Raw genomic sequence first — 144,179 nt, 5'->3', positions numbered from 1 at the left:
AGACTATATTACAGCATGCGGCCCTGATAATACATTCTCTTTGAATAATCTTTCTAGATGAACTTACCTTTAATTGGCACGTGAAAAGTTGCCCAATAGTAAACAAACTCTTACAATTGTCAAAAACTTTAGAGCGGACACTCATTTGCCGGAAGAGTTCTATTCTCTGAATGTGTTGACACATTGAACTCTGGGTGCCCATTAATTATGTTATGGTATCTTATTGCAGATAGGCCCATTGTGCAATTAGTGATGCATTCCTGATGCCAAGCCACCATTACCATCAGCCATGGTTAATCCACTGCTGGATGAAGGCCTTACCAAATCCGTTGCTACTTTTCACGATCATGCATTATAATAATCGACCGTGCACCTGTGCACAAACCTAATTTCATCACTTCATCTCCTCAGTGGAACGAGCCATACCGAACATATTAGTTGGCCAAATTATTTTAAGGAAAAAAACTTACAGTCCACTAAATATCCCACCACGAATTACACTTTTTTTTGGATGACTCATTGCGGTCACATTTCTCGCACCTCCAATAAGCACGGTGTGTGAGAGAAGTTCAACATCCATACGCACGTTAATTTTTTTCTTTCACAGCTTGGCAAACCACCAAAATAACTATGCCCAGGATTTAATTTGCTGCTCCCTGGAAAGAGAAAAAAATGTGCAGCCGATCACGAAAACACGAGATGATGTTGAATATATTTTCTTATTCGATGCAGCACTGGGCTTGCTGTTGCAAAACAAGGGGGCTTGAATGCCTTATGAAGCCGAGTAGCTAGGGGGGCACTCGTGACTGTCATGTACTCGGCTAGTAGCGAGACAAAACTAGTTCTCTTCAGAAAACTCTCAGTGACCGGCATGCAGAAGTATGGTCAAGCCCCCCATCCCTAATAATCGTAATACAACGTGACTTGTTGGTCCAGAGACAAACTGACATTGGCTCCTCCCCCCTCAACCAGTATATATACGGGGTCGGATCTCTTGGAATTTATCTTACTTGATACAGCTATCGTGCTGTAACGGTTCCACCTGAAGACGGAGGCTTGTGTTGCCTCCGAAACGTCGTGATTTTTATTTTATTTTACTTTTATTAGTTTTTATTTTATTTTTTTACCTACGTGATTTTACCGAAAAAACCCAAGACTATGAATCCTTGCAGTCACGAAAGCTTCAAATCTAGAATTGACATTGGCAAATGAGAATAAGAAATGGCTCCGTGCTGCGTTTAAATCCGTAATGGCATCCTCCCATACTCTTCCATTGGCGGTCGGAAGGCACGCGCACGCATCAAGTACGTATGTGTCCACAGCTTGAGCGCTAATAGTCTGCAACTCCAATGTGTTGTTGTGCGCAGCATTGAGCACAGCACCATCATCAGGCGGGGCATTATGCATGCTGTCCCATCTGCTTGCTTGCGAACAAAGTGCGTCCCTCGACGCACTTTACAAAAGTGAGCCATTGCGACATCCCGTGACGATTGGCGTCACACGCCGAACTTAATCCGCGTTACCAAGAATTCCAAAACGAGTGGATTGTTTTTTTTTCTCCGGAATAACGCACTAATCCCAAGGAATAATAATAACAACCATTTCGATTTAAAGCTTTCGTGACCGCAGGGATTCATCTTCTTGGTTCTTTCGGTAAAGTCACATAGAAGGGAAGTAATAAAATAATAAAAATAAAACATAATAAAATACAATAATATAATAAAGTAATATAATATAATTATGTATTATTTTATTTTATTATGTTTCATTTTTATTATTTTATTACTTCCCTTCTACGTGACTTTACCGAAAGAACCAAGAAGATGAATAACAACCATGTATACATGTAAGGCCAATTTCGTCCGTAGAACCCAACGTGCCGTCCATGGAAAACAGGACATGTTAGAGAACCGGCGTGAACGTCAAGCGCTAGAGGGGGGGGGGGGGGGTGGTTAATGGGCAGTTGTGAAATGGGTGAAGTTTGAAGAAAGGAACACGTCTGCGTCTGACAAGAGATGGCGCAAGGACATCAGTTCGCGTGCAGGTTGCGGGGTGGATTACTGTGATATGGGGGAAGCTTTCATCCAGCAGAGGACTGACCAAGGCTGATGACCAGAGACACTGGGAATGTGTTGAATAGGTCTCGTGTCCTAGACAGTAGGGATTTAATAGTGGAGGTGGTGGGGTGGGGGGGGGGGCTCTCATGGCCCATTTAAGAACAGCTGTGTGCCTCCCTCACGTGTCCCCCATTCAAAGGCCACTTACGTTCAAGGTGAAGACGTAATTACGCCAACAAATTATGACACCTTGTCATAACATCAACTGAGACTAAAGTAAACCATTTTAGTTATACCAGATAAGGCTCCACTGAGCCAAATAGATATTGTTGCAGAAGTGAACCTGGCCACAGACGATTGCTCAATGAAGCGGCTAATCATGTGGAAACGTTCAGAAGCCAAATACTCTAAATGCATGTTTCTAAATGTGGAGGGGAAAACCCGGAAAACCCGGAGAAACATCCACACGATCATGGAGAGAACTGATAAACTCCAAACATGTAGGCGTCAGGGACGGGATCGAACTCATGACTTCCTGAAAACCGGACGAGGGAGTTAACATCTCGCCACTGCAGCGCCCGACCATTCCCTGCAATCACAGCCTTCATGTTGGTCAAGGGCAATTTTAGGGACATTTTCAAGATCAATTGCTGACAACTAATTTTTTATCATCATTATTTTGAAAAAATGCAGTTGACCTAATTTGGAGAAAATAAAATCTTATTCATATTCTTAGGTTTTTTCTAAATAAAATCTGTTTACATCTCTCCGACATGCTCTCCGGTTGCACGGTATGTTTTTTTGTTTTGTTCGGTACGATGTCCGACGTTTCAGTTCACGTCCCACGTGGTTTCTTTACCTGGAGCGCAACGTCAGCCAGTCTCACCGTTGCCGGACAGCACGCGGTGTGACCCGGGGGTGCAGCAGCAGCAGCATCAGCAGCAGCATCAGCAGCAGCATCAGCAGCAGCAGCAGCATCAGCAGCATCAGCATCAGCAGCATCAGCAGCATCAGCAGCAGCATCAGCAGCAGCGCAGCTGTGAAGACCTTGCACAGTGGAACCCTCCCTTGTGGGCAACTGGGATAGCCACTTCCACTCAGACCGTAAAAATCACACGACTACCCAGTGGTGTGCGTTCTGTAGATCTAGATCACCCCCTCCTCCCATCCCGCCCCCCCAAAAAACATATGAATGGGTATACCTTTGAACAAACTGTGCTTTTAGTTGTTTCACATAAGTCCGTTAGTTCACGCCGCTCCTATAACACGCTGCATGGTTGTGCATAGTAAAAATGCGTTGCTGGTGATGATTGCCCTTAAGTTACCCGAGCGTAGAGCCATCATTACAGCCTGCCACTTAATGAGTGATACCTATAGCCCCTATCCGTGCCATTCCATGATTAGGCTGTGTTCCTGCCTGTTTACTCTGCCCAAGAACCATCACTGGCTCAGAAAATTGTTTCCTAAACTTATACTATGTTGTTATTGTTGTTGTTGTTTTCGCATTGGTTTAATATCGAGTTTCCCCAACTGCTCAAACCGTGGGTTGCAACCTCCCACCCCCCTAGGAAGGACGGGGGGGGGGCATAGCCTGCGGCATGGTTACCGTGCAGGAATAATTTCGGAGGTGTGATGCGAATAGCCGGTGCCGTGTTGTCGCGACACAACGCACGAATACAGAATACGAAACACATTTCACAACATTCCCGCTGACACCGCGCTGCACAGAGCTGCGGACATGCGATATGCGTCTGTGTTGTGGCCTCAGTAACCACCGTTATGTTTCGGGTGGATATGGGTGGGAGGAACGGATCCCAGTGGTCTTGGCTGGGGAGCTGCCACGCCAAAAAGATTGAAGACCGCTGGGTTCTCCCTCTCCCAGAGGTCGCAACCGGGTACCCGATACCCGTACCCTACCCGATACCCGGCTACCGGCCAGGTACGGTACGGGTACCCGTTTGCGACCCTGGTGCGGCCGGGTACGGGTAGGCTGTGAGTCACTGGTGAGTCACCGTTTGTCACTCATTTCCCAACGTCTTGTCTCTTCTCACAATTCAAGTTCCTAGAATCAACCCACCCGCGCCTGCAACACGGCTTCATCCCAGAGGTCGCAATCAGGTACCCGATACCCGTACCCTACCCGTACCCGGCCGAGTACGGGTAGGGTACGGGTACGGGTACGGCCGGGTACGGGTACCCGCTTGCGACCCTGGATGCGGCCGGGTACGGGTACGGGTAAGGAATCAAAACCCGTTTGTGACCTCTGCCTTCTCCTAGCGTCCACGCAACGCTCCCCTACCCGCCTCCCTTGCCCCTCCCCCCTCTCTTACCTATATAACCTCTTACCACTGTATCTCTCTCCCACTTCAGCAAAAAATGTTCTTGCTGTGGTTTTCCCATCTGATGATGATTTGCTTGTGTTGCGATCGAAACATCGTGATTTCATTTATTTTATTTTTCATCTACGTGACTTTACCGAAAGAACCAAAGAGTATGGATCCCTGCAGTCACGAAAACTTTAAATCTAGGTTGACCGCTGGGTTATTTGTGTGTTCCCGCTCATTACAAATACTGTACCGCATTCTAAGTCGAGGCTGAAACAGCATTAGCCTGTAAATGGGAAAGCATTGGTATTGACAGCGCCCAGTCGAGGTTTATTGGCTACACCTTGATTCAAGAAATGTGGGGGAAAAAAACATTTCCGATTCCATTAACTGGAGCATAATGTCATAATACACAAGCCTGATTAACGAGGTTATTATACAGTCAGACGGTCCACAGTTTGACTCTAAAAGTAAACAAACAGAAATACATATAAACACACACACACGAGGTAATAAAAACAACCTTTAAATAATACATTGAGGATGTAAAGAGGAGGTGGTTGATGTCACGGTGCTTTGAGCCAGTACCACTCAGGTCCCTATTCGAATCGGGTTTCAACGACTTATTACACATTCCTGCGGAGGGAGCTGGTAGGAACGTTGGGTTGCTCGGTCAATGGCCAGGGTCAACGGCGGCGTGGTGTATTCCGCAAATATGCCCGACTGTGAGGGCGGGCACAAGCCGGCGTGAGTAGGTTAAACGTTGAGTTTTATAAGGGCACCACGGGGTGACCAGCCCCTCCCCACCCAGCCCCACTCCTCCCACCCCCTCCCCACCCTCCCCACCCAGCCCCTCCCCACCCAACCCCTCCCCACCCAGCCCCTCCGCACCCTCCCAGCCCCTCCCTGCACGACTGACGGACGGACACAATAATCCCCTGTGGACTGGTGTAACCAGGAGGTTCCTACATGTATTATTCATCTGGGTTCTCAACAAAGTTGGCGCCAGTTCTGCTTTTTCCATGCTCCTTTTGGGGGGGCAGCTGGCCTGGGAGATCGGTAAGGGGTCTTGGGCAGGTCATGTCGCTCGCTGGAAGAAGCCGATGGCCAAGGGATGGAATGCATCCAAGGAAGAGGTCACCCATGAGGATATGGAGCAACAGAAATTCGCGCGTGTAGAGGTGCTAAGCGGTTTGAGACATTGCAGGATCGTGAAAGGTGGCCAACGGCTCGGGGGTTGTCTTAATCCAGCAGCGGATCGAGCACGGTTGAGCATAATGATAAGCCACCGACGATGATCGGCAACGTATGATAAGTAACGTGCGGGCCTGATGATGAGATGACGCCACGCGGGCCGACGTGTTGCACCATGGTCACTGCAACATTCGCTGTCAGACGCGCTTCTGAGGCCGATAGTAGGAAGCCACTGGAGTTAGGCACTTTTAAAATGTAGATTGAAAACTAATTTCTTTAAAACTGCTTTTTGTATTTAGTTCCCCCCCCCCCCGGCTTTCTACGTACGGTGCGAAAAAAAGTTCAACATGAATACGGACATGACGTTCAGAGCGGATGTCCCATTTTGACCCACAAACACCGTCCCATTGCCCACAAGCCTGTGCAGTGTTGGTCTGGGCATTGGCACACACGACACACACAGCATATACCCATCGTAAACAGTCTGCGTGTTTATACTCTTTGGTTCTCTCGGTAAAGTCACGTAGGTATAAAATAAAATAAATCACGACGTTTCGGGCGCAACACAAGCGTCCGTCATCAGGTGGTAACGCGACGGACGCTTGTGTTGTGCCCGAAACGTCGTGATTCATTTATACCTAGGGGACTTTAACGAAATAACCAAAGAGTATGGATACCCCCAGTTCAAGTCTGTGTGTTATTTACATAACCCGAAGTAATCGATTAGTGGGCTCGCGATTCGGCTCTCGTTACGATGACTCACCCTGCAATGCATTCCATGTGTTTGTACCCCTACATACATTCTAGATTTGAAGCTTTCGTGACTGCAAGGATTCATACTTTAAGGTTTTTTCGGTAAAATCACGTAGGTAAAAAATAAAGTAAATAATAAATAATAAAAATAATAGAAAATAAAATAATAAATCACAATAATTATTAATATTTATATTACTTATTATTTATTTTATTTTTTACCTACGTGACTTTACAGAAAACACCAAAGAGTATGAACCCCTACATACAGTCATCATCATCGCCATCACGGGCGATCTTCATGTTGGTGTCCACTGCGCAGTGATCGTGTTCTATGTTTACTTGTTGGATACTGCCACCTAGGGGTAAAGAATGGAAGCTTTTTTTTTTAAAGGCCGACAATTACATCACGTGGCTTATGTCAATGCCATAACGAAAGTCTTGAGACTGGACTTTGAACAGTGCCAACTCGGCCATTGAGAGCACAACGTTCTGAGAGTAAGGGCATGTCCAGATCATTAGACCTCCATTGCCAGTACCAAAATATAATAATACGGTTTTTCCCCTTTTTTCTGGGAACAAAACTGAAACCTTTTTACGAGGATTAATGTCTGCATTAACCACAATACTTGCAGTCAAAATGCTTTGTGGGCAGCAGAAGAGAATGAGCGACCTTCCACCAATGTATCAGTCACCAATGCAGGAGTATTATCTCCGTCCAGCTACATGCTATTAAACCACAAACTCGTGTTTATGTATGTCGAACTTCTTTCGCACCGCACGTAGCCAACGGTGCTAATCGGAGGTGCGGGGGGGGGGATTTGAATAGTCATCTAAATGCGTTGATTGTCTGCGCGTGCCGTGCGTCCTATTCGCCACCGTGCCAGATGTTTCGCTCAACTTGTTGTGCAGGAGCCGAGTTCTCGTCAATTCCTCGAGCTGCGGGACAAATCTAGAGGCCCATCGGGGAGCCACGCAGCTCGACTGTTCACAAACCACTCAGCAACTGGTGCAGAGTGATTTTGTGTTGACCGACCCAATATTGTTTTGCAAGAGCATCGTTCATCTTCTTTCAACGAATCGCGCTTCTGGGCAAGGGAATATTGCTGAAACCGCTGTTTTTATTCCAAACGTGGTGAGTCAGAATATAAAGGTTAATAGTGAGCGTACGCCAGCCCTGATGGCAGTTACAAATGCCACGAGTGCGCGCACACAAACACACGCAGACTGAAGTCTTGAAGCCAATTACCATGTAAACCACTGCGATATGCACTTTCTAACAACAGAGGGAAGAGAGAGAAAAAAAATCCAACTTCCACATCACGGTCAAATTCTCTGCTGCGGCTGCAGTACGCCAACAGCAGAGGCATTTGTTTCCATCGAATAGCTTTTTTTTTCCCCTTTTCCAAAAGGTCTTCTCGACACGTCCGAAAACAATTGCCTCTTTTCAGAGATTGTGTCGGCTGCCTGGGAACCTCTGTTGCTGTTGTTGTTGTGCGGTGAGATGCGGTGGGGAGCGAGAAGGGCGGTGGGGCGCTCCGACTGCTTGGGAGTGCGCAGTTGCCGAGAGGATCCTGTGGTTTGGTTCTATTCATGAGCATACCTGGAGGGCAGCCCTGTGTGTGACAGTGATGGATGGAGTTTAGCTCCGGTTCAGAGCCTCTGAAAAGACCCACGCAGGTGCAAAGATGACCACCGAAAGGCAGGACGCCGGAGTGAATGTGACCTTGGTTTTATTGACCTTTGCTTTGTTGGCAATATTTTCAGCCCACAGACCATAGCTTCGTAATTGATGACTTTTGTGGGGGTTTGCTTTTGCTACTTTTGAAATGCGGTAATCGTTTATTTATATGTTGTGGGTGGTACACTGCGTCCTATAGCGTCTTTGAAATTCTTCTTTATGAATGTCAGCCTCTCAGTAAAATACTAAATCGTTTTCACACGGTGTAGCAATGTAACTATATAAGCGTACAGAGAAAGCCATGCAAAGGGTGCAATTTGTTGACATTCATAAACAAGTAGAATTTTTAAATCAGAGCAATTCACAGCGCACACACGCACAGCACGTTCACCTCATAACAGCGTAGCCAGCAGGTGGCAGACCAAACCTTGACTTGACACTCAATCCATTGCTTAGACGGTGTTAAAATATATAAACAACATTGTTTTAGCATAATGGAAATAGTACTACGAGCTGCAGTCTCCTAACAGCAACCCACTGCACCGTAGACGACTCAATTATTAATTGGGAAATGCATGTAATTATAGTGCACATATTCAGCAGATACGCTATGAATGGTTATTGCAATCTATATTATTATTAGTTTCGTCCCCAAACATTTTGTAATGTTTTTATACAAGGCTCACCAGTTCCAATGCATTGTTGTGCAAGGCACACACACACACACACATGCCGGACAAGATTAACAATGCGGTGTAATAGTACACCGTTGCCCAAATACCTTCGTGAAAGAAAGAGAATAGCGGAGAATACCTCTCAGAGCGTGTAGCATGTCCCCGCGTGCCCTACAGATCATCGCACGTGCGTTATTGCAGCAGCAAATCACATTATTTCCAGCATTTTGCTCTGTCGCCTGCCACGAGGCGTCCATTTATAATGCATGCAGCTGAAATGCTGTCGATTCAGCAAACGTCCGAGCTGTTGGTGCGGCGGATTTAGATTAGCGATCGTTGGAATTCTGGCACAGCGATTGAAATTTGAAATGTTACTTCCAATAATGAAGGCGCTGTACAGTGACAATAATTTAGAACACTCCAAGATGTCTTTATACACTTTGTGCACTGAGCCTCAAAAGCCTCGCTCCATTTTCTTATTTTGGCTTTTTTTTCATAATTGCCCCCAAATTATCTTCCAAATTATATTCCAGGCCCAAATGCCCAATCGTCAGATAAAACATGTCCATTCGGAACTCTACATCTAACCCAGTATGAGAACGGCCTTGGAAGAGGCCTTGACAGAGCAATTGTTGAATTAACTCGGGCCCTGTGGCATCTTTTACAAATCTTCCGATGGCACACCCAAACCATGGCCTGATACGGTTGGATGTTTTTTCCCACTTCTCTATTTGCAGAGCAAGAACCAAACTGTGAACCTGTGGCCTTACAAGACATCTGCATCTGGCTTCGGGCCAAGCTGGGCCAAGAGCAGCATGGCTCAGGTTCTGTAGTGGAAAATAAACAAAAACCCTGTCAACACCACCGTTGTACAGTGGGGGGAAAAAAAAGAGGGATTTGTCTGCACCAGGCTCACACTATTGTAATGCCCTGTGGAATTAAACCACATCTTAAGCCACAGAGTTGCTATAAACCAAAATTGAGTGACAAAAAAAAAACTAATTTAAAGTGGATTTGTTTGTGTGTGTGCAGACATTGGTGGCCATAAACTCATTCCACTTGAGAACCCGGGTTAACCGCCTGGATTTGAATCGAGGATCTCAGATGCGCCGGTTCAGGGCTCTCTCACCGCTGAGCCAACCGATCACCGCCAAAAGTTGGCTGTGAGTCGGAGATTTTTTTTTGACTCCCCACAATCCCAACAAATCCTGTAAATCCTATATTTGTACAACACCCCAGAAGCACGGACGGATGGGTTGGGAGCGGTGGTGTGGAGAGGGTGGAACAGCTTTAAATATTTTTTCTTCTTACAGGAATAAGAAATTGTGTTGATAGGCACATATTGAGAAACAAATCTAAAGTATTTTTCCATCACCCACTTGGCTCCCCCTCTTAAAATCTGAGAAAACCCAATTTGTGCGGCGCAGCATCGCACACACACCCAATGCAGCGTCGGCCATCGAGACCGTGAAATTTACATTTTCAGGTGCATTTGCATTCACAGCTTGTGTCAAAACTCACAGCTGTGCCTGCGAGTCGTTAACCTTCTTCGAGCACACCGTCGCCGCTGCCTTGTCTTGCGGCGTTGTGACATTGCGGTAGCTACGACATGGGTTGCGCCCCCCCCTCCCCGTCTCACATGCTCTCTCCGTGCCTGCTTTATCGATGCAACATAGCAACAACAACAACAAAAATGCCGCCCACGTAAGTCCAACGAAAGACAGGCATCGGTTTTGGCAGCAAAAAATACCGGACATCTCTTAATGATCGATTTCAAGCTTTCGTGACTGCAGGGATTCATCTTCTTGGTTCTTTCGGTAAAGTCACGTAGAATGGAAATAATAAAATAATAAAAATTAAACATAATAAAATAGTTCTCACGACGTTTACGGCCACAACGCTGTCTTTCTGACAGACCTGTTCTTCACCTGAGGACGTCTGCTTGTGTTGTGGCCGAAACGTCGTGAGAATTATTTTATTATGTTTTATTTTTATCATTTTATTATTTCCATTCTACGTGACTTTACCGAAAGAACCAAGAAGATCTCTTAATGTGTTGCGGCCTCCCTCGATGTCAAAGTCACGGCCGTAATGGAAACGGTATGTAAACCAAGTCCAACCCGGTGTGACAAGCCTCCTTTCACCCAGGCGGAGATATGCCCAAGGACACTGTACAATAGATTTCTATTAAAGGCCTAGTTAAAAATGTATTACGTTTCTGTCACCGAATGAGTAAATCTCTGTCACCTGCTGTGGGCTGAAACAAAAGCCTGCACTATTAAATATCCAAGAGCACCGTTTGTAATCAAAAAGTCAAAGTGTTATTTTTTTTGCTCAAACTGTCATTGGCTCTCTGAGCCAGTGGTGGAAATTCCACATTTCTGTGACAGGGCCAAGTTTATCCACGGGGCAACCACTGTTGACTTACGCACAAAGTGGTGCTCATGGTATTGACCCTGATAGGATGATGGGCTGAGACATCCCCCAACCAGGATTTGACCTAACAACCATCCAATTCCAAGCCCCACTCACTCAAGTTTATTAAAACCTACACCTGCCCAGCAATACAATTTGCATACACCACAGTTAAGCCTATTAGCAGGCAGTGTTGGGTTGTGGTAAAAAAAAACAATGTGCCTCCTCCCACCTCTTCAAAGATGTTTGGCCAGTTTTCAAGTTCATTTCTTAGGTATAGCCCTGTGAGCCATTCGGCTCTTGAATCGGGTGCAACCGCAACAAACAAAAAACTAAAACATGAACAAAAAAACATCTTAAAGTGAATATGTGACTGAATGCAAACAGAAAATCCAAGAAAAGACAGCAAAATATTGCAGAAAAAACACCGTACACCAACGCTGTGTGCAAAAATCCCAGTGGGATGCAAGTCAAACAACCAACAACAACCACAAGACAACTTATATTAACTCTGTACTACAACAAACAAATATGGCTAAACCAATACACTTTTCGAAATCACCAAAATAAAGCCATGAAACCAATGAAACAGTGATCATAGGAACTGTGACGGAATTTTCACAATAAATGGCATAAACAACATGTACTACCAAAATCCTGCAGCCATAGCTGGCTGCATGAGTCACTCCACAACAGCAGGAGCATCAATCGGAGCATTATAATTTTTCAATGCACCAGTGAGGAAGAGTCGGCACAAATACCGTGTTGAGGCGCTCTCTAGGCCTTCCTCTAGTCGAAGCCCTTCTGCCAGCAGCTGCGTGAATAAACAATTTCAGGGCTGCACATGTCCCTCTCTATATATACATACAAGCTAGAAAATTAAAATAAATAATTTGGTTCCATTCCACTTTGCATATTCGTCTCAGGTAAATGAGGTATGCATCGCATATCATTATTATTATTATTGTAATGCAGCTTTAATTTTTCGGCAATGACATTTCCTTTTTTTTGGTGACATTTGCAATTATTTTCCTCTTTATTGACCATATGCAATTAACGAAGGGATAGAAATAACCACAATGGAAGCTCATTACCAAGGCTAAATGCTGACGAGAATTGACGGAATCTACTAAAGAAATCAATCATTCCTAACGATTTTGCTTAAATTAACGAGAACATTTCTCTATCGGATGAGTCGCACACCCGTGACGTGGCAGCATACCGTTAACTGCGTGGTTCCACACATGCGTAGCTCACCAATCTGACGTCCAACTAAAACAAATAGATATTTCACGACCGCTGTGGATATTATACATGTAAAGCAATGCAACGCGAGGGTGGTGACTGAAATCACGAGCGAATTCTGCGCGTGCGAGGAACTGCTGTGGAAACGATCGTCCCTTGATGCCAGACCGTGAAACCGTCCCCAGCGTTGGCGCATTGAGGAGACCTTTAGAATGCGTGAAGCGGTCAACGGAGCTGACAATGAAACACCGTTAACACGAACACTTTCCATCCACGTTGTGTCTAGGCGCGTATCATTTCGATCTTTAGTTATTGTACTCGTATTCTTAGGTGTTTTCGGTAAAGTCACGTAGGTAAAACATCTCTCCCGATACTTTCCATTCATTGGCTACCACATTCTGATGAGCCCCCCCCCCTCTCCTCCCCCCTCAACTCGCTTTTAAGGGATTACATCTTGAATCATTGCCTCACTTGATGCAGCTGATCTGGCTGTGACTGTCCCACCTGATGACGGAGACTTGTGTTGCCTCCGAAACGTCGTGATCTTTATTTTATTTTATTATTTTTATAAATTTTGATGTTTTACCTACGTGACTTTACCGAAAACACCTAAGAATATGATTCCTTGCAGTCACGAAAGCTTCAAGTCTCTAATTATTGTACTCGTTGCATCATTTGAGACTAAAATTGACTGCGTCCGTAACAAGTACGGCGAGCGCATGAAATCAACGCGCAGGGCATTGCACGTACGTCTGATGAACTTATTTCGCACCGCACGTAGCCAAACGTGCTAATCGGAGGTGCAGGGGAATGACATTGCCAACTCATGCCGTTGTGAAAATTTCTGAAACTTCTTCTTGGTTCTTTCGGTAAAGTCACGTAGAAGGGAAATAATAAAATAATAAAATAAAACATAATAAAATAATTCTCACGACGTTTCGGCCACAACGCAAGCAGCCGTCCTCAGGTGAAGAATGAAACACCACCCAGCTTGGAGCGTATATTTAAGCTGGGTTGGAGGGGGGAAGAAGAGCGCCTTGACAAAAAAAATTCCTCTTGATATGCAAATTCTTTTGTCAAGGCGCTCTTCTTCCCCCCTCCAACCCAGCTTAAATATACGCTCCAAGCTTGGTGGTGTTTCATTCTTCACCTGAGGACGGCTGCTTGCGTTGTGGCCGAAACGTCGTGAGAATTATTTTATAATGTTTTATTTTAATTATTTTATTATTTCCCTTCTACGTGACTTTACCGAAAGAACCAAGAAGATGAATCCCTGCAGTCACGAAAGCTTTACATCGAAATTTCTGAAACTTGCTGAAATCACATGGCTTCGATGCCTGGGCAGTCTGGAGTTGGGTGGGCTGGAGTTGAAGCGTCAACTTGACCCACCGCTATTGTCAGCATCACAAACATGCTCACATCCTGATCGAAACCTTGTAAAAGTCGCCACGATTCGTCCAGCTGCCACCACAACGCAAACTTTCTTCTTCAATAAATGTCGCCTGTGTTATACTCTCCGAAGACAACAACAATAATAACTATAGTAAGATGTCACTGCTTTTCTAACGTACATTTGTTCAAGCGGTACCACCATTTATGATTACATGATACATCTGGCATTTACCAAAATTGCAGCAACCTGGGTTACAGAATTGTTAAAAATTCCATTTAGTCATTGAAGCAGCGTTACGTTGATACTTGTTACACTTTTCTACAAAGTAATGTCAAATCTTTTCTGCACATTACACAACCAAATAACACATTCTCATGCACACTGACCTTCTTTTTGCCTAAACAAAGATGCAGTTCAACCTGTGTGCTGCACTTAAATGCATTGCCCCCCCCCCCCCCCCGATCTCCCTCCACGTGATCGTCACTACGCTATATCAACGCTCCAGTGTTCATTCGATCATTCAAAAGCGAGCGCTGTTGGGCATTTGGAACCTTCCATGGTGCCGTTATAGGCTGCACCAAGGGACCCCCGAGATTGCGGCGTGCGATGCACTTAAAGTGTTACAACAAGTTTTAATCTTAACATAATAGATGGCGATCTGGTGCCTGGCTCACAAGCAAAGGCGCAATAATAAGGGAAAACATTATTTTGATGTTGCAACCTCCAACAGCATCTCATCTCGATTTGTTTAAAGGGCACCCGCCAGTGACAGCTGTCCCTGTGGGCACAATGTGGCTGAGCACGTGACCTGCAAACTAAACTAAACTATATTTTTTTCATTTTACCAGGTAAGGCTCACTGAACAATATATATCTCTTTTTTCAGAAGCGACCTGGCCACATATTATAGCCCAATTAAGTGGCTTATCACGTGGAAATGTATAGCAACCAAATACTCTAAAACACACGTTTATAAATGCGGAGGCAATAACCAGAGGAGCTGGAGAACAGTTCACGCAACCGTGGGGGGAAAGACACGCAAAACTCCAAATACACAGCCGACGTCAGGGTCGGAATCGAATCCACGGCGTCCAACATACCAGGCGAGGGAGCTCACATCTCGTCACCACTGCGCCCCGGGCATCAGTCTGGCAGTAGAGGGCGATGATTTCTGCGTATGATCTCAATTGAGTAATTTGTACAATGCCACACACTGTATGATGCCAGACACCTTAATTCAATGTAACATAATGCACAGGCTTATATCAATAATATAATAATTACTTTCCAAGAAAAGCCACACTGATTCTATTATATATTTTTATTCAGGAGGATCCTGCATTTGGATGTCTGACCGGCATCAATTACATTACAAGTCTTTGGTTAGAGGAGGAAACCAGAAAACACAGAAAAACCCATGCAGAACAAGAGAAAACATACACACGCTAACGAGAAAGCCTCCCGAGTTAGGATCTGAACCTAAGTGGTCCCACTCTACGCAACCCTGCCACCCTAAATCTACTGCTTGATGAATGCCTCCCCACACCTTTAGATCATGGGGGTTGTTTGACTGCACAATAAACCCTAGTTAATTCGGCATATATGGGGTTCTTGCCGAATTATCCAATATTCCGAATTATGTACGATCGTACTCCCCAGTGCTTCTTGCCCCAATACAAAAAAAAAAATCCAAATTTGTTTTACAAACTCTTCACACACCATACGCGTTGATGCGCCTACATCAATTTCATCAGAAACTTTGAATTTGTCTCGCAGACTAAGGACTGTATACTTCAGTCCTCTATTACGTCTTGATGTAGGTGATAGACGACATTTCTGCCTGCACGGAGTGCATGAATAAAAGCGACGGGTCTGCACGAATGCTGACCACGCGCCCCGCCACTAGACTGAGTCATTGTCTTGGTCGTGGCACGCGGCGTCGCCCCACGTGCTATGCTGAAATTGGACCATTCGGTTCGGCAATTCGGCTCATGCCGAATTATCCCCAATTACGAATGACCAAATACCGAACTAATGAGATTTAATGTACTTCAAAATGCTAGGCAATGCATGTTAGTGTGTGGGAGGCCCAGAACATATTCATATACATATATCACTCACTATATTCATATATACCACACAATACTTGTGTTATTCATGGCCTGGAACTGAACTCAGATCGTCAGTTTTATAGTGCAATAACCACTGCGCCACCACTCTAAATTACATCTTTGTAAAATTTTCCACCTAGACTCATGTCCATATTTATTCATTGCACCACAGCAAGAATGAGATAAAGCCCAGCGTTCTATGCTCACAATGAGGAAACGCCTATCAACGACATTGCATGCCACCTACTATTGCGAATGGAACACATTAACAGCGGATGTGACGCTATATCATTGTATACATTTACCATTGCTACAATATCGAGAACAAAAATTGAGGCCAATAGGTCGGAGCGTGAAGCAGGTATCACTGAATGCCTTGGGCTCGCATCTGGGCATCCGCCTGTTATTAAACCGAATTATCAAGTTCAGTGAGTCGATGATCTCAATCCAGTTAGCAATGAGTGCACACAAGAAATGGCATCGTTAAGTTTGTTGTTTTTCTTCACTAATTGAGCCAAATCCTAGCTCTTAAAATAGTTTTGACTATCATGTAACATTTCTCTGGAGGAAGGAGGTTGGGAGAGTGCTGTGGCCGTTGTTTAAGTGAGGGTTTCACTTGATGGGATCTTTCGTTTTAAAGCTTTCGTGACTGCAGAGATTCATCTTCTTGGTTCTTTCGGTAAAGTCACGTAGAAGGGAAGTAATAAAATAATAAAAATAAAACATAATAAAATAATTCTCACGACGTTTCGGCCACAACGCAAGCAGCCGTCCTCAGGTGAAGACCAGGTCTGTCGGGGAGACAGCGTCTGTTTTAATATTTTATTACTTCCCTTCTACGTGACTTTACCGAAAGAACCAAGAAGTTTATGGGATCTCAGAAGGAGTTTCATGATGTCTGCTTCTGCTCTCTAACACTGGGTGGGGGGGGGGGGGTTGCACTGCTTTGTGAAATTTCCTAACGGGATTGTCTCATTGCTTGAAGCCAATAGTTTAATTGGTAGAATTTGTATACAACTAGTAGAACATATATTTCATTTGAGTGTTCTTCAAGTCCAATATCGTAAGGTGCACAATCGGTAGATTCAGCACGTAATAGGTATACAGCATTCTAAACATACATTGGCCTTTCGTTAATGAGATTATACAGTAATATCCCTTTCATAAGCGTGCGTTTATTGATAATTCGGTCATTGTGAGTATGTGTTAAATCATGGGATTCTGTCATCATTAAGCCCATACGCTGCTCTATTAATAATGATTAATCCATTTGTCAATTAATTCACTAAAATGAATTCCAATGCTCTTCATATACGAATTGAAAAGTGGTACTAATCAATATATTTCATAGATCCATAACCTTTACCGCATATAATCGGCATGGTCCAGGGGTGATAAACAAAAAGAAATATATGAAATATTTATAAAAATCTATATATTTATGAATCAAAGCAAAGCGCATATCGTGATCGTCACACAGAATTACTGAGGTGGTGAATCTTTACATAAGCCGCCAGCTAACGCCCTCCGGCGCCGATTTGTCTTCATATATTTACCTTTACACAGCATTGCTAGAAACACAAATAATTCCGCTATGCGGTGGCATAGCCGTGACATGTAATAAATGTTATACGTTTCAATCGAGTCAAACAAAAGTTACGTGTAGCAACTAAGCCTCAAGAAGCGCCACGTTTGCTGTTGTTTAATCTCCTAAATAAATTTGGACTTTAAACTTTCGTGACTGCAGGAATTCATATTCTTTGCTTATTTCGGTAAAGTCACGTAGATATAAAAATAAAAATAAAGTGAATACAAATACAATCAGGTGCATTGTTGAAGTCTTCCAAATGACATTTGCATCGCCTTGCGCCGCATATTGAGTAACGAGGAATTCTGAGAATGGGAAGCTCGCATCTTGCATTTATATTATCAGTGTTTCATGTCCAGTGCGGGCGCTTGGACTAGTGATAAGTGTGGAGCCATTACTCATGTGTCAACATGGCCAGGGCTGATTTATGGGCTACCAAGCTTTTCCTTGTTCTGTACACTTGCGTTGTTATCTCTTTTTAAAGGAAGCACACACGCCGTACCGCTGTCTTGATTCATTTCATTGTCCTTTTTGGTCATCTGCAAATTATGTTAATCAGCTGTACGTACGAAGCTGCTGCATCTTTATATTCTACGTTCATGTAACTCTGAGCCCCTACGTAGGGAGAAGCTCATTGTTTTTTTTCTTCCAAACTCTGTAAAAAATATATAAAGGAGTCTCCGACGGCCAACTGCGCGCTACTGCAAAGGCAATAACCATTCGGCATATTTCACCAAACCCAATTAATTTTGGCAGAGTGACCAGCAATATTTCCGTCCCATTAATTGGGAAGGGGACGCTCTCCGTGCGCAGCTCTGGGTGGTGACGAGCGAAACCTAAACATCATTACAAGCCGAGAAGTTATCCCAAATAAGCCAGAGCCTCAGAACCCTGCTCTGATTGATGAATGGAGTTTATACAATGTCACCCATTGAGATTAATTTGCTCCCACATGTGTTCAATCCATCTTGGCTCTTGCGAGCGTATGAAGGTCATGACAGCTGACCGAACTACGTGGACCCCAAAAACTGGCTTCACATTCCCTTTGAAGTCACAAACTCTTATTCACAATGTGACCTCACCTCTCAATGACCTGCCTAAATCCGTCCATTTTTCTGGTGGGTGATATTTGTTTATGATGACGGGCCATGTTGTTGTTGTTTTTGCCTCCGAAAGACAGCAAATGATTTATATATATACTAAACATGTATGCCTACCCCACCACCACCACCCCAACCTTGTCTTTCCAAATGTCATCTGTTTGCATTAACGGTTGGCTGGAGTGTGCTTACAATGCCAAGGTTCATTTCATTTCCGACAGAGCCTTGCAAACATCCAAACAAACACACACACACACTTTGCATGAACAAACAAGGCGCTCCTCAAGGTGTTCAAATAGACATTGCGGGCTTTGTTGTAAATTAGTTCGGTTTGTTAAGTGCAGTTTAAGGATGATGAATGTTGCCCACTGTGCTATCTTGTGGGCACGTGCATCCCATGTTAATCGCAGACGGGGAATTAATAATTCGATAATTCTCGCAGCAGAAGCCACGGGAGAGGCCTGTGCCTTGCATTTAAACGCGCGAGATGGACAAGTAATTCAGTTTACAGCTGATCGCCTTCATGGCACACATCAGCGAAACAGGTAAAGGTGCAGCTCCGCAATTTCTCGCTCGCACCACTGCTGGTGGATAGGCCTCCACCAGAGGGAGCTCTGGAGAGCCCCACAAACTGTGGACGTACGTTTAACTTCTTTTGCACCGTACGTGGTGAACTTTGCTCATCGGCGTCATTGATTCTACGTGTGTTTAACAACAAAAAGACAAGAGCTGTGTTTAAATCGCAACGCACCCATTCCATAAGCGCCAATGTGATTTTACTTAATTTTAAGTAATAAATGTGGTTTTTTTTTTGGTCACAGCCTTTCGCTTCACAGATTAACCCGCATTGCGTGGTATTTAATTGATGTTATGGAAAACCACCTGGGATCCACCAAAACAATGGAATTAATTGTTGGTAATTAAAGTAAGGTCCCTTTGGAATAAAAAAAAATTGTGCTATGCATTATTCCATAGCATAATACTGATTACCCTAATTACACGAGAGTCCACATGAGATGCGTACACATAAACTCGTCCGTGCTATATTAAATAAACGTTCGATTTAATGCTCAAAAAAGCAACGTATATAACCGAAGGTGTGGTTTCATGTTTATAATACGTCGTGGTGATGATAATAATAATGAGGGCAATTATTTGCCCCGGAAAGCTTCTCCGAATTATAAGGAGATGCATTGGGAACGTGCGGACGATACCAATAACGAGTTTCACGCTTGGTGAGAGAGGAAACCAGTGGAACCCGGTGACAACGGCAGGTGCGAGAGGTGACGCACATCACTTTGCACACCTGGCCATCCCGACCGATTTCAGGGGTAGGCTTCCACTTGCTTTTTTTTTACACCATTGTACCACGTATCACTTTTATGAGCGAAACATTTGGGTGAAAAAATATATCTTTATTTTACTTTCATTGCATGTTGTGTGATTGTTGAACTTATTTCGCACCGTACGTAAACAACCGTGCAAATGATTAAAAGTTGGTACATTGTAAAATGGTTTCAGCATTAGCAGCCTAGTGCTTGCTTACTCATAGCTTCAAGCATATTACACTTGGCAAGCGTTGGTGGGTCACCCATCCAAGTACTAACCGGGCTTAACTCGGTTTAGCTTCTGAAATCTGATGGAATCGGGTGCATTGAATTGCGATTTGATAATAGTATGCCGAAATTATATGTACCATCTTCTATGTGAAAACACGGTTTGGAGCCAAAGACAATGTTCGGCTGGTGAACGGCTGTGCATTAAAGAAAGCATTTGTGAAGGTTCTTATTCCTATTTAAAGCTTTCGTGACTACACGGATTCATCTTCTTGGTTCTTTTGGTAAAGTCACGTAGAAGGAAAGTAATAAAATAATAAAAATAAAACATAATAAAATAATTCTCACGACGTTTCGGCCACAACGCAAGCAGCCGTCCCGACAGACCTGGTCTTCACCTGAGGACGGCTGCTTGCGTTGTTGTGGCCGAAACGTCGTGAGAATTATTTTATTATGTTTTATTTTTATTATTTTATTACTTCCCTTCTACGTGACTTTACCGAAAGAACCAAGAAGAAGTTCTTATTCCTGTCCAGATAGTAATTGGCTACAAGCAAAATGGGGGCGGGGAGGGGGAATCAATATGCTGGCAACCACAAGATGCTTTTGTGCCATTCTGCGATATTTCATTGTGGGCATCTGTTTATACTGGAGGCGATTTGCTGCTACATTTAGGGCAGACGAAAATGCTGTCTCTTTTTCAACAAGAGTGGTAGGTTTATATAATCCCAATGCGCGTTCAGCGTCTTATAAGTTACGCGAAGCGGTGAAGTCAGCGCTCACAAAAGAATGCATCGTGTAGAGCTAGACATTGCTTGACATTCAATGTGCGTTGTTTATCATGAAGCGTTACCGTGGACTGTAGAGACACTTTTTGGTATTTTTAGATTTTCTGAGTGGAGATATTTGTGTTAACATAATTTTTAATTAAACAGCATTATTCAAAACGTGGATTTTATTCAAATAACTGATTTTGTTCCGCATATATTTATAGAGCTGAAAATTGCTTTAAATAAACTATTAAAAAATGTCCATAGAAGCAAATAAAAAAAAATAAACCCGTAAAAACAAAGTTTTTCACTATAAATCCTTTATATGCGTGGCGGCTAGAGTCCTCTCGTCCTCTGGCTTGAGATGGCTGCCACCTATGGGTCAGATTATTGCCCGCCACCATTAAGCAATTGGTAATTAAATATAATTGTCACGCACAACGAGTCTGTGTGCAAAATGTCAGCTCGATTGGATCACGGGAAGTGGGTTAAAAAACGACCGAAAGATTTGCACGGTCGTACGCGCGCAAGCAAGCAAGCAAGTGAACTTAATATAAAGGATTTAATAAGCATGAACATGTAAAGAGATGGCCATAACTTTCCATCTGTGAATGGCCGATTTATTACAGCTGCCACGGTGCGATGAAAATGGATTTTGCCCGTTGCATTGCAAGGCATCCCACCAAAGCATGTCAAGCAATTGCTAGCCCGGTAATTGATTCGGTTAAAACAAATCCTCCTCCGATGTTCCACACTTTAATTGCCACGTTCTCACTGGGAGAGATGACGCCCGTCTGCCATTTCAAGACGATGGCAGGGGTTAGCTGTCACCCCCGTGACAAAAAAAGCACTTTGACCCGTGACAGAAGGGCCTGTGTTCTTGTTATCTGAGGGTTTGTATATCCAAGAAGCTGGCTTCTGCTTTGAGCCAGCCTGCCAATTAGCGGCTGTAATGTCACATTACATGTGCATCAGATCGTGTGTGCTGCCTGCTGCATCATTAGAATTTCCAGCACAAAAAGTGTGCAGTGCTTCATCGGTGGCAATTTTTAATATCTATAATTACCTGCAACACTATGAAGCATACAGAAACAAAAGTAGCCCGAATTTGGATTGTGTTTTACACTGCATAACAAGAATGCAAGCTTGGAATGACTTTGAGAGATGGTGAGGCGAAACACGTGGATTAGATCAAATGTGTAGGTTACTGACATTTATGACATTCGAAAAGACGTTTGCTCAGAGATGGAGCGATGGAATTGGCTCGTGTAGGTGCTGGGTGGATCGCTGCATCATTGTAAGAGGTGGTTGTGGCTTGGGTAAGCCTAAATCTGGCAGTGTACTGACCATGACTGATGATTTATTTATTTTTTATCTTTTTATTCACTTTATTTTTTATATCTACATGACTTTACCGAAAGAACCAAAGAATGACTGATGATGATTATGAGAACTATAGTAGTAAAACTAAATAGATATTTGTTTCTTTCGTGCACAAACTGGCAAATGCTACGGTACATTTCCTTTGGCTGCATTGCCATTTTAATTTCTAACACGCTAACATATTGTACTGGACTCATTTAACTAGAAAACATATATTTTAATCTCCTATTGTATCGAACACTAAATTCGTCATTTATTTTGCGTGGCATTTTTACTTTTACCACCATTCATCCCTCCCTCCCCCCACTGGTCAATTCATTTTGACGAAATCCTCAACGCCTGCAAGTCGACACGCTACAGCGAGTTTAGCCTGCCCCCGCCGTTGTTTTTGCGAGATGAAGCTCACCGTGACGCAAGAGTCGTCGGAATTTTTACTTAGGCTGCAGGAGGTAGGAATCCGATGAGCCACTAAGCTCTTTTTGATAATTGACTCCTTGTAAAAAAGGTGTCAGTTTTGTTGCCAGATATAAGGGTAAAAAAATCAATTATCATATTTTTTACTGGCAAATGAGGTTCCAATGGTGTATAAGCTCTTTTTGTTTCACAGACCTCCAGTACGGGCTGCTTCGGCAGCTTGTGCCGGGGCAGCAGCCGTGCGAGAACTCCGGATGAGAGCCCGCGTCTGCTCGGCAAATCCTTTGGCTGGCAATGTTTCCCAAACGGTTTCACGAGGACACTTTTGAAACTTTGACTTAAAACGTTCGTGACTGCACGAATTCTTATTCTTGGTTCTTTCGGTAAAGTCACGTAGATAGAAAATAAAATAGTGAAATACAAAATTTTAAATGTCAAATAAAATTAATCTTTTTTTATTCAAACATTTTTTTATCTCGTGGCCTTACCGAAAGAAACAAGAATAATTTTGAAACTGTAACGTTGTTCGTGTCGTAAATGCCACAGGCACTGGGTATCCTCTGCGTGGCCGGGTGACACAGTCGTAACACTTGTGGCCTCACAGCAAAAAGCAACAGGGATCGTACTCTTAGCTTTCTCGGTAAAGTAACGTAGGTAAAAAATGAAATTAAAATTAATAAATAATAAAAGATAAAGTTCACGACGTTTCGGAGGCAACACAAGTCTCCGTCATCAGGTGGGGCCGTCACAGCCAGATCTGCTGTAGTGGGCAAAATAAAATAAAAAAATAAAATAAAATAAATAAAAATAAAAATTCGCTGGGGTTGTCCCACCTGATGACGGAGACTTGTGTTGCCTCCGAAACGTCGTGAATTTTATTATTATTTTTTTTTATTAATTTTAATTTCATTTTTTACCTACGTGACTTTATCGAAAAAACTAAGAGTATGAATCCTTGCAGTCACGAAAGCTTCAAATCTAGAATCAACGGGGATCGATTTCCAACTCGAGCGCCTTCTCTGAGCAGAGGTTTATGTTCTGCTCTGTTCTGTGCAGGTTTCCTCTGGGTTTTTGTAGTTACCTTCCATAGATTTCTTTTACGTGCCATGTATTTGCCAAACATCATAATGCTGAAAGAAAAATGCATCTGAAAATTACTCAACTAAGATTACAGGTAGCAATATCGCCCCCTACTGGGTAAACTTGGCAGGACCCTCCTGAAAAATATGTTTGAGACTCAATGAGGATTTCCCAGGTAAAACAGCATGAGGTAAATTTAACACGTAAGGCTTTTCGCAACCAATATTATTCATGATATTGTTTTTGTTTGTGTTCGATCGTGTTAATGTAGATGTGCCGTAAACCCACCTCCATCCGGCGCAGACAATCAATGTGGTTTGTCACGTGACCAAAACGTGTCGATTTGTCTGCACTTCACGTGACAAACCTTACTAAGGTGGGTTCATGACACATTTACGCGATCCAACACACACACACACACAAACCAGTGGCGGCTCCTGCAAAATGTCTCAGGGGGGGCAAATGTCTGGATGATTGATAAGGATAAGGTCCACCCATGCAATGGATAAATTAACAGCTTAAGCATGTAAAGGCAACTTCACTTCTTTAATATTAATGAAAAATAAAGTGACTCTTAACAATACATCTTGTTTGTTTCTATACTCACTATTATTACAATCCACTCAGTTTCTTTTATTGAAGATTCCACTAGGTGGCGACAAATAATATTGTTGACTGAAACGTGCTTACGTATGATGACGTAAGCACGTTAGTGCGAGCCCTCCCGGAAGCCATAGAGAATGCATTGCAGCGCCCCCCGTTCGAAAAAAACATCTTTGAATGTAAGTCTATGGGAACACTCTGGGCGATTCTCAGCCGGAGTGAAATCGCCCAAAAAGAGGCGGTACTCCACAGAACGTGACATGACGCTGATTGGACTATATCCAGAGGCACAGTGACGGCTAGCGTAACTGTGGTTGAATGAGATTGGTGGTGCGTCGCCCAATCGCCCTAATGAAGAAACCGCCCCTGACACAAACGTGATCATGAAACAGAAGGAAAGTAATGGCTGCAGATTATAAATGGTGCAACACGTCTCTCCTCCCCTTGACTAACATTTGAAGGGTATGGAGTGGGGTCTCATGTTAATTGACACTTCGCTGTGGGTTATTATAATTATTGGATTACAGGTGTACATCGTCAAACAAAGCTGCCCATGTTTTGATGTTTTGGCTCAATACGTGCCTATATTAGGCTGTAGGAAATGCTTGTTACAAACAAGGGTATACACTTCACTGTCATAAATACGTATACATTATTTCAATATAAAAGTGTGTGTTTGATGTATGAATCTGCTTGATTTAATATCAGATAAGTTTTGCTCCAAATATTCTAATATTCCAAAAAGCTCATGGGGCAAAAAAAAATATTCAAATGAATGTTTATAATCTCAATATTTTTTTGTTATCTAAGATATTGCCATCGCAGGTGTGTGCAAACTGTTAAGCGTATGCTTAAAATGCACATTTTGAACAGAAACTTGCCATACGCGACGCATGAAATGCATTCAAACGGTTTCAAACATTTGTGTAGCAAATGCATCAGAACTTCTGACACCCATTTATTTCTCCATGAAAATAACTCAACTTTTAAAATAATATTCTTAGCTGGCTGTCACATATATATAGTTGTGAATATGACAACAAAAATCCCTACTGTGACCAAAGAAAATTTAGAAATGTCCCATTGTTCTCAGGAATGGGCTTCCCTTATTACGTTAAGAACATGCTAGAATCACCACAAAGAAAGTTAAGGACTTGGCTTCTAGATGTCCACGTGACTCCCTAGGGAGTTAAATAATGAGGTGTGAGAGGCGTCGTGGAACACATCTCAATAAACAGACACAGTCTGTCTGCGGCAGCCCGAGCCTGTGACAAGCGCGACGCTTGATGGATTCCGGCAGGGATATCATGCAGCCTGGATGGTAATGGTAGTTTCCAGGTCACCATTTCATCTCTCCTTCAAATAGCCGAGTAGAATCAATGCTGCAGGCATAAACTCTATGTTTTTTTCATCTCTCTCCTGCATTATCCAGACGAAGGAAATCTGCGTGACCTATCAATGCCCCAATGGCTCAATCACCAACGCAATGCCTTTAATCTGTCACGAGTGTTCATTATTTGAAGAGAGGCACACATACAGACAAACGAGCATAGATAGGTGCTGTCATATATATGTCCTTAAAAGCACTGCATATATATAATGCTCGCGTGGGCTATCTGTACTTTATGCTGGTTTAAGGAACGTATACGCATAACCTAAGCACTCTTACATATTGATTTCATACAGCATCTAGAGATGCAATGGCATTGAGATGGTGTCTTCATTCAAATCGGTGTTGTATATTCCTGGAGTTTCATTTTCGACGCCAGTTTTGCACGAACAAAAAAAGCAGGCACTCAGAAAGAGGCTGATATATTTTAAATGAGGATTTCTTTTCACCATATGTATCCCCATATTTTTGTATTTTAAGACGAGTATGATCCAAGTGAAGATTAAAATATCACTCAAATTGGCAACCAAAATATACAATCTAGATTTGAGCATAATATACCTCGATGCGTATGCATACTCACTAGTAACGAATCTCGTAGTGCAATTCTGGATAACATGGATGTGAAACTAGAATGACATTTATTTATTGTTTCCTTCTAACGGGGTCAGAACTTTAATGATTAACATTAGGGCTCTCACCTGCTTTCTAAATAGAGACCATTCCCTGACTGACAGGATAACTGACCACTTCACGCATCGGACATGTTTTCCGCAAGGCGTTCTACCGCCATTCTTACTATCACCCAATTACCCAACAGTTTTTTTTGTTTGTTTTCGAGAATGAACACCCCTTCATATGAGCAGCCGATACATGTATCTCTCTCTCGCTCTTCAAATCTGATACCGGCAACATACTCTGACACGTGTGATACACCGCGGTAAGCTGCTAAGGGGGAAGAAATGCAATCATTAGCAATGTGCAACGCTTCTAAATCGCTCGCCTGTGGAAATGATTCCAGCGCCGTAGTGGTTAATGCAGAGAGGTCAATGCAAATCCACCCCCAGAATCCAGTCACACTAACGGCGTGGCACCTAATCTCGGTGACTTTAAATGATATGTGCGTTGGAAATGACAAAGGACTCACAGATGTACGTTTATTTTCCTAGGACTTAAGGAGATCAACCGGGTTGCATGAGACGTTGTTAAGAGTGGGGGTTGCTGGGGAGAAGGGATGGACTCTGGATACTACACCACCTCTGATAACATACGATCACTAACCATTTTTTGTTACCGGTTTTTTTTTATACCAGAAGCGACCTGACCACAAGTGATAGCTCAACGAAGTGGCTTATCACGTGGAAATGCATAGAAATTAAATGCTAAATGTGTAGAGAAAAACCGAAGGACCCGGAGAAAAATCCACATGACCACGGTGAGAACATGCGAACTACAAATATATAGACGTCAGCGTTGGGATCGACCCCACAACCTCCTCTATACCACGCGAGGTAGGTAACATTTCGTTACGGCAGCGATAATTGTTGCTTCTGGGAGAAAACATGAATGACAAATTTTGACTAAAAGCTTTCGTCACTGCATGAATTATTATTCTTTGTTTTTTTTCGGTAAAGTCACGTAGATTGAAAAAAAAATGAGGTTTTTTTTAATTCTACGCGACTTTACCGAAAGAACCAAATAATAAGAATGACAAACTTGGATTTTGCATTCATCTTATTTGTTGTTGCGTATGTTGTTATTTAATTTATTGTTGTTTTATTTCATTGCATTATTCTTCCCCCCCCCCCACCATTCTCCCAATCTTCTTCTTCTCCCCTTAAACACCCCGCTCCCGATCGCTACCCCTGTCGCTTCAGGGCACCAAGCCCACACGTGCCCTCCCTGCCCAGTCGGTCCCTAATTTAGAGTGTGCATCGCTCCGGGTTCGATGCACTCTTCTGTATGTGTCTAAATATGCTGAATGTCTTTCACACCGTACGTACCCAACCACACTAGTCGGAGGTGCGGCAGGGGGGGGGTGCTTGAACAACCATACAAAACAGAGGCAACATCGCGGAGGTAAGTCAGCATCACATTGAGTACTGTGTAGATTTCCGTGGTTGAGCTGCTGCATATTTATCCAATGCCCTGAGGTTTAGGTGCCATGGACATGGGGAGGGGGGGGGGTAGAGTTGACCATACTTCACCATCCTACACAAATGCCTCCGAAATGATGCCCGCCAATGAGATGGAGCAATGGTACCAGTTCGCGTGCAAGTCGGCTGGGTGGATTATTTACTCCGCAGGATCGTGGGCAGTGACAGCCGCTTGGGGAGGACTTCGCCCAGCAGTGGATTGACCACGGCTCGTGATATGAGGTTTTAGTTTATTCCCTTGTGCGTGCGTGACGCACACGAGATGTTGGAGCGCTGAATACGGATAGGACAAAGAGCTCAGAGCCTAAATATAGAAGCCAATATCAGAGAACATTGATATTGCTGCTGCTTATTAATCCACGTTGGGTCTCGCCAAACGTCAAGGGTACAATATTTCAGATTGCTTGCTTCCTTATTTATGCTTTGTCCTTTGCGAGACAGACCATGATGGATGCTGAACTCCAGGTAATCAAGCAACGTGCTCTTGTAGAGTGTCTGACGCGGGAGAAACGCCAAAACCGAATTGCATTTTGTGAACGCGTGAAAGAGAAGTAACAAACAACAAACGTATGCAAATATCTCAGCCTCTCTTCTCGGACAATATTACGAAGCCTCGGCTACTGATTGTCAACATAGATCCGATCCCTACTTCTCCACTCAGCCGGTGTAATCGCGTGTTAATAATGGGACTGGCAGTAATGATAATTAATGTCATGCAGCCAACCCATTTGGCCTCGCGTATGCTGTTTGCGATGCCACGTCACTCACCCATCCATTGAAACAAGATTTTTTAATGAGCTTCATCAGCCAATGGCTTTTCAGACCACTGCCGCTCTGTTCCAGTTGAAGTGCTGCGTACGTGCCGAGCCGAGACAATTAGTCAAATCGTTCTACGATGAATTCATTGACACAGCATTTGCAATCTACTACGTTGTTCTCTTGTCATTAACGCGGGGCCCTTTTAAACGTTGCAATTGCCCCCCACAACCTTGCCTTACCGAAGGCAGAAAACCTCTCCACAAGCCACTAACCAGTGTGGTGTGGCTTATGATGCCGACGGTGCCACGAGGTCCGCCCATCACCTCCCGTTCAGCGGCACACATCTATAGAGAGGTGACTATCGGCCAACTAATAGAGTACTCAAATGATCAGAGATGCCAGCTTTATATCTGTGAGTACAAGTATGCAACAATAAGTTGCTCATAGTGTAGGGGTGTTACGGAGGGGCTGTATACAATGGGATCATATGGGAAAGAAACACAGTGGGTGTGGCTATGTCGGTGCACGGGCAGGTGCTCCCAGCGACGTCCGCATCGGGCAGCCTGGGGGGTTGACTCGGAGCTGGGATCCCCCGGGGCCCCACCCCTCAGCGGGGGTTTTGGTATAAAAGGGGATGAGCCGGAGGGCTCAGGGAGAGATGTTGAAGCTAACCAGTGAAGACGAAGATCGTCATAGATAGAGCCCTGGACTCCCCTGGATCGCCGCCCTTGTCAGGGCCGCACAGTATCGAGCCAGCGGCGTGGTCCCGAGAGCCAGAGCCGGGGCTCTTGTAAGAGCTGGTCTGGGACTCCGTGTACCGTGAGCCCGACTTACCAGTGTCGGGCTAGCTAGCCTCCTCTAGCCCGTTAGTGGGGAACCCAGGGGTAGGCTAGGCGTAGCTAGAGAGTGTATCCCCAGTTAGACGGGTGAGGGGGCCGATACCCCCTCCAGTGTTGTATGTCAGTGCTGTACTGTACCGACACGGAATAAATACGTGTGCCTCCAACCCCGGTGTCCAGGTCTCCAGGAACACTATTACAATAGTGTAATTCAATACTGATGTGCATACCAATCGACAGCACTCTTTCAATTCACGTTGTCCATTCATCCAGCAGTGAATTTGTCAATTCACTGCTGAATTTGACAATTCACTGCTGGATGAAGGCTTAACCTGCCCACGAAGGTTATGGATGTTTGTTTGACCATACTTCACACCTCCCATTAGCATGGTTGGCTATGTGCAGTGTGACAGAAGTTCAACATACATTCATACGTAAGTCGTGTCAGTGATTCGGAGACAAAGTTTGAAGGACGCACTTTCTTTATTTTTAAAAATCCATAGTTTCATACTTAATTTGGAGCTTTCGTGACTGCAGGAATGACTCTTTGGTTCTTTCGGTAAAGTCACGTATAAAGATAAAATAATAAATTAAATACTAGCATATGACGTTTCGATTGCAAACACAAGCAATCATCATCAGGTGTAAATGAAATAGAAACACAAATCTAGTATACTTAGAAATGTAATGTAATACAACAGAGAGTCGGATAACATAAAAGTCAACACCCTACCTGGTTGATTACGCTCTTCCATAGTCTCGCCCACACACTCTCCACATAATCTTAGCCTAGCCTGTACACAACACTAGCCATCTAACACTGACGGCGCTGAGTGAGATCGCCAACTACTATCTTATAGCGCAATATCTAGCGGACACGTTTAGCGACGACAGCGACGAGATGACAGCGACGACGAGACGAGTCCACTCCCAGAACCGGCAGCCCTGAGTTCCCCGCTCTCAGCTCCTTTTATGCTCCCGGCGCGGCCTGGCTCCGCCCTGACCGCACCTCCCTTCTCGAACCCACGAGCAGGTTCCAGGGACCTCCAGACGGGGTCTTCTGTGACCCTTGCCCTAGTTCCTCTGCCCTGCCAACACACCCGTGCCCACCCTCAACAGCGTGTGTGCTGTCTGTCCACCCACAGTTGTCATTGCTGTCCACCAGCCGGCGCTATTGCACTACACATACATACTTCACTGCGCTGGTCAATGTAGGTTGATGAAGTGATAGCATCAGATAACACTCACCACTCATGTTAGGAATCAAACTAAGGTCACCGGGTTCGTAGTGCAGTGCACCAACCACTGCACCACCACTCTACACTCAATATGTGTGGATAAAAACAAAGATCCCCCGTGTAGCCTTTTTGGTGCAAGTGACTGTTAGCGAGGGTCAGTGAAGGCCGATACGGCACATGGGTGGCCATACCATGCGCGGCTACAATTTGCTCTCTAGTAGCGACATTAACACATCACATCAGGTGACCATTTGAGGCTGAGTCCACCTAGGGAAGGCCCAGGACCGGTTCAGATAATCATCACTGGTGTTGGCTGTGAGCGGATTCGAATTCAGTTCACAGGACCCATCGCGCAGCACGCTAACCACTGCTCCACCACTGCCCATCCTCATATGCACAAACACAAACATCTCCCCTATATCCTTAACAGCCTGTAGGGGCAAGTGCTGTTAGCGAGCGCTTATGAAGGCCAGAACGGCACACGAGGGGGTGGATGGCCAGCACCATGCCCGACCGCCTTTGTCTCCCCAGTGGCGATGTTTACACACCGTACTCATTTGAGGCTGAGTCGACCTAGGGGAGGCCCAGGACCAGTTCAGATAATCGTCACTGGTGTTGGTCGTGAGCGGGAATCGAACTCGGGTCGTTAGGTTGGTAGCTCAGCATGCTAACCGCTATGCTACTGCTCCCCACCTTAACAACAACAACCGCCATTCGCCACTAAGTGGCGGTGACGTCACCACGACGCTTGTGCCAGGCCATGTGCACCTTGAGGCCACGTGAAGTGTCGAACGCCCGCTGGAAGGAGGTCACGGGGCAGACCCAGGTACCACGGGTCGACTGACCGAGATAACCGAGATGACTGGCTGATGCACCACCTGTGCCCCCTACTGTACCAACTTCCTGTGTTTTAGCCACCCGGTGCTCCGCTCGTTGTTGTGAGCGTCGCTCCTCCGCCCTCCCTTATTGTTGGAGGGCGACTGCCTCCAACTGCCCAGTAGCGTCCCCACCTAACACACACTCACACACACACTTGCATACACACGCTCAATAATAAAGGGGGGGGGGGTGTAAAAGAACGAGGAGCCTGGCAACCCGTGATAAACCGCCCCTTTCCTAATTAATTACCGGCTTGTCAATCGAGACCCATCATCGGCATATCTGTGCTCTCCCTCTGTCATTTTTTGCCCCGGCTCAATATTGACTCAGCCATGTCACGGGGCACACTGCCTGAGATTCCAGTGTTCGGTTTCACGGCTCCTTGTCAACGGGCGCTTGTCTGACAGATCCCCACGCCGAAAATCAATTTCTTTGCTGCACCCTTTCCCATGCGACGGAGCAAAAAAAAACTCCACATCGCCTGCATTTGGCTGACAAAGCACCTTCAGACACCTGCTCAATAATAACGTATTTACACCCCCCCCCTCAACACACACACACGTATAAAGTTGATCTCGCGTTTAAATGAGGACAACAAAGTTCCCGAATGAGACAGAACAACTCTCAGATGTTATGATCATAATTTGCATTGTTTGTTTTTTTATCAGGTGTGAGGCCCAGTGAGCTATACAGCTCTTTTTCAGAAGCGACCTGGCAGTTACAAATTCTCGCAAAATCGAAGTGGATTATCATCGTGTGTAAATTTTATAGCAAGCAAATACTCTTAAACGAGTGTTGATTCGAAATGTCGAGCAAAACCCCGGAGGTCCCGGAGAAAAATCCACACGAACTCGGGGAGAGAGAGAGACGCAGATTCCAAATATACAGGCGTCCGAGTTGGGATCGAACCCACGGCCTCCTGTATACCAGGCGAGGTAGTTAACATTTCGTTACGGGAGCAGCGATAATTGTTGTTTCTGGGAGAAAACAAGAATGACAAATTTTGACTTAAACCTTTCGTGACTGCAGGAATTCTTATTCTTTGGTTCTTTCGGAAAAGTCACGTAGATTGAAAAAAAAATGAGTTTTTATATGTTTTATTAACATCTCGCCACCGTTCACTCTGGCTTCCTGTCATTGTCAAAATATACCACATTCAAGAAATCGAACAAAAATCCCAGGAAAACCTTGTTAAAGGATGACAATGCGCTTTGTTTAACCAGGAAAGCCTCGGGACTTTCTTCTTTTTAAATCCTTTATATTAAGTTCGCTTGCTTGCTTGCTTGCTTGCGCGCTTACGACCGTGCAAATCTTTCGGTCGATTTTTATTTAAATCCTTTATATTAAGTTCGCTTGCTTGCGCGCTTACGACCGTGGAAATATTTCGGTCGTTTTTTTACCCACTTCCCGTGATGCAAACGAGCTGACATTTTCCACACAGACTCGTTGTGCGTGACAATAAATTTTCGTGAAAATTTTTTCCAAAATTTTACACTTTTTAGGAACAAAAAATTATATGTAATTACCAATTACTTAATGGTGCCAAGCAATCATCTGACCCATAGGTGGCAGCCATCTCAAGCCAGAGGACGAGAGGACTCTAGCCGCCACGCATATAAAGGATTTATTGTGAAAAACTTTGTTTTTACGGGTTAATTTTTTTTGAGTATCCTGCACTTCCATTCATGAGATTTCACAATCATTAAGATCATCAACCATGCTCAATCCACTGCTGGACGAGGCCTTCCTAAGCAGCCGACATCGCCTCTCATGATCATGCGATGCAACAATCCGCCGAGCAGCTCTACACGAGCGGAATTCATCGTTTCATCTCCCTGCTGAACGTCATTTACAAGAATGTTGATCTCCCCAAGCATTATCACCATCAAAGTGCACACCAGGCTCAAGCTGATGAGCTTCCAAGATTTTGACGAGATAACAAAAATTATCCAGGGCCATTGAATTGTATGACATGCGTCCCGTTGGATACTTTCCTGGGTAAACGTAGCGTTGTTATAGTATATACCCCGAAACCGTAGCACGCATTTATACATGCAGATATGCCACGCGGCAATTGCCACAAATTCTAGATTTGAAGCTTTCGTGACTGCAAGGATTCATAGGTTTTTTCGGTAAAGTCACGTAGGTAAAAACATTAAAATTTATAAAAGTAAAATAAAATAAAAATCACGACGTTTCGGAGGCAACACAAGCTTCCGTCTTCAGGTGGAACCGTCACAGCCACGATAGCTGTATCAAGTAACAGCTGTCGTGGCTGTAACGGTTCCACCTGAAGACGGAAGCTTGTGTTGCCACCGAAACGTCGTGATTTTTATTTTATTTTTGGCTGTGACTGTTCCACCTGAAGACGGAAGCTTGTGTTGCCTCCGAAACGTCGTGATTTTTATTTTATTTTACTTTTATTAATTTTAATGTTTTACCTACGTGACTTTACCGAAAAAACCTAAGAATATAATTGCCACAAAGCCTATTGTCGTCAACCGTTCGATCGCAAAAAAGTGAGCAATCGGGTCGTGAAGATGCACTTAACACACTGCTGGATGAAGAAAGGTCTCTCCACTTCTGTGCGAGTCCTGGAGGCTTGTTTGAACCGTACCTCGCCACGCCCGTCATTATGTTGGTGTCGTTTGAAACTTAACGGTGGTGAAGACGCCGACGAACAAGGAGGCACCCCACGTCGGCGACAGGAAACCAGAGCCGGGGGGAATCGGCAAAAAAGGGCACCGAATCTTCCCGTCAAAAACCGTCGGCCACGTGATGGGTTCTTTAACCGAGATGGTGCTCCTACGAGCTCCGGTAGAGCTTTCGGGTTCTCGCGCTGCGATAGCTGCGAACGGCACTCCGCAAACACAGGGGGGTTTAGACGCGACAATCCGGCAAAGGCGGCGAGCAGCATGTTTACTCTAACTTGTAAGCTGTGCATTAATCTTTGACCCTTTTTTTTCTTACTCCGCCAAAAAAGAAGAGGAGTGGTTAATGTCACCGTCATTGCCCGGCGTGAATGATGTGACACGCGCTGGAATTGGACAGGCTCCAAAGCACTCAGTCCTGCTGTGACACTGTGTAACGGAGCGGTGCTGCCTTTAAAGAGACCCATTTTGTCATGCTCCACTCTCCCCTATCTCCTCTCTCTCTCTCGCGTATTCTGTCTCTGGGCATCGCTGTATCAGTCTGAGAAAGCTGGTGATGCGAGTGTAAGATGTATGAGTATTATTTTATTACGATATATTGTTTTTCATGAAAGACTTAGCGTGTCTCGAGACTTTTTCAGGAGGGTCCTGCAAAGTTTTCTTTGCAGTCGGAGCAACAAATGGTCTGTGTTTCCAAATTAATTTTTTTTACGTGTTGACATTTAGAGCGTGATGCCAGAATGCATTGGCCTACTTTTCCCGGAATTATGTCACGGGATCGGTAACGTCCACTCTGAAGCAGGTGGCGCTAATGTTCTGGCCAATTCCACCTGCGGTGTTAACCAGGGCGGCCTTCCAGAGTTCAACCGCGAGGCCTCTGCCGCAAGCAGTGAATGCACCACCCCTGGGCCGTGGTAAATCGACTCCAGCAGAGATGTCAACGCTTTGCCCAACGTCAACCGTCACCAGGTGTGCCGATGTATCACGCTTCCCGTTAATATTGCAGGAACATGCTTAATTTATTTACTTGTATGATTGCAGACACTTTAACCCACACAGTGCCTTGAGATTGGCACGACCCGCTTTGCAAGGGCGGCAAGTGAGGCGTGCGTAGCAAACTCGCAATGCCACGTGTGCAGGCATTTTAAAATCTACAACTTATCGAGGCTGCGTTGATACAACGTCACGCACATTGATATAGAGGCCACGACAGAAACGAGACAGCCAGGGCAGCGTGCATGATTTCGCACCTCCGATTGGCACGGTTGGCTACGTACGGTGCGAAAGAGGTTCAACATGCATACGAGAGCATCACACCGCGGTCACACACAGAGAAAAGCGGTGCACACCACCGGCTCGTGTAGAATGTTCTCTCAGCCATAGCGGTTGCGAATGTCGTGCAATTGATTTCTAATTAAAGACTGAAATGCATTGCGACTGCGGGTAGATTGCAGTGCGTGTGTGCGAGCAGCTGCTACTTTGTGACCACGTTATCAGTCGCTTAAAGCTCGGGCTGGAGACCCATCAAGTGTCGCAATGCAATGTATTGCCCACATCGCCCCACGCACAAAAAAACATCCCCATTTAAATGAAGGATTATCCAATAGCACATATAAAAAAAAATATCCCTAGCATTAAGTAAATAATGTCATGTATTTAATGCGCGTATCGCTTGAGAATGTACAGCTTATGAATAATCAGCAGCCAGTCTCTAGATTACGGAGTCACGCATTCTGCAATGCGATCATTCACTGCGGTGAACTTTTCATACTGCTGTGTGGACAGAGGTTGGTGATTAGTCAGTCTAACACGTAGGATTCCGTGACCAATATTATCCATAATCGAACGTGCAAATTCGTCACTAGTTCAGGACGCCAGCGTGTGTTGGAGAGTAAACTCACAATAGTAAATTGTAAATGTCGTGGGTTTGCTCACCAACACGAAACCGGTGTGTTGTACTCGTAACATATTGGCATGTTTTGTTTGCGTGACAAACCTTTCTGTTTGGCTGTGTCGGGTGGTGGCGGGTTTCACGATGCATTTATGTTGACACGCTCTCACCCAATAGCCTCTGTTGTGGCGAGGTTGGGAAATCTAAGCAACTCAGCCAAACGTCGAGATTTGTGTTATTTTATGCTGGGCTAACGATTCGGAGCTTCGCGTTTTCCGTTTAAAAATTCGAGACTCCACCAAAGCAGTGCAATCATTGGACATTTCCGTTGCTGTGAGTTGGCCGCCTTTGTTGTCGAATAGTTTTTCTTTGCATCGCATTGCACTCCATTCAATAGAACAACAACAACAACATGCATTCTTTAAAACAGAGCAGATCAAAACAATTATTGTCCCGACATCCAGTTGTATGCGATATTTTCCCAATCACATGCAGTGCGCTGCATTTGTCGTGCTGTATTTTTTACATTGCATTCCTTTGTAGTCTGTATGTTACCATGTCATGTTTATGTAATGCATGTTTAATATGTATGCCAGTATACCCACATGTAATGGTGTTTGACGATGTGATGTCCTAAACAACCCACCGTATACTCATGGGTTTGGAATTTCAGCTGCATGTTATTAAGTAAATATATAAACTGAAATCTATAATGAATAAATTTCAAAGGCGCATATGCCATTCAACACAGAGCATCGGTAAACACACATTCACATGAAGACAGACAGATTTGCTGTATTCATTATACATCATATGCAAAGCAATAGCGGCGTTTCCTTCGTATAAGCCAAGAAATGTTTTAAACTTTACAAACGAATCTTATTACATCCCCATGGTGCAACGTCAACAACAAGGTGCAGCCCCGGCAATAGCCCGCTCACAACACCGCTGGCGGAAGGCCTCCAAGAAAGTGCATTAGGCCCTTCTCCGCCTTTCGGTAAAGTCACGTAGAAGGGAAATAATAATAAAATAATTAAAATAAAACATAATAAAATAATTCTCACGACGTTTCGGCCACAACGCAAGCAGCCGTCCTCAGGTGAAACCAGGTCTGTCGAGGCGACAGCGTCTCATTCAAACGCCGTCGTTAAGTTTGTTGTTTTTCTTCACGTAATTGAGCCAAATCCTAGCTCTTAAAATAGTTTTGACTGTCATGTAACGTTTCTCTGGAGGAAGGAGGTTGGGAGAGTGCTGTGGCCGTTGTTTAGGTGAGGGTTTCACTTGATGGGATCTTTCGATTTAAACCTTTCGTGACTGCAGGGATTCATCTTCTTGGTTCTTTCGGTAAAGTCACGTAGAAGGGAAGTAATAAAATAATAAAACAGACGCTGTCTCCCCGACAGACCTGGTCTTCACCTGAGGACGGCTGCTTGCGTTGTGGCCGAAACGTCGTGAGAATTATTTTATTATGTTTTATTTTTATTATTTTATTACTTCCCTTCTACGTGACTTTACCGAAAGAACCAAGAAGATGAATCCCTGCAGTCACGAAAGCTTTAAATCGAAACTTCTCCGCCTTGCCGATCAGACGTCTCGGAAGACGTGGTAGAAGACAGCGCGCTCGTGACAAGCTGGGTTTAAAAAAAAAAACAGAGTGTCGCGTTCATGAATGTGCTCGCTCACCTACCCACACTTTCGGCCAAGCCACACGCGGCCGTCCAATCGACTCACTGTGGTGTGCCCATTGAGACTGCCGGGTGGACAGATGCGGTGGGGGTTTGAGAAACCCGGCACCGCTGTCATCAACTGGTGTGCCTGAAGACGCGAACCGGCGAAACTCGGTAATTGGAAGTCCAGTGTGCTAATCAAATTGTTTCGTAATAAGTTGATTAAAATAAACACTGCTCCATGTTCGTACAATTTGTTCTGCCACCTCATTTAAAATCTACTGCAAATCCTTCCACGGAAGGCTCGGCAAGCTAAACGGTTCAAATTGCACGTTTCAAGATCACCCGGGAGAGGCATGGGTATGATAAATGTTGTGCTGCAAAACATTAATGGCAATTGCATGACGCAATTAACGTCTCGGTGGGATCATGCACACCACCTCTTACTACGAGCGTGGTATTCTCGGTAGTAACCTGCAAAATGACCACACAGGCGCATTCGGTCAAGCAGTGCCGTCTATTGCACACGGAAGAGAGTCCACAATGCTGCTCCGGGAATTCGTTCGCCTTTAAGTTTTAGTTTCAATGCAACAATGTTTTTTTTTTATTGCGATCATTAAATTTCGTTGAAGAGTACGATTTTGTTTTTCCTTCGTCTCTTCAACCCAATCCAGTTTTAACTTTCGCTCACGAAAAAACAACACACGGACCATAACTGTGGGTCCGTGCAAATAAAAAAATTTTCATGAAGACGTTCATAAGATTATACGAACAGAGGGCTAAATTATATCGGAGTTATATAGACTGGTGTATCTTGTACTAAAGTGTTAGTGCCGTTTGCCAACGATAATCCCTAATCCAAGGCAGCCTCGCAGAGTTCTGGAAAATACCGAGTGACCAAATCAAACCCCTAGTGTAGGTAGTACACACTGTTACACCAGGGAAGTGAGCAAAAGGGTTTAACCACTTAATCTTCAGATACATAATTGTCTAATTTGTTGTTCACGGAATGCCGGCGCAGATGAATAATCAACAACAGCAACACGAGAGCATCGTAACATCTTTAAGTGTGAGCACAAGGTGAGAGAAATTGAAAGATCGGTATTTGGGTCAACCCTAAATGAACGTCTAAATCACGTGCACACATTGTGCTTTGATAATAATTTGCGCGGCATAATGCTTCAGAACATTATTTCAAAATTAGCATCATCTCATTTCCCCAGGGACAATGTTACCATGGGCCTCCTTGCGGCCGAGTAGTGCTGCAGAGGAATATATCCACATTGTATCCGTCTCTCTCCTTTGATACATGCTTTTCTCACGAGGGAATACTTTTAATTAAATGAATGGGATGGGTAAAACTAAAGAAAAGATCGAATTGAATGTTTTTTTGTTTGATGCGGTTCGTTCGGAATGTCAAAAGGCAGCTAACCTCCCTTCAGGCAAATTCCATTTTTACTTGCCACAAAAAAGATATTGGATTTTTCATATATTTTGATTCCCTTCTCTGGAACACAACGACAGACACTCACGAATACCAGGATGAAGAACGTGATGTCGCCGCGCGTGACACTATCGTTTCTGCGACAAAACTAAGCCTCGTGTCGTTGACTCGCTGCCGCGAAATAGCGAAAAGGCAGAGAGAGAGAGAGACAGAGAAACAAGCTCGCAGCCAGATGGAATAAAATACCGAAGCCGGGGGACTAAGTCTCGCTGTGAAATTTCGACACACGGGCCAAGGGAGCCTGAACTTATCGCACGACAGCCAACAAGACAAACGAGATCGTTCATTCTGCTGAGCGCTGAACGTTTGTTTAAAGTTTGCCCAACGTCGCCTGTGTCGTGCCAGCTCTCCCCTCTCTACCCTGACTTGTTGACCCCCTTTCAAACAAGGTCATGGTACAGAGTTGTGTGTGTGTGTGTTTTTAAATGTTTTTTAATTGAAGAAGCGATCCAACACAAAAATGGGATACTCTTGCTGTTAACTTGTAGATGCCTACCTGGCAGGGGGTGCGTGTCTCGTTCCGTCCGGTGAGATTTGGAAGCTTCGGGAAAGATAAAACAAAAAAGCTTGAGAACCACAACGATGCTCTCTGACTGTGTGTCTGTGTGGTTTGCTGTTGCAACGTTCTGACCCGCCCCCATCTGGACATCTACGAAAAAGAGCTTTGTAGCTCATCAGATTCCTCCAACATAAATACATATTCGGATTCACTCCTACTGCAATGCCAGCGACAGCCGTGCCCTATCCACTGCTGGATGAAGGCTTCCTCAAGTCATTGCCACCCCTACGTATGTATGTTGAGCTTCTTTCACACCGCGCTTAGCCAACCGTGACAGCCGATCCATCATGTAGCTGCTGCCTATCAGCTGAGCTCATCACCGAGCTGGGTATCCACGAAGGCAAGTTCCATCCTTTGACTGCCACTCCGTCCTCAGTCTCAGACATCTGTGAAAAAAGAAGAGCTTCATAGCTCATCGGATTCCTCCGGTGTAAATAAAGAGTCCGATTCTGAACCATCGCCGTTCTCTTCAACTGAATGGGGGTGAAGTCATTGAGATGGCACTTTAGCGTGGACCACAATGCAATGCTCGCTGTGTAAACTTCACACAGCTACTTTATGATAAACAAACGTGCTTAAATTGTTCCTTCACTGTGCGATAGTCCAAAAATGTATTGAACTTGTCGGAGGTGAAGGAAGTCGAATTCGTTTGTTTGTTCGCGGTTATAAAAGCTCAATCTGTTCTTTGTACTCTGACAATGTATTAGCAAGTGGCGAGCCGGTATCTCTTGCTGGAAAGAATGGGTCTGTGAACCGGGAGCAATAATGAATTCAAGATTTCTAAGTGAGCCATCCTTCACCCAGTCCACGTGCAAAGGACACATTTTGAGCTCTATATTGACTATTTGTCACGTGCTTGTTTGTTGAATGCACGGTCTTCATCAAAGCGGTTACTCTCTGTGAATATTAAAATATTTACAAAACATTGTCCGAGCGGGCTTGTGATGCTACTTTCGCATCGCAATCCAGCATTGTGCCTTTCGCAGCGGTGCGATTGATGCACGCGGATGTCTAAATGCTTGCTTTTGTCCGTCGCCGGGGTTAAGGAGATGAGGTAAGGAATCTATACATTTTCTCAGAAAATAATGGAGGCCCTTACACTGTTCGGCGCCAGTAATTCACCCCTGCGTGCAGAGCGTGCAACGCCGCCACTAGTCGACCACGCCGGAGGACGCACATCGCAACAAGATCCGGCAGTCCAACAGAACGTTTGAATTGTAAGATTGTAGAATTTTGAATTGTCAGATTGTGGAATTTTGAATTGTTAGATTGTGGAATTTTGAATTGTCAGATTGTGGAATTTTGAATTGTCAGATTGTGGAATTTTGAATTGTCAGATTGTGAAATTTTGAATTGTCAGATTGTGGAATTTTTAATTGTAAGATTGTGGAATTTTGAATCGTCGCACGTGGAATTCGGTGACATTAAGTAACGAAAACCTAAATTGGTGCTGCGCATCGGGGGCTGGGCTGAGACAATCGACTCATTACTCAAGAACGTGGTTTGATGAACATATGGTGGCCTCGGAGTCGAACCCAGGTTTTCAGCAGTGCAGGCCCAACGCTCCGACCACTGAGCCACCCGGCCACCTGGAAATGTAATCCGCAAACTGATCACGAGTTTGACTTAACAAGCGGACCACCTCGAACCCAATTCACTGCCCTGCATTCAAATGGCCACCATCGGAGGCAGGTATTGCTCTATGCACAGCTGGATTAAGGCCTCCCCAAGTTGTTTCCATCCCTCACGCTCTTGGGCACCCACTCGGGCAAGTTCCCCCCTTCCCCTCTGGTTGCCACTCCATCATCAGCGATGACCCCTTCTCGTGAAGCCTTCTTCCCCTCCCAAAGCCGGCCGTTGCGATTATATTCTCATTAGCGTCGCATGCAATGCACGGTCAGATCGATTGCAAGTTCAATCCAGTCGCGTGCGACTAGACTGGCTAGGGTTATATCTTCGGATACGCGAGAAAGAGAAGGCCAAAGTGGCGTGGGGCAATGTCGAGACAAGACGAAAGAAAAATCCACTCGCTTGGCAACGGTGCGCGTCGTAGCACGATATGGCATCTAGACTGGAAGGAGGATGAGAACGTGGAAGAACCAGGAGTGGGGTGGGGCACCGCGAGGAAGACCCAGAGAGAGGTGGCTCCCGGTGTTGACCCAGCATTGTGAAGGACTCTGGGGCAGTGGACGTGAAAACGGCCCAGTCAGTGAGCTCCTTAACGTACGGTGGCTTCTTCTTGGTTCTTTCGGCAAAGTCACGTAGAAGGGAAATAATAAAATAATAAAAATTAAACATAATAAAAAAATTCTCACGACGTTTCGGCCACAACGCAAGCAGCAGTCCTCAGGTGAAGAACAGGTATGTCGGGAAGACAGCGTCTGAATGAAACACCACCAAGCTTGGAGCGTATATTTAAGCTGGGTTGGAGGGTGTGGCTTCTCTGCTATCATACCGAGACGATTCAAAAACTACACAGACAAACAAAGGCCACAGTTGTACATTCCTGCACTTCACTACATCGGAGGAATCTGTGTTTCTTGTTGTGGTCTGCGTGCGTGTGTGTGTGCTGCTTGAATTCCTGTAACCGAGTGAACAGGACATCCGTTGGAAATGCCCCAACGGTTTGGCTAAGTGAGCGAAACCGCGCGCAGACGTAGGCCTAGTTGTGTTGCGAGCTTCAATGGGCTGTCGCACACTTGCCGAACGTTAAAGAAGGGGCGGCTTCCAATCACCCTTTCGTCCATTCTTCATTGGTGAGGATGCAGGGCAGTGCATTCGTCTTGCTAACTTATTTCGCACCGTACGTAGCCAAGCGTGCTAATCGGAGCTGCGGTGGAAGTACAACAAACTAAACACACCAAGCAGTTCTAAGGAGACGAGTTTTCAATCTAGACGTGAAAGTGCACAGCTTCAGTGGCATCCTAATAGCGGAAGGAAGAGCGTTCCAGACGGCCGCAGAAGCGCATCTGAAAGCGCGCGATGCAGTGACCGTCTTTGTTCGATGGTGAGCCTAAAGCCGCTGGGATGTCTCTGATCCTCGACGAGAAACACCTTGGCAACCAGTGTGCCGTGGTAGTTTATGCATTTAATCAATAGCCACACTGACGATGAAACGCAATTATTAGCAAGCAGATAGAGGAATCAACATAAAGCAATTAACTGGACGGACACGTAGACAATGAAATAACAGACAGACGCACAGTTAAATTAAACAATTAACAGAGAGACACACACGCACACTGACACACACACACACAGAACGTAAACTCCCCCCCTTAGTTAATTGGCTGAGCCAGTTGCCCCAGGTGAGTAATTAAAACCGAGACTCGCGCTTCTGCAGTTCTAATTGAGTCACGACCTGACGCCTGATGAACACGTGGTGATCGCGGGGAAAACGGACACACACGCTTGTGGAAATTCCACATTTCCATGACTGTACCAAGTCCATCCGTTGCTACTTATCGCTTCACATAGACGTGCACACACACACACATCATCGTCCTCATTGGCAGTGATTGATCCTCTGCTGGATGAATGGCCCACGTGGATTTGTCTGTTCAGTGTGCTACGAAGATTGATCAAGCTCAATAATGAGTGCCGTGAAACTCAAGAGGTTGGGAAGATAAGCGAAATTGGTTTGATTTTGGTTCAATACTTAAAGGATGCAATGGCATATTATTTTAAATTGTAGCCAATTGTAAAGAGCATTATTTAATAAAATAATCGCCAGCTGTTGTCTATCGACTGCTGGGTAAAGGCCTCCTCATAAAGTCACCATCCCACACAATATAGAGCAGGCGTCAGGGTCGGAAATTGAACTCACAACCTCCTGTAGACCAGGCGAGGTGGTTAACATCTCGCCCCTGGGGCGCCCAAAAATATAATTCTCTAATTTAAAAAATATATAACTACAAGACTAATTAAATGCCATACCAAAGTAATATCGGTAGGAAATAATACACACACAGAAATGTACATTTCCACATAACCATCTGGTAACTCAGGCTTAGTTCTGTTGACGAGACAATGAAAGTTAAATCCGGTGCAGGCGTTGCGTGCTCAAACAAATTCTGCTGGAAAAATCTGATGATGGCATTAAATTAAATGATATCTTCTTTTTACTTTGAAAAATGAAACATGTGTCTGTACATTTGCTTTGGACGCGCAAATTGACTTTACTTTCACCAAATTGTACGATGAAATCAAGGTGGTATCAAAGCGCGCGTCGTTATTCAATGACTTTCACTGACCGAGCCGAAATACATTTCAACACACGCAAAATATATCTGCATGTAGCAATAATATGTATGTAAATGTTGGCCAAGTGCGGTTTTTCGTTTGCAATATGGGAAATTCCTTCACATTCGCAGAGTGTTAGGGGGAGGCGCACACGATGTGCAGGGCAGTGCATTACAGCTCATTCCTCATGCCAGAGATTTAACAAATGAGACCTGTCAGCAGAGACAGCCCATTACGTTGTCGCAGCACAAGAGTCTGATTAAAGGAATCTTCTGTTGGCACCAGACGGTGGTGGTGGTGGTGTATAATGTGGTGGTGGTGCTGGTGGTGGTGTACAATGTGGTGGTGTACAATGTGGTGGTGTACAATGTGGTGGTGTACAATGTGGTGGTGGTGTATAATGTGGTGGTGTAGAATGTGGTGGTGTACAATGTGGTGGTGGTGTAGAATGTGATGGTGGTGTAGAATGTGGTGGTGTACAATGTGGTGGTGTACAACGTGGTGGTGTATAATGTGGTGGTGGTTTAGAATGTGGTGGTGGCGGTGGTGTACAATGTGGTGGTGGTGGTGTACAATGTGGTGGTGTAGAATGTGGTGGTGGTGGTGGTGTAGAATGTGGTGGTGGCGGTGGTGTACAATGTGGTGGTGTACAATGTGGTGGTGGTGTACAATGTGGTGGTGGTGGTGTACAACGTGGTGGTGTAGAATGTGGTGGTGGTGGTGTAGAATGTGGTGGTGGCGGTGGTGTATAATGTGGTGGTGGTGTACAATGTGGTGGTGGTGGTGTACAATGTGGTGGTGTAGAATGTGGTGGTGGTGCACAATGTGGTGGTGTACAATGTGGTGGTGGTGTATAATGTGGTGGTGGTGGCGGTGGTGTACAATGTGGTGGTGGTGTACAATGTGGTGGTGTACAATGTGCTGGTGGTGGTGGTGTATAATGTGGTGGTGGTGGTGTACAACACGGTGGTGGTGTATAATGTGGTGGTGGTGGTGTACAACATGGTGGTGGTGTACAACGTGGTGGTGGTGGTGGTGTACAACATGGTGGTGGTGTACAACATGGTGGTGGTGGTGTACAACATGGTGGTGGTGTACAACGTGGTGGTGGTATAAATATGGTGGTGGTGTACAACATGGTGGTGGTGGTGTACAATGTGGTGGTGGTATAAATGTGGTGGTGGTGTACAACGTGGTGGTGGTGTACAATGTGGCAGCGATTTTGGTCGCAAATTCGAGCAACGAATTTGTTCGCAAAATCCGCGATGTTCATCGCAATGACGACGACAAAGACGATCCACTCGTGCCGCTGTTCATTTCCCAGCCAGCTGCTTTTAGTTCCCCTCTTCCGTTCGCGTCCCTCACTCGCTCCTCCCATCGTTTCCTCTCTCCTTCCCTGTACTCCTTGTTTTCGATCCTACATCACACCTTGGGGCTGGGGGGGGGGACACGTATAGTCGTGTGTCTTGTGCGTGTTATCCTGGTCGCCTCGACACATCGTACTCCGCGCCCCGATTTTGCCTTTGAAAATGAAAATACGGCACAAATGTCACAACAAGCCGGCGTAAAATGGCATTGATTGTGGCGTCGGAAAGCGGCGAAGAAATGCTGCACATATAGTGGAAGATTTAAATGATTCGCCGTGGCTCTGCGACTGTGCGCTTGACAAAGCTCGCCATCGCTCACGGCAGATTTATGCGGAATATTTCTTTATATATATATAGCTCCTAATTATCTCCAAATGTGTGCGTTGCACCAATTGCTGCATTAATATGAAATACTTTGAACGTAATGTACGAAACGTTTACTGTATTAATGCGGGAGCATATTTGTACACATTCCAGAGTGTTTCATGGGGGTTCAATTGCCCCAGTTTCAAATGAATTGGAAGCAAACCGTTTGAACATTCTGACCCTCACGCATCCTCGACTTCCCGTGAAATAGGGAAGACAAACTCAACTAAATTTTGCATCAGGTGGGACAACCCCAGCAAAAAACAAATATTTTACTGTAGTGGGCAAAATAAAATAAAATTTAAAAATAAAATAAATAAAAATAAAAATTTGCTGGGGTTGTCCCACCTGATGACGGAAGCTTGTGTTGCCTCCGAAACGTCGTGATTGAGTTATTTTATTTTTATTTATTTATTTTTCACCAACGTGACTTTACCGAAAGAACCAAAGAGTATGGATCCTTGCAGTCACGAAAACTTCAAATCTAGAATCAACTAGATTCTTAATAGGGCAGCACATGTATCTGCGAGAATGAGAGCTAAGAGCAATGCATCGCATCGATGCACAGGCCCAATGCGATAAGGAAGCTAATTGTTCTTGTAGTTGGTATGACTTTGCAATGGGAACTCACGTGTTGTTAACCCGCTTAAAGGCAATCTAGCATAGCGCATCTGAAGATATGACATTGCTCATGATAAAGGTACTTTGGGTTAGATCGCGTAACTATAAATGTTTAATACGTAAGCTTTCGCGACCAATATTATTCATAATTAACGTTTTTGGGTTTAGATCGCGTTATTTTTAAATGTGTCGTAACCCTCCACCATCCGACACGGCCAATCAGCAAAAAAAGTGTCACGTTGACAAAAGACAAATAGTTCACTGCTTTAGCCCAATGGATGCAATTACCAGCGAAACGTCGTACTCAAAAATTGTAAATGTTGTGGTTTCACGCTTCAACACACCGGTGGGCTAAAGCAGTGAACTATTTGTCTTTTGTCAACGTGACACTTTTTTACTGATTGGCCGTGTCGGGTGGTGGAGGGTAACGACACATTTATAAATAACGCGATCTAAACCCAAAAACGTTGATTATGAAGTATAAATGTGTCGTAACCCTCCACCACCCGACACAGCGAGTGAGGTTTGTAACGTAAACAACGCGCGCCAATTAGTGACCACTTGAGTAGTACGACGTTTCGCTGGTAATTACATCCCAGCATCATCTGGCGATTTGCCAGAACAATACTGCTGGATGTAATTAACAGCTACACGTCGTACTGCTCAAATTGTAAATGTTGTGGATTTACTCTCCAACACACCGGTGGGCTGAAGTAGTAACTAAATGGCGCGTTGTTTACGTGACATCCCTGATTTGCTGTGTCGGGTGGTGGAGGGTTACGACACATTTATACTTACGCGATATAACCCATGAACCCTAATTGTGAAAAATATTGGACGCGAAAGCCTACGTGTTAAATATGGCCTTGCATTACAGATGTTTGAAAAAAAATACTCATGAAGATGATTAAAGAATTGCGTGAGAAATCTCACCCAGCGTAATAATAACAATATATACAAGTGATTAAACGTAACTTTTTTTTACGGAAAAAAGAAAAAAATTCCACGTGTATTCGCATGTTCGATGTTATCAAGGCTAAACATGTTTGCTGTACCACCTCGCCCAGATGCATCAGTAACTCATTTGCGACGCTGCCTCTCGCCGACATCTCAATTGCTAGATATGCGCGGCTTCTCGTGCACACGCTGGCTTAATCTCTGCGTAATCCACCAACTCCATCTCCCAAGTGGCTGATTGCAAGTTGGGATTCGTGGGTAGCCTCAGGGTGAGAAGGACGTACAGAGTGGGCGACCTTAACACGACGTTGAAAGCTATTTTTTAATCCTTTATATTAAGTTCACTTGCTTGCGTGCTTGCGTGCTTGCTTGCTTGCTTACGACCGTGCAAATCTTTCGGTCGTTTTTTAACCCACTTCCCGTGATCCAATCGAGCTGACATTTTCCATACAGACTCGTTGTGCGTGACAATTAGTTTTCGTGAAAATGTTTTTCCAAAATGTTACACTTTTCAGAAACAAAAAAATATATGTAATTACCAATTGCTTAATGGTGCAAAGCAATCATCTGACCCATAGGTGGCAGCCATCTCAAGCCAGAGGACGAGAGGACTCTATCCGCCACGCATATAAAGGATTTATTGTGAAAAACTTTGTTTTTACGGGTTAATTTTGTATATACTGTAGGTAGTCTAACCGTTATTAGTTAAGCGGTTACTTAACCGTTATTTCCACCTCTTTAAAGACGCTCAACCAACATGGAATAGAAAGCCAAGTGGCCTTGGAGACGGGGGTGTCTCGATAGCTCTCGCGAGTGGAGGCCCTTTCCGTCAGCAGGCGTTGGAGTGAGCAATTGCGGGGCTGCACCTTTGCGTTCACTCTATTTTTGAACACCAGAATGTGGACGGCCTTGTGCAAGCTCCATGCGGAGCACTTCTCGGTGCTTGGCGTTCGCCCGTCGCCCTCACTGATGTATTCTTTCCCCCCCTCCTCCTTCAATGTGTGCAGATCCTACTGACTCTATTGTGAGTCGGGTGTGTAGCTATATAGGAGCCGTCCATAAATGACGTCACGCAATTTTAGACGATTTTTGACCCCCCCCCCCTTCGTCACACGGCGTCACAAAAAGTCAGACCCCCCCTCAAATATGACGTCACAAAGCTCTGCCCCCCCCCAAAAAAAATAAAAAACATGCTTCAAATCGCTTTAAACTATTGTCATTGTAGTGCGTATTTAATGTGGCGCTGCACTCTGATGTTGTAGGAGAAACATTTATTAAAAAGTCTATTCAATTAAGTAGAACGTGTTGTCTATATTTATTTAAAGTTGCGCATTTTGATGTAACGTCACATTTCTCAAACCGACCCCCCGCCCCATCGTCACACATCGTCACAAATGTCTGACCCCCCCCAGGTGCGTGACGTCATTTATGAACGGCCCCAAATCCCTACAAAAGAAAAGTCTTTCTTTCGGGGGGGGGGGGGGGGTGCATTATTTTTTGGGGTGGGGAATTGACAATTGTTGGAAACCTGTTGGATCAACCTTTTTACCCCACTTCTGGGGGTGAGTGGGTGGGGGGGAGTCCACTTTTTATAACTTTTAGATTCAGTCCTTCTGAAAGGCTGCTATCATTTAGTTGACGGACAGACGGAACGCCGGGTTTTTATAACAGAAGATGCGCTGACCGTGTCCACAATTACACCGGTCAACACACGTTTTCTGGCATAAGGTATTCCAACGGTTTTAATGTAATTTTGAGGAACTTATTCCAAATCTGGCATCAGTTTTTGTCTATTACATCAGGTTTTTGAGATATCAAATATTGCATTTTCAATAAAAACTGCAGAAGAAAATTATTAAATTTATGTGGATATCTACATAAAATTATATTATAAACCCACTATCCTAAAAATACAGCACCATATTTTAACACTAAAGCAGTCACTGACTCGCAACAACTTGCAATCATAAGTGACAGAGTTAATTTCGGGAAAAATCAATGAAAATGGGGTATGCCGATAGCATAAAATGAGATGTGATAGAGCAAATCTGAGATCAGATTTGGAATCAGCACCCTGAAATTAGTCTAAAACAGCTGCAAAAGTCCAGGCCAGAAATAAATGTTTTTTTTTGTTGACCAGTGTAATTATCCGTTCCATGACAAGGGATGACAGCAACTTTTATCTCTCATGTATTTGTTTTTTGCCATTTGCTTATCTTTCCCAAACTTTGCACTCCTATCGTGTTCTTTTCTTTTGTACTGTTTGTTGTTGTGAGATTATGATTCTAGATAACTTATTAAATTGCTTGCAATGTCTACTCTCTATCGTAACCTTATCCCAACATGAACCGTCACGCGCTCTCTGCGACGGGATCAATTTCCACCTTTTAACGACTCGCAGTTGACAGGCGGGATGGTTGGTTCCGTTAAACCATTTCGTCCACTCTCCAAATCGTAGCATGCTATCGTGCGTGTAAGTATGATCAAGTTACCACCTGGTCGACTGACAAACAACATATTTCAATAAGTCGCCAGTATTAAGATGTAAGGTTGGCGTGTGTGGTTTTGGAAACGAGCCAATAATGATCAGGTTTGGCGTGCGGCCAAACGATGTAATTGATGTTAAGAGGTACAATTATTGCTAACTTCGCACACTTTGCACATGCGCAGGGAATGTATCAAAATGCAAATATCTGTTGAAGGATAAAGTCATCCTTTGGTCGCATATTTCCATTTTCTGGGTAATGTTTGCGGAACAGGAAAGGTTTGTGTTTTGCCCTGACGTAATTACCCAGTATGTAGTTTATACTTTAGTTTTTCTACGTGGTTGTTTAGTAACTGCAGCTACATACTATTAACATTCCTGTCCTTTGTTAATGCTACTCCCTGCACCCTCCCTTGGTGCTGCTGATCCTGCATAATGCATGGGCATAATATCACTTTGAAACCCCCCCGCCCACCTCCTACGCATTTTCCCCATGAATATGCTAAATTCCTCTTGATATGCACATTCTTTTTGTTAAGGCGCTCTTCCACCTCCAACCCAGCTTATATATAAGCTCCTAGCTTGGCAGTGTCTCATTCTTCACTTGAAGACGGCTGCTTGCGTTGTAGCCGAAACGTCGTGAGAATTAATTTATTTTATTATGTTTTATTTTTATTATTTTATTACTTCCCTTCTACGTGACTTTACCGAAAGAACCAAGAAGATGAATCCCTGCAGTCACGAAAGCTTTAAATCGAAGACACGTATGTCATATGTCTTCACGTAAACCTTTCGTGACTGCAGGAATTCACATTCTTTGGGTCTTTCGGTAAAGCGACGTAGATAGAAAAAATAATTAAAAATATATCACGACGTTTTGATCGCAACACAAGCAATCGTCATCAGGTGAAAAAATAGCGAGAGAGCTGCTGAGGCAGGATGTTCTAAAGGTTTGAGATGGGTGTAGCCCAAGGGTCATAAGCGAAGTGGGCGGGGCTAGCGAAGAGATTTGCATGTCAATGTAAGATCGTAGAGCCACCGACACAGCAAGGAAAACGAGCAACGGTGGCTGTGTTAGTGAGATATTTAACCTGTTAATGTAAAGACATTTAACCTGTTCATGTAGCACCAGAGTGTCGAAAATAAACTACTAAACATCACAGCCAGTTATGACTTAAACTGGTTAATAACGTCCTTCCAATAATTGCTCAGTTTGTACCCATCTTCTCGGTAGAAATTGTGTCTGTATCTGGCTGTCGTCTTTAGTAGTTATTTCGACTCTCTGGTGTTACATTAACAGGTTACATGTCTTTACATTAACCGGCTAAATGTCTTGACAACATCCTGCCTCAGCAGCTCTATCGCTATTTTTTGTCTCCCGATGACGACTGCTTGCGTTGCGATCGAAACGTCGCGATATTTTTATTATTTTTTCTATCCACGTGGCTTTACCGAAAGACCAACATAATATGTGGTAAATATATTTGTTAATTAGATTTTTTTTCTTTTTTCCAATGCATCGTGTCTGCAGCAGCGCGTGCCACGAGTACGTGACATTTGTAGTCGAATACACTGGTCAACACACTTTTTCTGGCATAAGGTATTCCAACGTTTTTAAGGTCATTTTGGGGTGCTGATTCCAAATCTGGCATCAGTTTTTGTCTATCACATCAGGTTTTAAGATATCGAATATTGCATTTTCAATAAAAACTGTAGAAGAAAAATATTAAATAAATGTGGATATCTACATAACATTATATTATAAACACACTATACTAAAAATACAGCACCATATTTTATCACTAAAGCAGTCACTGACTCGCAACAACTTGCAATCATAAGTGACAGAGTTAATTTCGGATAAAATCAATGAAAATGGGGTATGCCGATAGCATAAAAATGAGATGTGATAGAGCAAATCTGAGATCAGATTTGGAATCAGCACCCAGAAATTAGTCTAAAACAGCTGCAAAAGTCCAAGCCAGAAAAAAATGTATTTTTTTGTTAACCAGTGATATCAAAGCAGCAACAACAACTTGAGACGTTTTATTTATTCAAAACTCTGTGCGTCTGGGCTGCACGCTCTGCGGAATGAACTGTGGACAAGCCGCCAACGCGAGCGGCGATTTTTCACGGCCGTGCTTCTTCTTGCTTCCAGCAACAAGGCGAAGCTTCCACGCCGTGCTTCTTGCTGCTTCCAGCAACAAGGCGAAGCTTCCACGCCGTGCTTCTTGCTGCTTCCAGCACCAAGGCGAAGCTTCCACTCCGTGCTTCTTGCTGCTTCCAGCAACAAGGAGAAGCTTCCACGCCGTGCTTCTTGCTTCCAGCAACAAGGCGAAGCTTCCACTCCGTGCTTCTTGCTTCCATCAACAAGGCGAAGCTTCCACTCCGTGCTTCTTGCTTCCATCAACAAGGGGATTCTCTTCCACTCAGTGCTTCTTGCTTCCAGCAACAAGGCGAAGCTTCCACGACGTGCTTCTTGCTTCCAGGGGGGGGGGGCATCTCCTCTCGACGCCGGCTCCTTGCGCCCCGCAACGCAGCCTCGCTGTAATTAGTGCATATTCATCTATCACAGCTGCCAATTTACAGAATCCCCATGGCAGGAATCATGAATAGTCAATGAGGGCCCCTCATCGCTATGCTTGAGGCGGAGTCTATATTTATATGGTTTTTTTTTAAAGCGAGCGTCGGCATGAAAAACCCGCATCGGCGTCTTGACGGCGTGAAATCTGGGGGCGGGTGCGTGCCGCGTGCCCTCCCCACGCGCGCGTGCGTGCTTACGTGCGCGCGTGAGTGTGTGCCGTGTGTGCGTGTGCCGTGTGTGTGTGCCGTGTGCGTGTGTGTGTGCCGTGTGTGTGTGCCGCGTGTGTGTGCCGTGTGTGTGTGCCGCGTGCCCTTCCCACGTGCGCGTGCGTGCTTACCTGCGCGCGTGAGTGTGTGCCGTGTGTGCGTGTGTGCCGTGTGTGTTTGCCGTGTGTGTGTGTGTACCGCGTGCCCTCCCCACGTGCGCGTGCGTGCTTACGTGCGCGCGTGAGTGTGTGCCGTGTGTGCCGTGAGTGTGTGTGTGCCGTGTGTGTCTGCCGTGCGTGCGTGTGCCGTGTGTGTCTGCCGTGTGTGTGTGTGCCGCGTGCCCTCCCCACGTGCGCGCGTGAGTGTGTGCCGTGTGTGTGTCTGCTGTGTGTGTGTGTGTGCCGTGTGTGCGCATGCCGTGTGTGTGTCGCGTGCCCTCCCCACGCGCGCGTGCGTGCCGCGTGCCCTTCCCACGCGCGCGCGTGCGTGCGCGCGCCACGCAGCCGCATCCTCAGGCGGCAGGGCGGACGAGAGAAGAGGGCGGGTGGTGGTGGGGGGGGGGGTGCTGCGAGGTAATGGTGAAGGACAGCGATTGGAAGAAGGCAACCTGCTGCTGAGCCCAGGCTCTGCCCTTCTGACGATCAAGTGCGCGGGAATTCGTCCGAAAGCGCCGCTGTGACTGCGGCAAGGAACATTGTTGTCGGCGGGCGACGAGGCAACCCTATTTATTTATTTATTTACCTCCCCCCCCCCCTCCCGCCACCAAAGAAAAGACAAAAAAAAAATCTCGCTAACCCGTTGAAAAAAAATATTGATATATTTCATTCGAATTTTCTTAGATGTGGAAATATACCTTTTCGTTGCTGCTGTTAATGTCGTGCCTATAGCCCTGCGCGAAGGGTCTCTATCTAACTGTGCCACTTCAACTGAGACCAAACATGGGATGCAATCTCTGCGGTTCACAGAAGCAGGATGAAAACTATAATTTGCTGTATGAAGTTTGCAAGGTAAGGCAATGCACTCCGTACATATTTTGCATTCCTCTCGTTGGCATGCGGCTGTTACATTTGCCAGCCGTATTTATCACGTGTCTTGCATGCGTGTTTGCTTGCATTCGTATATTTCCTTTCGTCTCAAAGCGATCGCTGGTTTCCAAATGCATTCTCTGTCACCGTGGAATTATCTGATATTTCCATGACACAGGAGCATCGCGTTGCTAAGGGATTCGTATTCAAAAATATATTTAAAAAAATTCAGCGTCGTTGCTTAGCAATGTGTGCATCTCACTCGGCACTTGAAAACGAAGAGAATTGAAACGGCTGTATGCAATAGGTTTTGTTGTCAGCAGATTGGGTTTGGTTTCCTACGATGACCTTGATATGCTTTTCAGATCGGGTTGCACTCTGCATTACAAGACAAACAATTGCACGAAGGAAGTTTAATTGCAGGATAACACCGACGCTTTAATCTTTTACAAGGTGATCTGTAAAATGAACACTTTTTTCACGCAGCGGAAATTTTCCTTTATTTAACAACCACTCAGTAAATGTTACGTAGAATAATTGTATGTAAATTTAAGCATACACTTCAGTATCGACACACACACATTGTAGTGGGATCTAAGAAAATACAGAATAAGCCCAAGGGTAATGCATGAATCATATAATAGTCATGTGAAAAATAGAATTACTGAATGAAAAAAAGGAATCTTGAAATTGAACACAATGGTTGTCTTTCTTTGTGGATAATTGCACAAAAATAACAATTTACCAACAATGCCTAATTAAAACACCGATTAGGACATTGGGTCATTGTCGCGGGTAAAATACACAGTTAATCACTCGAGGTAATGTTTTCCTCTTCGAAAAATCAGTTAAGACGAGACAGAGGCAATTTAGGGGCCTACAATTGGATCTATAAATTCGAAATTCCCTGCAGAAGCCAAAAATTAATTTTATTTTCTACATTGATTTTCTAGCTGTGAAGAAAGAATGGTGCGGAGCAATTGCAGTCCCTTGTAGAACATGTCCTTGTAGAAGCTGTACAAGCACTTACACACTCAGTACGTGCATCCCACGAACCAAATCATTCATTAATCGCATATTATATATCCTGCCCAGCAATATACTGTTCAATGACTCGCACAGGGATGGTAAAAATGATGCTCTGATCGTTCAGTGGACAGGAGCGCTCACGATTTACTGCTTTAATGCCACGGTGTAAATTGCTGATTCGCAGTTTTCTACGTGCCTTGGCCGCACACTTATTTTTGTTCGTCGGGTATCAGAAGGTGCAACGCTTAATGTGCCATCTTAATCAAACACTGCATACTTACACGAGCATCAACAACTATTTGTGACCATGAGACACAAAGCAGCATTGCAATCTCTACAAATAGAAGACGTATAATCCCAGCACTCAACCGAAAATAAAATCTAGCCAAGGCGGCATGCTGCCTCCCGAAATTTCAGCAAAGTGTGTCTATGTTGTGTGTGTCTCTCTCTGTGTTGTCTCTCTCTGCTTGTGTGTCTGTCTGTGTGTTTCCGTGTCTGTGTTTTGTCGCTATCAAATTTAGTTCTACCTGATGACGATTGCTTGTGTTGCAATCGAAACGTCGTATTCTATTATTTTATTTATTTTCTTTCTACCTGACTTTACCGAAAGAACCAAAGAATAATTCCTGCAGTCACGAAAGCTTCAAATCAAATGTGAAGTCTATTTTTAAAAGTAAATACGCCAATAAATGGGGGGAGGGGTATAAATAAATAACATGTTGGTGAACAAGCAGCAAATTGCATTTTTGTATTATTAAAGTGCAGTGCTACTATACTTTCCTTGTTTATTAAAACAATATATTTAACACTTGAGGTCACATAATTGCCACAGACACTGATACAGGTCCTTTCATAAAAGGGCAACAGTTCAGTTTCTCAGCTGCCAGCTTTAATAATCCCAAAAAATATATCTCATACATAATATATAAACAGCTCGCAAAAAAATGTGAGTGATTTTAATCTCAAAATTGAGCCAAATGTTCAATCAACTGGCGTGCTTTAATTAATCAGGTGTGAGTCCGCTGAGACTCATTATATCTTTTTCCAGGGAGATCCAGGTCTCCAGTTGGCCGTTGTTGAGTGTTTAAAATTCAACTGGGCTTCATTTGCAACATTGCACTTTAGGCGATAGCAGACACACGCACACGTTGACCCACTGTTTGCAAATGCCGTTGATGGAAGTCACCAATTCCTCACGGTTTTTTCTTCTTGTTGCCAGAACGGCAGATGTCGTCGGTGGTAAACATAGAGGGAATTGGAAACAAGGCAGCCGACAGGGTTGAAATGGGTTCATCGCTCGCAGACAACCTCTTGCAGCAGCACAGCGTAGGGTGGGAGGGGAGGTTGGAAACGTGGAGGAGGACCACTGAGAGGCTTCGTTTGAAGCAGCCCTCCACGGGAGTAGGCGGGGGCGAGCTAAAATTAGCGTCGCGCACCTCTGCACGCCGCAAAAATCATCCCTTCGTTGCAAGGCATTGCTTCGATGTGCATTGTCGCATTACGGAGAAAGCCATTTATGTTAATCTGTCTGTACATATCTTCCTATGGGAAACACCATCTGTTTGACCCCCCCCCCCCCCCCTAGAATCGTACCGTAGTTGCGTGACCAATTTGGAGAGGCACACCTGGGAGAGGTGGGTTGTGCCTGCTCTCCGAAATCGAGGCGCATGTCTCCCCAGTGGTCTTATTGGAGATGGCAGTCTATTGTCCTCGCGAGCTTTGCCAAGACTACCCCGGCCAGCCAGCTGCTACGTGTACAGGACAGGTTGCTGCTCTGGGATTGATTCTGGAGAGCATACGGAGGAATGTGAAGGATTACACGAACGGGCACTGAAACGGTATTGGCCACTGGCACAATTTTCACTGCTTGTCCGTGACCGAGCCACTTGGAATTGTCGGGTCGAGACGAAATGAAGCTGCACATTTAGCCTGCGTGACAAAAACAAAACTGCAGGCTATGCACGATTGTCCTTTGTCATGTATACACCAGCAAGCGTTGGCTAACATATCCTATGAGAAACACCCAGGGTGCCAAACGCTAATGTGGATTTTCTTGAGTCATTTTTTTTTTATCCCTGAATTGCATCAATGCGTGATAGCAAGGTCACAGTGTGGTAGCTTTCATGAGAAAATAAATTAACTGCAGTATGTTTGAAAGACACAGTTGATTTTGGAGGGGAAGGGAGGGGAAAACCCAACGTGATACATTGGAATCATGTCTACAACACAAACAGTGCACTGCCCATGGTGGACATGAGTAGCATTTGCCAATCCAGGTGGTACTGACAAACCCCCGAGACTCGTGGGCTATTGCGAGCAGAAACGAAACTATACACACCTCGGTGTAGATTGATTTGTGGGCACAGTGCACATTATAATGTTGTTCTTGCCACAGAGGTTAAAGCAGAATATTAATAAACGGTCCGCTGGAATAATGGATCAATCGGTGTGATGCACAGCCTTCGACACCGTTAACTAAATTGGTAATGGAGCATGGCACTCTTCATTCCACTGTCATTTTGACATTCAATCGAGCCACAACAAAAATCAGCCCTGTGGTGGGAATTCGTGCCCAGAAGACGCGCGGGTTTCTTAAAATTCCAAACATTTCTTACGTGAAAAATGAAAGGGAGACTTTGCTATTTTTCAATTAGACTTTGATTGTTTTTTTTGTGTGTACAAATAATTAGTGTCTTGTGTGTGAAGCAGCTTGGTTATTCCTCCAGAGAGGACTTCTTCAGTTAAATGATAAACAGGCGTGGTTTATACTTGCCCAGGATATGAAGTGTATTGTGCATCGAAATTATAAACACAAGCAAAACATCACATGTATACACAGAAGACGTGGCCATCTGTGTATTTTTGGGGTAGTAATTATTCTTTGTGTAGTTTGTGAGAAAATAATGTAATAATTGGACTTACCCATTTCATTTTGAGTTATTTTAAAATCGCAATCCATTGAAGCGTGAAAGCCAGGTTTGCACACGTCACACATGTCAGTTTTAGTATAAATAACATGTCCATGATTGGCTCCAGAAACTACAAATATCACGTACATTTGCAAGCTCCAAATTCAGATATGTAATTTTTCTATATACAAACTAATCATCTTACAATTTCTAATACAATATCGTTTTGTAAATAATAATAATTACATATGCATTCTATTATTTTAAACATTATTCCTTGCTGTCCTTGAGTGGATTTGTTTTATTACCATAATCTCGTCTCTCAATAAACACATATTTTTTAAACCTGGAATAAAATATCGTCCAGTAATATTAGTTATGGGTACTTCAATTACAATGTTATTTGCATGCGACTCAAAGTGTATGTACACAGGTGAATTAATATATTCAACAATTCAAGATGCACACACTCAGCCTGGCCGAGCAGACTTCTGCTTGGGATTTGAGATTACACAAACGAAGCCCTGTCCAATGCACATAACTCATGTAGAATAAATAAATTAAATAAGCAAATTATATGCCTCCGAACAATATTTGTCTGTTTCCGTAAAAACATTTTTTTTTACACATTCCATCAGCCACGAACATTCCGGGAGTGTGTTTATTCAGCATCATTGGCTTAAGCAAGCTTGCCGTTGAGACGATGAATTGTCAAAGCCAGCCCAGTGTGTTCTTGCATTCAACAACAAAAAAACTGCCAGATGGGTGAACTGCCAGATGTTTACATGCAATGACTTTCTCCGTTAGATAACGGTCCGAGTTCGACGTGAAACTGGATTCTACGTATCACAAAATGATCATGAACATGTACAATAGGGGAACTCTCACTAAAAAAAGAGACTTTGAGCACGAGGTCAAAAGTTCGAAGCGATAAAACTGGGCGGATTGAGAGATCGTGCAGTGGCGAGCGCATGGTGTCCCCAGTTCAACTCTCAATCATGGTTAATGTGTTCATGCATACGTTGTGTATACATGTTGTGGGAGCCGTGGCACAGAGATAACTCGAGTTTGATTCCCGCTCACGGCCAACATCAGCGACGGTTATCTGAACCGTTCCTGGGCCACCCCTGGGTGTGAGTCAGCACCAATAGAGAGAGAATAAGGCAACTGAGCATGGTGCTGACCACCCACCCCCTCGTGTGCTGTGCCGGCCTTCGTAGGTGCTCGCTAACAGCACTTGCCCCAACAGTCTGTACAGGCTACACGGGGGACCTATGTCTTCATTGTATTTATTGTATTTACGTTAAACGCATTTTGCACCGTATCGGAGGTGCTGGAAATCTGAACGATCTCCGAGCCCTCTGAGCTTCACTCAGCCTGCCCTAGCAGGGCAGTGCAGCATGACCAAACAACCCCCAAGACCACAGCGTTCAGAAAGACCATAATACAGAAATCGGTTGATAAATGGATATAAATTAATATTATTATAAAAGAGCGTGACTGTAATTGACCTATGCAATATATCGATTTATTATTATTCTTTACTTTTAAGTAACAATCAAGAGCAGGACAATCAAAATGATCATTGTTCGAAATGAGTGTAGTCAGTTTGCTCATGTGGACTCACCCGCCCCTCCTGGACATCTCTGAAAAAGAGCTTCATAGCTCGTCGGATTCCTCCAGCATGAAGATTCCTCCAGTGTGAAGATTCCTCCAGATTGAAGATTCCTCCAGATTGAAGATTCCTCCAGTTTGAAGATTCCTCCAGATTGAAGATTCCTCCAGATTGAAGATTCCTCCAGTTTGAAGATTCCTCCAGATTGAAGATTCCTCCAGTTTGAAGATTCCTCCAGTGTGAAGATTCCTCCAGATTGAAGATTCCTCCAGATTGAAGATTCCTCCAGTTTGAAGATTCCTCCAGTGTGAAGATTCCTCCAGTTTGAAGATTTCTCCAGTGTGAAGATTCCTCCAGTGTGAAGATTCCTCCAGTTTGAAGATTCCTCCAGCATGAAGATTCCTCCAGTGTGAAGATTCCTCCAGTGTGAAAATTCCTCCAGCATGAAGATTCCTCCAGTTTGAAGATTCCTCCAGTTTGAAGATTCCTCCAGTGTGAAGATTCCTCCAGTTTGAAGATTCCTCCAGCATGAAGATTCCTCCAGTGTGAAGATTCATCCAGTGTGAAAATTCCTCCAGCATGAAGATTCCTCCAGTTTGAAGATTCCTCCAGTTTGAAGATTCCTCCAGTTTGAAGATTCCTCCAGTGTGAAGATTCCTCCAGTTTGAAGATTCCTCCAGTTTGAAGATTTCTCTAGGATGAAGATTCCTCCAGTTTGAAGATTCCTCCAGTGTGAAGATTCCTCCAGTTTGAAGATTCCTCCAGTGTGAAGATTCCTCCAGTTTGAAGATTCCTCCAGTGTGAAGATTCCTCCAGCATGAAGATTCCTCCAGTTTGAAGATTCCTCCAGTTTGAAGATTCCTCCAGTTTGAAGATTTCTCTAGGATGAAGATTCCTCCAGTTTGAAGATTTCTCTAGGATGAAGATTCCTCCATACTGGAGGACTATTCAAACACATTTTTGATTTCCATTCTGAAATGCGTCGACTAGAATAGGCTAAGCGTGGAGAGAGAAATGTTTGGTTTGTATCGAGTGTTTGCCCAGGGAGCACAGACAGCCTAGTCTATTGACGGCATTACGATGGCGAGACTCACAGGGGCTCAAACCCGATGTCAAAAAAAACCGATGGGAATGACAGTGACCTGAGTGTGACCCTCTCTTAGCACGGGTCACCCACCTGTTACTAAGGAGAGAGATTTTGCGCGGATTTCTCTCGTGCGAGCTTCCCATGAAAGTGTAACGGTTGGGTGCTTTTAGACTCACTACTAACTGCCCCGGGGCTTAATATATTCGTACGCACACATGCGGTTAGCACACTGGACTTGCATTCCAGAGGTGCGCTTGTTTGATTTGATCTTCTGCCATGGCAGTTCAAAATATTGAGAATGTTTTTTTTTTTAAATCCCCATACCTCTGTCCATCCAACAGTTTATAAAAACGATGACACCACAGCTGGTGGCTTGTTGTGGGGTAAAATGTGGGCACTCCCAACCCATTTCGGATGCCACGGTGACGAAATGTTAACTACCTGACCTTGCATACAGGAGGTTGTGGGTTCGAACCCGACGCATGTATAATTGGAGTTTACAAGTCCTCCCCGTGTCCGCGTGGATTTTCTCCGGATCCTTCGGTTTTTCCCTCCACGTTTAAAAACATGCGTTCAGAGTATTTGGCTGTGAAACATTTGCACGTGACAAGCCACTTGGTTGAGCTATCATTTGTGGCCAGGTCACTTCTGAAAGAAGAGATACGTTGCTCAGTGGGCCTTACCCTGGTAAAATAAACATCGTTTAGTTAGTTTATTGCAAGATGTCTGGCCATAATGAAGGAGTAGGCCAAATACAGGACCACCTAGAGGGGGGACTCTCTCGATCTCGCTGTCGTGGAGGCTCTTCCACCAGCAGGGGTTCTGAGTAAGAAATTGCAGGCCTGCACCTATACCTTTGTATCGAGGAAAGCCGGGGCTGGGTCAAGATTTGTTCATGGAGATCCCTGGCTGTGGATGTTTGTCCGCTAGATTTGTCGGGGAATATTTTGGTCGTATTTTGATTGCACAGGGGTGCCGTGGTGGCGAGATGTTAATTGCCTCGCCTGGTACACAGGAGGTCGTGGGTTCGATCCCGACCCTGACGCCTGCTGTATATTTGGAGTGTGCATGTTTTCCCTGTGGTTGCGTGGATTTTTCTCCCGGGTCCTCCGTTTTTTTCTCTACACACATTTAGAATCAACGTGCATTCAGAGCATTTGGCTGCTGTACATTTCCACATGATAATAAGCCACTTCGTTGAGCCTTCAATCGTGGCCAGGTTGCTTCTGAACAAGAGCTACATAGCTCATTGGGCTTTTAACTGGTGAAATAAAAATAGTAAAAAAAGATGTAAAAACGTTTCAATTTGTTTAAATAAGCGTATTTATATATTGCAGTGGAGACACGTTGCAGTGGTTTGTTGTACAGTACTCTAGCCGTGGCCACAGCTAACATGAGCGGTCAGTCTGTGAGAGCACGGTGAGAGGAACCCTCATGGCCAATATGGGTACTGGGATTGGCACAGGTCTGCACAGTATTGTGTTCATTTAGCAATGATTCCATGCAATGTTCTATCCAATCTTCAGTTACGTACATGATGTTTTTTACACGTGCGCAGCATTCAAACATGTCCTGGTTTTGTCGACGTAAAAACAAGTCACATTTTTTGCAACGTGCTACATTCTCCGCAGGACTTACAACATCGTTTTTGATTCTGAGTGTTGAAGCGTCAAAACATTTTGCGTGTCTATTTGTGAATTATTATTTATTAATGGAACCCGATTAAAAAGTAATGCTTCAGCGCAGACACACTTACATTAAGGGTTACTTACAGTCAGTCTGATCTCTGTCAGATGTAAATCAACGATGAATGTGAATAGAACCCTAAGGAAGTGGATATCCATAATAGGGTTTCCCCTTTTTTCTGGCAACAAAACAGGTGTTAAGATGTTAAAACACCAAACTGAAACCTTTTACAAGGAATCACGTCTGCATTAATGCTTGTGGTCAGAATGCAAACAAAAACACACTCTGATAATATATGCATTGTCTTTGAAACTGATTGGTCCACACCAGAGACAGCTTTCTTTTGAGCCTCGTCTCAAACGGTGTTAGACCAAAGGACGCCAAAAGGCTTTTTGGCCAGCCTAGACCAATCAGTTTCAAGGACAATGCATATATTATCAGAGCGTGTTTTTTATTTGCATTCTGACCACAAGTATTGTGGTTAATGCAGACATGATTCCTTGTAAAAGATTTCAGTTTGGTGTTTTAACATCTTAACACCTGTTTTGTTGCCAGACAAAAATGGGAAAACCTATTCTCATAGTTTGATATTGGCAAAGGAGATCCTATGATGGATACCCAGAATAAATGTTGTTCTGGGTTAGATCGCGTAAATAGAAATGTGTCGTTAACCCACCACCACCTGACACAGCCAATTGGTCAGGTTCGTCACGTAAACTAAACGGGACGATTAGTCACTAGCTCAGTACACCAGTGTGTTGGAGACAAAAACCCACAACTTTCACAATTTGAGTACATCGTTTCGCCGGTGACTACAACCAGCTTCATCAGGCAATTTGCCAGATTTGCGAGAAAAAGTCTTCCTGCTTCTGGTGTTAGAGTAGCGGTGTTGTGATCACTGTGAGCCTATCAGCTGCGAAGGTCAGAGGGGGGTGAATGTAATCCTATACCTTTTTGGTTTTTTCGATAAAGTCACGTAGTAGGGAAGTAATAAAATAATAAAAATAAAACATAATAAAACAATTCTCACGACGTTTCGGCCACAACGCAAGCAGCCGTCCTCAGGTGAAGAACATGTCTGTCGATAAGACAGTATCCTATACATTACGTATATATATGCATGAAGAGGATATCATTATTGTATGGAAGCTTACATTGTCCATGAAGCTGGTTGAGACTACGGTGTAGCACTGTGCATGTATCCTGTTTACATTGGCTATTCATCACACGTAACATAGTCAAGCTTTCACTGCCTAGCAAAGCCTCAAATGATCCCCGTATCCTATGATCGATGACCCCAAATACCCCCAAATCACGTCACATCCCGCAAGCCAAGCAAGGTTTTGAGCCTGGACAATAGTCAGCTGTGACTTGTAAATAAACAAGCAGGTACCAGCCATCGCGATACCAAGCAAATGGTGTAATCATTCACACGCACTAACGTTGTGAAACGAAGCCCAATGCACAATCGGTTCAGCAATGAGCTTGTATAGAGCGCAGTCAAAGGCGGATTTCTCCCCCCCCCCCTCCCCCCCCCCCCAAATATATGGACAAAAGAATCAAACTAAAACATCAGACCAATTCACGCGCGTCCCGTCAGCGAAACGAGACCGTGGCTGTGTGTTTGTTCAAACGGGAGTGCTGGGCATGAGGGTGAAGAAGCATTGTTGCTGAACATCTTCCACCAGTGCAGATACGCGCTGCCGCTGTACCTGTCACCGCAGCTCTACAAGAGTTGCTGCTGCTGCCGCTGCTGCTGAAGCCACTTCTTCCCCACCGCCCCCCCATTAGAATGCGTAAGCCACCGCTCTACGCCGAATGGGGAGCAAGGGGGTGGGGAGCTGTTGATGCGACTCCTTCCCAGTGGGCCGTGCCGCAAGGCTCGTGTGCATTAGCGCTAAGACGCATCGCTTCGTCCCAGTTCGCGGCGGAATTTGCTGGGGGTATGGGGAGAAAATCAGGCCGCGGCTCTGAGCGGCTGGATAATATACTCTTAGTTCTTTCGGTAAAGTCACGTAGGTAAAAAATGAAAAAAAAATTAAAAAAAATAGAACAATAAAAATCACGACGCTTCGGAGGCAACACAAGCTTCCGTCTTCAGGTGAAACCGTCACAGCAAAATATCTGTACCTCTGTACCTTTGCTGTGACGGTTTCACCTGAAGACGGAAGCTTGTGTTGCCTCCGAAACGTCGTGATTTTTAAATCCTTTATATTAAGTTCGCTTGCTTGCTTAGGACCGTGCAAATCTTTTGGTCGTTTTTTAACCCACTTCCCGTGATCCAATCGAGCTGACATTTGCCACACAGACTCGTTGTGCGTGACAATTAATTAAAATTCCAAGATTTTACACTGTTTAGGACGAAAATATTATATTTAATTACCAATTGCTTAATGGTGCAATGCAATCATCTGACCCATAGGTGGCAGCCATCTCAAGCCAGAGGACGAGAGGACTCTAGCCGCCACGCATATAAAGGATTTATAGTGAAAAACTTTGTTTTTATTGGTTATACATATTATTGTTTTATTTTTATTAATTTTTATTTCATTTTTTACCTACGTCACTTTACCGAAAGAACTAAGAGTATGAATCCTTGCAGTCACGAAAGCTTCAAATCTAGAATCGGCTGGATAATGACGAACGAGGTCTCGCGTGACGCCGTTGCCGCGTTCGTTTTGACGATCGCCCCTAATTCGAGCGCCGCATTCAAAACGAGCGGCGGTCGTCGAATGGAAATATTTTAACGAATGCCCGCGGTAAAATGTTATTTATTTGTCCGTGGTGCTCGAGTTAACAATTAACAATGTAACGACGTTGAAATGCGCGCACCGGAAATGGTACCGAAGAGATCTTTTGATTATTTTTTTATTGTTTAATTTTTTATTATTTTATTACTTCCCTTCTACGTGAGTTTACCGAAAGAACCAAGAAGATGAATCCCTGCAGTCACGAAAGCTTTAAATCGAAATAAAATATCTTTTGATTGTTCTTTTTTTACATTTGAATGCTCTGCCTAATGAATTGTGAGCTTGCAATAAATATTGCACTTTAGAGCAGTGCGTGTAAGCATTAATCATTCTCTGAAACTTAATACCAATAGTGCAGCAGTCAGCACAAACCCAGAAGTGCAATCTTGCAGCTTTCAAAGCAGCATGAACGGAGTAACAATGAACCCAAATTTGTAATCATTCATCAAAGGAAAGAACAGGCTTTGTCAATAAATATTCAGATTTTCAAGACTGTCCCAATTTAAGAAGCATAATTTCTAAATCATTTAATTCCTGTTCATTTCCCCCATCAGTACCATATAAAGCATGAGATTTGGCAATATTACATATTGATAATAATTTCACGAATTGAACATTTATGCTCATTTGAGAATTTTTTTTCTGCTCGTAATTTTAAAAAATTCAAACATTCCCACTGTTACAGTGCTGCAGAAACTTACGATAACACAACCACGTTGCAGCGCAATATTTCCTGCATTTATAATTCCAATGTTTCTCATAATGCAGTAATCTGCAACATTTACAATATTGATACGTGTAGGTCTCCGATGCATTCTATTTAATAGCTTAAGTTGTTGTGTTCGTTTAAATAAACAATGCACAAAGACACATCCAAATATCCACAATTTGACCAAACAGTCTGATGGGACAATTTCCATCAGCCGGCACCTTTTGTTCACTCACTGTGCCGGGTGTTCTATTCAGGCCGAGTAAACCTAAAGGCCGCACAGGACAGCTTCTGATGACACCTGCCACTGGCGTGTGACGCGGCTCGAAATGCAACTCGTGTTCAGTTTCATTTCATTTTCATTTATTAGGTATAACTCTGTGAGCCATGCGGCTCTTGACTCGGGTGAAACCACAACAACAACAAAAACATCAACAAGAAACATCTTAAAGTGACGACACGCAACAGAAAAATCCTGGAAAAAACAGCAAAGTCTTCCAGAAAAATCCACCGTATTTCAACGCTGTGTGCAAAAATCGCAGTAGGATGCAAGTCAAACAATAACAACCATAAGACAATGTAGATTAAAGTTATCAGGCCGACTCTGTACTACAACAAACTAACATGGCTAAACCAAAACGTTTTCAAAATCACCAAAATAAAGCTATAAAAACAATGTAACAGTGATAATTGGTTTTTTACCCTTCTATCTGGCAACAAAACTGACACCTTTTAACAAGGAGTCATGTTTGCATAGATCGAAATACCTGCAGTCATAATACAAACATAATGTGCACTGTCCTTGAAGTTGATTGGTCCACACCCGAGACAGCTTTCCTTAGAGCCTAGTCTCACATAGGTTGGACCAGATGACGCCAAAAGGCCTTTTGGCGTCATCTGTTTGTATTATGACTGCAGGTATTGCGGTCTATGCAAACATGACTCCTTGTCAAAAGATGTTAGTTTTGTTGCCAGATAGAAGGGTAAAAAAACAATTATCATATTTTTACTGGCAAATGAGGTTCCCATGGTGAATGTAACAGTGATCATAGGAACTGTGATTCAAATGTAACAATACACGTTGTACATAACATGGACGGGTTTTCAGCCTTTCCACACTGCGCATCAATCCGCATGGACAAGGGAGCAAGGCACTTGATAATTCGGGCGGCAGTGAGAGTGGCGTCAACATAAGAAGCACGTGCCGAATGCCTCCACTGCGAGACGGCGAGGACAACACGGATTACAGAACGCATCCAGCAGGTTGAAGGCGTCACACTTGGCAGGCAGGGACGAAGGGCAATGGTCAAACATTATTTACCGAGTGGCAGCCAAGCAATGTGACGTGTCCGAGAGGAAGACCAGGATCGTGAGAGGCGTAGGTATGTACGTTGAACTTCTTTCGCGCCGTACGTAGCCTACCGTGCTAATCGGAGGTGCGGGGGTAAGGACAGCAAACCAAACACAAAAATCAGTTCTTAAGAATTTTTTTTCGATCGAGATTTAAAAGTGGCACAGCTTCAGTTGCGTCCTAATATCGGGAGGAAGAGCGTTCCAGACGGCCGCAGAAGGCGCATCTAAAAGCGATGCGCGATGCGGTGACCACCGCCTTTGTTTGATGTCTCAGCCAATAGCCGCTGCTGCTGCTGCTGCGAGGACGAACGGAGTTCGTGTGATGATGGTTTATGCTCCTTGACGAAGCGACGGCTTGGGTGTAGGAGCCCCCCCCCCCTTTAGCCAGCAGTGGATTGACCATGGCCTCAATGACAGCTCCGCTACCTATCAATAATCGACGCCTCGTGGCCCGTGAGGAGGTTTGCCCAGGGATGTCAGCAGTGTTTCTGGGTGTCACCTTCTCGCACCATGAATCACGCTGCTCCCCCCCAGCAACCCCCACCAACCCCTCTGAATCGCCACACAATTACAGCGGGGCTTTATTTATTGGCTCGGCAGTGAAGCCCTGCTGCTGCAGCTTCCACATCACAGCCACTACCCCCCCCCCACCCCCGTAGCTTCCTGGACGGCACCAGTCAACTGTACCGTCGTCGCAAGGGGCCGAATGGGTGCAAGGACGCCTCTCCGCGTTTTTTTTTATTTTTACGACCGTGTAATTAAGCCGTGATGGAATAAGGAGCACGTATCCCCCTGCTAGAAGACCCCAGCGGCGAACAACGCCTTACGGATACGAATTACGCAGCGGCAGAATTAAATTCTTACAAGGATTCCGCAGAAGCTCCTTCACGATTCCTGCAGAATTGCACGGTGGTTTATTCCAAGGACCAAAATAGAATTTTCGAAGGTCGCTTCGTTTTTTTTTATTTTGGTTTGTCCTGCGATGTACGGTTCCATGCAGTGTATTGCCCCAGGATCATTTTTGTTTTTCCCTCCGCCACACTAATTACGGCATTTACACTCGCTGGATATGTTTTTTTTTTATCTACAACAGAGATCGTGTGACATCACCACGTGTATATGCAGCAGCAACTGGATTTTGTTTTGGCAGCCATCGCTCATCTAAAGCATCGCTATGGAATTGTTTACACTCGTGATTACAGTTCTATTGATTGGTGTGTATATTAACAATCTGCTATAAGCATCATTCTAGGGTTGTGTTAGATATCGGCCATACTTGATCTTTCATTTGTTCTCAAGAAAAATGCAAATGAGTGCCCAATTACCATGTGGAGAGCTTCCGTTGTTATTCCCTTGTACGCGTGGAATTTTCTTCAGACACTCGGCTTTCCCGTCGCACTAATGCGGTGCCAATAACGTGGCCAAACGTCTCAAACGACGACCTTATGTGAAAAAAAAACTGGCTTGAGACTCAGGCTTTTCTCGGTAAATTAATACTGTAATGTCTCTTTATATATCCTCTATATAAATAAATGTCTCCCTGACACTGGGGTCTGCCAAGGGCATTTAACACGACTCGAACCACAACCTTTTGCCACCCAATACGCGGCTTCAAATCCCATTTGCTTCCACATTGATTGGTGGCGATGTGGAATTGGCATCAGCCGAGTGATTTATATATTTATATAAAACACACACGCACACAAACCCACATAGATTGCGCCTGAGTCAGCCCAAAGTGAGCTCTCCAAAAGCCTGGACAATTGTCCATCACTGCTGGTGTCAATCAGCATTCATTTAACACAGTGCCTCTTCAGATTCAAGGTGTTCGTGGAATACAGAGATCATTGGGAATCCCGTTCCAGAGGATCGGAGCAGCGTAGGAAAACCGGTGCCTTTCCTTGCAGGCATTGATTCAGGTGCCACGGTGGTGAGATGTTAACTACCTTGCCTGTTGTGCAGGAGGTCGAGCGTCCGATCCAAACCCTCGGGCCTGTATATTTGGCGTTTGCATGTTCTCCCCGTGGTTGTGTGGATTTTTTTCTATGGGTTCTTCGGTTTTGCTCTCCACATTTAGAATTTTTGTGCGTTTATAGTATTTGGCTGCTATCAATTTCCACGTGACAAGCCACTTCGTTGAGCTATCAATTGTGGCCAGGTCGCTTCTAAACAAAGAGCTATATTCGCTCAGTGGGCTATACCTGGTAAAATTAAACAATTTAGTTCATACTCTTTACGTCTTTCGGTAAAGTTGAGTTTAGTTTTAGTTAAATTTGGTGGCTGGAGGGGGCGACACGGCTTTGATCAAACCCGGACAGGGGGCATTGCTATGGACAGGTGGCTTTGCTATGGAGAGGGGGCATTGCTATGCAGAGGAGGCATTGCTATGAACAGGTGGCATTGCTATGGACAGGGGGCATTGCTATGGACAAGGGGCATTGGTATGAACAAGGGGCATTGCTATAGAGAGGGGGCATTGCTATGAACAGGGGGAATTGCTTTGGACAGGAGGCATTGCTATGGACAAGGGGCATTGCTATGGAGAGGGAGCATTGCTATGAACATGGGGCATTGCTATGGAGAGGGGGCATTGCTTTGGAGAGGGGGCATTGCTATGAACAGGGGGCATTGCTATGGACAGGGGGCATTGCTATGGAGAGGGGGCATTGCTATGAACAGGGGGCATTGCTATGAACAGGGGGCATTGCTATGAACAGGGGGCATTGCTATGAACAGGGGGAATTGCTATGGAGAGGTGGCATTGCTATGGAAAGGGGCATTGCTATGGAGAGGGGGCATTGCTATGAACAGGGGGAATTGCTATGGAGAGGAGGCATTGCTATGGAAAGGGGCATTGCTATGGAGAGGGGGCATTCCTGTGCACAGTTGAATGGGGAGCCCAGGAGAATCGGCTTCAGAACTAGGGAGACGCGTTCCATGTAACGAGTGAGAGAGGAGTGAGGGGACAAACCGAACCAATCGGTAACGTGCAGAGTTGAGAGACTGACGATTTAGGCAATCGAGAGTGCAGATTCCAAGAACACAGGATGAGATGTTACTATCCTTTGTGCAAGCACTTCCAAGAGTTCACGAACAGTGAGCCTGGTGAAATTTGTGGAGCGCATCGTCAGTAGTATACCTTTGGTTCCTAGGGTGTTTCGGCCTTTCACACTATACACCCTCCCCAAAGGCGGCCAGCGACAGGGTGATCAATCCTACGCTTGCGTCCCATTCCCAATTAGTCATAGGAGTTGCCTTGTTGTTGATAGCCAACATCCCATGGGACTATGCAAGTTGTAGGGATGAAGGTGACAAGCAAAGCAACCACGCATACCTTCTCCAGCAGAAGCCCAAAGCAAGGCTGAGCCTGGATAGTTCTTGAATGGTGACCACCATGCATAGAACAGGTGCAGTAGGCGTTGTGGGCAGTAGAGGACAGTGCGGCAACATCTATTGCAGTTCTCTGCTTCCTCCACCTTCACCAACCCGCACTGACCAGCATGCTGAAGTGTGGTCAAATAACCACCGCGACCCACATGATGTGGGTAAGCCCCCATCCAGCATTCGGCTGAAGAACGGGCTGTACGTGTAGGTCATACAACCTCCTTCTAGGGATGTAAGGAACGCCTTCCTTCACTTAACTGGCCACACCACTGACGCTTCCAGCCACTCATTAAACACATTCTTGCGGAGGGAGCTGGTAGGAACGTTGGGTTGCTCGGTCAATGGCCAGGGTCAACGGCGGCGTGGTGTATTCCGCAAATATGCCATACTGTGAGGGCGGGCACAAGCCGGCGTGAGTAGGTTAAACGTTGAGTTTTATAAGGGCACCACGGGGTGACCAGCCCCTCCCCACCCAGCCTCTCCCCATCCTCCCCACCCAGTCCCTCCCGACCCTCCCCTCCCCACCCACCCTCCCGCCCCAACCCCTCCCCACCCTCCCCTCCCCACCCAGCCCCTCCCTGCACGACGGACACAATAATCCCCTGTGGGCTGGTGTAACCAGGAGGTTCCTACCAGTAAAAGAGCAGCTGCGAGAGTGAATGTGAGAAAGTTGATTGAACCTATTTTTGGTTTAATTAAGTTCAGGTCAAGATTGGCCAGAGTACATGAGATTATTCTCGCTTTGAATCGTTGGAGCTTTTGAGAACAAAGGCTTTGGTAGATTGCCGAGTTCAAACAATGGTAATCTTTAAAAAGTCCATTACACTTTAATTGAATTAGAATTGGCCTCTCCTTTTGTCCGAGAAGTGAATAATGTATTTATTTTTTCACCTGAAAAAATATAAAGTGTTCACACTGTCATTATTGTACTCTGGATATGCAGTGGACCTCACCACGTGACAATATTGTATAAATGTTGCAAAAGTCCCTTCTGGTATTTTAAACTATAACACATTAATTGCATGGAGCATTTATAACGCTGCCTCAGCCTTGCAAGAACATCAATTGGTTCACGCTCATGCTAACTCGCATGTTTAGTGTACAACTTTAATCGTACTGTTTTGTTGTTGGCCACTTAATATTTAAGGCCTTTAAGCAACAACAGCCGCCATTCACCATTAAGTGGCGGTGATGGCACCTTAGAATTTGTGCCAGGCTAGGTGCACATTGACGCCACGTGAAGTGTCCAATGCTCTTTTCGATTTAAAGCTTTCGTGACTGCAGGGATTCATCTTCTTGGTTCTTTCGGTAACGTCACGTAGAAGGGAAGTAATAAAATAATAAAAATAAAACATAATAAAATCACACCTCATAAAAGGGCTTATTTGATTTTATTATGTTTTATTTTTATTATTTCATTATTACTTCCCTTCTACGTGACTTTACCGAAAGAACCAAGAAGATGTCCAATGCTCGCTAAGCGAAGGTCAAGGGACAAACCCAGGTGCGCTATGGGTTAACTTCCGAACATGACAGACACCACCTACCCTCCTCACTGTGCCAACCTGCTGCTCGTTGTTGTGAGCGTCACTCCTCTGCCCTCTGTTGGTGAAGCGTGACTGCCTCCAACTGCCCAGTATCATCCTTAATAAGCCTCCTCCGGAGGTCAAGCTTTCCACCACTGATATCAGTCCTTGGCAAATCCACTCAGCTCCACATCATCTTGTACCGCAACAACCCATCTCCTCTCTAGCCAATGCCAACCTGCTGCTCGTTGTTATGAGCGTCACTCCTCTGCCCTCTGTTGGTGAAGCGTGACTGCCTCCAACTGCCCAGTATCATCCTTAATAAGCCTTCTCCGGAGGTCAAGCTTTCCACCACTGATATCAGTCCTTGGCAAATCCACTCAGCTCCACATCATCCTGTACCGCAACAACCCATCTCCTCTCTAGCCAATGCCAACCTGCTGCTCGTTGTTATGAGCGTCACTCCTCTGCCCTCTGTTGGTGAAGCGTGACTGCCTCCAACTGCCCAGTATCATCCTTAATAAGCCTCCTCCGGAGGTCGAGCTTGCCACCACTGATATCAGTCCTTGGCAAATCCACTCAGCTCCACATCATCTTGTACCGCAACAACCCAACTCCTCTCTAGCCAATGCCAACCAAATGAAAGCTGCTTGGGCATGTGGGGGCTGGGCGGGCACATGGGCGACATGACCCAGCCAACACAGCCTCGCCCGCAGGAGGAGCTCATCGAATGGACTGTGTCCACAACTTTCAAGGATATGCACTCCTCATAAAAGGGCTGCATTATTTCACAAGCATAATTGTGGCCAAGAAGACCCAAAGCTTTATATGGAGTAATGGGCCAGGCACCTTCCACATGGCGTTATAGAGATGATGGAAAAGAGAATGCTGCTCGACTGATTCAGAGTGAGACCTCTGCTGCCAAACTGGAACTGGTCATAGGCGCACTGCCCAGGTATGGGAACTCCTCCATCTGCTCCACAGCTGCCCCATCACTCATGGGGCGTTTAGGGGATGCATAATGAGATTACATAATATACTCAGGCAGGTGCTTTGTTTTTATGGAGCTGATGGTAAGGCCCCATATCTTAGTGGCATGCTCCAGCTTCGACAGCAGAGTCTCCAACTACTTATTTAGAATGAACAGCAATTACCAGATAATCAGCATGCATAACATGGTTGATCAATAGCGTGCCATCCCTTGACTGCACCTGGGCATCGATCAGCATCCCATTGTATCTGTACAATCTGGAAATTCATTCGGTACAGCCATGGAAAGCTTCTCGAACTACGTGGTCAAACATATGTTCAGTAATGTAGGAAGCCAGAGGACATCCCGTGAAAAAACATGAAAACCACATGCACTCAGCAGAAGGTATGGAATCTTATATTTCCAAATGCAGTCAATGAAGGTAAAATGTATTATAATGTTGCTTTCAAATCAAATCTCAATTCAGAGTTTGGTTGCCATCATTGCTGCAGTGACATAAAATTCGCATAGCGTTTGGCAGTGTCCACTGATTAACGTTGGCTTTTATGTTGCTTTATAGATGTTCATGGCAAAATTAGATTCATAATTACATACGAGGGGGGTTAATGTCCCGGCAATAAGAATTAAAATGCATTTCGCACGAATGAAATATACAGCAGGCAGCGGTCACTTATTAATGTGATCCGGATTAAAGAGTGTGGTGTTTTATCTTTGCACTGTAGAGTCGACAGCTTTATGTTGCTGTATATTTTCATTGTTTAAAAGGAAGTGTGGTGGAGCAGTTATATTTTCATTGTTTATAAGGAAGTGTGGTGCAGCAGTTATTCCACAGCTCGTGTGCTCTGCTCACCATGTGGAGTTGCTGACCAACTCAGTTAATACACACACGACTGGCCCTTGCGTGCACAAATTCAGAAAACGTGTTAATCGCTAATGCACCATCTCCAATTTGCATTAAAATGATGCTGATGCTTGCAAATAGAACTACAAAGAAAACAAGATGACGAAGCTGATGAAGCTGATGCGCACACAATCGTGCCCGTAATGCAGAGAGTTATTTTCAACAAAATACTTTCGTAAAAGCAAAAAATAGAGAGAGGATAGTTATTCGTAAATGGTGACCACGGAGTACGAATAAATATAAATACATATGTTTGTGCCATTCATAAATGCATCCACGTGGGAAAGCCTCACTGAGGCTCAATATTGTCCCAGGAGGGCCCTGCATTGTGGAATTTTTGACCAATTTCAAGAATATCCAGCTACCTTTGGAAACAAAAACAACGCATTTGTGGTAAAAAGGCATTGTTGCTGTGTTGTAATTGTTGACACATTCCAGAGGTTACCGGTTTGATCTCCCAGGCACAGCAGTTGCAACGATGGTGCAACGTTCTTAAACCCCCTCATCTCTAAATTTGTATTTAAAGCTTTCGTGACTGCAGGGATTCATTTTCTTGGTTCTTTCGGTAAAGTCACGTAGAAGGGAAATAATAAAATAATAAAAATATAAACAATACAATTCTCACGACGTTTCGACTGCAACACAAGCAATCATCATTGGGTGTGAAATCCACAGCAAGAAAATTTGAAAAAAGTGGCGTTTTTTTCTTAACGTCAGCACCACGGACAGCGATTTGGCAGGTGGTCAGATGCACGAGTCCATCTATGTTTGGAAAAGAGGAGGGATGGGAAGAAGATAATGGAATGCGGTCTGAAAGTCACCGTAAGCGTGAACACAATCAATTAAGACCCGAAATGGTTTATCAAATTCTTCCAATGATTGCTAAGCCAGAATCCATCTTCTCGGTTGAAATTGTCTCTGTGTTTGTATATGTGGATCGCCTCATGAACGAATCTCTCATGGTAGCCAGATGGCTTGCAGATAACCTCTGTCTTGGACAAGTCAATGGCATGTGAGTCCCCTCATCTCTGTCAACCCAACAACGTACACGGCCACATTACGAAGCCATGTGTGTCTAACAGTAATTGTTTTACAAGACTTCTGGAAAGCATGGAAGAGTAGGCCAAAAGCAGTCTCTCGAGTGGGTTTTCTAGTGTCACCTCGAGTGGAGGTCCTTCCGCCAAAAGCAATCTCAGAGGCTTGCACGTTTGAAAACGAGACCCCGAGTCTCAATGGACTCTTACCTGTTTATAAATTAAAGGTCACCTATCATACACTCGGCCAGAGCACATTGATTTACATTTGCCGCATTGTTTAATTCCGCGAGTCGCCGCGCGCTCTCGGCGTGGCCCCTGCTGCCGGTTGATGTATGGGTCGGCACAGCGAGCAAGTGCAGTACAGCAAGTCCCGTATGTAGAGGACACCTCTGGGGGGGTGGGGGAGGTGTACGAAATAATGACCCGAAGGGCGCAATAATTGGGTGCCTTGTAAGCCGCGTGTGCACGTGTGTGTATGTAGCGGGAGGGGGCCCGTTTCAAGGGCACATTCCAGGGCTCCGTGGCACATGTCAGGCCAAAGGGGGAATTGCCAGGAGCGCAGGAAGGGCTCCCGGTCCTAGGCCATTGCATGAACTTCATATTCCAATGGAATCATTAATGCTTAATGAGGTACGGTTATATATTCATCGCGCGGTCTGTAACCCCGAGGAAACGAGTGCACGTGCGTCTCGCCCCGAGAGCCGAAGGGCTCCCTCGAGAAGAAGCCACAATACAATGATGCACTGGTGGGAAAAACCACGGACGTTAGGTCGGCGAATGGAACACGTGCAACCTGGGTGGTGTTTATTGATTTTATAAAAGTCTGTCATTGCAACGGGGAATGCAAATAGGGGTTTTTTTGGGGGGAGGGTGGTGTTTCCACGGAGGGGAAGACCTTGGGAGCCAGGGCATGTTTATTAACCTTGCACCCACTTGTGTTGTAGCGGTCAATTGTGCACGAGTGCTGTTACCAAAAAAAAAATCTAGCCTTATTTACGACTGTATTCATTTTGGCCTATCCAGGGAGTATGTGTTTCACGTGATCATTTTTTTGCAGATGGTTATTGGGGCGAGATGTGCCACGGGATGAAACCCCTGCCGACCTATCCAAGGGGGGCACTGGGAAGCTAAGCATACACGAAACTTACTCTTTGGTTCTTTCAGTAAAGTCACGTATATAGAGAAAATAATCAATTAAATACTAGCATACGACGTTTCGATTGCAACACAAGCAATCATCATCAGGTATAAATGAAATAGAAACACAAATATAGTATACTTAGAAATGTAATGTAATACAATAGAGAGTCGGATAACATAACAGTCAACACCCTACCTGGTTGATTACGTTCTTCCTGAGAATGCTAAATTTGAGAGAGAGAGATAAAACACAGAGCCAGAGACATATAGACAGACATATAAGTAGAGACAGATATCACAGAGATACATAGACACAGAGAGAAACCACGCCTCTGTGTCGAGGCCTTAAATAGAGAGAGGGGGCGGGGGCAGAGAGAGAGGGAGGGGTTAGAGAAATTAGCATGTCAATGAGTGGCACGCTGCAGAAGCTTGGAAAAATGAGGAGACAGGGAGAGAGACACACTGAATTAAATAACCTAGCAAAATTTTGAAATGTAATGTAATGCAACACAGAGAGTCGGTCAAATCACGTAGGTAAATAAAATAAAATAAATTAAATCACGACGTTTCCGACACAACACAAGCTTCCGTCATCAGGTGGGACAACCACAGCAAAAAGCAGTTGCTGTGTTTATCCCACCTGATGACAGACGCTTGTGTTGTGTCCGAAACGTCGTGATTACATTTATTTTATTTTCTTTACCTACGTGACTTTACCGAAAGAACCAAAGAGTATGGATCATTGCAGTCACGAAAACTTCAGATCTAGATTGAATGCACGAGACTTCCAAAGTGTTTTTCCCCCAACGCTGGCAAGAGAACTGGGGTGGCCGTGTCAACGCCGAACGTACGGACAACAAACACACGCGAGATGACGAGAGAGGGGTGACAGCCCTGTCGTTTGCTTGCTCACTCCACTGCTGTCGGAAGGAACTCGATTGGGGTGTGTTGTCCAAGAGAGTATCTCGAGTGGCTGTTTTGGGCTATTCTTCCACGTTGGCCAGACGACTTTCGTGCCCACACTTTACTCCAACGCATAAAACCTGCCATTTGGCTAAGTGTGATGTACCAATTTATTACTGCTGGGTGGACAGAGGCGAGGGGGGGACGGAATCGTTAAAGAAATCTTCCCCTTAGTTTCAGCTGCCGCATCAGCAGATCGAACCGGTGACCTCCGGAGGGCAAGTCTGGTGTGCGAACTGTTACATCGCGAACTAATTATGTTAATATCAATAGCTGAGAGAGTGATCCACATCCTCAACGAACAGAAGCAAAATAACAAATGGTCATAGCATGCAAATGTCCTCTTGTGTGGGCAATTGGCCGCGTTGGCGAGATGTTATCTAGCTCGCCCGGTATGCATAGAGGACGTGGGTTCGATCCCGACCCTGACGCCTGTTGTATTTCTCTCTCCCCGGGGTCGAGTGGATTTTTCTCCAGGTCCTCCTGTTTTTTTTTCCTCCACATTTAGAATCAACATGCTTTTAGAGTTTCTAGATTTAAAGGTTTCGTAACTGCAAGGAATCATATTCTTAGTTTTTTTTCGGTAAAGTCACGTAGGTAAAAAATAAAAATTAATAAAAGTAAAATAAAATTAAAATTAAAATCACGACGTTTCGGAGGCAACACAAGTCTCCGTCATCAGGTGGGACAGTCACAGCCAGATTTGCTGTGACTTTACTGAAAAAACCTAAGAATATGCTTTTAGAGTATTTGGCTGCTTTAAATCTCCACGTGACAAGCCACTTAATTGGGCTATCATTTGTGGCCGAGGTCGCGTCTGAAAAAGAGCTATATAGCCTTACCTTGTAAAATAAAACATAGTTTTTATATATTTTTTTATTAGACATTCAAATTAAACTCCACTGTGCATATTCTCCATCAGCTCTCGATCCTCACACCGACGCACGCTTGCGTGCAGGGATGACGCTCTAAATAATTTACGCCTCATCAGTATTCCAGTGATGATACGCAGTTGGTACATATTCCCAGCTGAGATCTGCATTCACTACCGCCGAGCAAGGAAGCGGGCAGCTACAAGGCCGCCGCTTGTAAAGCCATTAGGAGTGTGTCGCCAAGGAAAAGGTCAACAGATTCGTGACATCACGTCTACATCGTTAGGAGCACAACCTATGGAGCCCTGTGCTACCTCTGCCCTGATGAATATGCGCCGAGTTTTCGCGCACCACCGCGTGAGTGTCGGCGGCGAGGAAACACGCACGGGATTTGTTTTTTTTTTTGCTTTCGCCGCAAGTGATAATTTGCATTTACGAAAAATCTTTGCACCTGGCGTGAGCTGTGAGAAAATATCACGAGACAGTACCGCCGACGAGACAAACGTTGTGCCGCAGAGGGTTTAAGCAAGAGATTTGGCGTCCTTAGTCTTCTCATCGTTCCCCCGTTCCTTCTCTCCGCCGCTTCTCATTCTGGCCTCAGTTCACGACGAGGTTCTTCACGAGAGCTATTCGGCTGTATCGGACGCGGTGACCTCCATTGAACCCTGGTTCCATTTGTCTACGTTTGCTCGGTTGATGATATCAATAAAATTGAATGAAAACAAGATGGATCATTAAAACCTCAGTGCAGAGATATGGCCTAGCGAGTGCAAACGATTAATTTAAAATCATCGTCGTGATTTTGCTGCCCAATGGAGCGTTGAGGCGGTGCTCTCCCTCCCGAGTTGATGGTGGCAATTCCACGTTAACATTGGCGGGGTCGAGTTTATTCACCGGGCAACCACTGATGATTTTCCCACAATGGGGTATTCACTTTTTAGACCCCCAGGGGGGATGATGGGCTGACTCAAACCCCAACCGAGGTTTTGAACTCCAGATTGCGAGACACTCGCTCCACGTACAAAAACGGCACGCAGCGCTTCTAACGTTCACACACCACAGGGACAAACAATTATCCCAACATTTTTAGCAAAAAGATTCTACAGCCGAAAGTGAAACGTTTCGTGGGCGAGCATTACAATAGAATCCTCTAAGCTTCGAGTTTCATGCAATCCTAGAAGATATGTTTAAATCCAATAAGGTAAAAAAATTGCAAAGATATACCATTTTTTTTGTTATTTATGATGTGATAAATCTTTTGGGATGGGGGTTTTTAACACTGTAAGGGAGCTGCAATGTAACATTTCCTGGCTCAATTCCCCACGTGTTTGGAGTGTCATTCGAAATGTATTTTCAGCGCCTTTATAATACAAAGTGAACGGCTTACAACCTTAAGCATACCTCTCTCTTCCCACAGGCTTTGCCTTGCGATGATTCCATGAGGAATGCATTTTAAACGCGTACTCAAGTTTTTTTTCTGCACGCATTCGCAAATTCAATTCAAAAAGATCTCTCCGACGAGAAAATTCGCTGGCCCCTGCTCTGCCACTATCTCGGTAAAATCCTCCTGCCCGATACAGAAGCCAACGCTGAAAGGGAAATGTCGCTTCGTGTTACCATCACGATGCGAATGCTCTACGAATTTTCATGAGAATGCCTCTTTGTACCTTGCATCGATGGTACAAAACATTATCATTGAAGGGTTTATTTCTTTTTCAACTTCAACACATTATCAGTGAGGGGTTTATATATTTTTCAGAGCGACGGAAAATAATGCTGCCATTAACCGCACGTGAAATGAGGGGCATATTGTTAAGGGCACATGCTTAAAATGCACATTAATAATGCTAGCAAAAAAAACCTGACGTGTAAGTAAGAACATTAACCATATCAAATGTGAAAGTGCGCCCATGCCCAGCAGTATCCATAGGCTCTCAAGGCGGCATAAATGCCGCTGTTAACATTCTCCACAATGACGATAATTGTACAAAAAGGGTCCTTACGTCTGACTGCTGATGAGACACTGAAAGCCAATGATGCTGATATGACGCACACTCCCACGTGACGGTGTGACCATTTGGGTGGGACGAAAAAAAAGAAAGAAAATTATATTCACAGTTCGTGTGTAGAGACAAAGCTGCAACGTTACGTTTAATTGTAATTTTTTAAGGATTACGCATCACAATGGGAAGCGCGTTCTCCGCAAAATGTATTCTCTACACTCCAACAACCGATGGAGGCTTCTCACCGAGCGGTGCTGGCAACGGAGATGACGAGAGCCCCACTTCCAGCTGTGTTCAGTGGTCGATGGGCAGAAGGATGAGGAACTCTTCGTGAAAGTGATGGCTTAACGGGGCTCTGGAGTCGGGCTGTGGAACCCCTGGTATTCTACTCACTATACATTAAGGCAGACACACCTCTCAAGAGTCCAATGGCACCAGGCACGTGGTTTAAAGTGCACACCACTGCTCCCCCCACGTTGGCATTCATTTGCAAGGCGGCAATATCTTTTACCGACTCCACAAGAGATGAACGGGCTGAGCTGATCTTGTTGGCTAGGATTTTAACTCCCAATATTTATGGGCCCTAAGCTCCGAGCGATGCCCCGGCCCGATAGAATCTGCTACGGACAAACAGCCGGTGTCCCCAAATCTTCAAACGAGCGCCGGGGAGCGCCCGTGTGTCCCCCCCCCCCCCCCCCCCCCCGGGGAGGCTCCGAGCCAGCGCTCAAGATTCCCCGGCTAATAATTAACCGCCGCCCGGAGAGATTTTTCTCGCTCCTAATTGCCACCTCGACCACCTCTCGCCGGCAGGTGAACGGGAAGGACCTGTCACGCATTAGCCATGAGGAAGCGGTGGAGGCCTTGCGCTCGGCCCGAGAGCCGATCACCATGCAGGTGCGGCGGAAGGCCCCCCTGCGACCCCGAGCCCACGGGGGGTCACAGGCCACGGTCGGCGGAACTCCAACTGCGACGACGGCGGCGGCGGTCGGAACGACGGCTCCCTCGCCGCGAGCGGACGCCGCCACGCAGACCGAGTGCCCACCGGTCCCAGAGGGCGGCAAGCCGAGGGAGCAAGCCACGGTCGCCGTGGCAACGGAGACCGCGCCGACCGTCCCCGTGGTGACGCCGGGACCGCGGGCCGTGCAGCCGCCCGACAGGTGAGTGGCTACGCGGCTGCCGCTGCTTTGGCCCCTCCACTGGTTGAGTTGTTTTGGTCGGGTTGAAAAATGACGAGGTTGAGAGGGTGGGGGGGCGGTGAGGGTGGGTGGGGTGGGGCGGGGGGTGGGGGGGTGGGGGGGGTGGGGGGGACGGGGGGTCATCTCTCGCTTGTAAGAGTGACCAGGGTGGCCCAAAAGGATTATTAAAGTACGGCGAGCGATGAAGTACATCTAAATCAATGACGAAGGAACGCTATTCCCGCAAGTCGGCTCGGACACATTTTCTCAAACTCTTCAGAGTATGATTATGTTCGTGAAACAATAAGCAGATTTAGGAAGATTACGGCACCAGTATATGAACCCTGGGTGGCAGGGTGGCGCAGTGGTACCACTTGTGCCTCACAGTAACAAGAACCTGGGTTTCATTTCCAACTCGGGTGCCTTTCTGTGTGGAGTTTGAATGGTCTCCTCCTGTACTGCATGGGTCTCCAGTTTTCTCCCATAGCTATGATAAAAATACATATATATAGGTAACTGATATTAGCCAAAACATCTCAAAGCTGCAAATATCACTTGCAAAGTATTCAATGGGGATTACACACAGCAGCAGCAACGTCACGCTTTTACTGCGGAAACTTGGCAGGACCCTCCTGAAAAAAAAGAGTCTTGAGACTCGATGAGGCTTTCTTGGGTAAACAAGCATCAGAAAAAAAATATGCTACAGCCATTTTATAATCTATCAGGAATGATTGTATGCCACTTGGGCTATCGGAGGTGTGAGGGGAAAAAATGTATCGTCACAATGCTCACACTCAGGGAATTGCCTCGGATAGAAATGTCACGGACGTTTTTTTTCAAAGGTCCCTTCTGTAAGCCTGTCCTTACCCAATTATCTTTCTTCTTGCGGGTGGCTGTGTTGAAATAGCAACGATCATACATCTCAATCGAGGTTTGAGGCACGTCATAGATTTATTTTTGGTGAAGCAAAGTGAGGACGTTCCATTCCTCCATCGAAAGATCTGAGGGGGCATTTGTCGATGATGTGTTCTGACTCAATAATAGATTAAATTTCCATCAATCGTGTGATTTTTCGTGAAACAAGGAGATGGCATATTACAAATTATAGGTACGTGGGAATCCATCAATTAAACGACTTGAAGTGATTGTGGCTAGAAAGTGATCAATTGCAATGTATCCAAATGATATGCTAATGATATAATAATTAGAACAAAAATGTGCAGCACAAACAAGGCAGTCGAAACAAGGAATAATTACTTGATCAAATCGTTACCCAAAATTGTGACAATTCATTCAATTACTCAGAGAAGCTAATCGTTGAATGCCTCCTACATTGACCAATAAGTTTCAAGGACAATGCATAAATTATCAGAGTTTTGTTTTTTGTTTGCATTTTGACTGCAAGTATTATGGTTAATGTAAACATGATTCCTTGAAAAAGGAGTCAGTTTTGTTGCCAGAAAAAAGGGGAAAAATCCTATTAGTATATTTTGGTACTGGCAAAGAAGGCCTCATGATGATTTCATTGAGAAGTGACGATTTTCATTGAGAACGGTGGGTCATTAAAGCCATCTGCTGAGACATGTTTAGAAGGTCCGTTTGCTCAAGAGACGATGTTATACGTTAGAGACGACGCACCCAGTGAGAATGTTTTACGAATTGAAATAAATAAAAAATAAGGATCCATTCTGCAATATTTTAAGTTATGTTTACAATAATTCACGGATTTACGTAAGAATGTTTCATCTCAATAAGCGTGAGGGGTCCTTCATCCAGCAGTGGATATACAATGGCTGATGATTGGTAAATGACGATGACAATGATGGTATAGAAACACCTTACCTGCCTAGCCTCAGCAGCTGGTGACAATTCAACGCTGCTTAACACTCTTAAGCTGTGCATTAAGGGGTTAAACATCTTGAATTAATCATTAAACAATGTTTTGAATACTGATGCGCTTAACGACATGTAAATGCCTCGTGTGTGTCATCTGCTCATCTTTGCAGCCAAATCCTAGTGGAGGAGTGTAACGATGGACAGGAATACTTAACGAGCTTGCAGCAAGAGGCGGAGAGGGCGGCTGAAGTGGAATTTGAGGCAAGTGTTTCGTGTCGCACGGTTGATCGGATGCCGAGTGGTGTACGTGCATTGGTGGTTGGGATTTGTGTTTTTATCAATCTCCACCGGGCAATCCGTATTCTCATGTTATTCTCGTGCTCGGTTGAATTTTCTCTCTGTTTCTATGGCAAGTTTGCCGAGAAAATTACTGAAACATTCTAAAATGACACGTTGCTTATATTAACCTGTTTGGGTGGCACAGCTGTGGAGCGAGCAGCTTGCAATCCAAAGGCTGCAATTTCAGTTTCCTGTCGGGGAAAATAATCACCGATTGATCCCTCTTGGGTAATTAAAGTCGGTACCAACATTTGTTTTAGGGAAGTTAACAGTGGTTGTCCCGTGGATAAACTTGGCCCTGCCATAGTAATGCCTAATTCCCACAACTAGCTCAGGGCTTAACAGGAAATTATTGCCATTCTATGCTCAAGCTGAGCCGGAAAATCACTTTGACTTTGACCTTGATATTTGTTGAATAACATTACAAGGTACGGTATATCTAAAGGCCAAAAACTCTATGTTACTCTTAGCACATCCATATTAAATGTTCACAATAATTTGCGTGATTCAAATGTCAAATATGTTCACGTTAAAGTTTGGCCCAGGGATTTTGATGGAAGCTGAATGCAGAGGCAAGAGATATATGAAGGTCAGCACACAGAGCAGATTGATGCCAATGCAAGATCATGGATCTCTGCTTTTGAAGCAAATGCATCTTAACGATTTTTCTGCATAGAAGAACACATATTTGGGGGAGTGGTGACACAGCTGTGAGTGTGCTGTGCATTGAGCTTTGTGATGTTAGGCCTGCCATTCTTAGGCAGGCCTACCATCAGTTGATAGTAATCCTGAGCGATTGTCACGATTGCTAGCCACTGACCGTTATTCGATTCCTAGAATTGATTACATTTCCTAATAGGATAATGGGATTGGCAAATTTAGTCTGGGTATTGCATGGGGCCTGGCATTCAGGCAAGAGAAGGCCTATGGGAAATGCCAGGGCTAGTAGACTCTCCATTTAAATCTCTGGCTGACATTTTTATACTTGCTCAAATACAATATTTTCAATTCAGGATTATTCTTGAAAATGCATCACATATTTACATTCTATTAATTAAAACCTGGGTAAAATGATCTCATTTGTAAATGTATTTGTTTCTAAATTCTGGTCAATACCTGTAATCAAGCCCAAAAGCAATTAGCCAGTATCTAACAGCATCAACATTAATTATGCTTCTGATAGAGACCCTAACCCGAAAGTTAAACCTTAATAAGCTGGGGCTATATTGGTCAGGCCCACAACACAAACTGCACTCGCGGTGAAGAACAGGGGAAACGTCACTCATCTGCCCCAGTGTCATCTTCTAGAGAAGCTTGTGCACAGCTGACGATCTAAGTACTGCCATCGGCCGTGCCAGGGCCTGTGCCCACACATGGTCGTCATTGGTGCGACACAGTTGGTATGTTGGACACTGAATGAGGATGACCATTCAATGCATTCATGGCCAATTCCCAGTGCATACATTTGTCCAAATTTGACCCAGATTCTGGAATGACGTTCAGGCGATATTGTAAAGCTGGTGGAGGGGACTGGAGAGCCGAGTTGAGGCTAGCCCAGGTACATCCCTTACCTATGTCCGAGCATGCCTGGGATGCATTAATTAATGACTGGCAGGATCCCAGTTATAATCCATTCAAATGATAAGAAACGGGCATGTGGGAATCGTCACACACTGAGCTATGAACCCAAATCTGAACCCAGCAAGCCTACACCTTAATCGTTTTACGGGCAGTGCATTTTTAACAGGGACTTCTAATGCCATTGATGCGTAATCCAACTGCTAAATTTGCAGTGCATTCAAAGCTAAAATGCTTTGTGTAGTGTTGAGTTAAACTAAATATTGACCGAATAATCAATTGAAGTTTAAATGACATAGCGTCCCACGAAGCATAACAAATGCATTCACAAATTTAGTGTCCGTGCAATTGAGTTTTGCGAGAGAGTGAAAAAACTGACCCAAAGTAAACCTCAAACAAACTATTTGGAGCAATTTATATTCATTGCATTATCATTACAAAAAAATAAATCTGTATATTCCTTGTGCTTTTTTTGGTCAAATAGTATATGTGAAGTACTCTTGAAGACGCGTGGACACCGTAGTAAGGCACACGTATTTATTTACACAATGTCGTACAGCACAGGAGGGATGTATCGGCCCCCTCACCCTGTATAACTAGGAATTCACCTCTAGCTAGCCTTCCTAGCCGAGTCCTCCACTAACGGGCTAGGGGAGGCTGTCTGGCCCGACACTGGTCAGTCGGGCTACGGTACCCGGAATCCCAGAGGACTAACTCTGGTTCCGGGACCACGCCACTGGCTCCAGCCTGCGCTGCCCTTACAAGGGCGGCGTCCCAGGGGGAGTCCAGGGCCTATCTGGCCGGTCTTCCTTCTTCCTTTAACTACACTAAGACTCAACCCCGAGCTCTCTGGCTCATCCCTTTTTATACCCCCCTAGAGGATCGAAACCCCCCTCACGCCGTCCAGTGCGGACGTCGTTGCGGGCACCACCCCGTGTGCTCACGGAGTCCCCGCCCACTGTGTTTGTTATCCGTTAGCTCCTATGCAAACAGCCCTACACAAACAGCCCCTCTGTAACAGCCCTACATCACCCCCCCCTGTACAGCTCGCAGCCGTCCCGGCTGCAACAACTTCAATAAAGGTTATTTAACCCCTGGATCCCCGCGTGTGCCTTAAAAAAAAACGTTTTTAACGATAACATGAAGGGAACAACAGCAACAACAACAACGACAACAACAACAAAACCCACAACCCCGAAGGGAACAATCCGACGCACCCCCCCTGAATAAATACGAATACCGTAAGAGCGACGTATATACAGGTTTAGCAGGGAACTCCTAGCACGCATGCAACACAACAAAAATGTGGTAGGAGCTCCCCACCGACGCAGCACCCCGCAACCGTACATAAGAGAATAAAGTGTTCTTCCAATGCATTATAAGAGTCTGCGCATTTTTGCGCGTGTCCTTGCTGCAGGCCCGTCACACGGGGCAATCCCGGGTGGCGAACCCGCCGGTGGCAGTTGTTCATTTTGTATTGAGTCCGCGTCTGACGTCGCGAGACCCTCGGCATCCCTCGCAGCGGTAGGTGGGTGCGAGCTCGTCAGTCCCGGTGCACCTGTGGGTGGGACAGCCGGCGACACGTCAGGCGAGGGCAGTAAGGACGGACCCTTTGAGTCGGCCGACCCCCCACATGTTTGGCCACGCGTGTGTGGAGTGGGGCCTCGCACCGCAACGAATGGTTTTAGCCTCGAGGGGTGCACAAACCACCGGCGCTTCCCCCATTTGATGCGAACACACTGAGGCCGCAGAACCTCGACCACCTCTACAGGACCCCTCCACGGCCGCGCCAGTTTAGGGGATGTTGCGAGCGGTACCTGGGGGCAGTGCAGCCATGCTCTGTCCCCCGGCTTCCACTGCAGCACGTGCGCGCGACCCAGTCTGAGGCGCTCGTTTGCTTTTTGACGCTGTTCCGAATTTAACATGGCAGCATCCCGTGCCTCAGTCAATTTTTCAAGGTTGAATTTGACATGGTCAATTAATTTAGTTTTACCCAGTGGTGTGGGGATCTGCAGCTGTGCCCGAATGGGTGGGTCAGGGTCGCGCCCATACATGAGGAAGAATGGCGAAAATCCCGTTGCAGCATGGGGGGCCAATCTGTATGCTGCCAAGACCCCTTGGATTTTCAAGTCCCAATCAGTCTGTGAGTCCGAAACCTGCTGTGATAACATAGACGAGATGGTGCGATGCAGACGCTCGACCATCCCGTCAGTTTGCGGGTGATAGGGGGAAGTACGAATCTTTTTCGTTCCTAGGAGCTCACAAACCTGTTGGAGGAGTTTTCCGGAAAAATTTCTACCCTGGTCGGTCAGCAGCCGCTCCGGGGCACCTTTGTCCATGACATAGCCTTGGACAAAGGCGTCGACGATGGCTGCTGCCGACTGATTGGCCAGGGGCCAGGCCATAGGCCAGCGCGTAAAATACTCGACCCCGGTTAACAAGTATCTGTTTCCCCTAGGGGTGGCGGGGAATGGGCCCAGAATATCCAGCGCGACAAGTTCGTTTACTCTGGAGACCCTGATAGACTGCAAGGGCGGGTTTGATTCTCGCGCTGGTGGTTTTCGCTGTGCACACCGCGGGCATGAAGCCAACAGATCAGAGACATCCCTTGTCATGCCTTGCCAAAAGAAATCACGCTGGAGCAAGGCGAGGGTCTTTTGGGTACCCAGGTGGAGGAGGCGCTCATGAGCAGCCCACACCACCCTACCCCGTAAGCCCAAAGGGACCACCAGCCGGTGTCGGTGGGATTTTCCGTCCCAGTGCAACAGCAACCCCGCGTGCATTTCCCATGCATCGGCATCACCCGATCCCCGCCCTGCCTCCCCGGCGCGACGACGCAACGCGAGGAGGGAGGTATCCTCCATCTGGAGGCGCCCCCATTCCTGAATGTGCAAACCCAGCAGGGAATCTTTCCCTTGTTGTTCAATGGAATTCTGAACAACTGTCCCGCCGTCGGCGGCGGCCGCAAGGCCCGGAACCGACCCGTCCCCTGCTGGTTTGCAACGTCCCGACCCCAGGAGGCACGCGCATTCCGAGGTGGTTGGCATGCGCGACAGAGCTTCCGCGTTGGTGTGGCGGACGCCCTTACGGTATGTGGTGTCAAAATCAAAATCCTGGAGGATCTCCAACCATCGGGACAATTGTCCCGATGGCTGTTGAACTCGCAGGGCGTACTGCAGTGCCGCATGATCTGTGCGGACGGTGAAACGCCGACCGTACAGATATGGGCGATACTGTTGGATGAAATAGACAATTGCCAACAGTTCTCTGCGGGTAACACAATATCTTTGCTCTGCTTGAGACAACACCCGACTGCCGTACGCAACCACCCGTTCGACGCCGTCAACCACCTGGGAAAGCACGCCCCCAATACCCGTGTTGCTCGCATCGGTGTCGAGCAGGAACGGCTTTGAAAAATCGGGGTAGATCAAGGGAGGAGCTTTTACCAAGGCGTCCCGAAGGGAGCAAAAAGCAGCCTCCTCCTCTTGACCCCAGTGGAACCGAACCCCCTTTGATGTTAATGCGTGTAGGGGTTTGGCAATTGTTGCAAAGTCGGCGACGAACCGTCTGTAATATGACGCGAAGCCGACGAAACTCCTGACCTCTCCCACCGTGGTGGGAGTTGGCCAGGAGCTGACACACTGCGTTTTGGCGGGATCGGTAGCAATACCCGAGCGCCCTACGATGTGCCCCAAATAACGCACGGAATCGCGTAACAAATGACACTTTTGGGGCTTGAACTTCAAATTAGCAGCCCGCATCTTTAGGAAAACCGCCCGCAACCTCTGGAGATGTTCGTCAAAAGTTTTAGCGAAGACAATAACATCATCCAAATAAATCAGGCACGACTCCCATTGCAATCCAGCCAAAACCAATTCCATCAAACGTTGGAAGGTTGCCGGCGCTGAGTGTAAGCCCATCGGCAACCGGTTGAATTGGAACAGGCCGTGCGGTGTACGGAAAGCAGTTTTAGGTTTCGATTCATCATCCAGAGGAAGCTGCCAGAATCCCGAAAGTAAATCCAGCGTGGAGAAAAATCGCGCTCCCGCCAAGGCGTCCAGCGATTCGTCCATCCGTGGGAGCGGGTATGCGTCGGCAACCGAGATTTTGTTAAGGCACCGAAAATCAACGCAAAACCGCAACGAGCCGTCCTGCTTCTTAACCAGGACGATCGGCGCTCCCCAAGGGCTGGTAGAGGGAGAAATGATGTCGGCGGCTAACATGTCATCCACAGCCAATTTGACATGGTCCTTTTCGGCGGGACTCAACCGAAACGGATTTTGGCGAATTGGCACGCTGTCACCCGTGTCAATATGGTGACGCAGCAGATGAGTGCAACCCAAATCATATTTATTTCGACTAAAAACGTCGGAAAATTCCTGCAGTAGTGATCTAAGCTGTTGGCGCTCTGAATTTGACAGGTCCGTCGATCCCGCACAAAGCGCGTCGAGCCACCCGTCATCGCTGTCCGAATGTGGGTGCAGTCGGGTGGCGGTGCCGACATGATTCGCAACCGGTTCCTCGCAGGGCATCGGCGTCGCGTGCGCAAGCACCGTCCCTCGAGGAACCACAACAGGTTGCGATCCCACATTGAGGACCGCGATGAAAGGGTCCCCATCTCCCCTCACAACGGTCAGGGCCGGAATCAAATGCGGTCCACTAACCCCGGCCCTAGACGGTCCTAACAGGATCCCCTGGGCCCCGATACCCTCTGCGAAGGGCCGACGAAGTTTTAGAGGTACCAACATCTGAGCCCCCGGCGGCACACGAACGGTTTCGACGACGGACGCTGGTATAGTTGCGAACGCCGTCCGAATCACAGAAGGGGAGGGTAAAAACGCCATGCGCCGTCCCGACGGGAGCTCAATGCATCCCTGGTCTATTAAAATACGGATCGGCATTTTACCCAAGAAGTCCGTCCCCAGCAGGCACGGAACCGCCAGCGAGGAGGAAACAAAAATCGGGCCTGATAATTTGATATCCCCGATACAAATTTGCGCTCGAATTTGTCCAATAATACCGAGGGAGCCCCCATTCGCCGCATAGATTGGGACATTAACTGGTAGTAAGGGACGGCTTTGGACAGGCAAAATGTTGTAAATCAATTCGGAAATAATGGTCGCCGATGCCCCCGTGTCAACCAGGATGCGTACCTCAACCCCGTCAATAAGTCCCACGACGGCCGACGACCCTGACGATGCGGCCACAACGCGATGGGCCAACGCGGACCACTGCCCGGGCTCAATTCGAGTCCCCACAGTGGTACGCGCCGGCCCGTCGCGATGCGACGTCGTCCCCCCATTCGTTGCGATGCGAGAGTGTGCGACAGGTGTGTGTGTTGGCCAAACATGTGTGGTGTCGCGACTCGCCGGATCATGCTGATGGAGCTTGGGAGGAGGAGGAGGCCCGACGTCCTGGCGAGGCGTCGTCCCACGCTGTCGGGGAGAGCGGCACCCCGAGGCGACATGGCCCCGGACGCCGCAGTTGAAGCAGCGCGGAAGCGGCGGCGGCGATGACGGACGGTCGAAGCGGCTCGACCCATCCCGGCCCGGCCGTGCTCCCGTCCCCTGCTGCCGACGGTGGTTGACGGCGAAGACCTCCTCCGCCGGGAGGGTGGCTGCCGCCACCGCACGCCCAGCCGCTGCCCTGCTGGCCTTCCGCCGCTGCGACAGCAGGTTGGCGTGGAGGAGTCGCGCCGCTTGTAGAGAAGTCATCTCTGTATCCTCCTGTGCCACGACGGCGATGTCCAGGTCGTCTGCTAGCAGGAGGATTTTCTCAGTCACCATGGCGTTGACCCCGTCCTCGTCCATGCGAGGAAAGGCTGTCTTGGCCAACGCCAGGAGACTTGTTCTGTAAGCCAGCGGCGACTCCTTCGCGCCCCGCTGGCGGTCGTAGAACTGCTGCCTACACTCCGCGGAAGGCCCGTAGACTCCGGCCAGCAGCTGCAGCGCCATCGGCAGCGTAGAGCGCTTCTCCTTCGGCGCCGATGTGAGGGCGGCGAGCGCGTCGCCGTCGAGGAGCGCCGGCAGCGCGCTGAGAGCTTCAGCGTCTGTCCATTTGGCCATTTCTTGGTGGGCGAGGAAGCGTCTTTGGAAGCCGCCCCAGTCGCCCTCTGCGCCCACGAATTCTTTAAGCGGAGGCAGCCTTTGGTGCAGCGCAGCGGTTGCCGTGGAGTCCCGTGGGCTGCTGTCTCCCCGACTCGGCTGTGTCTCGGCGCGAACGGCAGATGGTATCGCCTGTCGCGGCCTTGATGACGCGCCCTCCTCCGTCGTTGACGCGGCAGCCCCAGCGCGGCCGATGTCGGACCCAAGGTTGAGGTTGGCCACGCCCCTAGCGGTCGCCGCGTCGATGGCGGGAAATTCAAAGTTTGAATCTTCGGAAATGGCGGGAAGGCGCTCCGGACGCCGGCTCCCCTCGCCCCGCGGTGGACCACCAGCCCCCAGCCGTGTGATGTTTTCTAGCGTGGCGGCAGCGGCGTAGAGCAGTTCAGCCAGCCTCTCGTGAGCCAGCCTCAGCTCGTCTGTCCGCGGCTCCTCTTCATGCCGACGCTCCGGTAAGAACGCGTCCGGCCCCGGCTGCACGTCGTCTTGTTGAGCCATCTCGGGCTCGACAATTTCGGCGGCGTCTTCCATTTGCTGTACTTTGGCTCGAGCTGATTGGCGCGTGTCCATGTTCGTGGTTCTTCTGACGCCAGATGAAGTACTCTTGAAGACGCGTGGACACCGTAGTAAGGCACACGTATTTATTTACACAATGTCGTACAGCACTGGAGGGATGTATCGGCCCCCTCACCCGTATAACTAGGAATTCACCTCTAGCTAGCCTTCCTAGCCGAGTCCTCCACTAACGGGCTAGGGGAGGCTGTCTGGCCCGACACTGGTCAGTCGGGCTACGGTACCCGGAATCCCAGAGGACTAACTCTGGTTCCGGGACCACGCCACTGGCTCCAGCCTGCGCTGCCCTTACAAGGGCGGCGTCCCAGGGGGAGTCCAGGGCCTATCTGGCCGGTCTTCCTTCTTCCTTTAACTACACTAAGACTCAACCCCGAGCTCTCTGGCTCATCCCTTTTTATACCCCCCTAGAGGATCGAAACCCCCCTCACGCCGTCCAGTGCGGACGTCGTTGCGGGCACCACCCCGTGTGCTCACGGAGTCCCCGCCCACTGTGTTTGCTATCCGTTAGCTCCTATGCAAACAGCCCTACACAAACAGCCCCTCTGTAACAGCCCTACATATGTATAAAATTGGTATGTTTAATTATTTATTTGTCATAAAACATGCTTTGAAAACGTGTTACATGAGAAAAATCCATTTCCCGTGCAGAGGAAAGAGAAACATTAGCGTGTTATTCTTTTTTCAAAACAATCTTTGGACCAGCTGCATCACTTTAGCGCAACACTATTGCATTTTGTAACAATTTATATGACATGAAAGGACAGAGTAAAAGAAAAAAAACACATTTATTAATACAATTAATCGTACCAAACTGTATTTAAATTGACGATCCACCCGAAAACCCCCACATTTCCTTGTGCTTTAAACATACACAACTTTCACGTCCATCCTGCGTCTGGTCGCAGAAGATTGTCCATTTTTTTTCTTTCTTCCTCTTCTTCTCAAAGATGCTTTGCAGCAAATTTATTCTAAGAAGCCTTTGGGGAACTTAAACTCGGGCACTTGGTATCATGATGCCGTCTGCCCAAAACAGGTGAAATTCTCGGTGGATTCTAAATAATTTCCTGCACATTGTCGTAACCGTCATGCCACAAGCATCTGGAGCTTAACCTCAGTGGGTCCCCTCCCCCACCGAGCCCCCAAGCGATAAGCATGGCTAATGAGTCATCTCCAGCACCTGAGGGCTGTGCTTTGGTGTTTACCTCCGATGCCATATCCTGCCACCAAGCGTGTATCCATTATGAATATTATAATTTGAATGGAGAAATGTTAAGAAAAATATCGTAGCGAATGTTGTAGTTTCCTCCACATTGTGAACACACACTTTCTCTCCCCTCCCTACTGTATTTTGAAGCAAAGCAAAAGTTTGGGATGAGACGTAGCATCCATTAGGTGTGCAATTATGTGAAACCGTGGGGATCGGTGGCGCAGTGGTTAACACACTTCGCTACGAACCTGGCGACCAAAGTTCGATTCCCGCTCACAACCAACACCAGTGACGATTATCTGAACTGGTCTCGAGCCTTCCTTAGGTCGACTTAGCCTCACATTAGTACCTGGTGCTATATATAAACATCCCCACGATTGAGGCAAAGGTGGCCAGGCATGGTGCTGGTCACCCACCCCCTCGTGTGCCTTGAGAAGAGAGGACTATAAACATCGAAATGGAAGAAAAAATATAGCTAATATTATTTACACATTCCGTGTTATTGTCAACTCATGGCAGACGACAGCATGACTCTATTTAAATATATATATATTTTATGAAACATAGATGTACATAGTGTTCATCTACGAATCTTCTCCATTTCAATAAAAAATATCGTTAGCCATGACGTGCTGCATGCACCTGATGATTGCGAAACATGCCCCACGTGACACGGATAATCCTGTGTGTGTAGAGACAGCCCTAGATTTGAAGCTTTCGTGACTGCAAGGATTCATACTCTTAGTTTTTTCGGTAAAGTCACGTAGGTAAAAAAATGAAATTAAAATAATTATTTTATTTTTTATTAATTTTAATTTCAATTTTTTACCTACGTGACTTTGCCGAGACAGCCCCGTTCATTTGAACATGCGTCGTCTACATCTTACAAGACGAGTGTAACAATCATCCGGCATGTGTAGCATGTAACGATACAACATTGTTTTAAGCCATCGAAGACTATATGAACCATGGAAAAGCATGAAGTATAGGACTGCGGTTGAGAAGTTTCATACACCGCGTCAGCTTTATTGCTTGACTGATGGCGAGAAGTTAACTAGCTCGCCTGGTATACAGGAGGTTGTGGGTTCGATCCCGACCCTGACGTCTGTATGTTTGGAGTTTTGCATGTTCTCCAGGTCCTCCGGTTTATCCCTCCACATTTAGAATCGACATAACGCGAGTAATTTGTCTGAGACGAATTTCCACTTCATGGAGCTATTATTTGTGGCGACGTCCCTTCTGAAGAAAGAGTTATATAGCTCAATGGGCCCTTACCTGGTTAAATAAAAATGGTAGTAAATAGTAGTACATTGACGGGAGTTAACACAAACGCTGAAGTGGAATAATGGTGAGCACACTGAACTCGGGATCCAGACATCACCAGTTCAATTCGATTTCTCGGCATGGCAGTTGAAATCATGGTGCGAGCCTCTTGCAATCCCCTCCACCTCTGTCCACCCAGCGTTACGATCGGCAGGTTCACGTTTCGTGGGGCTGTGTGGAAGAGTAGCCCAAGCGGCGTAGGGAAGAGTAGGCCAAATGGCCTTTCGAGTGCAGGCCCTTCTGCCAGCGGTGGCGTGAGCGAGACATTGCAGGGCTGCGTCTTTGCCTTCACCTTTGGCAACACAAAAAGCCGACGTGGTTTTGTTGAACTCCATCACACGAAGCCGTGGACCAGCTCACAAACAGCTGACTAAGGAGAAGCTGATAGGAAGAAAAAAATGGAAAAAATGTTAAGGGAGGAAGGGGAGAGCTCACATTCCTGGTGCCCCCCCCCCCCCACACATACACACAACCCATGGCTATGGCCAAGTCTGCAGTTTTGCCGCAGTCATTGATTTCTCTGAGCCTTTAGAGACAAGCAGCCAAAGATGAACGCAGCAACAACAACAACAGCAACAACAACAACAACAAAACCCATACGGGCTGTTTGTGTGAATGTGTGGGCAACACTCTCATAGACCCCACTGTAGGAATGATTTACTTTTCGATTTAAAGCTTTCGTGACTGCAGGGATTCATCTTCTTGGTTCTTTCGGTAAAGTCACGTAGAAGGAAAATAATAAAATAATAAAAATAAAACATAATAAAATAATTCTCACGACGTTTCGGCCACTACGCAAGCAGCCGTCTTCAGGTGGAGAACAGGTCTGTTGAGAAGGCAGAAAATGATTTACTTATTTCTTTACGTCCTTCTCAGTTGCCACTTTCGTTTAGCAACTCGCCCACCGCCGTGGGTCGCCGTTAGCCGATGCGAATATTTGATTACGCAACCTTTGGACAGGGTCGTCCAGATGTTTTGTGACCCCCCCCCCCGTCCCCCATTTAATAATGTTAAACTTTATATTTGTGCACACAAATGGGTGTGAAAATAGAAATGGGTAAACGAAGGAAAATATTTCGATTTAAAGCTTTCGTGACTGCAGGGATTCATCTTCTTGGTTTTTTCTGTAAAGTCACGTAGAATGGAAATAATAAAATAATAAAAATAAAACATAAAAGATTTTATTTTAATTATTTTATTATTTCCATTCTACGTGACTTTACCGAAAGAACCAAGAAGAAGGAGAGAAAATATGTTATGGATCAATTAATTGGGGGGGGGGGGGGGGGGCAGTAACAATACATCTGGACCAGCCAGTGTATTGTAAATTTTGTAGATACGTAACGCACAGGCGATTTTGCACAACACTTGATAGGAAGGCCTCTGGGCGAGAATGAGTAAAGTGCAGGATTTAAACGGAATGGAGAGCTGCGAGCCTGGAAACATCGCACCGAGACAAGAGGGGAATGCACAGATCGGACAACGCACACGAATTCAACATCGTATTGGCCGACAAAATTCGGGTGGATTTGAGTCGGGACCACGTCACTCCAAGGGATGCATGGGCCAATGGTCGACACTTGCGACGGCAGTGGCAGCCAAAATACAAGAGGCCACGTGGTCCGAGAGGACAGCCACCACAGAGGCGGACGAATGAGGTCTGCTCCTGTGCTACCTGGCCAGATGAAACTCATCATCATCAACAACATCGCCACAATCATCAGACATGATCAAGACACTGGCGGATGAAGGCCTCGCTAAGCCACTGCTGCCACCCCTCACGGCTCTTGAACGTACCACATCCACACAGCAACTTGCACTGGGAGCTGATTCCATCGCTTCACCCGCTCGGTAGATGTCCTTTTCCTGAAGTCGACGGAACTAATAACAATACTGGTCTGGTCTGCATCAGGCTGAACTTTTGATTTTATTGAGACGTTTGAACAAAATCCAAATCGTATTTCAAACACTGAAAATGCACGTTGTCCTATTCGTTATAGGTGCGCGATAATAATTTATCCACATTTGTATGAGCGCTCTTTACACACAAAAAACCCAGACTTGTCCTTGCTTTCAAGCCGAGACAAATAAAACTCATTTGAGACTTTTGCTTTTTTATATAAAGGGCACGACTCACAACACGTATCTGTTACAACCACCCTTTAGACCCTCGTATTCCTTGACAGCCTCTCCGAAGCTATTAGAATGTTAATTGGGCCCAGGAATCCATCACCGCGTTCATTATGTTAATGTCGGTTTTGCAAACTTAACTGTAACATGTCTAACAATAATGCAATATGCAATATTGTGTAATATTACTTTCAATACGGATGCGGTAATACATGTTCGATGATTTAAAATGATTGATCTGTTATAGCTGCTAATAGGTGACGATTATTGAAGTATTCATCATACATTATTTTGAAATGTAGACCTCATCAAACCCCACGTTGTAATTCTAGATTTGAAGCTTTCGTGACTGCAAGGATTCATACTCTTAGTTTGTTCGGTAAAGTCACGTAGATAAATAATGAAATTAAAATTAATATTACTTTTATTAATTTTAATTTCATTTTTTTACCCACGGTGTAAACTGGCGCCTCCAACTCTCATTATCCAATCGATCTCTCTGGCCACTATATTCATCAACAAGAAGAGCCACTGCCCAACACAACCGTGATCTATTTCTGCATCAAGGCCACGGCCACGTTTGGTGAACGCGTCGAGTTTTTGTTTTGTTTAGCGACGACAACAAAGGAGCTACTTCTTACAGCCTCATTCACCCAGCAGGGTCACAGCAGACGGCTTGTCCCACACAATGCACCTCGATCGACGGACCGAAGAGGATGTCGGGATGGTAAGGGTGAAATCGGTCCTTCGTTCACGAGGTCCACACAACTCATCCTTTGTCTCACGATCTGTGCGCCCTTATCCCGTGAACTGAAGCCACTCCAGAGAACCAACGAGTCTGGTGTGAGCAACATGAATCTCCCAAAACAGGTTTTGCTCTACTCGGATTCATGAGTTGTCTCAATCCTGCGTGATTTGCATGACAAAAACAATTCTGGGGAATTTGGAACTCGTGAACCACCAGACACTTGAGCCGATCATTTCAAAAGTTTCTGTTGTAGGTTCTTTAATCCTATAATACTCTGCTGCATGGGCAGCGAACGTCATGTATGTTTGTGTCTGGATGTATCCACAGTAGCGGTGAGTGTAGCGGTTAGCGCGCTGCGCTACGAAGCCGGCGACACGAGTTCGATTCCTGCTTACGGCCAAAAGCAGGAACGATTACATTAACCAGTCCTGAGCCTCCCCTAGGTATGCTCAGCCTCAAATGAGTACCCTGTGTGGTGTGTAAATATCGCCATGAGGGAGATAAAGGCGGCAGGGTGTTGTGCTGACCACCCACCCCCTCGTGTGCCGTGCCGGCCGTCATAGGTGCTCGCGAACAGCACTTGCCCCAACAGTCTCGTAAGGCTATAAGGAGGATCTTTGTCTTTTGTATCCACAGTGATAAAAACTAAAATCTCTCACAGGCAACTGCAAAACTATACTATCGTGTTTACACTTAAGCCAGTAGCAATTGGATTTTAACAGCTATGCAGGAATGAATTGAGCCTACTGGTTTCTATTGAGCCAAATAAACTTTAGACCTGCAACAAAATAAACATTCGTTTCGCTGTGGAGAATATAACAACGTATATAAGTTAGACAATACCACCACTTCACATATCTGTCCCTTGACGAAAAACAATATATTTTGTAAACTATTTAGCAGTTTCAACATTCAAGGTCTCATTAAGAGAGTCGGGCTTGCTTGAACCAAATGCTTACAACTGCCGGATTTTTATAGGCGAAGATCCTCTCTGCTAAATGTGGGTCCTAGTTCAACGTCAACCTATCAAATACGAAACACAAAATAATCATGATCGCCAAAATAATTCTGACATATTGAAATCATTTCACAAGGCATCCCCCCTTTATACAGCCTCCCCAATGCTCCGCCCACCATTGTGGAGATTTCGCGATATCCTGCACCTCGAGAATGTCGGGAGATGACACAAAGTGAAGAATACAACAATGAGATAGGATGGCGGGAAACAAGTGTGAGATAAGGACTATAATGGCCAGATAAAAGATTAAATGTGTGGATCCACAGGCTGAGCAAAAAAACTAAAATTGGCCCGCACAATTAAATTATATTTATTTCCGCTTGCTAACTTCATCCCGTGACTGAAACCACCGCATTATAAAGAGCGTAAAAATTCCACTTACTAAAAATAAATAGCGCACAGATAAGCGAGCGCCGTGCCTTCTCGGCAACGTGCGGGTGAAATTCATCCCCCACGCGTGCCACTGCCGCACTTGAAAAGAGACTTCAAGATTGTCGTTCCATTTCTGCATATCTTGATGGACCACATTCACAACTACAATGGTACCGAGCCCACGTGTCACGCTTAAACATACTTGGATGACTCATTTCACTACATCTAGCCAGCGTCATCATTATTATCCAAGACTGTTAAGACTGTTTGATTTTTATTTTACCAGGTAAGGCTGACTGAGCTAGATAGATACCGTACAGCTCTTTGTCAAAAGCGACCTGGCCACAAGTGATAGATCAATGAAGTGGCTCATCATGTGGAAATTCATAGCAGACAAATCAAGGCCGAAATTATAATATATAATGGGACACATTCCCCCCCAATATTCAAATATTCTCAAAATGTCCCCTCCAATACATTGCTATAAAATAGATTTCTGTTTATATGATTGTGGTTATGGTTGTACTTTATTAATCCCTAATCTCTGCCATTACATACAATGAAACAGAGCAATGTAATGCAATACACTATTAGACATTATTGTAAAAAATAAATAAAAAGTCCATCCATTGTGTTAGTAATTTTTTTTTATATTTTAGGCAGGAAATGGCAGCAAATGAGTTTTCAAATTTAGATTTTTTTTCTGGGGGGGGGATCCCCAGACCCCTGGAAGATTTGGTCCCCCCAATGTTGACTCCATGGCTACGTCCTTGAGCCATATACTCGAAACGCATGTCATCGTGATCGTCAACATTGTTTAGCCACTACTGGATGAAGACCTTGCCACATTCTCGTCATCCTTCATGCTACCACGATGCCACAATCCAGACCATTTCTTCGCGTGCGAGCTAATCTCACCACTCCATCTCCTCTCGAGCACGCTGCCTCCTTTGGCTGGCATTCCATCGCCAGCCTCATCCCTCGCAAGCAGTGATGCGTCCGGGCTTTAACGCTCATTGGTACGTCCCCAATTTGTGATCGTTCCCCCGTTCCACCTGTTCCTCTCTCCGTACGTCAGTGCAGAGGCAGACAGGAGAGCGCGAGGTATCTGAATAGGTTGTTAGGCGAGCTCCGTCCACCGATTCATGAGGACCAAGTTGTTAGAGATCCGTATGAGCACTTGCCTCTGAACCTCAATGCGAGTAAAACATAAGCGCCCTTCGCATCCGAGTGAGTGTATGCCCACCACTCTGTACGCCAGCATCCATCGCTGGCGACGCGAAGCGTTCACGCGATGACTGCGGTGGCTCGTGCCTGTGATCCGGCACCGAAGCGGACCAAGGGGCTTGGTGGATCACGCAACATTTGTGAAAATCTCCACTTCACTGGGCTGCTAGGTTGGCCGTGAAATACGAGGGCTGCAAATGGATTTTTCGAAATGTTGTTGTTATCTTTGTGTGCTCCGGTTTCTTCGCGAAGTTACCTCCTGTGTCCTCCCACATGCCAAACAGCCAAATGCAAGACCCTCCTCAAGGAGAGGCCACTCGACACCGTTTTGCTCACACAATGTAATGGCACGTGCAACAAATAACTGACGCTGCTCATTTTGTGTTATACAATAAAAAACAAATATATAGAAACACCGAGCACAGGTGACCAAAGGCTCCAATCGCCAAACGACCAGGAAAAAACAGTACCACATTTATAACAGATACGAGTTGACGCTTTTCTTGAATGGAAAGGAGACGATGGGAGGGGAATTGCAAGTGTCGAGTGACAGTATGAATGTATAACATCATCACAGTGTGTGGCGAGGTAGAATGTGGGTACTCCCACCTCTCCCAATATATTTGGCCAGCGTGGAAGAGTAGGCCAATCATCCACTCCAGAACACCATCCAGAGCACCATCTCTCTTGTGATTCATCTTGTGGAGGCCCTGACACCAGCAGCAGTGGTATGAGTGAGCAATTCCGTGGCCGCACTCTTACGTTCTTGTATTGTCGAAAGGCGCAACTTCAAACGATCCTTATTCAAACGTACGAAGCTAACATTGCCACCGATGTAAGTATAACAAAATAACACAAACAGGGAAAGCATAAACTACATAGCAGCTACCTTTGTTACAATTAAATCTCGTTGAAAGCATTCGGGGGGAATTGTGCGTTGACGAGTTCACAATTAAATTTCGATTTAAAGCTTTCGTGACTGCAGGGATTCATCTTCTTGGTTCTTTCGGTAACGTCACGTAGAATGGAAATAATAAAATAATAAAAATAAAACATTATAAAATAATTCTCACGACGTTTCGGCCACAACGCAAGCAGCCGTCCTCAGGTGAAGAACAGGTCTGTCGAGAAGACAGAGAAGACAGTCTTCTCGACAGACCTGTTCTTCACCTGAGGACGGCTGCTTGCGTTGTGACCGAAACGTCGTGAGAAAGACCTGTTCTTCACCTGAGGACGGCTGCTTGCGTTGTGACCGAAACGTCGTGAGAATTATTTAATGTTTTATTTGTATTATTTTATTATTTCCATTCTACGTGACTTTACCGAAAGAACCAAGAAGATGAGTTCACAATTGTTCCTGATATCGCACGGAGGCAGCCATTGACAAGAAAGATGAATATAGTCTGTGTTGGGGACCTAGGTTTGCTCCTGTTCGCTCCCTCCCCACCCCCCTACTCCATGGACTCGTCTCTCTCCCTCTCTCTCTCTGCCCATGCATTGTAAAGCAGCTCTGTGCCGTGACCTCGTAGCTCGTGATTAATGGGCCTGCCTGCCTTTGTGCGGCAGAGGGGAGGCAAGCAAGGAGCCAGCGCTCGGCAGAGAGACTGCGCGAGGTCTCAAAGAGCTTCGCACGTGGCGCGCGTGGCGCCACGCGGGTTGTCCATGCCGTGTCCGGATGGATTGTTTTTAATGATACAATTTTAAATCATCGACGAGTTCTGTGGAGTGCCGTTGAGCTTGGTGAAGGAGGTAATGGAGCAGTTCAATTGTTCGGGAAAGTCTCCAGAAATATTAGTTGTTACCAGCATGTGGGGGGGGGGGGGTGGTCCTGTATTTGTCTGGTAATTATTAATTTTCTAAATAAGTTGCTTTAGCTGTGAAAATGTCCATTGAATCTATATTGTACTTGTTACTATTGCTATCATATTGCTGCCTCTTAGAGGGATGTTGGTCTTCGTGGCGAAGCCTGCCCCCATCTCTAACACCCCCCCCTCTCAACCACGACCAATGGCCCCAAATGAAACAAACCCCGACCCTCGTGATCGGAGGAGTGGGCGGGGGCATGGGCGTGGCATGCAGTAGAACGGGCGTGGCTTGCAGCAGAATGGGCGGGGCTTGCAGCAGAATGGGCGGGGCTTGCAGCAGAATAGGCGTGGCTTGCAGCAGAATGGGCGGGGCTTGCAGCAGAATGGGCGTGGCTTGCAGAAGAATGGGCGTGGCTTGCAGCAGAATGGGCGGGGCCTGCAGCAGAATGGACGGGGCCTGCAGCAGAATGGGCGGGGCTTGCAGCAGAATGGGCGGGGCCTGCAGCAGAATGGGTGGGGGCTCGTGAGCAAGGGGTGGGGAGTAAGGGGGGGGGGCCTTGAAGAGGAAGGAGGTGGGGGGCTACAAAGGTTGAGACTGCCCTGTTGCTTTATAGGCCAGTGGTTGCTATACCTTTACTGCAGCCTTGCACCCCATTGGTTGATGTAACAAAGTAGGTGCACTTACATGGCCGTGCTTAATTAGTGTTTTCGATGTTTTACCTGCTAAAAGAAAGTACCTGCCATGTTTCGCACTCCGCCAGAGGGTATTTCGCACCCCCAAGGGGTGCGTGTACTCCAGGTTAAGAACCACTGATTTAAAGTAATCATAAGCGTACGATCAAATACGTGCAGCAGGCAGCATAACTTCAGCGCTGCAGATGTAGCCACAGGGCAACTTTTTTAAAATCCTTTACATTAAGTTCACTTGCTTGCGCGCTTACGACCGTGCAAATCTTTCGGTCGTTTTTTAACCCACTTCCCGTGATCCAATCGAGCTGACATTTTGCACACAGACTCGTTGTGCGTGACAATTTATTTTCGTGATTTTTTTTTCCATAACTTTACACTTTTTAGGAAAAAATGTTTTACATTTAATTACCAATTGCTTAATGGTGGCAGGCAATCATCTGACCCATAGGTAGCAGCCATCTCAAGCCAGAGGACGAGAGGACTCTAGCCGCCACGCATATAAAGGATTTATAGTGAAAAACTTTGTTTTTACGGGTTAATTTTTTTCTTCTTCAAATGCGTGCGTTTATAGATCTTTCAGCAGTTGAAACAACGGGAAAGCTTCACGAATTCCCCTACTTCTGTCCTCCCGGGAATATAAATGGGTAGCACCACAGCTACCTTGTTCAGTAGATTGCAAGAAGAAGAAAAAAAGTTTGGCCAGCCTGGAAGAGTAGACCAAAACATCCTCTAGATTGGCTCTCTAGAGCTACCTCTAGTGGAAGGCCATCCACCAGCAGTGGCATAAGCAGGCATTTGCAGGGCTGCACCTTAATCTTCATACATGCGTAAGAACAATAAATAATAAGTGTACGTAATGAGTAACAATGTGCACACATTGGCACTTTTGTTCTCTCAAGAGAACACTTCCGTGTGGCGAACGAGTGGATCAAATGGGCATTTCTTTGCAGGCAGGAGGCCTTGAATTCAAATCCCATCACAGCTCAGCACGCTCATGGAACAGAAGATATAACGATTCATCTCCGTGATCTCCAACCTCTGTGAATGTAGCGGTCACTCTTATTACAGTCCAGTTATTATATGCATGCCCATAATTGTGACCGACCGGTGTGATGTCAAGTTTAATGATGTTCCAGAAGTACCACAGATTATCCTTACAGCTATTAAACAAAAACTTTCAAATGTGGGCACCCCCTTAAAGTATGTCCTGGCAGTTGATTGGTTCCACATATCGTGCAGGCTCAGACTTTTATTATTCGAAATCGCTGTAAGCCATCCGATGAAAGCTTAAAAAAATTGTATGATTCCCATCATCAGTGAACCGAGGAGTTGCATCTCATGGCATGTGATATTAAAGCCACTTGAAAATAAGAAAATCTTGATACTTGTCACAAGTAGACTGCATGTACAGTAATTCCTCGTTTTAAAACGCGGTAGATGCGTTCGTGAAAAAAAGTGCCACGTTAAGTGAAATCGCGTTCATAGAATTACCATATATACGCTACGGGGTATGAATAAATAATGGGAATTCGAATCACATTTGCACGATAAACTCAGCGTGCACTTTATCTCCCGGCGAGACAAAGATCTGAGATGAGAGTACGGTGCTGCTACGTACTGTATCCTTCCGCGGACTGTCTCGTACAGCTCAGCCGCGCAGCTCAGGAAAGTAGTTTGTCGTCGAACGCTCAGAAACAGGGGGGGCGGGGGGGGGGGCACGTTCCGAATTGTTCAAAAAAATTGCCAAACTGAAGAACGGTGTTAGGGACCGTCCGTAAATGACGTCACGTGATTTTGGACGATTGTTTACCCCCCCCCCTCTTGTCACACGGCGTCACAAAAAGTCAGACCCCCCCCCCTCGAATATGACGTCAAAAAGCTCTGCCCCCCCCCAAAAAAAATCATATTAACACTTTGAAAATAAAACATGCTTCAAATTGCTTTAAACTATTGTCATTGTAGTGCGTAGTTAATGTGGCGCTGCACTCTGATGTTGTAGGAGAAAACATTTATAAGAAAGTCTATTTAATTAGGTAGAACGTGTTGTTTATAAGTTGCACATTTTGATGTGACGTCACATTACTCAACCCCCCCCCCCTCGTCACACATGTCTGAGCCCCCCCCAGGTTCGTGACGTCATTTATGGACGGCCCCTTTAAGCAATGCCTTGCCGCGTCGACACGTGTGTGTGTTGTTGGATTATTCCTGAAAGTCAGAAAAATTGGAGTTTGATATGAAATGTCAGATGATCCGAAAATTGTCTTTGTTTGGGATTGATCCAAAACGTGATGTCACAATAGGTGGCGTCACTTCCGTGATGTCACATCCACAATTCTCCTGTCAAAATAGGGGAATCATATGGCATTGCTATTGTCAACTTTTTAAAATTAAAAAAACACGAAAAATTACGTAATGTAAATGATTTGAAAATCCTAGAAAATGATACGAGATCCTAACAGTCCTTAAAACACCTATGAATCCTAAATATTTGAGTTTGAAACTCATCCGCAATATGTTTATCAAACACAAAATTAGTTGATAATGCATTGGCAATGGTGCACAAGGGACACATCGCAACGAACTAAACACATTCGTAAAAATCATTGTGGCCTCAAGAGAACAAATACATTATAGGTTACTTTTTGGGCAATGGACCTTCTTCATAGCACTTAAATAGAGAAGCCTGGGAGAGAGAGAATGTGGATGTGAGTTGGAGACTGCCCTTAACACCATGGAACCTGAATTAAATAAATATATACGTGTGTGTGTGTATAGCTTCATATGAAGTTATAAAATTGACTACGCAATGTGAATTTTTTTTATTTATTTTACGTTTGCACATCCGTTCTGGAGGCTCTACTGCGAGACAGCTCATTTCGAGTAAGGCCCTCTTGGTGGAATTTGTATATGCAATTAAAGGTACACACTGTGAATAAAATCCCATGAATACCAATATTTAGTTGTTGTTTTTTTAAACTACTTCCGCAGCTTATTAGTACATGTACACACACAGAGGGTGAGTGAACAAGTCTTGACAATTTTTCGATTTAAAGCTTTCGTGACTGCAGGGATTCATCTTCTTGGTTCTTTCGGTAAAGTCACGTAGAAGGGAAGTAATAAAATAATAAAAATTAAACATAATATAATTTTATTATATTAATTTATTATGTTTTAAACATAATATAATTTTATTATATTAATTTATTATGTTTTATTTTTATTATTTTATTACTTCCCTTCTACGTGACTTTACCGAAAGAACCAAGAAGTCTTGACAAACCTTGTTCGAGCTGCACGGCTGACAGTCGCGTGCCGAGGGGTTACGTATCACAAAACAGCCAACCTGGAAATGAATTCAGCCTCAAATCGTGTCCATTCAGATCCCATCACGCCACTAAGGATTAGGGAGTAAGATTGCCCTACAATGAGCCATCCATACATCTTTAACTACACTCGCCGGTGCAAAACGATTTTAAAACAGGATTGCAGTGGATTATCTGCTCTGGGGGTACGTGCGAGGCGACATATCCCCTACAGTTGTGCCTGGCCTGAACCCGCGGTCACTCATTTAAGTCGTAACGCCGGAGAAAACACACAAGCACGACACCAGAACGCTTTCCTCGAATTCGTTCTACCATTGAAGCAGCCTTACCACCTTTCTGCATCCCCCCCCCCCACTCCACGCCCCCCCCCCCACCTCACCATTCTATATCCCCCACGACACTGCCGCTAGAGATTACGAACAACGTCGAGAATATAAATAAATAAGCAGATAAATAGATACATCCAGCGTACAAGGCCTCGCTTACTCCACCTTGCCACGGATTTTCGTGTAAAATGACACCTCTGTAAATGATGCATATTTAGCTCTGGGTGGGTGACACAGGCTGTGGGTGAAGGACTCCACGTGCATCCACAATTCGCCCTACTTTGTATCGTCTCCCCGCGATGGCCCTACCAGGTCTGGCAATTTGTTAGAATAAGGAACGATTTTATTTTTGTTTCACTTTTACAATCCCGACCGCGTGCGCGCCATCCATCCAGTGGCTCATTATGTGAATTCCCCAGGAGGTGGCTTTGTACCGGATCTTCAGGCAAGAAAAGCTGGGTCTGACTGTGTGCTACCGCACGGATGAGGAAGAGGACTTGGGAATTTACGTCAGCGAGGTGGGTGCTCGTCACAACAACACTCTCTCGTTTCTTCAGAACTGCTTGTTGTCGCGTTCATTTTTCTGTCCTTCCACCCCGGCACCTCCAACTCATGCGGTTGACTATGTACGGTGCAAAAGAAGTTGTTGAACGTACGAGAGGCGGCCGGGTGGCTCAGTTGGCTCAGAGGTTGAAGAGCACGAAGCTGCTACTGATGAGGTCCTGGGTTGCGAATCCAGGCAGCTGCCTGTGAGTCAAACCGGGTTCACAAGTGCAGTGACTTGATGGTCCTCGATTCGTCAATGGCGACGCAAACCCACCCAAGAAAATCCCATCACATTCAATGTGGTACTTGCACAAAATTTGGATAAATAAAAATATTGGTTCGACTGTGACGCGATGAACATTGCTCTCGCGTAGCAGGTTGGGCTGGGCGATTGCTGCCCCCCCTCGCCTGTGCCCTACTGTGTGGACCAGAGGTTCACGTGAAGGGATTGCAGAAGTAGCTCTGTGACATCCACTTACGTGGGTCATTCTCCACCAAGCAAGGCTTGCACTGCTCTGTGTGACATCCGTCTGGTGGCAAGATGCCACAGAGCGGCGTTTCTCAAACTTGTTTGGCCCGCGGGCCAATCAGCCGATGTAAACATTTCCCACCGATCGCACATCCCTGATGACAAAACACATACATACACTTATCTATAAATAGCAGCAATTCAGAATTAATTATATTACTGGAACATAAACACAGCTTGAAGGTGTTTTCTCGGGGGTGAGGGGGGGCATTTAGATCTTAGGCTTAGGGTAGGTTCATGGATGTACTTTACCTAACTTAATTTTGAAATTAAATATCACAAGTAAAACATTTCATTAACCTCCGAAACAAATGGCATAAATTCTAGATTTGAAGCTTTCGTGACTGCAAGGATTCATACTCTTTGGTTCATCTTGCGCATTTCTTATTTGCCCCCCCCCCCGGCAGCATAACAAAAGGCTGCTTAACCTGAGCTTTCTTATCTACTTCCGCCCCCTGCATCACAAAGCTTCAGTTTGAGCTCCATGCGTTGCCTCCCAACGCCCTCCCCGTTCCTCACATCGTTGCCTCTCAGTCCACAGCCCACCCACACACTCACCATGCCCCCCCCCCCTCCACCCCCCGCGACTATATCATGCCTCGTCACAGCCATCTCTTAGACACACTTAAGCGGTTGTCCTTTCGCTACGTTGTCCCCACCTGAAGAAGGACGTTTGTGTTGCGCCCGAAACGTCGTGATTTAATTTATTTGTTTTCATTTATTTTATTTTATTTTTTACCTACGTGACTTTACCGAAAACCAAAATGGCATAAACGTTGCCATTATTATTTTCCGGAGCAACTTGCGTTTACATCACAGCCCCGCGCACCACCTGGAGGTGCGTGACAGACCACCACCGGTGCTGGTCCAGGTACCGCCCTCTGAGACCAGCTGCTCAAGAAGAGAAATCGGAATAAATTAAAAACAATTGCGGGAAATGACAAAGAGGAGTGCCAGTGTTGGAGCTGTCCATGGTAGGCTTGTGAACTCCCAATACCTCTTAGACCTCGCCTCCCACCCTCTCTCTCCCTCACCCCCTCCCCACACACAATATAGCCCAACTCAAACTTTAAAAGGGCAGCCAATAGTGTCCATTCATACTCAGATGTAAAATCAATTGGCAAATTAATGTACTGACGCTGTACGTGGGATACCAATTGATTTGAAATTGGGGCACGGTCAAAAATTTTCAAGCGGGGACACATTAAACCACGTGTGTTAAGATTTTTGTATTTTCCAATTGATGCACGTTGTAACAATTGTGCTAAGTTTTAGATGAACAGTGTGGATAAAACGGTACTATTGAGACAAAAATGGTGTTTCTTGAACTCCGACCAATGAGATGATAAAATGAGACACAACAAGACGTAATTCTTCAATCGTGAACCTGATTCGTGGCAGCTCATTGAAATTCTGGTGATTTATTGTTACACGCCTAGTTTCCAGTGGCAATTTTTCGTTCTAATATATGCAGAATTGGAATTAAGTTGATGCATATTTTTATCAGTACGGATAGACATTCTTAACACTCACTCAATCATACACACACTACTTGAATATTAAAGTACAAATTCGACTTCGTTAGACTTTGCCGAGTGTCTTGTTCTCAGAACGTTTGGACCACCTCCTGTGCATTACAACACCGAGACCAATATTTCATCACAAACGAGCGCATGAGGCGCCACGTGAGCTAATTGGCTGACGTGGAAAATAAAGACAGTTGGTGCGTCTGCGAGGACACACATTGAAGAGCATCGCCGTTCATAGCGAGAGGGGTAGCGTTCGCGACCAAATTTTTTTTTTAATAAATCAGCGACGCAGCAAACTGAATTCGAGCATTTTAAATCCACGTGCTCCTAGACGAATCAGGGACGCAGTACGAGATAACTGGATGGCCGTGCGTGTCCGTTTTACGATCCCTTTGTGCTTTTGTTTGGTTCGGCTATGCCTTACGATCGCGAACACTCACCTAGGAAATTGAGTGGGCGGACGCCTTGTTCATGCGATGTAAGTGGCACCGTATGTGCACTTGCCCGTGACATACAGCGTTGCATCCGTGTGCTTCGGTGGAGCCAACGGTTAGCAACGCCACATAAATCATGCAAATGTCTCATTAAGGCAATTCAATACCAGCCAGACACCATCCACTCAAGGCATGTAACTAAACCTCCACTGGCTGGGAGCGTCCACACGTGTAATTGTGATGGGTTTTTTGTGTGTTAATGGCAGCATTGGCTGTATTTATTTAGGTAATCCTCTCTCTTTCTCTCGTATGTGCTACAAAACACAAACGAAATATTCGCTTGTTTTTCCGATATAAAATACATGTTTGAAATAAGATGCTTTTTCAGGCCGATGCACGGTGGGAAATAAGTCACCGAACTGATATTCAGCCCAAAGCAAGTAGAAACAATAGCGAAAATAAACTGCGGCTGGGAATTTTCACAGCCAGAAACAATGCATCACCCGCAAGCCATGAGCAGCCAGCAATATATGCAGAATAGATATGTGCAATGCTTGCAATCCAAATGTCTCTAACGTTATTAACGCAAGCAAATCTATTTTTTGATAGCGTGACAATTTGTTGCCGTCGTATTATTTGATACACAGCAACTTTAAAATTAGATACTCCATTGCTTCCTTGCATAATGCCTCTGTGGGCATTTATATGTCTTCAGGGGGTCTCCTAAGACATCTGTGAAATACAAGAGGAGCGTTTCGTGAGCCTAGGACTGTAATAAACAACGATACGCTACCACACTTTCGTGAGCAATTTCAATTGATTACGGAGAGCCTCGATCTACACGAGAACACTTTCAATACATCAGTTGCTTTTCTTTTTTGCCAAACAAGGGGAAATGACCGTATTCTCTAACATCAAACACATTTGAAGCAAATTCTTGAGAGCATTCCCACTTATATATTTATATTTTTACAACCACCTCAAAATCAATGGCAACAAAGGCGTACTCTTGTCATTAGCGAGGCTCTATATGGGATGTTTATAATTCTACGACTTTTTTTTTGCACCACTGCTCCCCCAGTTACATTTTTGGGGGGCAGCCAAATGAGTGACGAAAAAAATGTTAATTGGGGTGTAATAAATTGCATGATTTACTAATTGGCATATTAGCCACTTGGTACTTAATTGGATATTCGAGTGTTTACTACTAATTTAGATTATGCCACTGCATCCACACTGGAATTTAGCAATTAAATTGATGAGCTTGTTATCCAAACCTTACTTCATTCAATAGCGCATATATACAAACACTCAATCACTTTATACAACACATACATGCAGTGCATCCACATAATCCTTTGATGTGAATTTTAGTAATACTGTGCTCTTATTTGGAAGCTATTGCATGGGTATATATATATATAATTCAAAGGCGCAGCACTGCAATTGCTCACTCACGCCACTGCCAGCGATAGGCACTCCACCAGAGGGGACCCGAGAGAGACGCCCTCTATAAGGTATTTGGTCTACTCTTCCAGGCTCGCCAGACACCTTGGGAATGGTGAAAGTACTCACAAAGACACAATATATCCCGTATAGCCTGAACAGACTGTTGGGGCAAGTGCTGTTAGCGAGCACCTATTGAAGGCCGGCACTGTGGCACACGAGGGGGTGGGTGGCCAACACCACTCCCGTCCGCCTTTGTCTACCTTGTAGCGATGTTTACGCACTGCACCAGGTACTAATTTAAGGCTGAGTCGACCTAGGGGAGCCCCAGAACCCAATCAGATAATCGTCACTAGTGTTGGCCATAGGCTGGAATTGATCTCGGCCGCCTTTGTCTACCTTGTAGCGATGTTTACTGCACTGCACCAGGTACTCATTTAAGGCTGAGTCGACCTAGGGGAGCCCCAAAACCCAATCAGATAATCGTCACTAGTGTTGGCCATAAGCTGGAATTTATCTCAGCCGCCTTTGTCTACCTTGTAGCGATGATTACGCACTGCACCAGGTACTAATTTAAGGCTGAGTCGACCTAGGTGAGCCCCAGAACCGGATCAGATAATCGTCACTAGTATTGGCCATAAGCTGGAATTGATCTCGTGTCGCCAGGTTCATAGCGCAGCGTAGCGCTAACCGCTGCACACCTGCTATGCACCCCGCAGCATGCAAGCATCCTGCCGATGGACTGTACTGCAGCTATTTATGCTGCTGGCTTGACAGATGTGGGAGATTTCATTGCCACTCTGGGAGATCGAATCAAACCGGTGACCTCTAGATTGGAAGCCCAGGGTGCTAACCATTCCTCCGCGTGTTATACGCGTGTGTGTTTACATATATCTAAACAATGCATTACCTGCTCCAAAATAAGTAATTTGTTAACGGTACATTTAATAAAGCGCTCGGAATGGTGTGTGCGTGTGTGTGTGTGTGCTGAAACGGTCTTTTGAGATTGATTACACAGCGCTGGAGGCAGGGCTGGGCTAGTCATCATGCAAGAGTGAACGGACATTTATCCATTTCGTTTTGAGTATCATTTAATTTGTGTGCCTGCTGCCAAGGATAACAAACACAGTTCTTGCACAGCACTGAGAAATGAGTTCAGGGTCATTGCAAAATGGGCTTTCTCTGTGGCATGACCACAAACTTGAATGTGAAATTGAAATAATATATTTAACAAAGATAACTTTTTTTCATCCGGTCAGGTGGCTCAGCGGAAGTGTGAGTGGCTCACAATCAGAAGGTTGTGAGTTCACATCCTGATGAGGGATTAGCTCAGCCCATCATCCCTCTGATGTAGATAAAAGTGGTTGTTCGATGGATGGATGGATAGACTCGGTGTTTCCACAGTAATGTGGAATTTCTATCACTGATTCAGAGCTGCTAACAGTCGATGACGATCACTGCAGAAATGCTCAGGAGGAAATTACATTATTTCCGCACATTATTAGTCTCTCATAGCAAAAGGAAATTTCGAGAGGCGAATATATAATTGTAACGTAAATTTAATAGATTTTTAACGAAGCTTTGTTTTCCATTATTTTCAGTACTACCTGCCATGGTTCAGAAATATCGGGATTATCAATTTATGAAAATTATAGAACACAAACTGACAATTGCACAATGAAGCGTGGAGAGATGCACGCTTGCAAGTACAGTGAAAGACAAAAAGAGGAACACACGAATTAGAATATTAAAACTCCTTCCAGTTCCGACGACGTATGTGTACATGTGCGTACGTCATCGTAACAGAACCGGATTTTTTAAATAAAATAGCTTCATCAGTACCGAGGCTCCCACAAGGCCATGCGGGAGGGCGTTTGGCACAGTTTGGCGACAGCTATCGTAGAGTGTGGTCGTGTCACTACAGTTATCTTCGGAGAGTACAATATATTTAAATAAGTATAACCCGTAAAAACAAAGTTTTTCACTATAAATCCTTTATATTCGTGGCGGCTAGAGTCCTCTCGTCCTCTGGCTTGAGATGGCTGCCACCTATGGGTCAGATGATTGTCTGCCAGTATTAAGCAATTGGTAATTAAATATTTAATTTGTTCTCCCTAAACAGTGTAAAATTTTGGAAAAAAATTTCACGAACATTCATTGTTTCACGCAACGAGTCTGTGTGCAAAATGTCAGCTCGATTAGATCACGGGAAGTGGGTTAAAAAACGACTGAAAGATTTGCACGGTCGTAAGCAAGCAAGCTAGCACGCAAGCAAGCAAGCGAACTTAATATAAAGGATTTAAAAACAACGGTGCCACGCCTCTCTATATTCAATGTAACGCTGAACCGCTGGCGCGTTCCGTGATTCAGCGGTGAACGTGACCCCACCCTGCAAGAGGAAAGGATTAATGACATAATTAAAACTGCTCAGAAAAATAAGTGGGGCTTGGGCAAGACGTGTCGCTAGGGGGGACGATGGCTCTTGGTCAAGAATAGTGAGCGGCTGTCAGAGAATGGAACACGTCCACAAGTGCGGCTACCGAGGAGATGGAGCGATGAAATCAGTCCAGGCGCCTGGTGGATTGTTGCATCGCAGGATCGGGAGATGTGTTGGCGGCTCAGGGAGGCCTTCATTCAGCAGTGGATTGACCCCGGCTGATTATGACGATGAATTAACACGCTTCGCTGAAGAACACAACCCAAAACACGTATTTTTAAAGATAAATCTTCCCCATATGTTTATATATAGAATGTCAATTTCCCATTGACCTTTTGAGATTGTGAACTCCACAAATCATAGCGCGTGTGTGTGTGTATATATATATAAATATATAACGTTGGTTAACAGTGGAGGAGTGGACAGTGAACCGTGCTATAAACCCGACAATCTGCGTTTGATTTCCACCCCCAGCTCACATCAGTTGCAAGTGATATCTGAACCAGTCCTGGGCCTCCCCTGGGTCAACTTAGCCTCAAACGAGTATCGAGTGGAGTGTGTGATGGAGACACAAAGGCGGCTGCAAGTGGCGCTGGCCTCACCTCCATCAACTCCTGGCCTTGATGGGTGCACGCGGACAACAGCGGCAACAGTCTGTTAAAAGCCTGACACGGGATGTACGGGTGACCGTTTGGTTTGCCTTTTATATACACACAGCGGATAGTGCAACGGGCTCGCACATTGCACTTTGCAATCCAGAGGTTACCGGTTCAATCTCCTGGTGCGGAAGTTGAAACGAAATGGAGCAAGTTTCTTCAATATGTGAACCCCCCCCCCCCCCCCCCGTATCTCGCGTCTGTCCACTCTGCGAACGCCAGAGTCAGCCGATGGGCAGGTCGCGTGTTTGGCGGGGTCAGGGTTTGTGCCTGTCCAGTGTGTAAGAGCCACGGCTGAAGTCCTCTCCCCCAACAAAGGAGGGCTCTTGTTGGGGGAGAGGATTTAGCGGAGGTTTATCTTTTACACACAAAGTCAAATCACGTCTCTCCACGGTGGCGAGATGTTAACTACCTCGCCTGGTATACAGGAGGTCGTTGCTTCGTTCCGAGTTTGCGTGTTCTCCCCGTGGTCGTGGAGACTTTTCTACAAGTATTTGGCCTTTAATTGAATATCCACGTGATGACAAGCCACTTTGCTGAGCTTTCATTTGTAATGACCAGGCCGCTTCGGATAAAAAGAGCTATATAGCTCAGTGAGCCTTACCCCCACATTTTGCAAGAGCGCAGAAGCGTGGTCACCACATCTACACTACTATATAAGGAACGAAACAGTAAGACTTCTCCACAAATATGTTTGTCGCCTGGTGAAGCTAGGTGTAATTACTGGCGAAACGTCGTACTCAGATTGTAAATGTTGTGGCTTGGCTCTCCAACACACCGGTGTGCTGTACTAGTACACTACACTATACACTACACTATACACTACACACTAGTGCTGTACTAGTGACGAATTGGTCACGTTCTGTTTACGTGACAACCTTTACTAGTTGGCTGTGTCGGGTGGTGGCGGTTTTAACGACACATTTATATCTTGATTTGAAGCTTTCGTGACTGCAAGAATCCATACTCTTTGGTTCTTTCGGTAAAGTCACGTAGGTAGAAAATAAAACAAATCACGGCGTTTCAATCGCAACACAAGCGATCGAAACGCCGTGATTTATTTTATTTTATACCTACGTGACTTTACCGAAAGAACCAAAGAGTACACATTTATATATTTACGCGACCTAACCCAAAAACCTCTATCATGGATTTTGTTTTGTTTTAGTACGCACATCTGCTCCACAGTGGCCGAGCAGGGCAAAGGAAAGTCACCGCCAACACATTGCTTTCCACCCAACCCCAAGCCCCAGCGCGCACACTAACAACTACGGCCGCCTGCCACACGACCCCCTTTGTCTCGCACACGACCGTGTCTGCAGATCGACCCCAACAGCATCGCAGCCAAGGACGGGCGCATCAGGGAAGGCGATCGCATCTTGCAGGTGCCTCTTCACTCTCCGCTTCTACCCCCCAAACCACCCGCGGCTGGGGTGTGGGGTGGAGGGTGGTGTGGAGGGTGGGGGGTGTAGAGGGGGTGGTGTGGAGGGGGTGTGTGGAGGGGGGTGTGGTGTGGAGGGGGGGTGGTGTGGAGGGTGGGGGGTGTGGAGGGGGTGGTGTGGAGGGGGCGTGTGGAGGGGGGTGTGAAGGGGGTGGTGTGGAGGGGGTGTGTGGAGGGGGGGGGTGTGGTGTGGATGGAGGGGGGTGGTGTGGAGGGGGGGTGGTGTGGAGGGGGGGGTGGTGTGGAGGGGGGGGGTGGTGTGGTGTGGATGGGGGTGTGGTGTGGAGGGGGGGGGGTGGATGGGGGTGTGGTGTGGAGGGGGGGGTGATGTGGAGGGGGGGGGTGGTGTGAAGGGTGTGGTGTGGAGGGGGGTGTGGTGTGGAGGGGGGGGGGTGGATGGGGGTGTGGTGTGGAGGGGGGTGTGGTGTGGAGGGGGGGTGTGGTGTGGAGGGTGGGGAATGTGGGGTGGAGGGGGCGTGTGGAGGGGGGGAGTGTGGGGGGGTGTGGTGTGGAGGGGGGTGTGGGTGTGGAGGGGGGGGGGTGGTGTGGATGGGGGGTGTGGTGTGGAGGGGGGTGTGGTGTGGAGGGGGGGTGTGGTGTGGATGGGGGGGTGGTTTGAAGGGGGGGTGGTGTGGAGGGGGGGGTGGTGTGAAGGGTGTGGTGTGGAGGGGGGTGTGGTGTGGAGGGGGGGTGTGGTGTGCAAGGGGGGGGTGGAGGGGGGTGTGGTGTGGAGGGTGGGGGATGTGGGGTGGAGGGGGCGTGTGGAGGGGGGGAGTGTGGGGGGGTGTGGTGTGGAGGGGGGTGTGGTGTGGAGGGGGGGGGTGGTGTGGATGGGGGGTGTGGTGTGGAGGGGGGTGTGGTGTGGAGGGGGGGTGTGGTGTGGAGGGGGGGTGTAGTGTGGATGGGGGGGTGGTGTGAAGGGGGGGTGGTGTGGAGGGGGGGGGTGGTGTGAAGGGTGTGGTGTGGAGGGGGGTGTGGTGTGGAGGGGGGGTGTGGTGTGCAAGGGGGGGTGGAGGGGGGTGTGGTGTGGAGGGTGGGGGATGTGGGGTGGAGGGGGCGTGTGGAGGGGGGGAGTGTGGGGGGGTTTGGTGTGGAGGGGGGTGTGGTGTGGAGGGGGGGGGGGGGTGGTGTGGATGGGGGGTGTGGTGTGGAGGGGGGGGGTGGTGTGAAGGGTGTGGTGTGGAGGGGGGTGTGGTGTGGAGGGGGGGGGATGTGGGGTGGAGGGTGCGTGTGGAGGGGGGGAGTGTGGGGGGGGTGTGGTGTGGAGGGACGGTGTGGTGTGAATGGGGCGTGTGGAGGAGGGGGGGCGGTGTGGTGTGCAGGGGGGGTGTGGTGTGGAAGCTGGGTGTGGTGTGAAGGGTGGGGGGTGTGGTGTGGAGGGGGGGTTAGGGGGGTGGGTGTGGAGCGTGGGGTGTGTGGTGTGGAGGGGGGGTGTGGGGGGGTGTGGAAGGGGGGGTGTGGGGTGGAGGGGGGTGGAGGGTGGGGGGTGTGGTGTGGAGGGGGGGTGTGATGTACAGGTGTGGTGTGGAATGGGTGGGGTTGTGGACAGCAGCCTGCCGAACTGCCGGCGCTGTCCCCATGCCCCGTGCGACGGCAGCCGTGGTGGTGAGGAGGAGGAGGGAGAGGGGGGGCCCCGTGGGGTCTTCATGCGCGACTTTATCAGCGGCAGACGCGAGCGCGCGTGCCGTGCATGCGAATTACCGGCGGCCTCGGGAGGCGAAGTGGAAATGCGGGGCGCTCCGAGTCGCTGGCGGCAGTGACGGTGACGGCGGCGCAATGGAATTCGTCGATTTTGCTCAATCTTGCCGGGAGAGAGAAATAAGAGTAATAATAAGAATAATAATCAAATAACTCTATCGGACAAATAGAGACAAATGATGCACGGGGTTTTGCCATCGTGCATCGGCTGGTCAATTAAGGAGTTGTTACAAGCGCCTAGGACATCAGCCAGTATTATCGCTGGAGACACACATTCCTTGCTGGATATGCGCGTACGGTACAGCATGTACGTTTACCATGCTTCACTGTGGACTCTATTTTAGGGTGGCACTGCCTTCATCCAGCAGTGGATAGATCACGGCTGATGATTGTGATGATGAAAAACAACGGCCAATCATGTCCGTTTGCTATTCGGCAAACAAATGTTTTGCTAATATCGGCATGCGCTGCTCTGTTAATGACCTTAACAAAGGTAGCAGCATTCAAATGGCGCTTGATGTTTGCAATGTATTTTATGCAATTACAGCACCAACTTGCCATGCTCGTAGCAACACATGGTGCATTTAACAACGCCCTTCACTCTGGCACACTCTACCAGAGCATCGAAATGACACCAATCTAAACTATTAACTAATTTTTATTTTACCAGAGTAATGCCCACTGAGCTATTGTAGCACTTTTTCAAAAGCTACCCGACCACAAATGAACAAAGTGGCTATTCACGTGGAAGTTTATAGCGGCCAAATGATCTTAACGCGTGTTTCTAAATGCGGAGGGAAAAACCGGAAAACCTGCAAAAGAATCCACGTAGCCACGGGGAGAGAGCACGTGCACACTCTAAACGTACAGGCATCGTCAGGTTCGGGATTGAACCCACGACCTCGTGTATTCCCGGCGAGGGAGTTAAGATCTTGCCACCGTGACGCCCCAACACCTTGGAACATCCTTGAAATGCACGGCGCTGAACGTGTCCATCTGACCGTCGTACGAGAGCCGCAATTAAATTTTTTTTGCGGCTCTATTTTTGAAACGTTGCGCGTACGGCAACGTTTCAAATTGCCGCCCACCACCCCAATTCGTGAAGCAATGCGTGCGCATTATGTTGACGCCACTTGAGTAAAAGTATTTACGGTGCAACAGCTCAACATTCACGCTCGATACAAGCAGCACTTACGGATACAACAACAACAACAAAAACTCGAAGCATTGTTGCTCTGCGCTGCATAACGCGAAAGTCGAGCCTCGTTTTCACGCCGTGCTCATGTGCTGGATGGCTTTACACCATTTGTTGTTGTTGTGGTTGCTTTTAGATCAACGGAGTGGACATTCAGGGGCGGGAAGAGGCAGTGGCCCTTCTGACAAATGAGAAAAATCGGAGGGTGTCTCTTCTCTTGGCGAGGCCAGAAATCCAGGTAACGTGGCGCACACCTCGGCACAGTGACCTCATTAAGCACTGTACGGACCTATTCCACGCTGCCACATCCCACGCGGTCACTTTGCGCTGAATCCACCGGAGCTCGGGGTCACGGCGAGGCGTCGCTGCATGGCCTCGCGAAGTTTTTGCGTCTCACTCGGTGCTTTGACCACGCGAAAGTGCAAAAAATCTGCTGCTTCTGAGAAGCCGCCCAATTAGTGTTCTGTCTGCCTTCTCCAAGCGCCATGGCAACGGCATGAGATGATAAGGGGGAAAGAAAAAACAACACAAACAAACACATTTATGGAACACGCACAGGCAATTTAGACCATCTGGCTCATCCCTTTATGTATCCATTCTCGAAATATTCGATTTGTTTTTTTCTCTCTAAAATGTTGGCTGCTGTTAGGGACTGGACACAGTGGGGTGTGTGCATGAGCACAATCAGAGACCTTAACCTTCGGAACCTTCGGAACCTTCGGTTGAACTTGTAACGCCGTGCCACTGTGATCTGTAAAAAAAAAAATACACCCGGCATAAACATGAGCATTTGCAAGAGGGATTGACCCACTTCTTCAGCTGCTTAATAGAAAAGATATATCTTATTGCATCCCAATAGACTGTGCATCCTGTGGGGCCGCCGCTCGCGCTATTGCGGTGTGAATTGATGAGCGGTTGAAGGCCAGCAGGCATCATTCTCCTGCATGGCACTTACAGTCGGAATGCCATTACGCATGTGCAGGCTACGGGGCTGAAGAAGCCACAATCTTTTGCACAGATATTGCTTGTGGTTTTTTTTTCTTTTTCGGGCGAGGTAAAAAAAACCGCACACGTTACGTACACCGCCAGGATGAATCACGGCATCGAGGCCTTGAAGGTTAACCCTTTCGTCTGCAATCTCCCACATTGCCGGCACACCGTAGTTCTACTGACCAGGCCTTGGGAATTGTGGCTTTACACGGTGCCCCACGTGATTTTGAATGTTGTGAAACACAGCCGATTTAGCAGTGCCTTTATAAAGTAATGTTTGAACGTGGAATGAAACGATTTTAGTGTGGACTGTGGATGGGCATGAGCAAAGTACCATTACAACCTATATGTGAGTATATCCTTATGCTGTGGGTACATATGTAGTAAATGTAAAAAAATTTCGAACAAAAAATAGTATTCAATCGGCATGTATGAATTGTTCATGAAGATCACTGGAAAGAAACATGTTGGCAATACAGAGGGCAGCAGAACACATAAGCAAGACAGATTTAGGAAGATTTTCTGCCATCAACCACATTTGTACTATTAATAGTGTTCTGCAAATAAATACGAAATGTCATCATGCCCAGGCTTTGCAGGTTATGAAAGGGCATACGACTCGGCGGAAATATATGGAGTTATTCAAGCTCTGACAAAACCTCGCCTAAAACAAACATAGTAACGATAAAACCTTTGACAGGGATGCGACCGCTTTCCTGGGATTGCACAAAGTAATAAAATGCCTATCCGCAGGTGAGTCAGGCCAAGGGATAACGCTCTCGGCAAAGTTATTTGCAAGACATTAAAATATGTTTTGCAAAAAATTGGACCGGACGGCTATGTCCTTAACTAGAAGACAATCCAGGAACATTTACTTAACAGACCGAACCGTGCTGATGAGACTCAGAAAGTTGTGAACGGTCTAGAGTGTATGTTTATATAAATGTTCCCGTAATAAAAATATTGGTTCAGAGACTCATAAGGTGACAAAATTGTTATTTTATTCTCGTAGACAGGGTCTTGCCTTTTCAGTGAAATGTATATATTACCCACAATCCATCACGATGGCGTGTAATTCCTAAATGTTTTACGTGTACGCACTGCAAATATGCACAGCTGACGACGGGTGAAACAACTAAATCCTACAATATGTTCATAAAATACACCCATTACATTCACACGGAGGCCTATAATTCACTTCCAATTGTGTACTGTATTGTTATCCAACCAGTAGTCCTAGACCATAGCCAATAGAGTGTCAAAAGGTGATGAATTATAATGCCTTATCAATGCCTCCAGCGCAACATTAATGCACGCGTGGAGGAACTGCGCCTTGGCAGGGCAGTGAGCGACTTAGAATGTAGGTATTAGCGGATTAGTAGATCCGTTAAGAGGATGAGGGCTCAAAGCCACACCGTGCTCAGGGGAAAATGACACGGAACGCCCCAATGAAATTCACAGACTTTGCAACCGGAAGCAACCAGTGCTTAGGTTAAGTCACCGCGAGGTCATGGCCTTCTCCGCACATTGTGTTTGTTAGACTCTATTACAATGTGAATGCGTGAATGGGAGAAGCCAACCTCAAATCGGCAGTGCAGGGGTGTAGTGGAGAATTGAAGGACCCCCCCCACCCACTCCCACCGAGACGGGAAATGGAAGGCCCCATCACCAGCTCCCTCGGGAGCTAAAACCTTTTTAGAATTCTAAGAATTAAGTGAAAATGCCCTTGGCTCAGCAACACATACTCAATAGACGCAAGTGATGAAAGGAAGGAAGAAAACTATGCAATCGAGAACTTTATTTCCTGGAAAGAGTCAAATCTTGACTCAACGCTTTCGTGACTGCAGGCACTTCATATTCTTTGGGTCTTTTGGTAAAGTCAAGTAGATAGGTTCAAAGAAAATAACAAAAAAAACTACGACGTTTCCGATCGCGACACAAGCGTTCGTCATCAGGAAACGGGGCCCCTGAAAGACCCAAAGAATATGGAAAGAGTCACTCGGATATTATGGTATTTGTCAAACTTCAAAAAGACCATATTTTCCGATTAAAAGACGAAAGAAAGCAAATGACGCACAATATTTAAATGTATAGGATGTTTTTCTTTCCTCCGGTGACTGGTGAATTTTTCTTCAGCATCTTTGCTTTGCAACCATTAGCAGAGTGATGTTCCATGACTGGGTTTGCACCAACAGAGCAGAAGTCATGCGCCACCACTAAGATGATAACGCAATGCGAGCTGTTGCAGAGTAATGGATTCACGACCAGATAATTGAAATAAATAGGAACAATTTTTCCAACTTTTGCCACCTTGATGTCAAGGAAAACTGCACAGCACAGCAGATGCCTTCAAAATAGTTTGGAGATTAACAGATAGGTGGAATCATGAAAGCACAAAATTAACCAAAGCCTGATTAGCCTCCTTAATTGTATATTGCATTTCTGGCAACTTTTCTTCGCAAAGTACGCGTGGGGCCTAATGCAGAGGGAAAATCAATTGCGGGCAGTCGGCACACAAGACACGAACAATTTTCCGCTGCACTGCACGATCGCAACCAGTATCAGGTGTTAGTCCATCGGCTACAGCAGAAATTGGAGCCATCCGAGGTGGCAAAACTTTAGCCATGTCAAAATATTTATAACAAGAGTGCATTATTTGATAAGCCACTCGTGTCAAATAGCTATAACACAATCTGCCGTTATTGGCCACAAAACGTCACGCCACATCCGGTGTCACAGACGATGTAGCTTTTGTTAGACATTACTTTCCCATTTATATATGGATAGAAAACCTGATGTGTCCATCTGTGAGTCAGTCAGTCAGTCGTTTTCAGGACTTATCTGAGCAATTGTCATCACACAGGAACAAGTGTTGACTGATTTTGACTGGAAGCCACCAGGGAGCTTTGGTTTTTGATGTTGCATAGGTATGACCAATGATATTTCAAATTGATATGAAAAACTATAAAGATACATTTTTACTATGCTTATATTTTGAGAAATAAATTGTTCTTTTGTCTCACTTTGAGGTTAGAGAAAAGTTTGGTAAAATTAAGAATTATCTAATAAGTTTATGTATTATCTAGAATTTTACGCCTTCCTGTTCCGAGATGTCTGAAATGTCAGGGTGGGTCCCATCCACCACTGAATTTCGGAACGTGCGAGCGGCTCGCGTACATTTTAATAAGAAAGGCGTAACGCCATTGTTCTTAAAGACATAATACTCACTATAGGGAACTGTAGTGACACGACCGCATTCTATGATAGCTGGCGCCAAACTGTGCCGCATGCCCTCCCGCATGGCCTTGCGGGAGCCTCAATATGTCTTCCGACTTGACTTTATTTTATTTTAGTCATTCCGATGACGTACACTAAGCCAACGGAATGGGAAAAGGGTTACGTGTGCTTATTTTCGTGGGAAGCCAGCGTGTGTAGGTGTCGGGCGAATTATGAAATTCCAGCATCCGTGACAGGTGGGAGCCGTATTGGGAGACCTTCATGCAGCAGTAGATTGACAACGACATGATAATGAGAATATCAACAGCTGACTTCCCACTCCTATGTCCACCATGGTAGACTGTGTTAAACTACCCTTGAACAAGGCAGTTTGTGCACGTTCGCACCGTGCACAGAGCTGACCTTTAACTCTCTTAGCAGCCTTGCTGACAGACGGCCTTGTCTTCTATCCGCTTGCAGCTGGACGAGGGATGGATGGAGGACGAACGCAGCGAGTATCTGGAGGACATAAGCATGGACGTTCTGGAAGAGCAGGACAACCAGGACTTTGAGGTCAACGCCAGCGTCCCTCAGCAGGTCAGCGCACGCCGTACATAGAGCGTGTTTCGAGCAGCCGTTCTGCTTGCTTGTTTGTATGTACGTTGAACTCTTTCGGCACCGTAGTAGCCAAACGCGCTAATCAGAGGTGTGCGGGAAGAAAAACAAACTAAACGCAAAAAGCAGTTTTGAATAATTTGTTTTCAATCTAGATGATTTAAAAGTGCATAGCTCCAGTGGCTTCCCAATATCGGAAGGAAGAGCGTTCCAGACGGCCGCAGAAGCGCATCTGTAAGCGCGCTACGTGGTGGCCGTCTTTGTTCGATGGTCAGCCAAAAGCTGCTGCGAGGATGACCGCAGTTCACGTGATGGGTTTATGTTCCTTAACAAGAGCAGCAAGATGTCGTGGTTCATTTGTGGCAAGCACGTTGTGTATAATGAATGCGACCTCATGAAGTGTGTTGCGCGCGCGCGTGTCTCACGCGAGCAGCAGATGAGAACCCCGGAGGACGACGGGACCACGGACAGCGCCCACAACGGGCAGGAGAAGGACAGCGGCGTCGGCCGGACGGACGAGAGCACGCGGAACGACAACGACGAAAACGAGAGTTCCGAACCCGAGCAAGAGATCCCTGCCGACGACGACAACCAAAACTTCGCGGTGCTGACGGACAGTTCCAAAGTCACCAGTCAAGTCGGGGATAAAAAGGGCACCGGCGACGCGTTGTGCGGGAACAGGACGGGCGATAGAACAGGGCGCTCAGATTTAAACATTCCTGAAATGCCTGAACTCCTGGATTTTAAGTGCCAAATGACGAGTGCCAAGAGGCTCAGCCTGTACTACAGCGCCACGTCCACGCTCGGCGTGGGCAAGGTGGACGCGAAGATCCCGGGCGACACGGAAATCGAGCTGCTCAACGAGGAGCTCAGGAACATTGAGATCGAATGCCGCAACATCATGCAGGCCCACGGCAACAGCGCCGGCACGCACCCCCGCAACTACGGCGACCTGTGGCGGCTGCAGGACGGCGGCAACTTCCGCACGTACGGCCGCAAGCGGAGCAGGTGCCTGGACGTCACGGACGCGCCCGAGAAGTCCGACAAGGACACGTCGAGCGCTTACAACACGGCGGAGAGCTGCCGCAGTAGCCCCCAGTCACTCAAGCTCACGGCCATCCGCTCGCTGAACCGCTCCATCGAGAGCACGGACAGCCAGCGGTCGGACAGCGGAGCCAGCCGCGCGTCCACCAGCGTGTGCTCCTCGCAGCCCGGCAGCCGGGAGGCGAGCCCTGCCAAGGGGAAGGTTTCGACGCCGTCCAGAAAGCTGCCGGAGAGCGGCGACGTCGCGCCGGCTCAGGCCGCGGCGAGCGCCGGAGCCTCCGGCAGCTGCGGTGGCGGCAGCGCCAAGCAGCTGTACCAGAAGCTGGGCCGGCAGCAGGCCCAGCTGCAGCTGTCTCCGTACCGCCGGGCCAACGCGCCGTCGCAGTCGCAGCACTACCAAAGCTACGTGCACCTGGTGCAGCAGGGGTCGTCCGACTACGGCCACAGCCAGATGAGCCTCCTGAGTGTGTGCAACGAGGCGTCCTTCTCCAGCCAGCAGGACTTCTCGCAGGCCGAACCCAGGGGCGAGTGGAAGGTGAAGGTGCGCAGCGACGGCTCGCGCTACATCACCAAGAGGCCCGTGCGAGACAGACTCCTGAAAGGTAACGTGGCGGAGGTTCAATTGCTTTGTTGCGTGCGTGTGTGTATATGTGTACTATGTAGTGTAGTGGTTAGCGCGCTGCACTACGAACCTGGCGACCCGGGTTAGATTCCCGCACACGGCAAATACCTGTGACGATTATCTGGGCCTCCCCTAGGTCGACTCAGCCTCAAATGAGTACCTGGTGCGGTGTGTAAACATCGCCGCTAGGGAGACAAAGGCGGTCGGGCGTGGTGCTGGCCACCCACCCCCTCGTGTACCGTTCCGGCCTTCATAGGTGCTCGCTAACAGCACTTGCCCCTACAGTCTGTTAAGGCTATACAGGGGATCTTTGTCCTGTATGTATATCTAGTTGGCACAGTAGGGATGCACAGGTGGTGCATCTACCGGTCATCTCAGTCAGCCAACCCATGGCACTTGGGTCTGTCTCGAGAGCTCCTCCTGTCAGCGTGCCTTCGACACTTCAGGTGGCCTTAAAGTGCACCTGGCCTGGCACAGGCGCCGTGGTGATGTCACCGTAGCTTAATGGCGAATGACGGGTATTGGTATTGGTGTGCATATTATTGGTTCTTTCGGTAAAATCACGTAGATAGAAAATATAAATAATAAAATTTAATAGAAAAAAATAACAATAACAATAAAAAATCATAAAAATAACTTAAAAAATAAAAATAATAAAAGCAAAAAAAACACTATATGTATGTTGTATGTTGATAGAGGCAGTGAGATGAGAAGGAAACGGGCACTGTGTGTAGGGTGGACAGCGAGAGGACAATTTTAAGTGTTCTTTTTTATCGGAAAAGTGGAAGGGACAGGAAAGAGAGAGAGAGAGAGTGGCTCGATGACGACCATAGAGACTGGTGCCAGGGAGATGTGGCACTACTTGAGAATGTTGGCACAAGACAGAGGAAAATGTAAACGAATGACGGAATGTGTAGTGGGCACCTGTCCACACATCGTGATGATGTATATTGAACTTCTTTTGCACCGTACATAGCCAACCGCACTACTCGGAGGCACCTGCTCCGTTTCCGGTGCGTACTTTTGGACGTCGCCACCGTTCGCTGCATCTGTGTGGCTCTTCTGCCACCTCAGCGGCGACAACGTGCCACAAGAACCGGGGGGGGGGGGGGGGGGGGGAACGCGATGACGACTTGTGGCCCTGCAGAAGAACCTACAGTTCCTCGTCGCGATCTAGGAAGCAACAGCAATGCGTGAACAATGTGAAGGGAAAGGGAGGAAGAGGGAGAAAGAAAAAGAGGGCAGAAGAGAGGTTTAAAAAAATGTTGTTTCTCCCACTTTAACAGTTTGACGGAGCACACCAATTGGACCTATATGGCCATACTTAAGCTTTGTGTGCTGCATTTATATTGGGTGATTACTAAAGCATGGGGATGGTATGACAGGAGCATTCTCGTTCCCATGTCACCCCCCCCCCCCTCCACCGCTAATACAATCAATACGGTATAGAGTAAGCGTGCCCTGTTTCAAAGAAAAGGTCTCCACCAGCTGTTTAACCTTGTCAGCGAGACTGTCAAAGGGTCGTCCGAAAAAAGTCCAGTAAGTACATTGAGTCTATTGAATGCACTCGGTCAATTGTGCATATACTCAGAAGTGAACTGAGACTGTAGAAATAGAAAAAAAAAACTAAGGGCAGCCTAATAAGTTGCACGGGGAGATTCGGAAATTTTATACCGACCCCAAAACTTATTCCGGCGAAAACTTTTTTTGATTTGTGCTCCGGGCAGTGCTCATTTTCCACTGGTGGCTCTGAACCCAGCCGTGGAAATTCCACGTTCTCATAGCATGGGGCCGGTGTTTAATTCCCCCCACAAAGTGGTGCTTCTTTTACTGACCTAAAGTTGCACGGGTCGCTTTTCAGATGACCTTCCAATTGCACCAAGCGCTCTCTCTGCCCCCAGAGCGCCACCCGGCTGGGTACAAACAGGTAAAAGTGCAGCCTCGCAATTACTCGCTCGTGCAACTGTTGGAGGAAATGTCCCCAATAGGAGCCCGAGTAAGACAAGGGATCAAGGGTCTTTGTCTTGGAAGGGGTGGGAGTGACCACTCTTACTCCACCACACATGGCCTACCGATCGACTAGGCACGGTGAACACTTATATACTGATGGGTGGACAGAGATGATGAGGTTGGTGGGAGGGGGTTAAACAAAAAACGTGTTGATTTTTTTTTCCACCTCCAACCCAGCTTATATATAAGCTCCTAGCTTGGCAGTGTCTCATTCTTCACCTGAAGACGGCTGCTTGCGTTGTAGCCGAAACGTCGTGAGAATTATTTTATTTTATTATGTTTTATTATTATGTTATTACTTCCCTTCTACGTGACTTTACCGAAATAACCAAGAAGATGAACGTGTTGATTGTTTCAACTGCCGCACCAGCAGAACAAACTGAACCGGTGACCTCTGGATTGCAAGTGCAGTGCGGTTACCATTGCACCACAGCAGAATTATCCAGGCGTAGAAACAGAATATGTATTTATGAGCCTTTTGCCTGTCCAAGGACGGGTGTATTGCAGTAAATCTGAAACTTGCAAGCGAAAAGCAAACTGCGACGTGATATTCATTGCATCAATGTGTGTGCAATTTGTAAGGCCGCGGTGACACGGACGTATTTAATTTTAAGGTTATAATCCCTTGTTCATCATGACGTCCTTTTTACTTCGATGTCTCAACAGCGTTACGGAGATCACGTGACGTGAGGGTTCTGCCTTTGTAGTGAGGGTTGTGAGTGGACGCCGAGGAGGGGGAAGGAGGCGCCTCGCCCCCCCCCCATGTGGAGTGACGTCAGCCGCTAATTATTATGAATGGGGGGGGGGTGTCCATTTGGAGGACGTCACCTTATAATGATTATTAATGAGGGGGGCTGTTCGATGTGGAGTGACGTCACCTGTTCATGATTATTAATGAGGGGGGCTGGTCGACGTGGAGTGACGTCACGAGCGATGCACACAGACATTCTTGGCTCATTATAGTAGGTCATAATAATGGAGGGGGGGTGTCCATTTGGAGGACGTCACCTGCTCATGATTATTAATGAAGGGGGGCTGGTCAATGTGGAGTGACGTCACCCGCTCATGATTATTAATGAGGAGGGGTGGGGGGGTGTCCGTGTCCATTTGTAGGACGTCACCTGCTCATTAATATTCATGAAGTGGGGCTGGTCGACGTGGAGTGACGTCACGAGCGTTCAGGACATTCCTGGGTGATTATAGTAGGTATACTGGAGGAATTCAATGAGCTATTCCAGTATTTGTCGCAAATGTCCGTTAGTTTCACAGAAGTACACAGGTAAAGGCAGAGCAGCAGTCCTGCATTTCGTTTCATGCCACTGCTGGGGAAAGGGCCTCAAAAGAGTCCCTGTAGGGGGTGTTTGGCATCCTCTTCTGTGCTGGCTGACGTCATGATGGCCACACCTCCGATTAGCACGATGAACTAACTGCAGCCATGAGCAATGGAAGGCACTTTTTTTGTATTTTGATTCATATTAATGTTGAATACGGGAAACTGTGGCTGACAGGTACGGTTATGTTTACATACAATATATGAAAATAAAATAGGATAATTCAGTGAAATTGTCTGCCCATGTACGTACTACTGAGGGTTTGGATAAGCATTAAAGCATGCAGTTTACTGGTCTTCGTGTTTCTGTGAATGGCAGGCTTTGTAACATCTCTCATTCACCAGACTTTACCATCTCGGGTGTACAATTGCAGTGCCGTGATCATACGCGGCGGTAAGCTGTAACCAGCACAACTTCAACGTGCATACATACAGACATCGGTAGACAGCCCGGGCATAACTGTGAATAAAGTTTCGATTTAAAGCTTTCGTGACTGCAGGGATTCATCTTCTTGGTTCTTTCGGTAAAGTCACATAGAAGGGAAATAATAAAATAATAAAACAATAAAACAGTAAAATAATTCCCCCTCCAACCCAGCTTAAATATACGCTGCCAAGCGTGGTGGTGTTCATTCAGACTCTTATTCTCACGACGCCTCGACGGACCTGGTTTTCACCTGAGGACGGCTGCTTGCGTTGTGGCCGAAACGTCGTGAGAATTATTTTATTATGTTTTATTTTTATTCTTTTATTATTTCCCTTCTACGTGACTTTACCGAAAGAACCAAGAAGAAGAAAAAAAAGTTTGAATAAAGTATTTACTTTTTAATCCAATCTTGCCCATCCTTTCATCCGTCGCTGCGTTTGACCCCGTCCCCCGCACCTCCCAACAGAGCGAGCGATGAAGATCAAGGAGGAGCGCAGCGGCATGACGACGGACGACGACGCTCTCAGCGAGATGAAGATGGGCCGCTACTGGTCCAAGGAGCAGCGCAAGCAGCACCTGAACCGGGCGCGCGAGCAGCGTCGGCGCCGCGAGTTCATGATGCGCTGTCGCCTCGAGTGCCTCAACGAGAACCCGCACGAGGGCGGCTCCATCACCGGCTCCGGGGGTTCGGCCGCCGGCTCCGCGTCGGCCTCCGCGTCCGGCGCCGAGAGCCGCAAGGAGGTGAGCATCCTGGAGCTCAGCCACCGCAAGATGATGAAGAAGCGTGGCAAGAAGATCTTCGACAATTGGATGACGATTCAGGAACTTCTGGCCCACGGCAGCCGCTCCCCAGACGGCACGCGGATCTACAACCACTTGCTGTCCGTCACGACGGTGTGAACGTTGACTGTCGGGAGATGGGTCACCCCCGCATCCCACCCGAGGCTTGTCGCGCAGTGTGGATGTCGGCTTAGGTGCAAGAGCCGTCCTTATGACCTTTGGTGTTGTCGGAGGGTTTAATGACACTTGCCAATTCCAGGTGGTGCCATGGCATCTGTAACCCGCTGCCCTGACTTTTTGTCACTGTTGAAAAACGATACGAGATGGAAAGCAGTTTTAACTGACGTGTATTTGTAATAAATTGATGTTTTTTTGGCATTCATGTACTGTATATTATTCGGTTTGTACTCTACGTATCGTCGATGACTACTCTTGGCAGTTCCTTTTGCGGAACACTCACTTGTGTGAAAACCTGCTCACGCTCACAACAACTGAAGGTAAATGGGGCACCGCGCTGGCGAGATGTTAACTACCTTGCCTGGTATGAAGGAGGTGGCGGGTTCGATCCTGACCCTTACACCTGCTGAATATTTGGAGTTTGCATGTTCTCCACGTGGTCGTGTGGATTTTTCTCCGGGTCCTCCGGTTTTTCCCTCCGCATTGCCAATCAACATCAAGCGTTCAGAGTATTTGACGGCTATCAATGCCCACGTGACCAAGTTTCTTCTGACAAAGAGCTACGTAGCTCACTTGGGCCTTACCTGGTAACAATAAAAAGAAGAAAAAGACGAAAAATAAGTCTAGCGGACGTAATGTTTGCAAAGAAAACTTGCTCCTTGTGTACGGTTTACGAAAGTGTTTTTGGGTAGACATTATTTTAGTAAAAAAAAAAATACAGAAAAGGGAAAGAAAAATTACGTGCAAAATTAATGCGGTGTTTGCTAAAATAGAACAAAACAAAAAACAGTGCCAGCTTATTTCAGCAATCTTGAAATACTAAACGAGGTCTAAACACACTGTACGTTTAAACATTAGTGTTATCGCAGCCATCGTTCATTCTGAACAAAAGTACTTTTTTTTCAATACAGATGATTACACATGCTTTATTGCAATTGTCAAATCTCAAGTCTCTTCCAGTGTTCCTACTCGCTCTCCTCTCAGGTCAAATCGCAGGATTTAATAACGCTAAATCGACCAAGAAGAAATCGCTGGGTGACCTATTTTGTATTAGATATGTAAAACTAGAGCCCTCACTCATAGATTCTGATACCGATCTAGACAATGTTGTATTATATCCCACAGTATGTATTCATGTTACCGTATATCAGTATGAAATCCTCAACAAGAATACAAAGTACTTCACTGATACATAATTAGTGTGTGACGTTTGGTTTGTGCCCTCTGGCCCATGCCATTAAATAAATATATGGTTCGCAGTGGATTCTACTGATCTACAAGCATTGGAGTTACCAATCACACTGAAATAAGCACATTTTTGCCATTGTGCGAATGGAAATTTCAATACTGTACCATTTTCTATCGCAGTTAATAAAACACAATCCTGTATATATCACACGGCAATGGTTCGCCAGCGAGCTCTTGAGAATTGCATGCAGGCAACCGCAGAATTTACATAGCGATGGGATTTACACATATTCCAGAGTAATATTGCAGCAGAATCTGTGTTATACAGATCTTCATTAAAGTAGCAGGTGTGATCAGCGTCAACCAGTTAACTTTAGCACCTAAGTAGCACCTAAGTAGAATAGTGCTCCAGTTGCAAAGCAATTTGAAATTTGCAAAGCAATTTAGCACTCACTTATTTAATTAATTTATTTGAATTCACTTGTTCACTTCTAATTTGCATGCTTTGTAGCGTGGCGGGATTGATCTTATTCAGTCCGTAGAGGATTATCTTTGTACATTCATCACGTCACAGAGTTTAACTGCTTTTGGCACGTGTGCCATGTAAGATAACATTATAACACAGTCGTAATAGTCAGTCGTGCTTTTTAGGAATACATTAAAACGAATAAATTATTTGTGCGATATGACAAAAAAGAAGTGACGCATTTGTTGCTAATCATTTTTGCTGTTACGCGTCAGTAATCTGTGGTGGATGTTTTTTTTTTGTTAATCAGATGCTCATTTCGTTCAACCAAGGTCAACGCAACAGGAGGATGAATGAAATTCGCGGACGGCATGAAAACGGCGCATTGTGGACTTTTTTCTCCCATAGTGCTTACTGGTAATCGGAGGTGAATGCGGCATTGTCACGAATGGTAATTAGCATCTTTTCAATAAAAAAACAGTGTTTGTTTTGCGGCTGGAAAAAATTGAAGAGCTGTGGTCAAGAATAGCTTGCACAAAATGAAAGCCCTACTCGGAAAAGATGCAACGGACAATTAATAAAACTGTCAAACCGTCTGACACGTTGCCACTGACTGTAGCCATGAGCATGGGCAGGCACTTTTTTGCATTTTTATTCATGTCTCAAAGGGGGGGGGGGGCGATATTAATGTTGCATACAGGAAACTGTGGCTGACAGGTACGGTTATGTATAGATACGATATATGAAAAGAAAATAGGATAAATCAGTGAAATTGTCTGCCCATGTACGTACTACTGAGGGTTTGGATAAGCATTAAAGCATGCCGTTTACTGGTCTTCATGTTTCTGTGAATGGCTAGCTTTGTAACATCTCTCATTCACCAGACTTTACCATCTCAGGTGTACAATTGCAGTGCTATGATCATACGCGGTGGTAAGCTGTAACCAGCACATATGTGAACAATACGTTAATAAATCCAGTTAGAAATGTTCAAATCTTTGTCATTGTGTGTCTGTTATATGTTTTTTTTTCAGTTTTTCCACCCATCCGTGAATTTCAGGTACAATGAACGAACACACATCCTCATTGAGTCTCCACCAGAAAATGACTTCGTGGGAGATGCTTCGAAAGTTTATCTCCATCGAATTGCCAGCAACTCTTTTTTTTTATGAATCTCGAAATCTCAGTCAAAGTGGTTTAATGTTACAGGGCATAACAAAGAAAGCAATGCCTGTTCCATCAGCAGCTGTGCGCACCCATAAGTATTGTTAGTGGATAACATTGCGAGGTTTGTTGCATGCTTGGGATCACCGTCGACTTCATATTTTTCTGATGCCAGATTTTTGGGGGGAATTTTTAGGCCCAATATCAGATTACTTTAGTATTTGGACAATGTCTGGGGGGCGTGGGATTGGAATTAAACGTGTGACATTTTAATAACTTTCATTATTAAAATGTCATGAATTTCCATACTGTTAAATATGAAGCAATTCATCTTAATAGTTAACAAAACGCTCCATCAAACGTGTTCATAATTGTCTAATTGAAGGCAAACACGATGGGACATGTTAACGTGTCGTCCTGTTGGTGTCGCACTTTTTTGGCGGAAAAGCGCGGATGGTAACGTCATGGAATTGACACCGCGTCGTGTCGTCATTCCCAAACATAAACACTTTGGGGATCACCCCAAAGCATTGTATCTAGTCCCGAATGTTGTGTTTTTGGGAATCATACAAAATGAGAAACACATTCCCTACTCAATGCTCTCTAGCAAAGGTGTTAACGGCTGTGTGCCACTTATAATGACGTACATAGAAAGGTCTTTTTTTTACATGTAATTTATTTTAATATTACCCTTGTCGTCAGGTAATAGACGCATGTGGGCTTATATGAATTAATTTTAGATAGGTGCAGTGATAATAACGTTTAACAGTTGCTGCAAGCAAATATTGAATTACTTTAGTCCATAGTCCTCTTTACCTATAATTATTTTTATCTTTTCTACTTTTTTGGCTTTTCCACAATGGCATTCCAATTTTTTGCTATGAGCATGATGTTACAAGACAAAGTACCCATTTGAAGCTCTTGCAGAAGAGTACAACCACATGTTAGGGAATGGCTTGTGGAAGGTGATATCACAGAAGTACTGCTGAGATCTTTTCATGTGACGTGTCTTAACCATACGCCCAAGGGGTGCTGTTCTTCCCCACACCCTGGTTAGAGAGATATGTCTGTCGCATGACAGTCAAAGTGATGTCCTTTTTTTGTCAGAACAGGAATTTTGCCAAATGACGGTGAAAAGAAAATGTCACGTCATTTTGATTGTCGTGTAGCTATCGGTGACCAGGTTGAGACAATGAACTCATCATTAGACCTCCTTTGCCAGTACCAAAATATAATAATAGGGTTTTTCCCCTTTTTTAAATTATATTTTGGTACTGGCAAAGGAGGTCTAATGATGTAGATGCTCACCCCGAGCCCTCATTACTTCGATAGTGCATTGTCTTGGAGCTGTACGCCTTTTGGCGTCCTCTGGTCTAGCACCAATTGAGACGAGGCTCAAAAGAAATCCGCCTCTGGTGTGGATCAATCAGTTTCAAGGACAATGCGTATATTATCAGAGTGTGTTTTTGTTTGCATCTTGACCACAAGTGTTGTGGTTAATGCACACATGATTCCGTGTGAAAGGTTTCAGTTTTGTTGCCAGAAAAAAGGGGGAAAACCCCATTATTACAATTAACTCACTTCACGTTAGTTTAACATACGTACTGACACGTAAGAATCTAGATTATTCGTTGGACTGGCTGAAACCCGGTATTTAAACCCAGGAACTCAGCAGTGCTCAATGCGTGCTCTGATCTCTGATCCACCCAGCCTCCTCTTGGACTTACAATTCTGAAGACAACTCTCTCTGGCTTCTGTATTTGCATGCTATTAAGAAGGGCCATTGCTCAAAACGCCTAGCTGTAATATATCTGTTTCCTCTTAAGGCAGTGTTATTGATGAATGTGTTGAGTTTAATTTTTGTCTATAATTATCAATGGATGGCACAGCTGCTCCGAGAAAAATGTGTGTTTTAAAGGTGGTATTTATATCCGTAAAATTGAAATTTACTAGACTGAGACTCATCTGTCGGTTAGCACAGTTGCTTACCAGCGGTGCGAAAAAAGTCCAACTGAGCAGCTCAATGAATTTATGTTCCAAAACAGATAAATATTCGGTTGGCATTTTAATTTCTCCTGCCGAATCGGAGACTCAGGATCCTCTTATACAGGTCTCCCTTCAAAAAGAGACTTGTAACCGGTAGATGCTCTCCATCTGGGTAACACATTCCTGTGAAGGGAGCTGGTAGGAACGTTGGGTTGCTCGGTCAATGGCCAGGGTCAACAGCAGCGTGGTATATTCCGCAAATATGCCCGACTGTGAGGGCGGGCACAAGCCGGCGTGAGTAGGTTAAACGTTGAGTTTTATAAGGGCACCACGGGGTGACCAGCCCCTCCCCACCCAGCCCCACCCCTCCCACCCAGCCCCACCCTCCCCACCCAGCCCCTCCCCACCCTCCCCTCCCAACCCAGCCCCTCCCTCCCCACTCAGCCCCTCCCCACCCTCCCCTCTCCACCCAACCCCACTCCACCCATTTTTTGATGCACGACGGACGGACACAATAATCCCCTGTGGGCTGGTGGAACCAGGAGGTTCCTACCAGTATATCTCTTGCTTTGTTATCCTTCCAAATAGCAAAGTTTTACTCGACTTACTGTGGCCAAACACATTTACGAGTATCACTTTCAATGCAAAAATTCTTGCTACGTAAGGAATTTTATGTGACGCTCATTTAAAATGGGACAATTAATCAGAATCGTGTGTACGTTTTAGGTTACGGTGGCGGTGGTAGTGATGATGATGATGAGTCAGTGCGTTGACTTTATACAATGGAAATTAAACTCACTTGCCCTCCAGCCTATCGAATACCGCTTAATTTACATTCCGTGCGCGGAAAATATTGGGAAGCGTAATTAAAGTCGCCCACAATTGGCCGCGATGACTTGAATATTAATTGAACATTACTGGTGAGTTACGCTAATTGTGAATGCTACGCCGCAGCATATGATATTCAGGGATTACATTTACAATTTGTGTAAAGCTTAAAACATGATATTCACGTAAAATAATATATGAAAGATTTCCACTCGGCTCACCACGCAGCGGCGTGCGTCCGCAACGCACACAATGCGCCGAAGCTCTGTTCAGATTAATATTTATTTGGCACGCTCAGTGAAGATTATTTATCGCCTTTTTGTGTAAAACAACAAGGACACCGGAGGACACCCTCGCCGTATAATTTCCCATCAGATGCTAAAATTTAGATTAAATAACTGAAGTGCGCAGACTGTTAATTATAAAACACAGCTGTGTGTGCGCTGTTCGAATAACAAGTGTAACGATGCATTGGAGGCATGGAAATATATATATGCAAAATTAATGTGAGCCAGTCACGTTCATTTATTTACTTGAAATGTCATATTGTAGCATTCACATCGCTCCCATCCTGAAACTACTCATTCCGAAGTTATCCGAAGTGCGAATACAGTACGAAACTAAGTTTACTGGGAAATGTTTAAGATGAATACGAAACCATTCGAAAACATCCAAGATTGTTGGCCGAGCTTCCTTGTCATTGCGCTCTTTTTTTATTTAGAAAGTCCGCAGATTTCACTGCGCCTTTCTCGGCAATGATGGGCATTATACGGTCAGCAGTGAATACTCGGCGAAGAGACAGACGCACACGAGTCGATTGCTGTGGAATCTTTGTTCCATTGAATGCACGCTGCTGTCAGAACGCATACAGAAGGCCTCCCTTAGCTACGATGTGAGTTCAACTCAACACGACATCAGCTGGCTGCCAGGTAACGGCATTTCGTTTGCAAACGTTTAAGCCTCGCTATTTCAAACTCTGCCCCTGCTACAGTTGTTTGATCATGAACGGAACAGAGCGAAGAATTCCGCAAATATTTATACACCGGGGATTTTATTTTTAATTCAAAACGCAGGGAGGGAGAAATTTCTCATTCTGTCCGCGTCCAACCACAGAGGCGATATCAGTGGCAAGGGTGATTCATTTACGGCCAAATGTGACCTCATTGTGCCTATAGCTGCTTTCACGAGCCATGCTTAGAATGGTGAACGAGGAAAACATAAAAAACACATTCCAAGGAAAGTGATTGATGGACGTGTAAAGGTTATTGGGATAATGGTAGAATTTGCTGATCCGTGCTATCAGTATACATTATTGAGTTTGAACAAAAGCCACCGTTGGATGGAAAGCATCGGCGAGCTGCAATGCGGACTAAAATTAAGTTTCCACTGCACAGTGTTTGTTCTCTGGCTACATAAATCAAATTTCCAATTTTCTGCATTGTAATACACAGTGTAAATTGTGACCTAACAGAATTGAAAGCTTTTCGGGGTGACCGTGTCTTCTCTTCTCGTCCGGGTGACATTCTGCAATGGAATTCAAGGCACTCACCTATTAGCGGGGGGGGGGGGGGGGGTACTATCTTTTTTTGTTCTCACACCTGCTGCCCATATCAAATCAATGCCATGCCCTTTGTTTAACCAGGTGACAGCACCACCGCCATATCTTATAAGGGACACACACTGGTCCTTTATTTTTTAACCGCAGTCAATTTTATAATTTGACATTTGGCTCACGGCACGGACGCGGCAGGGGATGAAGCGGGAGAGGCGACGGTTGAGCCGCCGCTGTTCTTACGAACCCCGAGTTCGATTCCCCGACATCAGTGGCGAGCAATATCTGAACTGTCCCTCTTCAGCAAGCCACACGGGCGATTGTGGTGAAAACAGACCCGGTGACTGACACAGCGTGGCGAGGTCTTCAACCGGCCGTGTACATGATGTTTCTTTCTAGATTTGAAGCTTTCGTGACTGCAAGGATTCATATTCTTAGGGTTTTTTTTCGGTAAAGTCACGTAGGTAAAACATTTAAATTAATAAAAGTAAAATAAAAATAAAATAAAAATCACGACGTTTCGGAGGCAACACAAGCTTCCACCTGAAGACGGAAGCTTGTGTTGCCTCCGAAACGTCGTGATTTTTATTTTATTTTTATTTTACTTTTATTAATTTTAATTTTTTACCTACGTGACTTTACCGAAAAAAAAAGAAAAAACCCCTAAGATTATGTTTCTTTATCAGGTGTAGTGACTAACTCGGAGACGGTAAGACTTGGAGGCCCTTCTTTTATTTAACGAGCACTATAGAGATAACACATACTACGTGTGTACACACAATTACTGTTGCTCGCCTAAACACAACGCTGACCGTCTAACACTAACGGCGCTGAACGGAGACGGCCAACAACTAGCTAGCAATTCTAGATTTGAAGCTTTCGTGACTGCCAGGAATCATACTCTTAGTTTTTTCGGTAAAGTCACGTAGGTAAAAAAATGAAATACAGCAAATCTGGCTGTGACGGTCCCACCTGATGACGGAGACTTGTGTTGCTTCCGAAACGTCGTGATTTTTATTATTTTATTTTTATTAATTTTAATTTCATTTTTTTACCTACGTGACTTTACCGAAAAAACGAATAACTATGTAGCAGCGCAATGTCGAGTGAAGCGGACAGCGGCGATGGCGACGAGACGACAGCGACGATGGCGACGACGAGATGGTAACGACGACGATGTTGAACAGCAAGACGAGATCCCACTTCCAGCAACAGCCCCGAGGTCCCTCACAGGGGCCCTTCTTTTACTCTCAGCGTGGCCTCACTCCGCCCTGACCACGCCCCCTTCTGCCCTGACCACGCCCCCTCCACCCTGACCACGCCCCTCTCCACCCTAACCACGCCCTCTTTCTAGAATCTACTAGCGGGTTCCAGAGGCTTCCCGTTGGGCCCTCCTCTGTGACCTTTCCCCCAGATGTCTCCCTCTCGTGTCTATCGTGGCCTGCTGACGTGGGTACTGCCGTACACCGCAGTTACCCTTTTTCGCCAGCAGCCAGCGCTATGCCACTACACAGGTATCGATGTACAGAGGCGCCGTGGTGGCGAGATGTTAACTCCCTCGCCTGGTATGCAGGAGGTCGTGGGTTTGAGTCCGACACTGACGCCTGCTGTATATTTAGAGTTTGCGTCTCTCTCTCTCTCTCTCCCCGTAGTTGCCTGGTTCTTCTGGTTTTTCCCTTCACATTCAGAAACATGCATTTAGAGTATTTGGCTGCTATACATGTCCACATGATGAGCCACGTCGTTGAGCTATGATTTGTGGCCAGGTCGCTTTTGAAAAGGAGAAATATAAATATATAGCTCAGTGGGCCTTACATGGTAAAATAAAAAATAGTTTAGACTAGAGGCCTAACTTCTTAAGGGTGACACACAGTCCTGAATGTCAAATCATCATAAATGATTAATCCACTGCTGGATGAAGGCCCTCTCTAGGCTGCCATTACCTCCCACGACCCTGCCATGTAACAATCCACGGAGCACCTGCACGTGAACTGATTTCAACACTCCATCTCCTTGGTTCACGTGCTCTTGAAAGTGTTCCATCTCCTGCTCACACTGCCGCTTCGTGTCACAGTCCTTCACAGTTCCAATTCGTTTCACAGTCCCTCACAGTCCCGTCTAATAGCCTCGAGGTGAAGGGCGGGCAGCCCACCGCAACGCACTTAATGCAGCAAGAGTGAGCGAAGAACTAAGCTGCCTCTATCTGATACCTCATCTGATCCTCGCTTTGGTTGAAAGGGTTAATTGCCATGTCTATTCCCCTCTGAGGTGCCAAGAGCCATCCTGCCCCTCCCCCCTCCCTGAATAACAAACTCCCCGCGGTGACCTTCCATCGCCTCTCCTGGAATAAGGCACTTCATCAAAGGCAGAGCTGGGCGAGATTCCATTTGTTTGCTGGCATTCGCTTTGCCGTCCAGAGATTATTTAAATTGGAGGGACACACTTGGGAGTACAGCTACAATTCTTGTGGGACAAAGGCAAACTGGAGTGGGGGGGGGGGTCACGATGGGGGGGGGGGGGTCTGTGGGGGATGGAGGAGAGGGGAGAAACGTGCCATCAATTGTGGTGGTGGCCCTGGTGCCAGCTCGTATTGGCCGACGCAGCGGGCTTAGATTGCATCTGAGATGCCCGCCACTCTGCACCACGCTTTGGAACTCCAACATGGAACCACTCCATGTTAGCCACTGGCGGTAGTGGTGGGGCGGGGGGGTAATCGTTGGGGGACACTGCATTGCTGCTGCTCCCACAGAGCAGGGGATGTCTTGGTAAGGTCACACCTGACACCTCACCTGTGCTCATCATCAGCAGTAGCAGCCATGGTCAATCCACTTCTGGATGAAGGCCTCCCCAAATCTGCCGCCACCTCTCACAATCCTGAGGCGCAGAATTCGTCCAAGCATACGCGCACACGAGCTCATTTGTTATTCTGGTGTTAAAGTTCAGTGCCTTACTGACATTTCGTCGAACATTTGTACTTGCGTATAAAATTAAATTAAATTAATCACGACGTTTCGGGCGCAACACAAGCGTCCATCATCAGGTGGGAAAGCATGGTCTGCTGCTGAGACAGAAACGTCGTGATTTATTCATTTGATTTTATACCTACGTGACTTTACCGAAAAACCAAAGAATATGGATTCCTGCAGTCACGAAAGCTTCAAATCAAGATTTGTACTTGCTTTAGATATTTCTGTTGATTCGTATATCATCGTCGTCAGCAGAAGCAGCAGCAGTCATGGTCAATCCACTGCTGGATGCAGGCATCTGCAAGCTGCTGTAAAATCCCACCATCTTGCTATAATTCACCCAGAACCTGGACACCAACTGATTTCAACGCTCCATCTCCTTTGCGAACGTTCCGTCTTGCACCGTTCCATTTCCTGGTTTTCACCCCTTGACGTTTATTTACCATTTGCCCACTGTCCGTTGTGGTGAAGTGTCCCGCTCATATACATTGTACATTTTTTTTGAATGATGCCATTTACCGAGGTACGTGCTTTTAATCCCGCATCGACGAGCGTGGTGGAGTATGGTCAAATAACCTCCACAGCAAAGGGGGAGTCACTCACTCAGAAGTGCATTGGCAAAAGCGTTTGCGCACACACATATATACGTGGCATTGTTTGAAATAGTCTTAATTGGGAAAGGGCTGGGTGACTGATGCAATTAGTGACAGACGTAATGCACTACAACGTGGATTGCATGTGCATTTCACTCCCTGTGATCTTAAATCTCAGGGCCTAATTGCCCGTGACAAATGTAGACACAAACAGATCCCCCCCCCCCTCCCTCAAATATTTATATACTTCAATCGATGGTTTAAAGATGTTTGCATTGCGATGCTTGCACTTCTTAAAATGTCAAGTAAATTTGTTTAACACGGACTTCAATGTGCGGCAACACGCCACGCATTTCAAGCAGCACGCTTACCAATTCATTTATTTACTGGCACCGTTTTCAATAGATTTGCATAAAGCGCATGCAACACAGTCTTAACAGCCCTAATTTAATGCCATTGGAAACACCTCGCTGTTAGTTCACTTGTGAAAAGGTAAAGGTGCAGCCCTGAAACTGCTTGCTCATGCCACTGCTGTTGGAAGGGCCTCCAAGAGGCAACGCTCTTAAATTATTCGTAGGTTTTTTTCGGTAAAGTCACGTAGGTAAAACATTAAAATTAATAAAAATAAAATAAAATAACTACACTTAGTTGGCCAATCTTATTTGACAGACTATTACAGGTTTACCATGTTTAATGGTTGTCTCCTTGTCACAGGTTGAGTCACAAACCGTACCTCTTCATAACAAAGGCTCACCCTCTTAAGCCTCACCTTACCATATGAATAAAAAGTGTGCTTTACTTGGCCCTTTCCCCCCCCTCTCCAACCATTATATAAACGGAGTGGTAGCTCCTGCAATCTCTCATGTACTTGATACAGCTGTCGTGGCTGTGACGGTTCCTCCTGAAGACGGAAGCTTGTGTTGCCTCCGAAACGTCGTGATTTTGTATTTTATTTTATTTGTATTAATTATAATGTTTTACCTACGTTACTTTACCGAAAAAACCTAAGAATATGAATCCTTGCAGTCACGAAAGCTTCAAATCTAGAATTAACGCTCTTAAAATCACCACCCCCTCCTCTAGATGATGTTTGGGCCGTAACTCTTCAATGCTGCTCCGCGTGAGTTGCAAGAGGTGGTTGTACCCACATTCTCGACCCCACCGTTCGCGACCTGCAGATCGACTGCGGCGAACACACCGACACTGCTGGGAGGGCAAAGGCGGTGGAGCCGTCGCGTCACGAGGTCACTGGCATGGGGGGCAGGCAGTGGGGGGTGCCTTGCCCCCCCCCCCCCCCCCCGCTGGTGGCCAAAGCTGCGAGTTGGGGCCCCCTTGCAAACCACAATGAGATATATTTTCAACAACAGCGTAAAAAGAACAAAGCACGTATTTAAAACGCGGTTTCAATTTATTGTTAAATATGAAAATGCTTAATGACGTGATTAGGCAAGGAGAGCTGCCAGATATAAAGGGTGCTTCAAAAAAATGTGAACACTTCGGAGAATTTGCAACAATACCACAAGAAATGTGCCTCCTGGCTCTGGAGACCACTTGAACAAGATTCCATAAAAGTTTTGACAATTATGACGAACAAGTGAGAGACTCCATGACTTGTTGAAGCTATTAAGATGCATTTGTTATCATGTTACAGTGTATTATCCGTCCATTTTTAACATAAAAAATGATAGTCCTATATAAGTTTAACACCCACCCAACTGACAATGACGTAGCTACTACGCCACTGGCGATTGAGATTACACACAGACACACACAAAAACTGACCCAGTTGTTTCAACTGCTGCTAGATAGAATCGAACCCGTCGACCTCTGGATTGCAAGTCCAGTGTGTGAAACCATTCCACAACAACAGCAGCAGCAGCATCTCTCCTTTACTCATTATTCCTTTTCAACAAACAATCAAACAGAATGCATTATGAGGGTAAACTTTCTCCCGATGCAATTTGCTCTTGCTGGTGTCAGCAGTGTCAAAAGTGATTCTACGGAGCGGTGAGCCACTCACTTCGTAATGCTTCACCTTAATAGGCATGTCAGCGATTGCTATTCTATCACTCAAAGCAGCGCTCGCTCTTAATATTATGTAGAACGCACACTGTGTGATCCAAGCCTGGTATTGCTCATAATATGCTGACAAAATAAAGCACAGAACTGAGAACAATTATATTTAATTGCACCTCGATATTCCCATGTTTTTCTTCAACGATGGATGTGCTGGAAAAATGTTAATTCAGGCCTCGATACGAAATCTTGGATGATTTGTAAAAAAAAAATTAAAATCCATGTTTCGGATTGTTTCCTAGAAGGGAAGTTACGTCACAAAATACTACTTCCACTTCTTCTGTTTTCACACCAAAAATTGTGCCACGTGGCATTGAGTGACATCACTTTTGTGAGGCCAAAGACAAACAAATATATAACACAATGAAATCGATCAGAAATACAAGTAATAAAATGTGTAAAAAATCTCCTTAAAAACCTGAAAATCCGATATGCTTTCACCCTAAACTCATCTCTAACCTATGCAAATTCATGCATTCGTATAATAATACTGTGCAACAAAACATGTTTTGTTCTGGGTAGTAAGTGTTATTTCCTAATTGCTTATGCCTCCAAAGTACAGATAATGGCTATTATTCCCCACAAACGTTGCTTTTGTGACCAAGACAATGACATTTTTTTAATTTACCTGTTTTCCAGAACATTCCAGATAGATTCAGTGCTGAGTAAGCTTGGAGTAACTTCTAAAACATTCTAGAACTTTTCAGTAATATGAATAGTAGTATAAATACTCAGTTTAGTTCCAGCTGCCTAAGTGGATACACATCTGCATTTTTCCGAGATGGCATCAAGAGGCTGTAAGAATCCGGCAGACGCATTTTGCTATGTCTGTGGCGAATGTATCAAGACAAGAGCGAAAAAGTACTCTGTAGAAGCATCTGCTAAGATGTGTGAGGCCTACAAGGCATATTTGGGCATGCCTATCGGGGATCAAGACAAACCCTGGGCACTTCATTTCACCTGCGAGCAAACCCTGGAAGGTAAGATGGATAATTGTTGCTTGGAATTTTACTTGATGAAATTTGTTAAGATTTTTTTAATTGTAAAAGTTTTTAATTTTAAAATGTTTTACAATTTTCACTGTTATTGAAAAAATATACCACGTATGAAAAATGTTGTGAGAATCTATACTCTTTGGTTCTTTCGGTAAAGTCACGTAGGTATAAAATAAAATCAGGTGGGACAACCACAGCAAGAAACAATTGCTGGAGTGATGACAGACGCTTGTGTTGCGCCCGAAACGTCGTGATTTAATTTATTTTATTTTATACCTACGTGACTTTACCGAAAGAACAAAAGAGTATGGTTCCCTGCAGTCACGAAAACTTCAAATCTAGATTGTGAGAATCTCTTACACATTAGTCATGCGTGAAATAAATGTATTTCTGTAGGATGGTACAAAGGGAAAAAAAGAGTCATGAAGTTAACTATCCCAATAATTTGGCGGGAACCCACTGACCACTAAAGCAACTGCTACTTCTGCATGGTGGACCCTTCCAAACATCGGACTGGCAAGAATGAACCTGTTATCACCTTCCTTCATCCATCGCCCCGTTGCCACATTGCCATGAGCTCCCCGTATCCACTTCTCCAGAGAGAGAGAGAGAGCAGCGTCTTTAGAAGAGAGCAGCAAGTCAGAGAGCGAGGAAGACGTTGTAGATCCAGATGACAATTTCAGAGGTGGAACTGAGGAAAGAAACCCATACTACCCCAACCAAAAAGACCTCAACGACTTGATCCGAGATCTTGGTCTCACCAAGTCCAATGCCGAGCTTTTGACGTCTAGGCTCAAGCAGTGGAACTTGTTGGATGAAAGTGTGCAAGTCGCAGATCAGACGAAGCGTCACCAACCTTTTTGCAGCTTCTTCACCCTGTCAAGATGGGCTATGCGTCTGCCACAATGTGACCAGTCTGTTGGAGGCAATCGGAATCGCCTATAACCAGAATGAGTGGCGCCTCTTCATTGACAACTCATCCAGGAGCCTCAAAGCCGTGCTGCTCCATAATGGTAACAAGTACCCATCTCTTCCCCTGGCTCACTCGGTGCACCTCAAAGAGGATTACAGCAGCATCAAGACCTTGCTGGATGCTTTGAAGTATGATGAGAACAGCTGGGAGGTCATCGGAGACTTCAAAATGGTGGCATTCCTGATGGGTCTCCAAGGCGGTTTTACTAAGTTTCTCTGCTTTCTTTGTCTTTGGGACAGCAGGGACACCAAGGCGCACTACCACAGGCGGGACTGGCCACAGTGGACCGAGTTCTCTATGGGGAGGAACAACGTCAAGTGGGAGCCACTGGTGGACCCCCGGACGGTGCTGATGCCACCACTGTGCATAAAATTGGGTCTCATGAAACAATTTGTCAGAGCTGTACATAAGGAGTCGGCAGCCTGCAAGTACATTCAAGACTTCTGCCCTAAGCTGTCTGAGGCAAAGGTCAAAGCCGGTGTCTTCATCGGGCCACAGATAAAGAAGATCCTGGAGTGCAATGAATTCCCCAAGAAGCTCACTCGTAAGGAGAAAGCGGCTTGAAACAGCGTTGTTGCAGTGGTTCGTGGCTTCCTGGGCAATCACAAGGTTCGAAAACTATGTGGAGCTGGTTGAGACTCTGGTGAAGAACAACGTCACAATGGGCTGTATCGATGTCCCTCAAAGTCCATATCCTTGATGCTCATCTTGACTAATTGAAGGAGAACATGGGAGCCTACTCGGAGGAGCAAGGTGAGCGCTTCCACCAGGATATACTGGACTTTGAACGCCGCTAACAAGGACAGCATAACGAGAAC

General features: G+C 45.9%; 2 protein-coding genes across 3 annotated transcripts; both read left to right on the top strand.

Annotated features, from left to right (window-relative positions):
- The first annotated feature begins 53,136 nt into the window (after positions 1 to 53,136).
- LOC133356430 (E3 ubiquitin-protein ligase PDZRN3-like) lies at positions 53,137 to 131,223 on the top strand. 2 transcript variants are annotated; one of them, XM_061573957.1, is made up of 9 exons: positions 53,137 to 53,708; positions 80,492 to 80,838; positions 82,863 to 82,953; positions 105,872 to 105,970; positions 114,352 to 114,414; positions 117,500 to 117,601; positions 122,050 to 122,166; positions 122,621 to 123,830; positions 128,084 to 131,223. In XM_061573957.1, the coding sequence occupies exons 1-9, from the start codon at positions 53,640 to 53,642 to the stop codon at positions 128,515 to 128,517; spliced, it is 2,532 nt and encodes an 843-aa protein (XP_061429941.1). In that variant the 5' UTR covers positions 53,137 to 53,639; the 3' UTR covers positions 128,518 to 131,223. The 2 variants fall into 2 exon arrangements, with proteins under 2 accessions (XP_061429941.1, XP_061429940.1); XM_061573956.1 differs by having other exon boundaries at positions 53,149 to 53,708; positions 122,618 to 123,830.
- A 10,944-nt stretch (positions 131,224 to 142,167) lies between these two features.
- On the top strand, positions 142,168 to 143,972 carry LOC133356558 (uncharacterized). The gene is made up of 2 exons (XM_061574135.1): positions 142,168 to 142,373; positions 142,785 to 143,972. The coding sequence occupies exon 2, from the start codon at positions 143,203 to 143,205 to the stop codon at positions 143,923 to 143,925; it is 723 nt and encodes a 240-aa protein (XP_061430119.1). The 5' UTR covers positions 142,168 to 142,373; positions 142,785 to 143,202; the 3' UTR covers positions 143,926 to 143,972.
- The last annotated feature ends 207 nt before the right edge of the window (positions 143,973 to 144,179 follow it).

Source organism: Lethenteron reissneri, chromosome 54 (assembly GCF_015708825.2).
Source record: "Lethenteron reissneri isolate LAM-NWPU_2019-01 chromosome 54, ASM1570882v1, whole genome shotgun sequence".
NCBI classification, from domain to species: Eukaryota; Metazoa; Chordata; class Hyperoartia; order Petromyzontiformes; family Petromyzontidae; genus Lethenteron; species Lethenteron reissneri.
This window is presented reverse-complemented; position numbering and strand designations above follow the sequence as displayed.

Excerpts from the sequence above, each read along its gene's own strand:
- LOC133356558 (XM_061574135.1), top strand. The coding sequence starts at position 143,203 with ATGAAAGTGTGCAAGTCGCAGATCAGACGAAGCGTCACCAACCTTTTT.
- LOC133356430 (XM_061573956.1), top strand. The coding sequence starts at position 53,640 with ATGGGATGCAATCTCTGCGGTTCACAGAAGCAGGATGAAAACTATAAT. Across the intron at positions 114,415-117,499 it reads AAGGCGATCGCATCTTGCAG|ATCAACGGAGTGGACATTCA; the intron begins GTGCCTCTTCAC and ends GGTTGCTTTTAG. Across the intron at positions 122,167-122,617 it reads ACGCCAGCGTCCCTCAGCAG|CAGATGAGAACCCCGGAGGA; the intron begins GTCAGCGCACGC and ends TCACGCGAGCAG.